Source organism: Alosa pseudoharengus, unplaced genomic scaffold, assembly GCF_046254945.1.
Source record: "Alosa pseudoharengus isolate Yale_2024_CS ecotype anadromous, Long Island Sound unplaced genomic scaffold, YU_APseudo_1.1 YU_APseudo_1.1_scf_9, whole genome shotgun sequence".
Lineage (NCBI taxonomy): Eukaryota > Metazoa > Chordata > Actinopteri > Clupeiformes > Clupeidae > Alosa > Alosa pseudoharengus.
This window is the reverse complement of record NW_027468881.1, coordinates 20,118,344-20,262,522: the sequence shown is the minus strand read 5'-3', so window position 1 is coordinate 20,262,522 and position 144,179 is coordinate 20,118,344. Positions and strand designations below refer to the sequence as shown.

Genomic DNA, 144,179 nt, shown 5'->3' with positions numbered 1-144,179 from the left:
CTACCAACTTGCTAAAAGTCCGTAAGGTGGCATTTTGAGCATAAATGTGGACTTCTTAAATTTATGCAACGGGTCTAGCACATCATAAATCACAGTGTCACAAGAAGGTTTAGAACAGGGGTGTCAAACTCATTTTCATAGAGGGCCACATCATTGCATTTTTAGTTTACTGAGGGCCACATAATCATAAACGCAAGCATGGTGCAACCATGAAATCTGTATTGCAGTATGGTTAATTCAAAATTGGTGTGAAATAATGGTCCTAACCACTTTAAAACAGTGTGGCTGAAATAAAAAAAACAAACATAGCCTACAACAGTAACATTTTTAAATGCAACTTTTAGGCCTATTAGTTAACAACTGATCAATATTCATTCATGGACTGACTCTGATGAGAATAAACTGCAGTCAATAATGTGCATAACAATGTCCATAACCCTTGTTTGTACTCACCACTAAAAGAAACTGTGGCTAAGAAGGGTACTGTGTGTGTGTGTGTGTGTGTGTGTGTGTGTGTGTGTGTGTGTGTGTGAGAGAGAGAGAGAGAGAGAGAGTGAACTATGGTACGCACACCCATCCCCCCTCCCCCACCCCCGCAAAAAAAATCACGCTTGGACAATATTTGTCCGGTGGATCCAGAGGCAATTAGAGAAAGAAGCAACTCTAAAACAAAAATTCCTGAAGTGGCTGCCCAAAGTAAAACGAGGTTCGATTTTCATAGACAAATGCCTTAAGATGAGGCGTTTAGGAGAAGGCAGAATGAAGAAAAAGAAGAAGAAGCAGACAAGTAAGAAGAAAGAAGGGAATGAAGAGGACAAGGAGGTGAAGGACAAGGAGAAGCCCGAGGAGAAGTACGAGGAGGAGGATGAGGAGGAGGACGAGGAGGAGGCGAAAAAGCCAGGGTTCTTTGCGAAGCTCTTTGGAAAAAAGAACAAGAAGAAGAGAGAGGTGAAACAGCACTGGCCACAAAAAGGAGCCAGAAAAAGCCAGGCTTTCTTTCAAAGCTTTTTGGCAAAAGGAAAAAGAAGAGGAAAGGATATCAGGAGCAGTTAGAGGAGGAGGCACAATGGCTCAGAATGACACAGATATGAGGCAGTGCTGGTATTGTGAACGGAGATCAAAATGGTAATATTTTCTACTGAAGTATTATCCCATGGGTAGGTATGTGTCGGTATAATGTATTATGATGGAGATATTTGTTCCTGATCGATGTTTCGCATCAACTTTCTCAATTAAGTTGAACCTTTGTCCTAGACTGGCTCTTTTCACAGATTACATGTTACATCATCTAATCTGTAGGCAGAGTGGTGGAGTAGAGCATATAGGCCAGTATAATCTAATGGGTTTCGCTGGCATCCGGAAAGTAACTCTGTCTCTCTATGTCTACTGTGCAGGCGATGTGCTTTGATGTTCTTCTCTTATCAACAGATCTCCTGTAAAGCTTCATTGCTGGCCACTCTGATCCAGTCCCGTGTTGAGTCTTTGGACAACACCACCCTCATGTTTAATTTCTGCTGAGCTGACCACTCCTCCACGCATATCTTTGTGCACAGGCCTACTCCTCCACTTTCTACCTCCATTCTCAGAGCTGCAGCCAGCCAGAAGCAGATGGGCTCCCCCTATTTAGTCGGGTTCTGCTCAAGGTTTCTTCCTGGAACATGGGAGTTTTTCCTTGCCACTGTTGCCATATGGCGTGCTTGTAGGGGGTTAAGGCTGTTTCTTCTGAATTAATAATAATAAAAAAGTCTTATATATCTGTGTTTCATTAGTTCCTTTTTTATTATTATATTTCATATCAAAAGTATTCAGCCACCTGTCTGAATTTGTGAAGCACCAAGTCCTGGTTAAGATGAGCTTTATAAGTGACGTTCAAGGCCTTGTAGGCTTATGTATTTTTGCTGGGATTTTCAGAACTACTATACCCTGTTTCAGTAGTCTAAATGATGTAACATACATAATAAATGCTTAGATATGTCCATGTTAATACTTTCAGGGAATTGGCTAGTACAGTAGGTGTTGCCTAGTAGGTCTAAGTAGTGATATGAAACAAAAGCTAAAATAATGTGCATTCAGGTTGGCACACTTTTGATACAAGTGTTAATGGTTTCAGAGATAGTGGAATCACTGTTAACATTTAAGCTTTCAGAAAAGGAACTGCAGGCCTAAATTAAACTTTTACCTCATGCAACATTGTGCTGCATGAAATATTTAGAACCGAAGAGGTCACTGTTGCATTGTTATAATGGACTGTCTATTTACTTGCTTTCATTTTCATACTTATCTCAGTGCTATGTCTATTTTTCAGAACATTTTATACATTCACAATATAGGCTAACTTTGTGAAGTTTGACGTGGATACTTTCAAATTGCTTTAATACAGACAACATTCAGCTTGAATTTCCTCTTGGGGATCAATAAAGTCTCTATCTATCTATCTATCTATCTATCTATCTATCTACATTCAATAATCACTTCCAAATCTCATGACCTTGCTCAAATAATGTTCATCAACAAAACTCAACTACAACTATTTTTGCTGACACGTTGACATTGTTGAAAGTTATCAATTAGGGCTTTTAGTTTCAGTTCAAATCAGACACAATTTGTATAGCCATAGATTGAAATTGGTGGTTAAATGAATGATTAAATGAATGACAGGATCAAAAACAAATCCAAATATGTCTGTCCATTTCATGGAATAGGCCAGTACATGTTGCACTTAGGACCAATCAGATGTGGATCACATTGAAGGCTGTATGAATATGACAAAACACCTTGGTTTATCCAGCAGGCATGGTAATGATTTCCTCTTTGTATGGATACTACACAACCTCCTAAGTGATCTTCTTTCCACCACCAGCCTTTGACCCAAACCTGGAGTGAAAGCTGTTGTGTTGTGTCAACATGTCCATAGCTAAATTGTGCGTGCCATATTGGGTCATAAGACTTGATCCATGCGGTCCGTTGCTCGGTGCCACCATAGAAGACTTTAACGTAGCCCTCTGGAGGCCCTAATAGTTTCCCATGCAGAGCCCAGGCCCTGGCCACCATCACGGTGAGCCAGCCTCTGTGTGTATGCAGGGGGCAGCAGTTTGGGGAGAGGTTGGGATGATCAAAGCCTCATGTTTGTGGTTCCGACTCTTTTGGCAGTCCATTCTTTAGAACATATGCTCTGATCTCCCTCTGAAGGTTAAGTCTCACGGTGGTGCTCTTCACCAGGTCATGAAGTGGACGTATAGAGTAGGACACGATTTCTGGGTTCTTCTAGATACTACTCAGCCACCTATGAAACCCCTCTGAGTCTTTTTTTGTCATGGAAAACACCCCTGACCACCCGAAACCTCAGTGATGTGGTTCAGAAATCTATGAAAACTATACCGACAGAAATAGGCCTACTATCTTATAGGCTGACAGCTTTCACCGTTGTGGTCTCATGTATAATATTCCTTATGGTCAGTCTTTGACAAATAAAACATTCCATGCCATGTGTGTATTTGAACTTGCTCGTTTCGATGTAGAGCATTGTAGCATCTTAATTACATTAGGAGGAAGCAAAGGTGTTTGTGTGAGAAAAGGCATGTGTGGCGGAGGTCTTGTGAGATCTGTCACAGTCAATGTGTGAGACTTGATTTCCCTGTACTGATAGGCAGTGTTGTAGTAGCCTATTCTAGACCGGTCTTGGTCTCGAGTCCCCTTCTGAGCATTTTTCGGTCTTTTCATTACACCTTGTTTTAATCAAATTAAACAAGGTCAATATCCACAAATGCCATTTTAAGACATTACCAACACACTCATCATGCAGGCACTTTTCTACTGTTTTTTCATCAAAGTAGCCATGGTAGCCAAGGTAGCCAAATATCACAATGGAATAGCCTACATGGGTGTCAAGCAGAAAGATTGATGCCATGATGTCCAGAACCACTCTTTATCCCTCGTTTTCGGCATGTACACTTATTATGTGTCATTGCAGTACACATTGTATTTCTGTATTTTATTTTTATATTCTTGGATTTTCAAAATTACTTTAATAGTTAAAATGGTGCACGTTACATGTAGAAAGCTAGCTACACTTGCATATTTTTGCCAATAGATTATGTTTAAATTACAATAAATGAAAACAATTCAATATTTTTGACAATGTTGGACAGTCCAAATTGCTACTGTATTAAAACAGATTTGATATATGGCATTTATTAGAAATAAATGTATATTCCTAGCCAGGGTCGAGTGATGAATAAATAAACTAGATGTACCGCAGAGCGGTACAAAATATGACCGCCGCCCAGTCCAGCACATTTTTTCCACAAAAAGAAATCACGCTGAAAGGCCTATATGATTCTAACTGTCTCACTAAATTGCATTATCCACACTCAATTCTCACTGGTATCTGCTAGACAACAAGTACCAAAACATGATTAGTTCATAGATTTCACATGTAAAATTCATTTTATACAATCCCACCTCCATCTTGCCTGTTCATAATTATGAGAAATTCTTGATTGTTTGTGTTATGTTTATGTTATTTTGTGTGTATGTGTTTGTGTGTGTGTGTGTGTGTGTGTGTGTGTGTGTGTGAGTGTGTGTGTGTGTGTGTGTGTGTGTGTGTGTGTGTGTGCGTGCCTGCGTATGTGCCTGTGCATGGAAGCGTACATATGTCTACTGTGTGAGTATGTGTCATACGCAGTGCCGGCCCAAGCCTTTTGGGGGCCCTAAGCAGAATTTGATTTGGGGGCCCCCTCCCACAACGCAGTCACCTGTGCTTGGCGATAATTGACAACTTCACACTATAATGTCATATTATAAATTAATACAGTGAGGTTATGTATTAATACAGCGACTGATTATGAACTACTGTCCCCCTGGACACAGATGCATAAGGACCCTCTCCCCCTACCCTGTTTGTGCAAATGTGGGTACAAACGGGTGTGTGTGTGTGTGTGTGGGGGGGGGGGGGTTAGATGTGATTTCCTGTATTCTGGTGCATTTTTGGGATGGTCAGCTGGAGAAGGGCAGTACCTAAATTTGTTCAGATTCATAGCCTTTTGCTTTTTGACTTATTGGTAGTGAATTCACACAACTACTTGGGGTTCAGGGTCCCTTGACCTCTTGGGCTCGGTAGGCTCATTCAGTAATCCATCCTTGCTCACATGCCAAAAATGATTTGGGGCTCCAATCTAGACTTCTGGCCCCATGTGCTTGGTAAACCAATGTATTAATATAGTTGTTATTTACACCAACCCTGTCACCTTTTAATCTTAGAGGGTACTAAAATCACAGATTTATTTGAAACATTCATATTCAAAGTGAAGCACTAAGGGTGGTTTACTGAAGTTGAATTGACAAATAACAAAATACAACAGCATTTGTATTTGTTGTAAACAAGTACATCAGTTTAATGACTTGTTTTTCAACAGATTTGCTGAACAAATCCGCAAATGTGCATTAAATGAGCAATTTTCAACTACAAAATAAAAACAAAATAGACAAACATTAATAATCAAAAATAAAATGTCCCAAAAAATAGATAATTATTCCTACTTCGTTCCTGGTTTTTAGGCATCTGCAACTCTGCAGTGGACGAACCTGCAATGATTAAATAAATACATAAATAAATAAAAAAAAAAACGATGTTAAATGTGTCGTGTCATATTAACAGGCTATGTAACCATTTGCCATCAAGAAAACCTCACCTTCTGGTAGGTAGAGTTAGGTAGAGGTAGAGATGTGCTCCAAAGGACTTCAACAGTGTCTCCGGAAAAAAAAAATATTGCATAAGTGCATAGTTGATCGAGCAGAATGAGTTTATTTTGCTATCATTACTTACACTCAAATAACAAGCAATTCCACATGTAACAATTCATATTCTATTGGCAAATGAGGCATAATCAAAAGAGTATACTTAATTGCAGTATGGTGAACGCTTAACATGGTGATCGATCTACTGCAGCCTAAATATTAGGGTAGCACCGCTACATCACTTGCCACTATCTTAATCAAATGTAAGTTTATTTTCATCACAGAAGTCTCCCCACCCAACATGGTATATTTTCTCAAACACTACCATCTCTCTCCAAAGATCTTAGAGCAGAGCGCACTGCTGTTCCATCTTTGCCTATGAAGCTGGAACGTTACCGATGCCCAGAGTCGCGCTAGTCAGTGGGTTGGGTTGGGACTGGGAGCCTGGGCTTAGTCTGTTGTTGCTATCAGACTTACCACTATGTCACATATTATAGAGCAGTAATAAACTATCAACACTTTCAGGTACGAAATCAGAAACAATCCCTCTGTGGTAAATTTGCCTTCAGCTACGTTTTCATGTAGCTACTGTAGTGCTAATGTCCACTTCAGTCAGCTAGCTAACTTTAATTTACGACATAATAAGCCCACCTAGAGCAAGGGTACATGCTTGATTGAACATCCAAAACAATCCCAATATCCTTGACATCTGAAATACATCTAGATAAATATATATTAATGGGAGACATTTCTCTGTTGATGGCGGAGATTTAGCTCTGGTGATGGCTTATATTAGATCATGACAGCTAGCTAGCTACCTCAAGCACAAAACATACTGTAAATAATCATGCAAAACATACCTGTATCTTGCTCGTTTTTCTCCTCCTCTGTCATTTTCTTCGTTCTGTTTTCGGCACCAGAGAGATACGTCCTTTTTTGTGACTTGTCTTAACATTACAGTCTCTTCCGATTGTTGAACTTGATGCAGTGTCTGCACGAATTGTATGCACCCGAGGTGTCTACTTTATGCGCGTGACTCAAAGGCTGGCAGACACAGTAGCAGTAGGCAGGCATATTGATCATGAAATCATAATTTTCTTGATTTGAATGATAATTGTTTCATTTATTCATTCATTGATGTCACTTGTTTACGTTATTTATTATGTAAAAAAAAAAAAAAACTCGATTGGGGGCCCCCTGGTGGCCAGGAGGCCCCAAGCAGCCGCTTAGTTCGCTTATGCCTCGGGCCGGCCCTGGTCATACGTATGATTACTGTGAATGTGTGTGTGTGTGTGTATCTGTTTGTGCACATGTGTGCACATGAACTGGGTTAACATGACCCCTGGAGGCAAATATACGGAAAAAATGGTCATCCTAGGCCCTACAGTTCTCAAGATATTCACAGAGAACTGTGTCTGGCCTACCCTCCTTTCGGGGGGTCCAGTCCAGCGGGGTGTCTACAGATCAAAACGAAAAATGACAGTTCCATGCTATCCATGTGGGGGTACATGCCCACCAAGTTTTGTGTACCCCGGTCTTTCAGTGTCCCGGGAATCCTTGTTGGTGTACGTCACTAAATGTACACATAAATTGTTTTATTGTAAGGCCCCCCATGAACGAAAGTACACAAAACTTGGCATGCATTCGGAGGGTTTCATAATGATCCTACAATTTCAATTTCGTGCAGTTTTGACCATGTCAGCCAGAGATATTGTGATGAAAACACCTAATTTTTTGCTTTTTAATTTTTAACTAGGTGGCGCTATACATGAAATAAGTGGTAATGGGATGGGTTGACATGGCCCCTTGAGATCAACATACAAAAAAAAGGTGGACCTCCTAGGCCCTACGGTTCTCGAGATATTCACAGAAAACTGTCTCCGGCCACCTACAGGCCAGTTGGTGTATAGTAACATAAATTAATTTATTGTATGGCCCCCCATGAACGGAATTCCACGAAACTTGGCGTGCATTCAGAGGGTGTCATAATGATCCTACACTTCCAATTTCGTGCAGTTTTGACTATGTTAGGTCACAGATACCTGCGATTACAACACCTCATTTTTACTTTTTTGTGTTTAACTAGGTGGCGCTATACATGAAATGACTGGTTATGGAATGGGTTGACATGGCCCCTTGAGATCAACATACAAAAAAAAAATGGTCCTCCTAAACCTTACGGTTCTCGAGATATTCACAGAAAACTGTGTCTGCCCTACCCTCCTTTCGGGGGGTGCAGTCCAGCGGGGGGGCTACAGATCAAAACGAAAAACGATGGTTCCATGCTATCCATATGGGGTTACATGCCCACCAAGTTTCGTCTACCCCGGTCTTTCAGTGTCCCGGGAATCATTGACAGAAATTTGGACATGCGCGGCGGTCATAATACGATATTTAATGACTATAGTAAAATTCAACAATTCAGATAAGTGCAAGATAAAATAAACTTCATGTGAAACCATAAAAGGTTGTAAACGCACGGAATTATCATTTCATCTTTAAAATGTATTAGATGATGTGGTGGTAATGACACATTTAGCCTACCTGACATGAATGGTAGAAAAATGGCAGAAATTAATAAAGTTTCCTATATTATAGTCTTAACCAAGCTCGCAAAGTCACTCCTATCAAATGGAATGAAAATTTGATGCTATACCAATTAGTCAATTTTTCAAAATTTAAACAACCCAATTTTATCCGAAATCTGAGAATTAGCCTTAGCCTACACAACACCTGCATTAAATTGAATGTGCATTTTTAGGCTCTGCCGGATAACAAGCATCTCTGAACTGACCACATTTCAGCCCTCTAGGTCACTTGATATGACTTAGAAACGTAACTGAGCCCTAGCACCGGGGACTCGCGTTCTTACGCACATATTTGATCTTAGACGGTGTGTACGCTCAAATCCATGCCAACGCTCAGATTTATAAAAACCGTCTTTGACGTGGAAAAGTGCTTATCTCCACGTCAGGTTCAAACTTGACGTACGACAATTTTCTTGTGGTAATGCCGGGGTACTGCAAGTAACCTGAGGTCTAAGTGCGATGCACTTTTCCATGCAAAATTCCAAGACCAAATATCTCATGTCTTTCTTTGCCATATGCATGATCAGTATCAGAAGATTTTTAAAGGCGTTTTTGGACGCAGCTTAATGTTAATGTTTCATGGTTTGGTATAAAACTGCTAATGAGAACTATAGCCCACTTAAGAAAGTGAAAAAACGTATAGCTTACTTATTTCATAATATCTATATAAAAAAAACACCAAGACCTACAATAGAATGATTGAAACATTCTTACAGGTGATCTAGTATATTTAGTGTTCTCACCAATCTAATATTGACCATAAAATGTCCAATTGCCCTCGTTTAGGAGAGGAAAAGCACATTCGTGCCAGGGATGTTGTGGTAAAATAAGAGGTGGGTGAACTATGAATTCTGCAATCTCGATGAGGTGGACTGCGCCATGCGGTATCGGATTTTTAAAAAAGGCATTCGAACATGTTTGATAATGGTGGAGGTTATTGTGCAGTATTGGGATTATAGGATAATACAGTTTCGAATGTAAAGTGAATAAATTCTTTTGAGAGGTGGATAAACTCTAATAAGGGGTGGGCATAAACTCTATTTCTGAAATGTCAGAGGTGGATAAACTGCGTTTACTCGCATTTAGCCTCCACTATACATCCTAATTTGCGCTCATAGGCGTTATTCCCAGCTTCGTAACAGAAAAGTTATATTTGAATGTAAGCTATACAATGTAGGCTATAGATATTTTATATCATATATAGCCTACACAACCAAGGGACGGAAGTTATCCTCTGAAAGCAGGGCATCTTCATATTTAGTGTTGCATCGGAGTTGCGTAAAGAGGAGCAGAGCGTGCACCTGTTTGCTTTTTTGACTGGCAGTGCCCAAGATCAGATGATAATAAGTGAGTTGAATAATGTAGGCTAAAATATAAAGGTAGGCCTAAAGCAAACAATAAAGGACAATGTTTAAAGCCATTGGACACAATTGAAAGAAAACTTGGCTACTTTTTCAGCAAAAAACATAGCCTATCCTAAAAGAAACGTTAAGCCTACATGATGAATGAACTACAATATGATGACAAAAGTGACAACAAGCCCACAACTGGCCAACTCTGTTAGCAAACTGTCCCCACAGTTACCCACCAGTTATTCTCACATGACGTGACGTCCACGATGATGTTTTCACTGGGGAAAAATGTTTTTCCCAGTGCATGAACGCACCATTAGTAATGACAATTGGGACGACGATATTTATAGTTATATTGGGAACATGTCCCCCTCAAAATATTATGATTTCCAGCCATGTCGCAGACCACTGAAAACTCTTGTCTCTCTGGTCATGGAGCGGACGTAGCCTATGGAGTAGTTGTAGGCTATTATTTATGATTATTATTATTATTATTATTATTATTATTATTATTATTATTATTATTAACAACATAGCCTACGTTAGACCTACCTAGACCTAAAGGGTGTTTATTTATCATCTTTGCACTCAGGGAAAAGCCTACTGGAATATGTGGGCTAACCTAGGCCTACCCTAAAAATGAAAAAAAAAAACACCAAAACGGTAGGCTATGAGAGAAATAAATTATGAGAAGCCTAGGCTAGGTTACACGAGCTGAGTGGGCCACCATATTACCGGGTGATTTCAAACTCCAGCGGCCCACCGGACGCAGGGTGGGGCTGTTGATGGGAGTGTGACCCAACTTGGCATGAAACCTATTTTAGAGGGGGGAATTCGGGGCAAAACACGTCGCTGCCGCTCATTGAAAATGTTCGGTCGGCTAGTCTCTGTAGGCTACCGATCTCATTGGCTACAGTAGGCTACCTGCATGTCAGCTCATCGTCGTTACAACGTTATTACCAGGGGGCTGAGGGGCGGGGGCGCAGGGGAGTGAGTGAGAGACTGCTGAAGTCCGCAGCCTGATACAAAAAGGCTACAGAGAGCGATTGGCTTTTTTAAAGATCACATTTGTAACCTAACCTGCCGGCCTGAAGTCAGGCCTACATAAATGCAGATTTCAGTCGGTTCCAGAAGCATGCTATAGAATTAGAACACCTAGCCCACTTGCGTGAGCTGTTTCTATGGGCACAATGATGTCACAATTAGTGACGTTGACTAACAAATGACGTCATAACACCTCAACGCTATAAATAGCATGGCATTGATTCAAATTTCATTCACAATATTATCGATCACTGAATGATTTTGAGCGTATTCTCTCTTCAGGAAGAGGCTATTTACACTGGTATGTTATTTCATAGCTATGACTAGATAGGTCTCCTGATATTTGCATTATTTTCAAACAGTTGTAAAATAGAATTGACGTTCATTCGCAGATTTTATTTCAAAATGTTCTGTCAACATCAGTCAGTGTTTAAATTATTGACCAACAAACATGCTAAAGAAATTGTATTCTGCACTGTGTTTTCAGGCATTTTAAAATTAAGGCTATTTTTTTTTTTTATCCAGATTTATCATTTAGGTTGGACTTGAGTCAGCAGCAGATGGATAGATTCTTTTTTCCACCCAGTGTTTCAAAAAATAAATTGAAACAACTGTCCAGTCATAAAATACATCCTGCCGTGGTAAGTAACGGTAATTCTGCTAATGAAAAAATACACCAACTCTGATGGGTAGAAAAACCTTGTAGTATAAATTATGAGGATTGTGAATACATTACAGGGAAACTATAATGGGTGAATAGTTGACTCTTGCTTTAATGATCTGGTAACAATTCCCTTATTCCCTCACCAATATTATCTTTCACCAGCAGGTTTACACTCTGTAATAGTACATTGTGTAGTTTTGTTTTATGTAAAATATTATATATAAGTATTCAATGTTAAAATCATTGTATCTCTCTTTAAACAAGGACCAACTCTCTGTCCAAACAATGGATGAGAGCGATGATTCTCATGAAGAGGTCAAATCCAGTGTCCAGACAGTGGACATGGCTACTGTTTTGGAAGCCATGAATCATGAGAAGCAGCTAGATGCCATTAGAGTAGAGCTTCAGATGGAGCCTGTGGTAGCCGAGGAGGTATAAATGATATGAACACCACACCCACCTTCTCCTAGACTCATAGAGTCAGATTCCAGAAAAATTCTTGTTTTTCATGTTTCTCAAATGTTTATCACCGTCTTTCTTTTCTGATACCACTTAGGCCTATGCAAACTCTCAGCAATGCCTCAGTGCAAATCAATTCACTCCCTCCCCCTGTCCTTCCCTTCCATCCTCCCGTGGAGCCGAGACTGCATCCAGTGATACGGACGCGGACATGGATACGGATACGGAGGGCTCCACATCGGCTTCCACCTCCCAGGAGGAAGACTATGAGCAGCCTACCGGATATTATAACAAATATCAGAACCTTCTCAATGAAGCCATGATGCCCCCTCCTGCACCCTCTCCTCTGTCCTATACACTGTCTGACTTCAGTGATTCTTCAGAGGATGGATCAGATTGCTCATCTGTCAGTAGTGAGGAGTCTTTTACCGGGTATGACACAAGTGACAGTGACTCTGATCCTCCTGTGTCTAGTCCAGTTAGGCCCAAGCATGTACCCGGCAGAGAGCATGGGAAACATAACGAGAAGCAATCCGATGTGCAGACACAGATGGAGGAAGGCAAGCCTAGACGGTGGCAAATCAGGATGGAGGAACAAGAACCAAAACCGCAGACAAAAGGAGAGAAGCAGCCGAGATGGAGAGCTGATCTGTTGGACCCGCAGGAACTACGAGAACTGCGTGAACGGTGGATCCAGAGGCAATTAGAGAAAGAAGCAACTCTAAAACAAAAATTCCTGAAGTGGCTGCCCAAAGTAAAACCAGGTGAGAGGAACAAATTTAAGTATGTTCTGAAACCACCAGGCAGGATTTCGATTTTCATTGACAAATGCCTTAAGATGAGGCGTTTAGGAGAAGGCAGAACAAAGAAAAAGAAGAAGAAGCAGAAAAGTAAGAAGAAAGAAGGGAATGAGGAGGACAAGGAGGTGAAGGACAAGGACAAGGAGAAGTCCGAGGAGAAGTACGAGGAGGACGAGGAGGAGGAGGATGAGGAGGCGAAAAAGCCAGGGTTCTTTGCGAAGCTCTTTGGAAAAAAGAACAAGAAGGAAGGCAGAAATTGTGACCAGGAGCACTTAGAAGAGGAGACAGGAGTGTCTGGAACAACAGAAGAAGAGAGGGATGAAACAGCACTGGCCACAAAAAGGAGCCAGAAAAAGCCAGGCTTTCTTTCAAAGCTTTTTGGCAAAAGGAAAAAGAAGAGGAAAGGATATCAGGAGCAGTTAGAGGAGGAGGCACAATGGCTCAGAATGACACAGATATGAGGCAGTGCTGGTATTGTGAACGGAGATCAAAATGGTAATATTTTCTACTGAAGTATTATCCCATGGGTAGGTATGTGTCGGTATAATGTATTATGATGGAGATATTTGTTCCTGATCGATGTTTCGCATCAACTTTCTCAATTAAGTTGAACCTTTGTCCTAGACTGGCTCTTTTCACAGATTACATGTTACATCATCTAATCTGTAGGCAGAGTGGTGGAGTAGAGCATATAGGCCAGTATAATCTAATGGGTTTCGCCGGCATCCGGAAAGTAACTCTGTCTCATATGTCTACTGTGTAGGCGATGTGCTTTGATGTTCTTCTCTTATCAACAGATCTCCTGTAAAGCTTCATTGCTGGCCACTCTGATCCAGTCCCGTGTTGAGTCTTTGGACAACATGTTTAATTTCTGCTGAGCTGACCACTCCTCCACGCATATCTTTGTGCACAGGCCTACTCCTCCATTTTCTACCTCCATTCTCAGAGCTGCAGCCAGCCAGAAGCAGATGGGCTCCCCCTATTTAGTCGGGTTCTGCTCAAGGTTTCTTCCTGGAACATGGGAGTTTTTCCTTGCCACTGTTGCCATATGGCGTGCTTGTAGGGGGTTAAGGCTGTTTCTTCTGAATTAATAATAATAAAAAAGTCTTATATATCTGTGTTTCATTAGTTCCTTTTTTATTATTATATTTCATATCAAAAGTATTCAGCCACTTGTCTGAATTTGTGAAGCACCAAGTCCTGGTTGAGATGAGCTTTATAAGTGACGTTCAAGGCCTTGTAGGCTTATGTATTTTTGCTGGGATTTTCAGAACTACTATACCCTGTTTCAGTAGTCTAAATGATGTAACATACATAATAAATGCTTAGATATGTCCATGTTAATACTTTCAGGGAATTGGCTAGTACAGTAGGTGTTGCCTAGTAGGGCTAAGTAGTGATATGAAACAAAAGCTAAAATAATGTGCATTCAGGTTGGCACACTTTTGATACAAGTGTTAATGGTTTCAGAGATAGTGGAATCACTGTTAACATTTAAGCTTTCAGAAAAGGAAATGCAGGCCTAAATTAAACTTTTACCTCATGCAACATTGTGCTGCATGAAATATTTAGAACTGAAGAGGTCACTGTTGCATTGTTATAATGGACTGTCTATTTACTTGCTTTCATTTTCATACTTATCTCAGTGCTATGTCTATTTTTCAGAACATTTTACACATTCACAATATAGGCTAACTTTGTGAAGTTTGACGTGGATACTTTCAAATTGCTTTAATACAGACAACATTCAGCTTGAATTTCCTCTTAGGGATCAATAAAGTATCTATCTTTCTATCTATTTTTTTTATTTTTTTTATGGACTGCCAAAGGAGCCGGAACCCCAAACATGGGGCTATTTTACTTTCTTTGACACATTCTTAGCAATAGAATGTGTGTGTGTCTGCTTCTCCACTAGATTGTTCTTTACTGATAGGACTTTGTCTGCACTGTTTCTCCTTTTATAGAGGTGGAGGGTAATTGCCTGTTGGTGTAAAGTGTAATCAGGACATGAAAAGGAGTTATTGTGTTTGAACACTACATGCATGATCCGGTTATGTGAATGAAACTTACATGTCATGATTATTGATAGCACATGTGGATTGATTTACATTTAAAAGTCAGTAGATATCCCCCATCCCTATAATTACCTTGGTGAGTTGCAGAAGGTGGTTGCAGATGCCTCTTTTCAAGCATTAGAAAGATACAGAATATCGCGGTGAATACAATGGAAAGAGCTGTAATGTAACAGCTGGTTATCAATAAGCTGCCACCACCTTTTTTTCCCGGTATGGTCCGGTTGTCGTCCAAAGTTCCACACAAAACCAGCACAGACAAAGTTAGTATAAGTAAATCTGTTTATTAATGATAATTCATTTATAAAAATACTAGATTGAAGCCAGTCAGCAGGAGTCCGGGTCTGTTATCAGATATATTGTAAGCTACTTAAGACCACTACAAATCAGAAACCATAGGCTAATTATTGCACACACACACACACACCATAGGCCAATCATTGCACACCCACCCTAGGCCAGTTATTGCCAGTGATGGAGGAAGTACTGAATCTCAGTACTTAAGTAAAAGTACAAATACACAGAGAAATATTTACTTTAGTAAAAGTAAAAGTACCACAATGACAACCCTACTTAAGTAAAAGTAAAAAGTACCTGCTTTTAAATGTACTTTAAGTATTAAAAGTAAAAGTATTTGCATAATGATTTATTCTCTTAATATCTATATTCTAAAAGAAAAAATAGTATGGGCTGTGGCATTTTAATTAGGCCTAAGCTAGTTTTAGGTTAGGCTATATTCGACTAGATAGTTTTAAGATAGTTGTGCTTACCATCTGTGGCCCAGTTTACATTCTGACCTACAATTCTAGAGACTGTATTTCTGGTTATCTACTAGGGTGATCTGCTGAGTATATCATTCAGCAAAACACGAGAGCCTGAAGTTTAACGGGGTAGACCAGGGAAACGTCGGGTGGGTCGTAATGCCAATTCTGCTGATTGAACAGAAAAGTTGCTGAGAAAGGTGTCTTTATGATTAGGTTCAGTTTCACTTGCGCAGACGCACATAGACATTGAATGAGCGCTCACATTTCTACCCCCCCAATTGTAGGCTATCCCTCTTTATTTGATCACACATAATTAAGAAATATTTCCTAATCTGGAAAATGCTACGTTTTTTTCGGGACATTCTAAAACGCTTAACGTGAAAAAGCTTAACGTGGCTTAAGGTAGGAAAACAACGATGAATCATCACCAAATTTCGCATGACCATATGTTGTCATGAACACTTAAGTCTGTCAAAAAAAACTAAACCGAAATCCAACGATTATAGAAGATATCTCACATTAACGTTTTCTTCTTCATTGGCGCATATGGCGAGAAAAAGGCTTAACGTGGTTTAATGTACCTAATCAACGATCAATGATCACCAAATTTCTCTTTCATATTGCTCCTAATAAGCACATAAAACTGTCAAAGTGTCAAACCCAAAGTCCAATTATTATGGACGTTATCTAACATTAAGCGTTTCTGCTTCATTAAGGCCTATTGAAAGGAAAAAGCTTAACTCGATTCAATGTACCTAAACAACGCCCAGTGATCACCAAATTTCTCTCATATATTGCTTATCATATCCACTTAAGACTGTAAAAAAATCGGACCCAAAGTCCAATTATTATGGACGTCATCTGACATTAAGCGTTTCTGCTTCATGAGGCCTATTGAAAGGAAAAAGCTTAACGTGGATCAATATACCTAAACAACGTTCAGCGATCACCAAATTTCTCTCATATATTGCTCCTCATAAGCACACGAAACTATCAAAAAATCGAACCCAAAGTCCAATTATTATGGACGTTATCTGACATTAAGTATTTCACAGGCCTGCTGGCTATAAGAAAAGGCTTAAAGGAACACGCCACCCAATGTCAGTAGTAATACATGTTCTTACCTTAACTTTCACGAGTTGAGTCATACCTCTCCCGTGTCCGTACGTGCACTCAAACGCTCTGGTGCGCGGCTGGACTGTGTTAGCATGTTGCTATGCTAGCGGGCTTTGACGGCAACTAAGCGTAGAAGTAATCAAAAACATCCACGTTTTACCGACTTAAATACAGTTGCACAGTAGTTGATAGAAATGCTACGGCCACGCAACGTGAAACGTGGCGATTTTCCAAGCGAATAAACCGGAGAACTACAATGTGTGGCGCAATAGCACTTGGGAGTACTTCGACCTAGCGTAGTAGTATTGTTAACACCTAATTGTAGATCCTATCCACCACAGAGTTTAGAATACATGCTGGATCGACCCTCAGCCTCTCCCTCCCCTCTGAGCGAGAGAGAGGCACACACACTAGAGATGCGCTGATGGGCTATTATTTCAACCATAACTGCATAGCAAAACTTATCATCCATCAGCCATCCATCAACACCAAAGTTTTTTGACCAATTTTCGAAACGGCACCCGCCCACCATCCGCTGGTTGTTGGCTAGGCTATATGGGTGATGCAGCGCTGCTGACGTGAGGCTAGAAAGCCCTTGCCTGTTCTAGGAAGACTGATCCAATGCAGCAAATATATTAAAAGGCTAAAGTCGTACATTGGCTATGTTGTAGCCTATCCCCAGAATATCAGCAGCAAACTCAGTCTCTCAGAATTTTTAGCTACATTTTCATGTACCACATCAGCATTTTTGTTCAGTGAATCTTTTGTAAATTGCTTTACAATTACCGTCGGGCCTATAGGCCTATTACCTGGCTTGCCTCAGCTTCGGTCACGTCCTTTTACAATTTTATCATTGTAATAAAAAACGCAATTTGCCACATAATTTCAACATGCTCCTGGCCTACTAATTAATGCCTATTGTACTTTATTTTTTGCAAAAAGAAAGAAATCCTTGATAAAATAACAAGTCATTCACATTATAGGCTACTTTACACACTGTTATGTCAGGGTGACTGAAAGCCTGTTCTGAAGACTCCCATTCATTTTGACTGCACGAGCGCGTCTTTTTCAGACAGACAGCGCAATTCATTTCAAAGCAATTTACAAAAGATTCACTGAACAAAAATGCTGATGTGGTACATGAAAATGTAGCTAAAAATGTGGAGAATGTAATGCAATCAAGCATTTTGGACGATATATTGTCACAAGCTGGCAGTATAGGCAACAGGCCGATGTGCGTTTTATTTGGAGACTGTTTTGCGAGACAGAGACTGAGTTTGCTGCTGATATTCTGGGGATAGGCTACAACATAGCCAATGTACGACTTTAGCCTTTTAATATATTTTCTGCATTGGATCAGTCTTCCTAGAACAGGCAAGGGCTTAGCCTCACGTCAGCAGCGCTGCATCACCCATATAGCCTACATTAAAACAACCAGCGGATGGTGGGCGGGTGCCGTTTCGAAGATTGGTCAAAAAACTTTGGTGTTGATGGATGGCTGATGGATGATAAGTTTTGCTATGCAGTTATGGTTGAAATAATAGCCCATCAGCGCATCTCTAGTGTGTGTGCCTCTCTCTCGCTCAGAGGGGAGGGAGAGGCTGAGGGTCGATCCAGCATGGATTCTAAACTCTGTGGTAGATAGGATCTACAATTAGGTGTTAACAATACTACTATGCTAGGTCGAAGTACTCCCAAGTGCTATTGCGCCACACATTGTAGTTCTCCGGTTTATTCGCTTGGAAAATCGCCACGTTTCACATTGCGTGGCCGTAGCATTTCTATCAACTACTCGTGCAACTGTATTTAAGTCGGTAAAACGTGGATGTTTTTGATTACTTCTACGCTTAGTTGCCGTCAAAGCCCGCTAGCATAGCAACATGCTAACACAGTCCAGCCGCGCACCAGAGCGTTTGAGTGCACGTACGGACACGGGAGAGCTATGACTCAACTCGTGAAAGTTAAGGTAAGAACATATATTACTACTGACATTGGGTGGCGTGTTCCTTTAACGTGGTTTAATGTACCTATACAACGATCAATGATCTCCGAATTTCTCTCTCTTTTTGCTCCTAATAAGCACATACAACTGTCAAAATATCAAACCCAAAGACCAATTATTATGGACATTATTTGACATTAAGCGTTGCTGCTTCATTGAGGCCTATATTAAAATAAAAAAGCTTAACGTGATTCAATGTACCTAAACAACGTTCAGCGATCACCAAATTTCTGTCATATATTGCTCCTCATAAGCACATGAAACTATCAAAAAATCGAAACCAAAGTCCAATTATTATGGACGTTATCTGACATTAAGCGTTGCTGCTTCATTGAGGCCTATATTAAAAGAAAAAAGCTTAACGTGAACCAATGTACCTAAACAACGCTCAGTGATCACCAAATTTCTCTCTTATATTGCTTATCATAACCACTTAAGACTGTAAAAAAAATCGAACCCAAAGTCCAATTATTATGGACGTTATCTGACATTAAGAGTTGCTGCTTCATTGAGGCCTATAAGGAAAAAGCTTAATGTGATTCAATGTACCTAAACAGCGATCAATGATCGCCAGATTTCTCTTTTATATTGCTCCTAATAAGCACATAAAACTGTCAAAATGTCAAACCCAAAGTCCAATTATTATGGGCGTTATCTGACATTAAGCTTTTCTGCTTCATGGCGAGAAAAAGGCTTAACGTGATTCAATGTACCTAAACAACGCTCAGTGATCACCAAATTTCTATCTCATATTGCTCATCATAACCACTTAAAACTATAAAAATATCGAACCCAAAGTCCAATTATTATGGACGTTATCTGACATAAGTTGCTGCTTCATTGAGGCCTATTGAAAGGAAAAAGCTTAACGTGGATCAATATACCTAAACAACGTTCAGCGATCACCACATTTCTCTCATATATTGCTCCTCATAAGCACATGAAACTATCAAAATATCAAACCCAAAGTCCAATTATTATGGACGTTATCTGACATTAAGCGTTGCTGCTTCATTGAGGCCTATTGAAAGGAAAAAGCTTAACGCTATTCAATGTTCCTAAACAACGCTCAGTGATCACCCAATTTCTTTCTCATATTGGTCATCATAACCACTTAAAACTATAAAAATATCGAACCCAATGTCCAATTATTATGGACGTTATCTGACATTAAGTATTGGCCTGCTGGCTATAAGAAAAGGCTTAACGTGGTTTAATGTACCTATACAACGATCAATGATCTCCGGATTTCTCTCTCATTTTGCTCCTAATAAGCACATAAAACTATAAAAATATCAAACCCAATGTCCAATTATTATGGACGTTATCTGAGAAATTTGGTGATCGCTGAACGTTGTTTAGGTATATTGATCCACGTTAAGCTTTTTCCTTATAGGCCTCAATGAAGTAGCAACGCTTAATGTCAAATAATGTCCATAATAATTGGACTTTGGGTTTGATATTTTGACAGTTTTATGTGCTTATTAGGAGCAAAATGAGAGAGAAATTCGGAGATCATTGATCGTTGTATAGGTGCATTAAATCACGTTAAGCCTTGCCAGCAGGCCTATGAAATACTTAATGTCAGATAACGTCCATAATAATTGGACTTTGGTTTCGATTTTTTGGTAGTTTCATGTGCTTATGAGGAGCAATATATGACAGAAATTTGGTGATCGCTGAACGTTGTTTAAGTATATTGATCCACGTTAAGCTTTTTCCTTTCAATAGGCCTCAATGAAGCAGCAACGCTTAATGTCAGATAACGTCCATAGCCTAATAATTGGACTTTGGTTTCGATTTTTTGATAGTTTCATGTGCTTATGAGGAGCAATATATGACAGAAATTTGGTGATCGCTGAATGTTGTTTAGGTATATTGATCCACGTTAAGCTTTTTCCTTTCAATAGGCCTTAATGAAGCAGAAACGCTTAATGTTAGATAACGTCCATAATAATTGGACTTTGGGTTCGATATTTGTATAGTTTTAAGTGGTTATGATGAACAATATGAGAGAGAAATTTGGTGATCCCTGAGCGTTGTTTAGGTACATTTAATCACGTTAAGCCTTTTTCTCGCCATAGGCGTCAATGAAGAAGAAAACGTTAACGTGAGATATCTTCTATAATCGTTTGATTTCGGTTTAGTTTTTTTGACAGACTTAAGTGTTCATGACAACATATGGCCATGCGAAATTTGGTGATGATTCATCGTTGTTTTCCTACCTTAAGCCACGTTAAGCTTTTTCACGTTAAGCGTTTTAGAATGTCACTTCGCTGATCCGCGGATAGCAATCTCATCGGAGAGGAGGCACTAACGCTGCAGATAACAGACAGAGAAAGGCACAGAACACAGTTGCATGTCCAGTGTAGCCATGGGTCTGGTGAATATAGCCTACCGAATGCAGATGGCTACAAGCTCACGCTTTGCCTGGTCTAGACTATAAGCTTATGTTTCAAAGATTTAGAAGCTGGGCACGTAGCGCTCCAGAATCTGTGGTAGCAACCCCGCCCCCTGGTAAAACAAACGTGTTTGTCAGAGAGAAAAAAAATCTGATCATAAAATGTATCGTAAAAAGGAACGATGGTGTTGTAGAAAGGAGTAAAAGTACAGATAATTGGTGTAAAATGTAACGAAGTAAAAGTCAAAAGTATGCACTATAAATTCTACTTAAGTAAAGTACAAATACGTGGAATATTTACTTAAGTACAGTAATGAAGTATTTGTACTTCGTTACATTCCACCACTGGTTATTGCACACACACCATAGGCCAATTACTGCACACACCTCAAGGCCCAACAGGGGATACACACATAGAAACGCTAGGAGCTAAACTACGTAATAATAAGGCATTCCAAGTGTATCACAGCAATCATTAAATTCATGGCTGAAATAATCAACACATCCTAAAAACATCCCCAAAGAACCACCCGCGATTTTCCAATAGCCTAGCCTACTCAATCATAGTAACGTTAGTTGTCCCTCCCCTCCCAAAACACACACACTACACACACACACACACACACACACACACAATGTGTGCGACTACAATAAGGGAGGTTTGGCAAATCACTGCTCCTAGATTGCATTACGCACGCTCCGCACTCTATTTCAGCGCTTGTTTGTTGCTAAAGAAGGAGGACACACAACTGAAACCGCCATGGAAGCACGAGCACATACTGGAGGACCTCCCGTTATCATAGACGACCACCCCGACGATAGTGGTGAACTCGGTGAACAGGGTAGTGGTGCATACGCTTAGATTACGGGTGGGACGGGTGGGATATGTCCCCACCACTATTTATAATTTGAATTTTGTCCCCACCACTTCTAAAAATGTGCAAACCAATTGCGACCGAAAAAATCCCCACATACTGAAATCATCGAGTCTAAACCATGCGATAGGCGCGCACAATGACATCCTCACAGCATGCACACCTGCCTAGATATGTGGATCGAGTGTTGCGCGGTTAAGGTTTTTTAACATCCGCACCCACCCGACCCTCCAGTCATGTAATGCCTGCTATGCTAGAGTTGACTGTAGCTCGGAATGCAATCGGTTGCATAGTAGGTTACCTAAAATCCAGCGATAAAACAAAGCATGCTCATGAGCGTCGGTCTGCCCTATATGTATATCCTCTGATTGTAATGTTTACAGATAGGCTATCTAGGCGATATTTGTAACATTTATTTTGTATTTGGCCTGTTATAAAATAATGTAGGCCTATTGAACAATTTAAACACATTGTGAACCCCAAAGTTGGAGACATGCATAGGCTATAGACATTGCTGCAAATTTTCAAACCGGATTACTCTGGAATGGCTAACTGTACAGGGGAGTGCTTTAAACTTTACCTTTGTGTTCGGTAAGGTCTGCTGTTTATTCTGATATAGGCCTATGGTTTGTCATGTGTTGAGGGAAAGTTCGCGAAGCCAAGATGAATGGGTAGGGAGACGGGTGCAGAAAATATTATTAAATTAAAGTTAGGCTACTTTTCTCGCGAACCGTTTACACAACAACTAACCACCAACATCGTTTAAAAGCTGAGAAAAAGCTCTTTCGTGTGATACATGTGATGTCTGTGATGAATACTTCGCAAGTAGATCAGCAAATTTGGGTGGGACAGAAATAGGCTACCTTACAGAGCAGCAGATCAGGGCTGGCCATATCGGCTCTGATGTACATTGATTTAAATGCATTATCGCTACCCAACACGCGAACAAGAAAAGAAAAAAAGAAACCAATGAGCTTATGTCGCGATTTCCGATAGGCCTAGGCCTAGAGAAAAGACAGCTATTGGTAACCTAACAAGTAGGATTTGCTTTGCCTACTCTGCTGTTTGGTTGTCCCAAACTTTGAGACGACCCATACTCGCATTAACTGAATCAACCCGAACTGCGATGTTCCAAACAGAGTGACAGGATGCAATGCCTAATAATCTCACTGCCTACGGCATAACTGATACAGTATACTGTTAAACACCTGAAAAAGCTGCTGTTTTCTTTTCATGACGAGCACTAGGCCTACGTTTGAATGATTTATGACTGAATGGAACGTTGCGTTTTTAAGCGGCCTCATTTATAAAAGGGTTGCGTAGAAACCATCCTTCATCTGATCTTAGATCATTTCTGAAATGATCGTACGTGTGATTCAGAGAAAACGAACGTACGCACAAAAAAACGTGCGTACGCCACCCTTCCAGATGTGCCCATTATAAATCACAAATGAAAGTCAACTTGTGCGCAGCCGGATGGTTTTAGGTCTCCGCCTTGTAAACACCCCCTCATCAATATCATTAGCATATGTTTTAATGAAATCAATGGCCTAAAAGCTGTAGCTTATGTAAAATTATATATTGTATAGGCCTAGCCTATGCCATCTGATGTTAACTAGCCTATATGCGTCAGTTCGCTAGCTTACCTAATTATGTTTTTTCCAGCAAAGCTTTCTGGAAAGAGATCGTATGCATCCATGTCCATTGTCCTCTGCTCGCTTTCATTCCTTTTGCTTGCAGTAATGTGAATAATCAACATTTCGTATGTTTGTAAGTAAGCTAGGCCTACTTTGTAGAAAAAAAAATGGGTAGGCCTAGCTTATGAAGGAAAGACCTCTAAGCCTATATAATCCTGTACGTTATGGTACAGTAGGCTACATAGGGTACGTTTCCAATATGACCCAGGGTAATATGCTGATTTAGCCTACAAAACAGAGGACTAAATTATAAGCGTGATATGTCATGTAGGCTTAACGTTTCTTTTAGGGTAGGCTATGTTTTTGCTGAAAAAGTAGCCTAGTTCGCCGGTCATTTTTCATTCATTTTGCATATCTTTGCTATCATTTTCTTTCAATAATGTCCAATGGCTTAAACATTGTCCTTTATTGTTTGCTTTAGGCTTACCTTTATATTTCATCCTACATTATTCAACTCACGTATTGTCATCTGATCTTGTGCACTGCCAGTCAAAAAAAGCAAACAGGTGCGCGCTCTGCACCTCTTTACGCAACAATGACGCAACACTAAATATGAAGATGCCCTGCTTTCAGAGGATAACTTCCGTCCCTTGGTTGTGTAGGCTATATATGATATAAAATATCTATAGCCTACATTGTATAGCTTACAGTCAAATATTACCTTTCTGTTACGAAGCTGGGAATAGGCCTATGAGCGCAAATTAGGATGTAGTGGAGGCTAAACGCGAGTAAACGCAGTTTATCCACCTCTGAAATTTCAGAAATAGAGTTTAGGCCTACCCACCTCTTATTAGAGTTTATCCACCTCTCAAAAACGTTTATTCACTTTTAACATTAAAAACTGTATGATCAAATACTATCCTATATTCCCAATACTGCACAATAACCTCCAACATTATCAAACTGTTCGAATGCCTTTTTGAATGCCTTCCTCTCCTAAACGAGGGTAATAGGACATTTGATGGTCAATATTAGATTGGTGAGAACACTAAATATACTAGATCACCTGTAAGAATGTTTCAATTAGGCTATTCTATCGTAGGTCTTGGTGGTTTTTTTTTTAGATATTGTGAAATAAGTATACGTCTTTTCACTTTCTTAAGTGGGCTATAGTTCTCATTAGCAGTTTTATGCCAAACCATGAAACATTAAGCTGCGCCCAAAAACGTCTTTAAAAATCTTCTGATATTGATCATGCATATGGCAAAGAAAGACATGAGATCGTTGGTCTTGGAATTTTGAAAATGCATCGCACTTGGACCTCAGATTACTTGCAGTACCCCGGCATTACCACAAGGAAATGGTCGTACGTCAAGTTTGAACCTGACGTGGAGATAAGCACTTTTCCACGTCAAAGACGGTTTTTATAAATCTGAGCGTTGGCATGGATTTGAGCGTACGCACGGTCTAAGATCAAATCTGTGCGTAAGAACGCTTTATAAATGAGGCCCCAGAACAGCTTATCACGCCGTGTGACAAAGTTTACACCAACCATCATCTTCTAATGTAGGCCTATCCTTATGTTGAGATGTCCATTCTCTTTGCCCTAGGCTATCATTTATGCGTGAAGCATGTTTCAATTAAGACAGTACACAAGCTATTTTTATTGTTGTATTGAATGATTTCATGAATAATTGTACGCACAGTGCTTAGGCTACAGGATCAGGCCCGTCGCTAGAAGGCAAGCAAACCAAGCAATTGCTTGGGGCCCCGAGCTGGCCAGGGGCCCCAAGACAACGACTGGTTAAGAATAAAATGCAACGACAAACTGTGAGCGCCCCTTTGATAGTCAATGCAGTAAAGTGCAACGACACTGTTACCGGCAATACCGGGATCCCCCTCAAGGGGGCCCCTCTCAGTAGTCGCTGACAGCAGCCAGCCAGGTTTGTGATCTCTGCTGCCGCGAAAATATAAAACAGGCAGTCATAATGAAGCGGAGTTATGCGTCCGGAAGCCAGAAAAGAAAGAAGAGAAAGGAAGAGGATGACAAGAAAAAACAAGATAGTGGTAAGTGATAAATTACACTGAATAAAATAGCTCTACTTGTAATGGTGTAATGTCGCAGCAGGAAGGCTAGCCTAGCAAATTTTTTTTATGTTAACTACCTGCTTGACGGCCAATGCTGCTTGTAACAAACTAGAACAGTTAGAGCAACCGAACGGACGGAATATGGTTACATACTGTAATATGTTTATTAACGGGATAAGGAAGACGCAGATCTTTCCAGAATCACTGTTTATCGTATTTAATGACATAACATTGCTATAGCTTCTCTGTTATACTAACTATTCGACCGTGATAATCTATTTACCAAATGGGGGTTAGGAAAACCACACGATAAATTCCGTGCATCAAAGCAGACTGGAACATTCATGTCTAGCAGTATTCATGCACGCCAGCTGTTTACTGTCTTTAAAGCACCAGGTGCGTCTGTCTAATTCTCAAACAGCAGAATGCTTTTAAATGCTATGTTAAGCTACAAGTAGGCCTAGGTTAATGTATAACATTAGCTTGGGATGTTTTTACAGTAAGCATTGGTAGAAAGCAGCTGCATCCCTTCTAAATATCAAAATATGGAAATGCTAACATATCTTTTCTTTCTCCCTCAAGGTGCTTTGCTTAAATTTCTCAGCCCTCTCTTCCTAAGGATACCTCCACTGATGAAGGTAGAGTGAATTTCTCTCACTGAGCTGAGCTGTTAATGACCTTTTCCAATATGCTAACAGTGAAATGGTCAAACGTACTTCACAGGTAATTTCAGATTTTTTTTCAATTATTTTCCCAGGTACACCATAAACTTCATCCTCCATGCATGAGGAAGAAGCTGACATTGGATTTTATAGTATGGTGGTGTTTTTGCAAATGTTCAAAATGTTCAAAACTAATGCACAGTATATATATGCAACACTGTCAACATTTTTTATTTATATAAAGTGTGGGTGAACTTAAACTGTATGGCTATGCTGTGGTTCCTGTAGGCTTTGCGTGCGGTGGTGGTGGTGGGGGGGCCTCCATGTCCATTTTGCTTGGGGCCCCCAAATTCCTTGAAACGGCCCTGGTTGCATCTCTCATGACAAGGGAAAGGCTTTTGTCATCCAAAAACTGAATCAATTCGGCATATACCTCCTAATTTTTCTTTCTGTCGTTCTCGACATAATCCTCCTCCTCGTTGTCAGAATCGGGCTCGTTCAGTATGGTGTCTTTCAGCCCCAGCAGACTCAAGTGACCTAAGAACTTTGTCTCCCATAACTCATATTTTTTCTCATCTCCGTCAAAGCACAATCTATACCACCGGCTTCCTACATCACGCCTGGGCCCATAACCTGTTGGCGCAGCCATATTCGTTGTGTGTAGTAAACTGGTTATATCATGTACGGAGGCAATCACTGCTCACATCGGTTTTTAGGCCGGAAAAGAGAAAGACTTTATTTGTGCATCAGCATTTATACAAATCATTACGCACAACGTACGTACAACGTATGACGTATGAGGTCACTGTTAACACCCCCCCAACGATAAAAATAATTTAGCAGAGGTAGGGATAGGAAAACCAGAGGGGGGGAAATCCTCACCATCCCCCCCTACAAATCGCACCCTGATTATTATTATTATTACAGTGCATGAAAATGCACTGTACTGTTCTTCCTAGGCAACAACTTTTTCTTCTTATTATTATTCCGCTTACCACTTTTTCCGTACGCATTTTCTCTTGAACAGTTTAACTTAGAAACTTCGTTGAAACTTTGTAACATAGGTCTTCAAACGGACCAAGCTGCTATGTCTTTTTAACTTTGAAGCTTTTATACTTTTTAAACTATTAAAGAAAAACTTCCCCATAGACTTAACATTGTGATTGTGACATCACAATACGGCCGTTAAGCAATTAGAATCCTATGCCAGGTGTTCAGGCCACCTGCAGCCTCAGGCTTTAAGCATACAATCTGGGTCAATTGAGACTACACATCCTATTCAACTGTTTTCCTCTGCCCAAAACTGTTTCAAAATAAAAGTCCTCACTACAATAATCCACTGTTACACAATGTAACCCATTTAACTACTGAACTTTCTACTTTCAACTTTTAAACTGTCTACTTTTAAACTATCATTAAACTAGCTGTCTATCAACAACTTATAAACTATCTACATTCAACTTTTAAACTTTTAAACTATATACATATTGTCATCAACTATGTCAACACTTTTCATCAACTATGACTCCTACCCACTGTAGCTAGTTAACATGGTTAGCAAAGTTAGCATGTTAGCATTGCTAACATTATTAGCATTTTTAACAAAACTGCTAAAAATGATTAGCTAGGTTAGCTAAGTCACATGGTTAGTATTGTTAGCATGTTAGCATGCTAGTTAACATTTTTAGCAAAACTGCTAAAAATGATTAGCTAGGTTAGCTAAGTAACATGGTTAGCATAGTTAGCATGTTAATTAGCATAGTTAGCATAACTGCTAAAAATGATTAGCTAAGTTAGCTAAGTAACATGTTAACATAGTTAGCATGTTAGCATTGCTAACATAGTTAGCATGTTTAGCAAAACTGCTAGAAAATGTTAGTTAAGTTAGCTTAGTAGCATGGTTAGCATGTTAGCATTGCTAGCACTGCTATAAAACATTAGCTAAGTAGCATGGTTAGCAGAATTAAAAATCTTAGCATAACTGCTAGTAAACATTAGAGCCATTCCAACTTTCAGTTATCGTCAAATATCTACCTATACACAGCCATTAAACTATTTGAATATCAACATTCATTAAACTGCTAGAAAACATTAGCTAAGTAACATGGTTAGCAGGTTAGCATTGCTAGCACTGCTATAAAACATTAGCTAAGTAGCATGCTTAGCATAGTTAAAAATCTTAGCATAACTGCTAGCAAACATTAGAGCCATTCCAACTTTCAGTTATCGTCAAATATCTACCTATACACAGCCATTAAACTATATGAATATCAACATTCATTCAACTTCCAGTCTGTCAACAACTTTTAAACTATTTACCTTCAACTTTTAAACTGTCTACTTTTAAACTATCATTAAACTATCTATTAAACTAACTGTCTATCAACAACTTTTAAACTATCTACTGTCTATCAACAACTTTTAAACTATCTACATTCAGCTTTTAAACAGTCTACTTTTAAACTATCAACTTTTATTAAGCTATGTAACCACCATGTCTATCCTAGCATCACCGTAGTAACCATCTCTGTATTATCTGTTTTAACTATACATGATATTTTACATCACAACTTTAGCATTTTCATGCACTGGTAATTCTTTGGAATTGCATTTCTAGTTATTATTATTATTATTATTATTATTATTATTATTTGTAGGGGGGAGTGTACATTTGCACTGAACTGAGTATGTCAGTCGCAGCTTGTCTGTAGAGGTTTCTGTCTGACGGTCTGGTTGCGGGACCTCTGATAGCAATAAAATGTATGGTTAAAATGGATAATAATTTAACTTCAAGACTACTTTTAGTTAGCCATGTAACCCTTCATGGTTTTAAACAAAGACCCCATCCCCTCCCCCAATGGAATGCTAATGTGCTGGTTCAAGGCCTATCAGTTACACAGGACAAAGGATTCTACCTTGATATAATGTATCCATGTATCATGAAATGTAAATGTATTCATGTCTGGTATCCTTTTGATAGTCTCATTACAAGGATTGTAATGATGTGATTGTGAGAATGTTTGGAACATTCTATAAGTGATATTTCTGATATATAAGATATCTCTCCTCATGCTATTCTGACAAGAATTCATAGGTGTGAAGTGGGTGTGAGTAGGTGTGTCTGATACCAAGTGTAGAACCAATCAAGTGGGCTTGTTCTTGGCGCCATTTTGTTCTTTGTTTAAAACATTTAAAAGTAACTAAACTGCAAGGTTTGTCAGATCAGATTTTGGATTGTCAGACTAAGGATGTAGAGCGGAAGAGAGGAGTTGGCTACAGGCCAACCTAGGCCTTTCAGGCCTGGGATAGGCCTACATAGACCGTAGACCTTTTTTGTACCCTCTCAGCTTGTAACAGAATAAACCTGATTCCTGAGTTTTCCTGAAGTTCGCCAGTCTAAGATTAATATTAAGTAATTATTCACTACAATTACTTTCATGGAGGTTCCACCGAGATAATATACTTTTGTCGCTGATTCTAAGATGCCGCAGTTTTTTTTTCCTTTTTTTCTTTTTCTCATCGCTCTGGTGACAGCTCCCAAGTTAAGGACGCTTTTTATCTGCATTTCTTCTTTGGTGATGAACGAAGGTGGATCTGTAAATCCGGGCGGTTCCTGCTAACCACAGTTTGGAACGGGCGTTAAGATATCGGAAAAGGCATTCTGAGTGAGTAGACATTTTGGCAAAACCGTAACTTAATAGTGGACACAAAATTGTGCTTCCCCGATTTTGGCAATATTTTGGCAAAACCGTAATTTAATAGTGGACATAAATTTGTGCTTCCCCGATTTTGGCAAAACGTCGCACAAGACGAATTAATCCATATTTTGTAAATGGCCCTATTTGTGCTGGATTACAATAGCTTCTATGAAGCCCAATCCAGAAGAGAGCCTCTTTATTGGATATAAAGAGTAAATAGATTCGCGAGTGTGCTAGGCAACTCAATATTAATCACTGTGGTATAGTGAGCGATCTATTTTCCGCGGTTTTAGGGACGTCAGGTCCTAAGAAGCTACGTAGTGTCGTGGCAGATATTCAGACTCGGGCCAGAAATTAAGTCCAAACATCTTGCCCACAACGTAACAAAAATACACCATTATAAGTGCTGAAGTCAAAAACTTGTCCCAAAAAGAAGGCGCAAAAGTCCGGCAGAGTTCCGTGCAAAAATTCCTTTAATGACTACATAGCGCAAAGCCTGAGTGGATCGCACGATCGCACTCCCGAACAAAGGTAGAACTCTCTTACTTATACCCCTCCAAAATGCTGACACAACACTACCCCAAACGAACTTTTAACCTTAAGTTTATGGAAAGTTCAGGGGTGTACAGTATAGAGTGATCACAGGTCATACATTGTGCATGGGTTAAATATCGTTCGCCCCCCTGCACTCTCCTACTGGTTGTTGTGAGTAGAGCTCGCCCTGTGTATGCGGTATCTTGCAGCTTCAAGGCCGACTCAAAAGGCCTAGGCTAAGGCAGCATGAGACACAGTGCAACAAAATGAGACACAGGGCAGCAAACAGAGACATAGGGATACAGAGCGCACGTAGGGGGAATTCTGGTAGAATAGCTTCAGAATGTTAATAGTATTAGTTAAACTTGTTATTTAAAATGTTATAAGAGTATTATGGTTAGGAATAACTTCAGTGTATTACTTGATTATGATTAAGGTTATATGAATACATGCTCTACAGTTTCAAACTCGTTCTCTCATCATGATGTCTACAACTAGGATAATTTTATACAACATTCCCTCCTTTGAGACTTGCATAGTCTCACAAACTAAAGAATTATCCTTCCTTTCTGATTCTTAATTCTTATACTGGCTACTGTCTCTGACTTTGTACACTTGAAGAGTATCAAAAATGGGTAGAGGTAAGAAGGAATATCACCATTAACATGTCAGTGAACATGCATTTCTGTGTCGTATTTTCGCTTTTGACTAAGCCATCATGGTATACACACAACATATGGTTTTGATGTTATACACCCACAAGATAATGCAGTACTAGTACACACACTTTTCATACACACTGATTGTATCTTTTCGTTTAACACAAAAGAGTTATGGATAGTTTTGAACATATGTACAATAGGTGATTAAAAACAACATACTGACTACTTAATGTAGTATCACACTCATGATTTGCTTGTTGAAGGTAAAAAGCCATTTGTTGATGGTCTTCACCAGCACGGTTAAATCTATAAGCTGCAAAGTCACATTGCATAGTTGGTCGTTGAGTTGTTGGTTCTCCTACTGATCTTGTTGCTGGTACATTGTATTCATTTCATGGTTCTTTTGGTGTGGGCCCTGCTTATGCTACAGGCATTAATGTGGTCATGAATGGGATCTTTGTTACTTCTATAATGGCATTTTCTCTTTCTTTGGTATTATGCTCTTTGTTTCTTCCTTGATGGTTTTATCTTAGAGTAGAAGATCAGAAACTGGTGTTACCGTCCCTAGATGTGTACAATGCGGTGTATGAATCTTCCTCATCTGAGCCATCTGAGAGTCTGTAAAACAATTTAACCAAAGTTAGTTAGATTATGTTAGATTATATGACACACAGATTAATATTTAGATTAATAGTTAGTAATAGTAGTTAGTTAATAGTTAGTAATGGTTAATAACAGTAATATTTCGTAGCAATCAATGTCTACATACTGTTATTCAAATTTCCTATCCCTCCCTCCTTTTGACATTATTCAATGTCAACAAAAAGTGGGATAGGTCTCGTATTCTCCTGGTTGTCAGTCTGATTAAGACCCCAGGTACGTCGCTCCATTCACACATTGCATGCACACTCACTCTTACATCTTTCACTCAGCTGTCACTCACTCAAGCCTCATTCTGAATCAGTAACAGCTAATCTGCCCCACCCTGTTGCGTCCAACAGTTCCAGTAGGATGGCAAGGTTTTATGCTATTAGTTATTCTGAAATATTGTTGCTTTGGGTATTCACTCCCTACTACCCACATCCTTATTTCTCATGTCGACCGTCAATCAATACTAAGCGATCACAATCATCTTACCAACTTTTTACGCATTTCCACCTTCCTTGTAACTAATTAATTATTTCACAGAGTTATCATTTCATGGAAATAGTTTATGTTTTTTTTTTTTATTATTATAAAGCGATTATTTATGATTTTAGATTTATTTTGATTTTTTGGTTTATTCTTATTTCAAATTAATTTCACCTATAGAGCGCCACAACATTACACATGTCTCATAGCGCTCTACAGAGTGTTTTTATGCTTATCAAATTTATTCTGTTCATATTTTCTTTGTCTGTTCATTCAGCATATGACATTTATCATATCATAGTTAAAAATAATGAAAGTTTTGTTTTTATAAGGCAACTGTTACACTATTATTGTTTGTAGTTTTTCTTATATAGATTGTCATAAGCCATACTCTCACTCTTTATGAGATTTGGGAAGCACAACAAAGTGTCCATTATTACCTACTGCTCTTAATACCATCACTCCTTAATCAGTTATGAGATCAATATTGAAGAATACTTAATTATTCTGGCCTTTACTTTCCCTTTCAGTTTCCCTAATCATTAATGTGTGTTGACCATGTGTATTATTCTAAGCCCTAGTAGAGCATCTTCTTCAATGACACATCAGATTGAACCCTTTTTTTTGGGGATTACTGGCTATGGATTCATATCCATGGCATCCTAAAGCCATGAATGCAAATTTAGACTGATTCTGGACTGGCCTGGCAACCAGAACCATGGATTGAAAATGATTTGAATTTTGAGCCAGAGCATCCTTAAAGACTCCTGGCTTACATTTCAATCCTCAGTATCCTTGAAGAACATGCCGTCAATCGTTCTGTCCCTTCTTAAGGTGTGGTGGGGGTTAGTACATGTGTGTCGTCTTTTAGTTGTGAATATTTGAATATTGGTGGATGTCCAACTGAAGTGTACCTCTGGTCCGATTCAGCCCTGACAGCCACTCTGGAGATTGATGAGATCCCACACCATGCTCATTCCTTTTCATCAACGATCATACTGTCTCTTTAATTGTTGCCCCATCGAGACTTGTTGCATTGGTATTTGCTGCACCTTGGTTGACAGTTGACATTTGTTGATCAAGTGGGGACCTCATAGTCCCTCTCCCACTCATGTTCTGATGAGTATGATTTATTTATTTATTTATTTATTTATTTATTTATTTATTTTTTGAATGCCATAAAGACAGTTCCAGCCATAGTTGGTGTATTTTTGGTAGTCTCTTACTTCACTTGCGGAGGCTGTTTGCCTTTTTGTGTTCTTTCACTCCTTTTTCCAAAATGAGGCTCGGTTGAAAAGGAGTCAGGCCCAGTGAGCAGTATCAGGAGAATGCAAATGCTCCTCCCTCTTGCTGTGGTCCACTCCTTTTGTCGAGGTGGGACTTGTGGCTCCTCCCCCTTGAGTCTGGCAGCAGTGGCTAACCGTCTCTGAAACAGTCTTAGCATTGGTATCACATGGATAGGCGTTGGTGTGGGTGACATGTCGGTCGGCTGTAATCAGGGCCTGGGTCTCGGATTCAGAGGGCACACAGCCTGTAGACAGACTCAAAACTGTGTTTAGTCAGTGGTTAGTTTCTAATCTTTCCCTGCTTCTGTACCCTGCCTTATCTAAAACATTAACCCCATTTGTTTCAAAGAATACCCTGGTTTTCATATAATTCCCCAAATTATGATGGTATCTCAGAACAGACACTACACTGTGCAGTTAGTCAATTAGTCAATTTGTCAATTTCAATTTAGATTTTTATCCTAATAACAACTTAATCAAAGTATTTTTCGAAATTTCCTTTCTCTACTCTTTTTTTCTTAGATTTATCAATTCAGTACATTTCTTTCACTGTGGTAACTATTTTAAGGATAACCTTTTAAAACATTTTTATTTTATTGTATATAATCTTAGTTCTTCAATTAAAATGTATTCAACATTTCAATTAAACTCACTTTAAGTTCAGAAGATGGATGGCATAATTGTGGCAAACGATTGTGATCCCAATATTGACCGGAACAATTGAGACTATGATTTTTTCTAGAATGCAATATTCATTTTTCTGTTCTTTTCTGTTATACTATCCTTTCCTTTCTATCAAGTTAACTGAAACTGGTGACCAAACACAATAATTGGTCAAAAGTTCCAATTCCATTTTCTCAATTCAGTGTCCATCCGCACATGAGTCATGCTTCCACCTCAACCCGGGTACACCCGCTTATACACTTGGACACAGCACAAATTCTGTCCAAGGCACTGGGCTTAACTTTTGCTGTACAGTCTTTTCCCGGTTTCCTTCAGGGCTCAGTGGCGGAGACCTCTACAGCAATCAGAAGTTAGATAAACTCACTTTCTCAGACACACAGAAACATTTACTTGCCCTCGGTTTGCATGCACTTACATTGGTTAGTATGAGATATTACATCAACCTTTTCCAAAAATGTTTTATATCACTCACGTTTCTAAGTTATCTCTCCAGCCAAAATGTTCTCTTTTCCATCAATTGCTTTTTCTTTTGATTTTACGCTGCACTAACCAATGACAGTACCACAACACACCAGGCAGGCTATTACTTTGTTTCAAAAAACATAACCAACAAACAATAACCAACGAAAATACAAACTAAACTCAACAATAACTCATAACAACATATGCTCAGCAACACTAGTAATTGTAGCATACATTTTTCTAATTTCAAATGACTGAAATTAGTAAAAGCAATTACAGTAAGGTGCAGTAATACCACATCTGATTCACCTTTATTTCACCAATTATTCCCCGCACCAATGCCCTTCAATACCAACACAAATACCTTCTTATCCTTTAGCTTACTATGAGGTGTGCCATTTCCAGCCTCTCCACCCGTGCGCGCCTCGAGTGGATAGCAATTACTATTGCAAACCTGTCCTCATGTGAAACATAAAATTTACTGAGCGACTAGGGCAATTTTTACCTGCCGGCAGCTATCCCACGACAACATCAATGTCTATGAGCAGCCCACCGCAGTACTCAGCGTGACTTCTCTCATGCGACCCTTATGTCACTGAAACGTTAGTCCGCGATTAAGATTCTATCAAGCGACAATCCCGAAATCCGACATCTTTGTCGTGCGGAATTCATCGCGATTATATCTTTTTAGGTTCTGAACTATAGCTCTCACCCGACCCATTATTCGTCAAGAGCTAATAGCAGAGGCGTCCCGTCTCACAAAAGCCCTTTAATCTTACACTTCATTTGCAATGATCAGGGATATAATTAGATTTGTGTCAATTAGTGAACTAACTTACAGCTACAAAAGCGAATTAACAGCTGGTATTCAAGCACAGCAGTAGCTAACATTTATGCAAGACACAATTAAACACACAAATAAGCTTTTTCTAATAGGCTATTCATCCATATTTACTCTCAGATGTTAGGCTCAGCTTTGTTTCATTTTCTTAAACTTTTGCTTTTCTTTTTTTTTTTTTTTTTTTTTTTTTTACATTCTTTTCAAATATCTATCCAGTTGGTATAGTATAAAAATGGTGCGGCTCCTTTAAGGCTCAGTATATAGGGAGGGGGCAATAAGCACAAAGAGATAAAAAAAAAAAAAAAAACTTATTGAACGGAACAAATTGTATGACTATGGTTCACCTATTTCATGGGGAAAGATGAGACAAACATCTTTTAAGCTATTCAAATGTAATTCAGGACATACAAAGGGATTGCAGAAGACTGAAAGCCCTATTTATATCTTTTGTCATGCATTTTCAGTCGACAGGAAAGTTTATGGTTTATGAGAATGCGCACACCCGATGTCGCCCACACGCTCTCAAAACTGATCCTTGCTAATTATTTACGCCTTAATTTCTAATGGTATATACATCAATCAACCTTTTGATAACCTATGCCGCCACTTCCAAACAGTTTCAGTCATTTCTAACCATATTTTTATTTTTATTTTTTTCACTGAGCTCAGGCACTTTTCTGTCCGGGATATTCAAGGTCATCGTCTGATAAGCACAAAAACTGTGATCTGATGCCAAACAGCACTCCTAGTAATTTCTCATTCATAGCCTACTATTGCACAATACGGTTGTTAGTTTACAAAACATAAGCACACACATGCGGGGTTATTACACATATATTTTGCACCAAACTCTGCCAGCGACTCTTTTCAATACTCTTAATTTTATGTTTAACAATTTAACTAGGTTCTTTTGGAGGAGAGACAATTTCTTACCGTCAACCTGGGTGGAGTCCTGCACTCCAACACACTCAACAAAATCACAGAAAACAAAAAGGTCTACTTCGTATTCAATTTTGGTGTCTTGTAGTGCAGGCTGGTCCCCCCAAGCTTCGGGTGTCTCGTTATCTCTCCTGGCTAGGCTCGCCAAATGTCGTGGCAGATATTCAGACTCGGGCCAGAAATTAAGTCCAAACATCTTGCCCACAACGTAACAAAAATACACCATTATAAGTGCTGAAGTCAAAAACTTGTCCCAAAAAGAAGGCGCAAAAGTCCGGCAGAGTTCCGTGCAAAAATTCCTTTAATGACTACATAGCGCAAAGCCTGAGTGGATCGCACGATCGCACTCCCGAACAAAGGTAGAACTCTCTTACTTATACCCCTCCAAAATGCTGACACAACACTACCCCAAACGAACTTTTCACCTTAAGTTTATGGAAAGTTCAGGGGTGTACAGTATAGAGTGATCACAGGTCATACATTGTGCATGGGTTAAATATCGTTCGCCCCCCTGCACTCTCCTACTGGTTGTTGTGAGTAGAGCTCGCCCTGTGTATGCGGTATCTTGCAGCTTCAAGGCCGACTCAAAAGGCCTAGGCTAAGGCAGCATGAGACACAGTGCAACAAAATGAGACACAGGGCAGCAAACAGAGACATAGGGATACAGAGCGCACGTAGGGGGAATTCTGGTAGAATAGCTTCAGAATGTTAATAGTATTAGTTAAACTTGTTATTTAAAATGTTATAAGAGTATTATGCTTAGGAATAACTTCAGTGTATTACTTGATTATGATTAAGGTTATATGAATACATGCTCTACAGTTTCAAACTCGTTCTCTCATCATGATGTCTACAACTAGGATAATTTTATACAACAGTAGCTTATGCCCCTCTTTGTTTACAGAACATTTTTATTCCTTCATTACCAAAACAGAATATTAGACAGAACTTGGCACTGCTGTTTTTGTTTTTATCACCAAGAGCGTATGAGCGGCTAGAATCCAAAGTGTTAAGCTAACACTAGTCTTGTTTTGTTTTTGAATAGATGTGGTGTTTTGTTTTACATCTGAATCCAGGATTTTTGTCGTAATCTTTTTCAAGTGTGCAAACAGCATAAGCTCAAACAGCATAAGCTCAAGAGAGCATGGTTAGGCCTCTTTTAAGTACGCCTGAGCTAACTAGCTGCCGCTAGGGGCGTCTAGATGTCTTTGTGAGCTAATATGAGCTAACTGAAAAGGCTTGACTGAACTTCTTTTGTTCTTTTAAGCAGGAAATTCTTCCTGCAGCCCGTTTAAAGTTGTCCTCCAGCTCCATGGAGCTGTGTGTGTCTGTGTGTCCAGTATGAATGAATGCGCGTGTGGGCCGGCCCTGTGTGTGTGAAATTTGTTTATTTCGTTATATGTGTTTGTTTCCATTTTTTGTTTCAAGTCCTTCTTTGTTTTCTTGGGTCAAAAGTTTTCACACCTTTTGCTATCTTATCTCACTGCCTTTGTTCCTAGCATCACTGTATTCTATAACCAACCCCCCGCTTCTCCCCCATGGACACAAAAGGAACTTCACTGGGGAGATATGAACCTAAGAGGAGTGATAATGGGAAACCATTGTTGATTTCAACCATTTTCTTTCTTTCATTTAATTTATCTTTTAAGGGACACATTTTGGGGTTTAACATGTTAAGACATATTTTTTTTATTTTTGCTTGTATGCCAATGGGAAATGTTTGCTACATGTTTACGCCTTGTTTGATGTGGGCAAATGTTCAATTGAATGGATTCATACCCACAACTTGAGTTTCTTTATGTTTGAAATTACTTTTTATTTGTTTTTAGTGGTGTATTTTCTTTTCTTCATTCATATTGGGATCACAATCTGTTATAGTTAAGAAACTATAAAAAGGGGGAGATAGATGGTATTGACTTGAAATACCATCTAAGTTTACTGGTTTTATTGCTCAAATGGTCATTTTTTAAATGCCTACTGTTTTGTTTTACTGACCCTCACTTCTAATGCAAAATCTCTTTAAAAGACATGCAGGGGTACCCTACCACAATCTCTTTCATGCCAGAAGGGACAAAGGGAGGTGTGACATGCCTTTGTCTTCGACTACCACTAAGCAAACATATCAGAAGATCCTTTCAAGATGGCGAATGGCTCCACCAACCAGGCTCAGCTACCACGCCAGAGCAGCAGCCGTGGAGACCAGGCCATGCCACTGGACGAGCTTGATGGACCAGACAACTCTGCCCTGGGCTCAGGTACAGCCAGCAGCAGCGGTGGGGGCTAGACCATGTCATGAGACGAGACTGGACGAGGCTCAGGAACCACAGGTCCAACGGAACCTGTGGCAGAACCAACTGCCATGACTCTGGAAGCAACAAAACTGGACTGACTGAAAGCAACAAAAGCAACAAAAGGGGGTGCCGAAAGCAGCATCGCACTCCGCATCATCAAAGACACTCATGGCCCATTGTTCATGGACTGTTTGGACTGACACAAGGGTGCACGCCGAACGCGGCCTGCATGCACACCCTTTGCACTCGCATACACTTACACTGAAACAATGCAGACACATTCAAGTTTCATAAGAGGACCCTTCTTCAACGGAAGAGAAACGCAAGAAGGGATGTATGCTGAACGCTGCTTTCCTTGCTCACGCACACACTTACATTGATTATGGACTTTATAAAAAATTTTTTAAAAAAAACAACAAAGAAAAATTTGTAAAATTGTTCAAGAATGCTCATGTTTATGGAATCTTATGTTAAAATTCAAGTCATTCAGACTTGAAAAGGGGGAATTGATAGCAATAAAATGTATGGTTAAAATGGATAATAATTTAACTTCAAGACTACTTTTAGTTAGCCATGTAACCCTTCATGGTTTTAAACAAAGACCCCATCCCCTCCCCCAATGGAATGCTAATGTGCTGGTTCAAGGCCTATCAGTTACACAGGACAAAGGATTCTACCTTGATATAATGTATCCATGTATCATGAAATGTAAATGTATTCATGTCTGGTATCCTTTTGATAGTCTCATTACAAGGATTGTAATGATGTGATTGTGAGAATGTTTGGAACATTCTATAAGTGATATTTCTGATATATAAGATATCTCTCCTCATGCTATTCTGACAAGAATTCATAGGTGTGAAGTGGGTGTGAGTAGGTGTGTCTGATACCAAGTGTAGAACCAATCAAGTGGGCTTGTTCTTGGCGCCATTTTGTTCTTTGTTTAAAACATTTAAAAGTAACTAAACTGCAAGGTTTGTCAGATCAGATTTTGGATTGTCAGACTAAGGATGTAGAGCGGAAGAGAGGAGTTGGCTACAGGCCAACCTAGGCCTTTCAGGCCTGGGATAGGCCTACATAGACCGTAGACCTTTTTTGTACCCTCTCAGCTTGTAACAGAATAAACCTGATTCCTGAGTTTTCCTGAAGTTCGCCAGTCTAAGATTAATATTAAGTAATTATTCACTACAATTACTTTCACCTCTCAGTCTGCCTGTCTTTGACTGATCTGTCGGACTGTGGACACAGCAAGTTTAAAGGAGCATTGAAATCCATAGGGAGTTGCTTTATATGGAAATATTGTGGAGACCTTATTGTCCTCTTGGACAAAATAGAACATTATGTCCAATATTCCAATATGTGGTTTAATGTTATGCATTTATCATTAGTGGGTCACTTTGATACTAAAAGTATGATTCTATGTAATGACTGTATAATATCTGTACTGTCCCTGTGTATATCTGTGCGTGACTGTATTTAGATAAGCGGGAATATTATGACTTTGCAGTGTTTCACTGTTCTGCATGGCTGCGTCAGTAGCTATCTGCTCCGGATTGTCAGGTTCCCACTAATCAGAGTCTGATTCAGTGTAGTCCACGTGATATGGGATGACCAACGCCATCTCCCGTCAGCCTGGAAGGATACTTAAACCTTAACTATTTCCTTGTCTAGTTAGAGCAGCTGATGGATCTTTAGGTGAAGTCATGCTGCCTCTCCCTTGAAGCGCATCATTGTAAATAAACTCTGTTCCTGATTTTTCATACTATTGGTCTGACTGGGTCTTTATTCATCTATGGTATCAAAATTACCATCAAGGAACATGCAACGGTTGCTGGCTCTGTGCAGTGATGTAACTTGATTCAACCAATATACTGTGTCTAAACCCACAGTGATTCTAGGATCAGACCTTTAGGGGGGTAGCGCCCCTAGTGAGTAGCTGACTGCGGCTGTCGATCCCAAAAAATGGGCCTACCAAGTTTAGATGAGTTTAAAGATCTTTCAGAATAGGCCTACATTAACCAGCCAATTAATCATTCTATGTTATATACTATAGCTTAGAATTAATCGTTCTATATTACTGCGCTACCATAACTTGATACAAAAGTTAAATCAGCTGCGTCTCGACATTGCTTGGCAACCATTCAGATAGAGAAAATATATTTCTTGGCGGAAGAATGATTATCTATGAATAAATCGTTACATTTCTTGTTGCTGTGCCTTAACTTTATGAAACTTTGCCAGGTATTTATACTAAGAGTTTTAGAAAAGCAATAAGCCACTCGAGTCTGTAGGTTACACTGATTTTCCAAAAGCTATGTGGTTATGATAATAAAATGTAATATGAAATTGAGACACAAGATCCAGTCACAGAGAAAATTCAGGAAGTCTGCCATTGACATTAGTGCAGGGAGGGCGTACACTGGAATAATTGAACGCGGAAGTTTAACCCTCTCTGAATGAATGTCAAGTTTTGACAGGGAGAGGCCAAAGGAGCAAACCTGGCACAGCAAGACCTGTTGCCCTGTTGTGCTCGCACAGTCTGAAATCATCTACACAGAGATTGTTTTTCCCTGAAGTGGGTGTGGCTTCATCTAATTTGTCTGCTGACAGCCTTGTTGGATCTAGTCAGTATATTTACTGTCTATGGTATAGCCGCAGACATCCCAAGTCTCCCGGAAGTCTCCCGCATATTGATAACGGCTCCCTGATGCCCGCAAATTAGATAAAATCTCCCGGAATCTAGAGCGAGCAAACAAGAGCGAGCACAGGAGACCAAAACTTCAAATTGTGTGTGCATCTGAGTGTAGCGCGCACACGACAGGGATGGAGAGAGAGAGAGAGAGGTAGTGCGTGGGTGCCTGTTCAAGACAGAGAGCATCCTGATTGGCCTGTTTCAGTTCAGTTCAGTAGGAACAGGAGCCTCATGGCAGAAGCAGAGTGCCCCCCAAAAAGACTACACGAAAGTGTACCCTTGTCATAAGAGTTCAAAATAACGCTAGTCTTGCATTTTGCACTGTTTGTAACAGTGACTTTAGCATTGCCCATGGCGGGTTAAATGATTGCAAAATACATGTTTAGGTGAGTTTAACAAGTGTCATTTCATGTGCATATTATTCAGGACTAGCCTACTAGATGGCTATTTGCCAAGGCTACATAAAGACCAAACTACCAAAATCTACATATTTTATTATCACAATTTCTAACTATAGGCCTTACTTATTTGGTGTGCTGAGTAGGGACAATTAATTAACAAAAATAGGCTATTCATCACTATTTCAGTATCTAAGAAGGCTAAAGTATTTTTTTTATATGTATTTATTTTATTTATTTATTTATTTATTTATTTTGGGGGGGGGGGGGTACCTCCCTGAAATGGCTTATTGCAGGTTGGGATGTCTGTAGCCGTTCTAATGTAATTGAAACACATGTCAGCAGGGAATTGTGACCAGGGTAAGGCAGTTGCTTTGGCTGCAGTTGCTGGTTCTGGCTTCTCTCCCCGCATGGTGGCAGCGTGTGGTGATGAGGTGCTCAAGCCTCTGTTGAGGAACTTATAGAAGGTGTCGGACTTAGATACCCTACTTGGGCATTTGTCAGAGGAGAGGGCATCAGAGTCTTATTTTCCCTCTTTGTTTTTAGTCACACCATATGATCGAGCACGACACTGATGTAGGTGACACCGATCTGATAAGACAGCGTGATCTCTATTGGGTGTCGCCGGAGAAACAGCAGTCCCTGGAGACAGAGGTGAAATATCTTCTGGACCTTGTGTAAAAGGGTACTATCACTTCCCAATAGCCGGCTTCAGAACGTCGAGCCAGGCCAGGCTAGGGTAATTTGAGGGTAAATTGTCACCAGAGATTCAGGCTAGCCACAAGGGGGTGCTGGTGCTGTGCCTCAGCAGAGGGATAAGCAAGGTGCAGATGGGCCGCTATGTTTCCTCTCCAGAAAGCTTAACGGCCACTTGTCAAATAATTTGACCATCAAGTGGGAAAAAATGGCATGAATGTGAGAGTTGCAACACTTTGTTGTGTATTTGGATGGGGGCGCTGTTCCTGTCTGGTCCTGTTTATTCTGATCATAATCCACTAATGTTCCTACATTCTCTAAAGAGCCCAAGTCAGAGCCTCATGTGCTGGGCATTATTTTCACAACCATATAGCCTACTGAACAGGCACATTCGGGGCGTGGACAACATCATGGATGACACCTTGTCCCGTGCCCCGTGCCCTGTGCCCCGTGTGAGCCAGAGTAAGTCATTGTCTTGTCTTGTCTCTCTCTCTGGTGTCTCCCATCTCTTTCTCTGCCTAGTCTCCTTGAAATTGCCTTTCCAGGTACCGGACTTGCTGGAGCTTTGGGTTCGAGGGACAATGGTTGGAACTGCTGGGGAGGGGTTGAGTGGATGGGGCCAGCTGACCAAGTGATCCATTTTTCCTCTGCTTTGCAGGCTTGGGTGAAGTGTCCAAACCATAACTCCTAGACAAGTTTGAGTACTTTTAACATTTGATATTTACTCATTTCAAATATTGATATATGTAGGCTATGTTCTATGTTTGGGTGCCAGGGGAGGGGTGAGTCATTTTTACAGAGGCTCTCTTTGAGAGGCCTCTGTCGTAAGGGGGGAGGTGTCACAGCCTTGCCTGGCTCCTCCTGTCTGTGTGCTGCATCTGTCTCCTACAGGTGAGCCGGGCGCAGGTGTATGGAGTCACGCTAATCACTCCCTGGTCTGGGCCTTTAAAAATGCTCCGTCTCTCCCGCACTGATTTGTATTTTGTTTTGCTTATTTACTGCACCGCATATACTTATTGCTTACACTTTTATTTTTCAAATCCAACTCCACTACTGACTTTACTTAACCTATTCTGTTAAGTTCTATTCATTTAAATATAATATATACAGTATCTCTACTCCGCGTGTGGCCTTCCCTACTCTGCTCTGAGCCAGGCTTGTAACAACTGTACTTCCAGAAAAACTGCAGTTATTTTTTGTTAGGGAGAGCAGCAATAGACCGTGGCAAACTTTTATATTGTTAACAAAACAACAACAAAGGATTAATTATTATAATACCCTTTGGTAAAAAAAAAGACATTCTAATAGGTTTCTTTAGACCTACTTGACAACATGTTTTCAGGTAGTGTCATAAAGCCCTTCCCTCCTATGATCTCCTTTGTAGGCTATCTGGCTGTTTGACTTGTGCCCTGTGGCTGTATGATCAGGAGAACAACTCAAAAATAGCAGATCCAAAATATTGAGTGTATGTCTGCACCAAGTCCACAGAACTTCCTACTAAGTTAGTGGTTAGAGACAATTGGCAAGGAAACTCACAGGGGGGCTACACTGGCGCGTAACTAAAGCACTCCGTTCATGATGCTTAAAAACTATTTTAAAAGACTGGTCTATTTTTTTAAGTTCAGACACATATTCATTCCATCCTGGCCTGATCTTTTGCTTTCGTTTTTCTTGGATGAATAATTTACTGTCATTAATTAAACATTCATCATTTTTTCATACATAATAAATGATGTTTGTGGCTCTTACAATTTAAGTTGCCACACAATAGCTTCAAGTGGTATCTCAGTACTACTAAGACTTTTATCAGTCAGTGAATTTAGTCTAGTTAGAATCTATTTTTCTCATGATTATCATCATTATCATAGCTGGTCAGCTCAGGTAAACTGTCAAGAATTTTTACCATAGAGACAAGTATGTAATCTGCTGTGGCTAAACCATAATCTCAGCTTCCACTAATCAATCATGACCATCAGCTGTACATATACAGTGATCCAGCCAAGATGTTGCATGCCCTTCTTCACTAATATACAGCGGCGAAAATAAATATTGAACACGTCAACATTTTTTTCAGTAAGTATACTTCCAGTGAGGCTAAAATCCAAACATTATGTTCATAAGTAGAGTTAAGAGTAAAAAAGTGGAATGCCACAGGAAAAAAGTATTGAACACGCCTACTGAAATTTCTTAAATACTTTGTAGAAAACCCTTTATTTGTAATGAGAGCTTCAAGGCATTAACTCTATGACGAAGCTAATCAGTCGCAGTATTCAGGTGTGATTTTGGCCCATTCTTTTAAACAGATAGTATATTGAAGATTCCAGGGGCCCCTCTTGTAAATCCTGATCTTTAGGTAACTTCCAAAACTGTTCAATTGGATTTAAGTCAGGGCCTGAATTTCCTTTTTCTGAAACCAATTGAGAGTTTCCTTTGCTGAATGCTTTGGATCATTGTCCTGCTGGAAGGTCTAGCCATGTCTCATCCTCATTGTTCTGGTGGATGGCAAGATTCTCCCAGAAAAAATGGCTCCATTCATCATTTCTTCAACTGTATGAAGTCTGCCAGTACCATGAGATGAAAAACAGCCCCACACCGTGATGCCTCCACCTCCAAACTTCACTGTTGGTATGGTATTTTTAGGGTGATGCACAGTGCCATTTCTCCTCCAAATATGGTGTGTAGTATGACATCCAAAGAGTTAAATTTTGCTCTCACCTGACCAGAATACATTCTCTTAGTATTTCATAGGCTTGTCCAAATGTTGTGTAGCAAACATTCAGTGAGCTTCGACATGTTTTTCTTCAGTAATAGAGTAATAGAGTAATAATAGAGTCATGTGGGGTGAGCGTGCATAGAGGCCATGGCGGTGGAGTGCATCACCTATGATTTTCTCTGTAACAATTGAACCTGCTGCCTCCAAGTCTTTCTGGAGTGGTCCTTGGCTCTTAGGCTACACTTCTGACTATCCTTCTGACTTCCTGGTCAGAAAGGAGAGGAGAGAGGAGATCCTGTGCATGGCCGATTGATGATGCAGTGATGTTCCTTCCACTTGCAGATAATGGCTCCAATACTGCTTACTGGATGATTCTGAAGTTTTGAAATGCATCTGTAACCAGTTCCAACATTGATATGTTTTGCAACAATAATGTTGCAAAGGTCTTGGAAGAGCTCTTTGCTTTTACCCATCATGACATGTTTCTTGTGGGACAACTTGGTAATGAAAAACCTTTTTATAGCTCATCAATATGTACTAACCCAGCTTACATTAATTTGCACAGATAGGAGGGATAATTACTCTCTAACTATGTATAGATTTTAGCTCGTTCCTTGCCATTCCTTGCCTTTGTGTACTGTTTTTTCTTAGTCTGTTCAATATTTTTCCCTGTGCCATTCCACATTTTTACTCATAACTCTACTTAGGGACATTAATGTTTGGATTTTTTAATATGTGTGGATTACCTAAGTTAATACTAATATCTGTAGAAAATGTTATGCGAATAGCCTCTCTGGAAGTATACTTACTGAAAAAATTTTTGACGTGTTCAATATTTATTTTCTCCGCTGTATGTGTAGCTGTCTACTGATAGTAGCACTTTGCTTGAGAGAACTAATTTACTGTTTTCGCAGAATTTATACTGTAGGTGTTTCACAAATAGAGAGTTATCTGCCACATCAGCCTTCGCATCACCCATCACAAAAAATGCAAGAACTTTCATTTACATTTATATTTACATTTATTCATTTGACAGATGTGTTTATCCAAAGAGACTTACAGGAACAGAATAGCATTTAAGCTATTAACATTGAAGCTCTTTAACATTTAAGCTACAACTTTCCTTTTCTTTAATGAATGAGCTGATTGAAACTTAACCTATTGAGATATTCATTTTCATTTTGGTAGCATTCATAGGGAGTGTAAACATTTAAAATAATAAAAACATACATATGTACAGTCAACTTGATTCAAGCCATTTAGGAGAAATATAGCCATTAGGCCTATCATTATGATGGATTATTGCTTACACTGACAGGTTAAATATTAGGCTTGATGGTCTTTTGGGCCCCCACCGTAGACTTCAAGGCAGTGCTGCCACCGTTGACTTCAAGGCATCTAATCCTAACCCTAACCCTAACCCTAGCGCCTTCCAGGCAGCGCTGCCTTGAAGTCTACGGTGGGGGCCAAAAGATATAAGGCACCATACAGATAGGCACACAAAGTGGCCACTTGGTGGAGCTGTAACATTGAACTTGCACTTTTCCACTACTACTGCTACTTTGTCCTTTTTTCCTTCAAAAAAACTTTCCTCTCAGACCCCCTGTTGAAAAAATGTGCCCATAGAGACCCACGTTCAATTCCAGCCTGCGGTCATTCAACCATCCTCTGCTAGGCTAACACTTTAAGCAGCCATGGCCTACAGGTTAGTGCTTCGGACTTGTAACCGAAGGGTTGCCGGTTCGAACCCCGACCAGTAGGCACGGCTGAAGTTCCCTTGAGCAAGGCAACCCCTCACTGCTCCCCAAACGCCGCTGCTGTTGCAGGCAACTCACTGCGCTGTGATTAGAGTGTGCTTCACCTCACTGTGTGTTCACTGTGTGCTGAGTGTTTCACTAATTCACGGATTGGGATAAATGCAGAGACCAAATTTCCCTTACGGGATCAAAAGAGTATATATACATATACGTATTTCCTGATCCTATCCCATCTCTCTCCCACTTGCTTCCTGTCTCTCAACTGTCCTATCAATATAAAGGCAAAAGTCCCAAAAATATACTAAAAGAAAAATAATAAATTAAAAAAACATCTGCTTTGAGACCCTAAACTGCATTCGGCAGCTGAATGGCATGCTCTGTGAGGTCTGCGAGAGCTATATTTCCAAGTGGCTGGAGCTCAAGGACGTGGAGGCCAAGGCCACAGCCACCTGGACTGCTGGCCAGAAGGTGGCCAACCTGATCAAGTCCACTTTCAGCTTCAGCTTCCCCAAGACCATCAGGACAATGGCGTGCTGGACCACATGGTGCGCATCACCACCGGCTGTCGGCCACTCTGTCCCACTAGCTCACCCAAGATCGGCAAGCGATGCATGGAGGAGCGAATCGTGCGCTTGGTGTCCTCAGCTTTGTCGTCTGTGGCCTCCACCTCGTCTGTCTCCCTGGCGTCCTGCTGCTCGGACGCCGAGCAAAGGCGTCTACGCGTTCCTGGGGCAGCGGAACAGCGCGTTCCTGGCCGGCTGCATTCCCCAGATCAAAGACACCAAGTCGGGCGAGCCCACACCCACGAAAGGAGAAGAAGAGGAAGAAGTCCAAGAACCGCAGACACCTGGAGCCACCTGACTGGAAGTACAAAGAGGCCAATGAGGAAGGAAGGAAGAAGGCAGACAAGACGAAGAAGAAAAAGTAAATGGTCATTGGTCAGAGACTTTACACAATATTGAGTGTGTGCTCAGAGATTCTCCACTGGCATTTGATTGACTTTTACGCCATCACACGTGGCATCAGGGTTGATTTGCTGTGTTCATGATGCATGTTCTCTGACAGCCATACTTACAGTCCGGTATTACGCAGATATTGACTTTCAAATGCTCTGATGCTGACTTTGTGACACTTTGTGTTCCTGTACTGTTTTGAAGAGCATCAGTAAAGTGTTGGTAAATAATGTCCACTGATCTGAAACTGATGAGCCCATCTCCAAAGAATTTTGTAAATTCTTATTACATGGGCCTGTGTTGATATACAGGTAGATTATGTGTGATGTATGTAACTATGAAGGTGAAATTAGGCTTCTTGCTCCCTTTTGAGCTAAATACAACTTGCTAGTCATACGTTTATACATTTTAGGACAAAAAAGTGTCCTAAAGTGTCAGGATTCACATACTATCTGTCCACTCTGTTTACCAAGCTAGCAAGAGGAGGCACTTGAAAGGACTTTTGCCAACTGTTGTGATTGTGGATTAAAAGTGGCTACCATATGGTCTCTACTAATCACCCTTGGCTGTGTAGCACATTTCTGTGAGTGGAATGAAGTGAAACACAAAAATTCCCAGTTCTGCTTGAAGGGAGTAGTTGTAATTTTCATGTCTGTGGATTTCTGAAGAGACTTTTGTTTATTTGTTTGTTTGTTTGTTTGTTTGTTTGTTTGTTTGTTCATTTTTTCTCTCCGATGCCCATCTGTGGTTTACGTTTCACCCATATGGGGAAATGATTTCCCTTCTTTGCCATCAAAATTACTTTTTAGATGAGCACTTTTATTCAATCTCAGGAATTACACCATCTCGGTATACTACAAAAAGGGTTACAATGGAGTATCACACCAGACTAAGTTACACTTACATAGTTCACATGCATACTTTATGTATGTAACCGTTAATGCAATGACTTTCAACTACGCCTCTTTAGACCACTATGCCCAAAATGGCAGGAACAAACATTAGTGCATCTTAAATTATGTATTTACCTGTATATTCATACATTAGTCACTTTGTAAGTAGTCTGCAGTTACAGAGTATCTTGCACTTGAACATAAAATCTGAAGTACATTGGGTTAAATAAAAGATAAACTGGTATTTTAGACCAGTGTTTTTCAACCACTGTGCCAGGGCACACTAGTGTGCCGTGAGAGATCATCAGGTGTGCCGCAGAAAATTACCCAAATGTCACTCACTGGTCCAGAAAAGCAACTGTTGCATCAAATAATTTATAACCACATGCTCTCATTGATTGCATGATTGCACTATTTGTGGTATGCAGGCATTGTACAACGGGGGCCCCATATCCAGTATTCACAGAATCATCACATATCCAGTTCATAACAATTAAATTAAATTAGATATAGTCACCTGCAAATGAAACAGAGGGCGCTTGTTTTATTGAGTAGGTTTTGCATAGAAGCCATAATAAGGCCATATCTGTGTATTATTTGAAGTTTTAGGCTATGGTATGTTTATTTTTTCTTCACACAGGATGTTAGTGTGCCGTGGGACATTTTAAGCGTCAAAAGTGTGCCGTGGCACAAAAAAGGATGAAAAACACTGTTTTAGACAGTAAGGATGCAGCATAGTGCTGTATTGTGTTAAGACTATGACAAACTGTGCACCAGTGGAATGACAGAGGAGCTGTCGTTTGGCTAATTCCTGCTATTACAGGAACAGAAAGGGTTTAACTTGGCTAGCGTGGTCTTGTTCTCTAGTAATCCACTCATGGTGGCAATGTTATGTGACACACATGACCTGAGCTGGCCAGACTCACAAAATGATGAACCCTCCATTTTGGTGTCTTTTCCCATATACATTTTAAAACTATATCTGAAAGAAATGGCACATTAATTTAGAACACATACTATGAAACAGAGTTTATACTGAACAGAAACAAACAAAACCACAATAGCAGCCTCAGATCCACATCTAAGGCCTAAGGTCTAAACCTCTCATGAAATGTCTTGAATCTAAGTAGAGTTTAAGCCTCATCACATTGCTGTGTGTGAAGTTCCAATTCATATACCACGAGCAAGACTGTTTGCATGTACATGAACTGAAGTTCTAGTTTACTGAACTGAAGTGTCCTTTTTAAGCAAAGTGCAGCACAGCATAAATTTAGTGACTTAAATTAAGTGAGACTGAAAAAAATACTTCTAATGTAGGCCTACTACACACTCAGGAAAGGAAACTGTTCTTTTGTCTAACAACAACTTATTTTCCTTATTTAAAAATAAAATGCAGCCAGTCACACTGCTGTGTGAGGTAAATGGGGGAAGGCAAAAATTCAGTATGTGAAACAATCCGGACAATACTTACATTCACATTATAATTGTATGATGAATATTATTTGATATAATTTATTTCTATGTTCTTCTGAAAATGGATCCCACGCTACAATTTTCGATATACTATTGCACAACAAACTGTTGATGTTGAAAGAGTTCAGGGGAAAGCCAGATCTCAAAATCACATGGATGAAATAGGACAAGAGGAGGGGGAAATGATCAAAAACCATTCCTCTGTTCCTCTTAGCACCAGTGTGAAGTCTCCCAGCTGTGTAGAAGACATAGGCCAAAACGACAGATAACATGCCTTGACAAAATGCAGCAGGTCCAGTCTAGGATAGCATTAATGCATTCTACTCGATGTGGTATCTTGTTTTAAAAATGAGCAATGTTTGCCTAAGATTATGTTTCATTCCCTCATAACTCCTCTCATCCAACGCCACTGAGTGACATACAAGATAAGAATGCCCAGTGAGATCCTCTAGTTTGACATGGTAATTTGTATAACCAACATGTCTGGTCATGATAGAATAATTATGGTTATAGTTATTCAGAAAATGTGCACATTTAATACAAAATAAACTCTGAATATGGTTAGTCATATTTAAGAAAGAAAACCAAAACCTGTAATGGGCCTTTAAGAGGTGTTTTCTAAGAACAGAGTTCTGTCTGCTCCATACATTGTGATGGTCAGGTGAGATCGCACTTTTTCACAAATCCCACAGGACGTACAGTATGACAGTCACAGGTCTGTGATGCTATAGCCTACCTCTGGGTCTTATGGGTATTGCCACATAAATTAGGCTGCTACATATCAAGGATGATCTGAACTCTGCTAGTCCCTCTCTACAAGCAATAATAGTAGGCTATGTCATATGATCTGTCGATGTGGTGTTAAAGTAGGCCTATGATGCCAATGCCCTAAAGTTGTCTGAAAGTTAGGATACCCTATGCAATTTGTGTCAGGTTAGGCTAAATGGAATTAGGTAGCAAGAGAACCAGACATTTCACATTATGAGCCATGCATATGGCATGGCCTTGGTAATATCCGTAAACGCCAAAATTGGTCTATTCATAGACGCTAGTCAGCGGAAAAGAAAAAAAGGAGAGAAAATGAGAGGTTAACAGGAAAACAGTGAAGAGAACGCATTCCAAGCGAACCGCGTCTGAGACAATGAGGGGTGGTAGGGTTGCCACATGTAGTAGGCTAGGCCTACTGGATTTCCCGGGATTGTTCTCTGTGACTGTCCCGGATTAGTTAGTAGCATTTTCCGGGACACGAATTGTCTGCTAGTTTCAAATGAAACGGCTATTTGTTTTGGTTCTTGGTTGTGTTCATCTTACATCAGATCCTGTGTAGACTACGTACACAGACATAAAAGACATGCTTTTTGTTGACTGGCAGCAAAAATAGAGTTTACATTATTACCTAGCAACTGCCGCGCAACCACAGACCCAGAGTCAGACCCCACTTGTAGTTACACGCGCCTGTCTAGCCTGTTTCTCTGTAGGCTAATATAGAAAGGGACAGCAGCAGGGAAAGGAGTCCAAAGCCAGTGCGTGCGTGTGTCTGCGTCAACAGTGCATCAGGGCAAATATAGGTAAGAAGCTATAGGAAATGTTTCAACATTGTATTCACCATGCGCATCACGCACAAGGCCACCAAGGGACAGAGGGGTACATGTAGCCATTAAATAACTTTATTGCTAACTGTTTTTCTCTCTTCGAGAATGTTTACGATGTCAAAATGCACCAACTCCGTGTTACATGCAAGAATGATCATGTAGCATCGTCTAACTTGAACGTTTAGGCCTACTCTTAATTAATTGGGAACGCATCTTGAGTGCGCACCAGAGAAAGATATAGACTCGCAGGTTCCAGGTGTCATTGTTGATATCCCATTTTAATGTACGAAACTTATAACTGCTTGTACAACTTAATATTATGCATAGTATTGTTAATATTGTGTTATCAATGTGGCACGTAGACAAACATGTCTAGAGTTTATGGATTAGCCTTATATCTTACAAGAGCTGGTGAGAAAGCGTAGACTGAGCGACCTCTTAAAGTGACAATAATGCACCATACAAGTTCAACAGCATAAAATCAACAGCATTTCTTAATATTTATAACTGTATAATTTATAATATATAAGGTTTATATAAGGTTTTATTTATTTATTTATTTATTTGGGCGGGTGGGGATTTACACAAATGTGGCAACCCTAGGGGTGGGACATAATTGTATATTTAAAATCTGTAATCTTACCCTAACATCAGGAACACAACAAAGTTTGGTTGCACTTATTGAGATGGAGCCGACGGACGGAGACACTGTTTGTATGTTTATCACAAAGCGGATGACGTCTAGTCCCTCTCTAGACCTCCGATTCGAGTTTTCGTTTTATCAGTAGCCTAGAAGATTTAGTAGCAAGATACAGCTGCTCAGACTGCGTTGACCGGACACATATCAGAACATCGTCGCTCGAGAAGAATGTCGACGATTGAAAGAGTTTTAGCTACATAATATCTCTGTTGGTTTGTCGAAAACTACAACATTATACATATTTGAATCGGTGAAAATGGTATCGTGTCGAGTTTGAGAGGTTTTCGAGCATGCGGTTTAGTAGGAGGATGTGAGTAGGATCCAGCACATCTGGAGATGGAAATCTCTACGTGACTGTTAGAGACGATCCAACGTAGGCTACTTGGGATATTGTGAATCAAAAGACTTGTTATTAGCCTACTTCTATGGGAGATAAGCGGTGATCTGGCAAAATTGCTGATGTAAAACGTTTCCATAAAGAGTTGGATGTGAACTGACTTGTTGCTGCTACGGGAAACCCAGGTAAAACCAGGTGTTTTAATCAGCTTACTTTTCATGATAAAGACTAGATAGACTAGTAGGCTATCCAAAGTCAAACTCTTAAAGACTCTTTTTTATGTTCTCTTGGGCATTCTGTAGGCTATTCGCTTCTTCTCCATGTTGAGAGTTATTTGAATATCACTTCAGAATAGGCTATGCTCTCTGGAATTTGTGAATAAGGCTTCAGAACCAATGTATTTTCATAACAAATTCCTTAAACTACCATCAGAAATTTCAACAGTGAATAGTAGGCCTATTTACATTCCAACTCCGGAATGTTATTATCCTCTAAACTCAGGTGAGTCATCTGAGATCACTATCTCAACTTTTATAAACCACCAAATAAGCAGAGTGAAAAGTAGATAGAAGTGTTCAGTGTGGGCTTTTAGAAAAAGCTTCATGTTGCCATGTCATATTCTCCTCTGAAAGAGGCAAAGGCCATTGGAAATAGACAAATATTTTTGTTTGAGAAGGAATGAGTTGGCCTACAGAAGAGAACTGTATCCTAGGCATATTTAAACATGATTTCACATTAGTTTCTTCCTTGAGAAATAGCTCTGGGTGTTATTGTAGACAAGACTAGAACTGGCTTTTCAGAATATTCCCCACCACCAATTGTCAGTGAGTCATGTCTATGTTTTTTTTAATTCTTGAAGACCATAACAGAGGTACTGTAACTGTCAAGGGAAGATAGTTTCAATGTCCTAGTTATATTTTTATTCTTACTGCAAATAACTTGCCATGGTAATATTGTCAGCATTAAACCATTTTGAAGAAAAAAATGACCAAATCTTTGTCCACTGCAAATACCATCTGAATAAAGTAAGGAAAAGTTGTCATTGTGATGAAATCATAGCAGGCTGAGTTAAGCTCAACATGGTCTGTTTCAGCACTGCAACTCTGCAAACTGTAGGATTGAGAAAGATGGAACCTATTATAATATGGTGGGTGGTAGTTTTAGCACAAATGGAATTTTATTTTTCTATGACAGAAATATTCTACCACAGATGTTATCAAACATATAAACTCTAAGACTTATCATTTGCATCATAAATCTCATTTTTGACTACCCATACCCATTCACATAGTTTTGCCAAAGAGTCATTGCAACATTTGTCAGTAGTTAATCAGTAATGCATCTTCATAATGCAGATTCATCTTCCCACGGATCATAGACAGGAAACACGTGAAGAAGGTGTCAGTCTTATTCTCACAGAAGAAGGCAGATCACGAAGGCTGTTTAAAGCAGAGAGGAAGTTAACTCTCGAAAACTGAAGCTATGAGTCGAGTAGACTTAAGAACTCTATCCTGCTGTTTGGGGAGGTTTGCATTCTCTCGTCTCAATCTGATTTACTGGGGCGACTGGGAGGAAATCACAGACAGTTATGTAGCTCCATGGAGACTAGCTTAACTCCAACGGGATGACACTGTGTTTATGTCCAGTGTCTTCTGGGTGGCTCGCAAATTACACACTACCAGTATACAAATTTCATCAGACCCCTGGAGAATGAATGACTCTGAACTGTAAACATCTGTTAAAAGTCACAGTGCAATTGTTATATGCTTCCTTGAAGCAAGAGTGTTGGCCATTCCCATGAATGTCTTTCTATCAGTCAGTCCTGGTGAAATGTCTCTTAACTTTGTATTTCTTCTTGGTAATGACTGTGGACAGGTTTGTGCTGTCAGAATCTTGATGGAGATATGCATTCTTTCTCATTCACTACATTGACCCAAATATGTCAAATGTTTAGGTCATCATGAGAAATAACTTGATTGGCAACAGAAAAGTATAGTAAATCTGATGTCTATCCTTAAAACAACACCAAAGAACTTTCCCTCTGTTGCGCGCACGTTATTTGTTTATCCAGCACCGGCTTTGCAAATAACGATGTGCACAGACAAGGTAGAGTATGTTGCATGATTTATGAAAGTACGATGCATTGCGACATCAGATGCAAGTCAAATTTGTAGTTTCTTATGTCTCATTCCATCAAACTACAGATCCGCTACCCGATCTGGCAATTTACATAGTGCGGTTATAGCCGATATGGGCCGCGAAGCGAATGCAGAAGTGCCGTTCACCCTGTTTCGAGTTGATGAACCACTGAAGCAATTTTGGAAACATTATTTTAAGGTACAAAAAACTCTTTGGTGTTGCTTTAACAATTAAATCCCAAAACAATGAAATATTGTAATAGGTATACAAATGTTTTGGGTCTGGCATTCTGTAGGTTCAAATGAAGAGAAATGGCAGAGGCTTCATAGCCATACTTTAATGCACACAATTTGGTGAACACAGTGATCCAAGTCAGTTTTTCTGTCACCAGGAATCAACTTTTTAATAGCATATAAATATCAGGGCAACTGTTTCATCAAATTATTGGCATCGTTTTTTAATACTTTGGTTGACGGAACAATTCTTTTCTGTGAGAAAAAGACCTCCATTAAAAAAGAGATTTGTCTCAGTGTCATCACAGAGCCTGGGAATGAGCGTCCTCCTACAGGAAACATAATACAGGAAAGGCCTGGGCTCTGACATCCATTTAAAAGCATGCCACAATAACTGCTGGGGCATCTCAGAAAAATGTCACGACTGCTGGTAATAATTAAAAACAGAGTTGATAAACTTGAAATCAGAAACCTTCTATATCAGAGAGTAGGGTTAAAGCAACAAGCTACAAAAGTGTACACAGATCTGAAATTAAATATACCCCCCCCCCCCAAAAAAAAAAAAAAAGCTTTTGACTTTTGACCTTCCGAAACATCAAGTATTATGAGTGTGTCATGTCTGTGAGAACTTAAGCTGGCCAGGAACTCTGGCATCTGTGCAGTGCATTGCAAGAGGACACAAAAAGGGACTCAAAATGGCACTCAAATCAGTCCTCCTCCACCCTGTACACAGTGTTATGATGAAGCTCTGAAGAGGCAGCCAGTTAAAGAAAAATTTAACTGGAATCTCTTTTGGCTCTAATGATATGGTTCACAACACTTCCCTGATTTTGTTTTTGATTATGCAGATATATACATATTTTAGCCAGCACAAATATTTCAAACACAAATACAAGACCGAAGCTTGGCCCAAAACCCCCACCTCTCCTGCCCCCAACAACAAACAAGTAGTACACACACACACACACACACTCTCAGCCATATTGCATGCGTGACCTGGTATATCCCAGTCCTAACAAATGAGCTGCCCCAAGTTCCCGGCTGGCGTGCTGGGTGCGGCCTCTCAATGGCAGGAAGCATAGCCATCAATATTTACTCTGCGTGCAGAGCAGCCATAGAGGCTCCAGGCCGTCCTGAACAGCCAGTCTCCCCCCTCTCCTTCCTCCCTCCCCCCCCCCCCCCTCTCTCTCTCTCCCTCCCTCCCTCCTGCTCCAGTCTGGCTGCAATTAAGGGGCAGCCAGACTGACTGGACGCAGTCCTACGGCTGTTGTTCTCTGAGCTCACGACTTCCTCTGCTATGGGGACAGAGGCAGTGCGCTGCGGTGGCCATTCTTTCCACTGGGGAAGAGGCGCTCCGCGCAAAGATGTCTAGTCAGCCATTCAGCTAGCGCTGCTGTCGCCATAGATGAGGAACTTCTATAAGTGAAGTTTGGTGTGAACTGATGACAGATAGAGAGAGAGTGGAAAAAAACAGAAAGCTGACAACAAGATGAAAGTGGTGCCTGAAAAATTAGGTTTGATCACAAGGGCCAAAGGTCACAGTATATTTTTACCCTCTGTTTCACAGAAATGGGGGAAGTCACCATACTCAAGGCCCTGCTTGCCACAGCTTGGCTACTATGTGTTCCTGCAGGTAAGACTCAGGCACACCACAAACCGCCATCACCACATTTCTGTTCTGCATGTGTGTGTTTGTGTGTGCATGCGTAAGTGTAAATCCGATGCAGATGTGAGGATTTGTACTGTGCAGTAGCAAGACAATGAAAAGGAGGAAGTGAGGGCCTTCCTGCTGTGCTTGCCACTTCAAGCCTACAGGCTGTGACCCAGCCGGCTAGACCTGTGTGTGGCGTGAACTCCCCCAAAGACAACTCTTAGTGGCCTGTAGCTCTGTATCCTTAATGCCTCTGTCCTATTCTCTATGTGTCGATCAGAAAGGCGGTCAGATCCCCATGGGAGTAATTCTTGATAAGAAGTGTGAAAATGACAATACAATTGGGTCTTGTTTAATGTCTGCATACAGTGATCAACTAAATGGATAGATAGCATGTTTAGTAACAATGGAAGAGATGTGCCTCTGGCTATGACTCATTAGTTTCTTCTTTGTTGTGCAGATCAGATAACAGATTACTCATCCACAGAGGAAGGTAAGAGTTAAGACAGTGTTTGGCATGTTTGTTAAGACAAGTGTTTAACTCGTGTCAAACATGTCCATAGAGATTACCCATTACATGTGAATAGCTATGTGTCTTACAGAAGTTACATGTGCATAGCATGCTAACAGAAGGTCCACCTCCCCCACCCCCACTTTACTCCTTTACTCTCTCAGTGGCTGGCTCCAGTCGCTTGGTGACGTGTGCGTGCGAAAACCGTCCCAACTGCCCAGGCACTTGCTCTGGCCATTGGTGCTTCTTCACCGTGGTCCACGGTGCCCAGTCCAGGGGCTGCTTCGAGCAGGCGCAGTACGAGACCTGCCGCACAGCGCGCATCCCAGGCCTGCACATCTCCTGCTGCAACAACAAGGACCTGTGCAATGAGGACCTCACCGAGCCCAAAGAACCAGGTCAGGGACAGGGCCTCTCAACATACAGTTAGGAACAAGATTATTCATACCCCTGGCAAATATTCATTTAATGTTGATTTTCTCTTGACCAATATGTTTGTTCTGGCTGAAAATGCCACATTATGTATAATAATAATTTTGGACATGCCATTTTTCAATAAATATTTTTTATTTAACTAACTGTACCTGTTTACACCACAGACAGAGCCTTTGTGCGAGATAGCAGAGAGGCACTGTAGCAATGTGGCTTGATCTATCTTTACCACCATCTCTGAAAGTATTGTTGGTAGGGCAGCAAGAAATACCTCAGCTGGAAAATAGAAATAGCTTAATCTGCTGAACACCAAAATAACTTTCATGTGCAACAGCAAAGCTCAGTTAGGAACACACAAAATATAAAGTTAGATATCTGTATCAGTCTATATTAGTCCTGTGCAACAGCAAAGCTCAGTTAGGAACACACAAAATATAAAGTTAGATATCTGTATCAGTCTATATTAGTCCTGAGGGTGGCAGGTTCAGATCCCACCCTCAATATAACTACTTGAAGCCCTAACTAGGGCAAACCACTGCCACAGTCCTGCACACTATGCACTGTCTTTAGTTTTTAAGTATTTGGAACAAACTGATCAGAGAAGAGCAGCCTATGCAGGGTGAGTATAGCACCTCATACCAAACGTTGCTTTTGAAACATCAGAGGCTTAAGACTGCCTAGTTTAGGTTTAGAAATACCGTTTTCCCCCATGCTCTTCATACTGACCAGTGTTAATTATGATAATACCTGGCTTTTAGCCCCTCACACCACAGCTTGTTTACATAAACAGGAATAAACTAGGAGGAAAACACATGTATTGGTTATCTATATCTGTGACTGTCATTCATTGTACAAAGCAGCAGTAAAGAATGTAAGGGGGTTGCTGCCATCTAGTGGTCATTGTTAATCCACTGAGAGGCAGAAACGTTCCACATATGAATGACTCATAGTGAAGATCATTTTGTTAGCTAAATATACTATAGCATTTAAAAGTGTTTACTTAAAAGTATACTTCAAAAGTGTACATATAAGTCTATTTTCATATCTGTGTGTGTGTGTGGTTGTGACTGTTTGTATTTGTTTTCTTGCACGTACTGTATATGCCGTGTGTAGAGGTGAAGCCACCGGCTAGCGAGACAGGTCCAGTCAGCGTGATCATGCTGGTGGCCGTGCCTCTGCTGCTGCTGCTGATCGTCGCCATGGCCACGTGTGCCCTGGTGCTGTGGCTGCGCTCCCGCAAGCCCCACTACAGACTCGCCAAGGACGACGATGACGCCACCATGATGAAGATCCCTGCAGGAGCTGACCCCAACTACGGGGTAAGGTCTGCCCCTCAGGGCTGCTAAGCTCAGAGCTGTCAGGCTAGTCTGGGCAAAGGACACAGCTGTTGACATTCCACCTACATAATTTCTTGTTAGGGATGGAATTCCATTAAAGGAAAATTCCGGTTTTTAGCACTTTAAGGCCCTTTAGTAGTAGTAGTAGAGTAGCCTACTACAGTATGCCTGTTGGCAGCCACCCTGAGCAGTCAAAGGCGATTCAAAACGAGTCAGAAAGGTCGAGACAGGACCAATCGTCAAAATTTCGGTGTCCACCAGTCTAGTTCATCCAAAACAAACCAGAAAAGGGACTCAAAGTGCTAAATACCAGAATTTTCCTTTAACATTCCACTTGTCTGACCTGCACTCTGTGCATCCAAAGAGGTTTTACATGTTCATTAAACTGGATGCTCTAGCATAGCAGAGTATCCACATTGCACTGAAACATTGCTGTCAAACCCCTTGCTTGCCTTGATTACCAAATCGAACAAAGTATAATATTTGTAGTGTATGCAGGAAATGTTTTAATATTTAGTAAGAGCTTATGTTGAAAGTAATGCTAAGTGCACATGGACATGCTGAAGAGGATGCACCTTGTGTTTTGCGCAGGACATCTTTGATGAGTTCTGCACCTCTGGCAGTGGGACAGGGCTGCCTTATCTGGTGCAGAGAACGATGGCTCGACAGATTTCACTTGTGGAGTGTGTCGGTAAGAGCATGCTCTGCTCCCCTTGTGCTCATCGTTTGTAGTAATACAGCAGTACATCACAGACTTAGTCAAAGTTTGTATCACAGTATCTCACTGCTGTGTGTGTGTGTGTGTGTGTGTGCGCGCGCACAGGTAAAGGCCGTTATGGAGAAGTGTGGAGAGGCACGTGGACGGGTGAGAGTGTGGCTGTAAAGATCTTCTCCTCTCGGGACGAGCAGTCCTGGTTCCGTGAGACTGAGATCTACAACACTGTTCAGCTCAGACATGACAACATCCTGGGTAAGAGGAGGCCCCCAGTGACCTCTTGTTGCTCTTAATAGAGTTTATATTCCAAAGATTGTAAAGATGTAATGCTCGGAATAATAGCACGTGTTTGTAGGATATTAATTCTTTTAAGGGATGCATCCTTCGTTTCCAAAATGTGTTTATGTTATACAGATAGACTTTTCAATGTGTTCCTGGTTCCTTTTTAGACCACCATATTGTTGTGTGGAGGGTGGATTAACTTGTTTTAGAATGGTTGGATGTTAGGGCTTTTTGTGCTTTTCTGGGCAGCAGGTGTATTCCACCTGACTCCCTCTGCGTCTCTACCGTTAGGCTTTATTGCGTCAGACATGACGTCCAAGAACTCCAGCACGCAGCTGTGGCTGATCACGCACTTCCACGAGCTGGGCTCGCTCTACGACTTCCTGCAGTACAGCAGCCTGGACCCCGAGGGCTGCCTGCGCATGTGCCTGTCTGTGGCCAGTGGCCTGGTGCACCTGCACACCGAGATCCTCAGCACGCAGGGCAAGCCGGCCATCGCCCACCGAGACCTCAAGAGCCGCAACATCCTGGTCAAGAGGAACGGACAGTGCTGCATCGCCGACCTGGGTCAGTCCAGCAGCATGTTTGGGTGTCTGTTTGCAGGAGAGCAGAAGCACCACAGACCACATCAACATGTTTATGATCTGGCTATGTCAACACTAATCCTATATAGACAAGACAAATAAATGTCTATACAGTAAGCCCATGGCACACCCTACTTATTTTCCTTAAGGATACATTTAATTAGGCCTTTAGATGGGTAGGTGAGTTTCATGCAGCATTTTTGTTTGTTTAGTTTTGTTTAGTTGCTTACAAAGTACTTATAAAGTAGGCACTCCTATCCTCTATAGTATTGACAGATGCAGTGGTAATTCCTAGCTAATGTCTCCTCTGCACTGTAGCTTAAATGTTATTCTATTGCTGTAAGTCACTTTCGATAAATTAATGTAAATGTAAATGTTGTTTCTTGTAGGCCTGGCTGTCATACACTCTCAGAACAATGACTACCTGGACGTGGGCAACAACCCTCGCGTGGGCACCAAGCGCTACATGGCGCCAGAGGTGCTGGATGAGAGCATCCGCGTGGAAGTCTTCGAGTCTTACAAGCAGACGGACATTTGGGCCCTCGGCCTGGTGCTGTGGGAGATCACCCGCCGGACCGTCGTGAATGGTAATGGCCTGTCCAGTGGGGAAATTGAGCTGTCGAGAGTGCCTATAAATTGAAGTCATTTATGAGCTCTTGGCTAGATTAATCAACCCCCCCAAAGAGTTTCTAGCCTGTAAATTCTTTAACAGTGACAGTTTCATAATGATTCAGTTAGTCATACCAGAATGAACTGACTGGGCTTTACAGATTCCGGTGATAAGTACTTTCTTATATTTAGGCTATGTTTAGATGGAAACGATCTGAAGAGAAAACACAAAAGTGGCGTTACATTCTGACTTTTTATCCCGCGTTGACGCAGAAGCATGTTGAGCCCTTTAGACGAGCATTTTTTGGGGGAAATCTGCGTGCACACGGTGATGCAAAAGTGTGTGAAATTCAATGTAGTATGCATGCCAGGCGGCTAGGTGGTAGTGTGAAGCACCACCAAGTGCAGACTTTTGCGTTTTTACCCTTTAGACGGAAAGGCAAGCGTTTTTAAGATTTCCACTCTCCACCACTTTTTTGCGTTTTTAAGCCCCAAAAATGCTGTTGCCGTCTAAACGAAAGGCACATCGGATAAAATATTTTGTTTTCACCCGCGAGCATTGTCGTGTAAACAGGGCCTTATTATCAGCTATGGAAAATGTGTGTATTGGGTACCTTTGAGAATTCACCCAATCAGACATTACGCACTTGAAAGATTATGAATTTGCGTCTAGAATAATGTCCGTTTTGTGCGTCGATCTGGCAAACCATGTTGCACAAACTTGTCGTCGTTCAACAAACTCTCCTAGTCTCCCTGCCTCCCTCTCTCTCTCTCTCTGTCTGACTGTGTCTGTTATCCTCTCACATGATTAGCAGTGCAGTAATTATAAACACTGTTATCTGGTGTCAGCACTCTCTCCCTCATACAATCCAGATGCTCAGTCATACGAACACTCAGACCGCCACGGAATCACAGTGCCCTTACAATGTAATACACTCTCCAGGGATCCGCTATCAGACCTCACTCTTTATTTTCTTTCTTCTCTTCTCTTTCTTTCTTTCCCTTTTTTTTCATTCATACATATTGCCTGAGGCGCTCATATTCACTCTTAATCTTTAAGCTATGTCTGGAAACGTTGTCCTTTTGGGCTGGCGAAATTCGAGCATCTTACGTATTTAATTCCAATGTAATCAGAATGTAGATATTGTCCCACTCCCTGTTCCCCCTTCTCCCCCTAAGGCTTGAGCTGCGGCTGGCTGCTGTCCAGCATGCCTCCCACGGCATCAATCCTCCTGCCAACCTCCCCCATTTCACTACCCCATCTGATAGATACAGTTTTTAGTCATGGCATTCAGTCTTGCTACACCTTCATATTTGGCATCGGTGTCGCAAGAGAGCCCCCCCCCCTTCCTAAAGTACTGATCAGTGGGTTATTTTGTGGTTATTCTAGGAATTGTGGAGGAGTACCGTCCTCCCTTCTTTGATGTGGTGCCCTCGGATCCCAGCTTTGAGGAGATGAGAAAAGTTGTGTGTGTGGACCAGTATAGGCCAAGTCTGCACAACAGGCTGTGTTCCCATCCGGTGAGAGAGACACACAATCTCCCACACACGCGCGCGCGCACACACACACACACACTCTCTCTCTCTCTCTCTCTCTCTCTCTCTCTCTCTCTCTCTCTCTCTCTCTCTCTCTCTCTCTCTCTCTCTCTCTCTCTCTCTCTCTCTCTCACACACACACACACACTCACTCTCACACACACTCACACACACACACACATACATACACACACAAACACACACACACACACACACAGACACGTATACATACACTGTTGTATAAAACACCATGGGCTTGCTGTGTTTAAACACCTCAGCAGGAATCCCTGAGAGACTGTTGTTGCTGCTGCTATCCAGGTCACTTCTGTCATTTGGTCTCAGCGTCGATGTAATTTACAGATTGTCTTGATATTCTCTCTCTGCCAGATCCTGTCCACCATAGCAAAGGTCATGAAAGAGTGCTGGTTCCAGAGCCCCCCAGCGCGTTTGACAGCACTCCGTGTGCGCAAGACCCTGTCCAAACTGGACCAGGACGCAGACCAGAGCACAGACAAGCTCAAACAGGACGTCTGAACAACAACCACCACAGGAAGACACAGGAATCGACCCAAGCGTGGAAATCAAAGTTTTATATATATATATATATATATATATATATATATATATACTGTATATTTGCTGTTTCCTCTGCAAGAGCTGCCATGCTTTTTCCTTGTGATCTTTCTTGAGATGGCCTCGCCTAATGTGCCTTTTGAGACGGTTTCTCCGCTTCAGCCCATGACATCACTGTCAAGTCTCGTGCTCTATGGCCAAGGCCGCCTCTTAAAATTTCCTGCCATTCAGAGCCTTTGACCACTGTTTTGGACTCAACTGAGACGGACTTCAGGCCCCGCTGGTGCCTTTCTCTGCGCGCTTGTGTTTTCTTTTTTTTTGTACAGGAATGTAATCCAGGATTTAGTGACTGTATCGTAAAAGCCAGTCAAGCGTGACAGGCGAGCAACAGAGCAGACGCTGGACAACTAACGAGGGGAAAGTGAATGCACGTCAGTGCTGCATTTCAGTCCACAGTTCTTGGTGTCCTGCTCATTTTTCAAGGCTTTTGTTTTGCCAGGATGTGCATGTCATTCTGGCTTCCCTCAAACATTTCCGCAAATTCCTTAAGGATTTTCCTGTCATTCCTGAAGGAGGTATTTCGTTCCAAATAGCTGGGCAGGGTGGGAGCCATATTTCCCATTCCGTGTCAGTGTGTTTAATTGTATGGATGGAGATGTATTGATTCGACTCTTCCTGGAAGCCCACTGCATCAACCACATGCACGATGCACGTTCCCATTAAGACACCACTTCCTTTATTATTTCAACACCATTTGCCATTGCACATGTGCCAATAGTGATCACATCAGTATCTTCAGCTCTTAAGCTTGCCATTTAATACTTTTGTATGATATACATTTTTATCAACAAGATTTTTGTAATCATCATCAAGGATATCCATAGGCTACAATTTTTTGAAGTATAAAATAATAATATTATATCTATAACAGGACATGGTGATAAATTTAAAAAAGAAAATAAAGAAACACTATGCAATCATGGTCATTCTTTTAGAAGTCATGTTTTTCAAAAAGCAATTGTAGGTTTAGGTGGCTATTTACTGTAGATTGGTTGCCTTATAATCATTCTTGTCCTGTGACTTACTTGTACCTAGATTTGTTATCCACTAGGGGGCAGCAATTCATATATTGTCTGCTCCAAGGCGGTCTAACACCTCAACTTCTTGTGTGCACATAACACTTGTGGTGATTTGTGGTGAACGACTTTTATTTTACTCTTCTGCAAAGAAGGTTTAATTGCCTATTCATGTACAGACCCTGCAAAAATAAAAATTAAGATGACAAGAGTGTTTCAATATCAGATTACTCATTCTGACCTTATACACAACAGCTGTAAAACATATCCTAGTATCAATTCTTTCACTATTTTTAGAATACATACAACTTGAGCTGAAGACAAGTAATCAAATCGAACATTTTATTTTGTATTGACGTTTTAAAATCCAGAAAAATGTATATCTGACTGTAGGTGAACTGACAGTTATACACAGATCCTTTTGTTCGAGGGCCAGTGGATCCTATAGGCCAAGAATAGGACAGTCATTGATTTGTGTCTGTGAGTGCGCCCACATCTGAGTGTGCATGTGTCTGGGTGTATCTGTCTGTGCTGTGCAGACCGTGGGGAGATAATACTCCTTCAAAGCCCCAGCCTGTCTGGTCTGAGAAAGGGGGGTTATTTTTAACAGAGTACAGAGGCCTCCACACTGCCTCGGAGCTTGACCATGCCGGCCCCAACCCACCCCTGATCCATCACTCTCTCCTCATCTCTACTGCATAGGCTGTCCAGTTGGTATGCAGCTTACTGTAATGGATGTACTTGGTGCCACATGTGTGGACAAAGCAGACAATATGCATTGGGAACAGCCAGTGACTTAGATGACTTTATTACGAGATCAGCAAACCTGACAAGCTTCATGACAGCTGTGTAACTCCGGCCTAAGTATGTTCAAAGTAACCTAATTAGACAAACATATCTGGAAAGATTGGTGGTGGAAAGATTTGAGTTTATTCAAAATGTGGACGTTCTTGCAAGGAGCTATAGTGAGCAAGCAACTGGTGGTTGTAATGCAATCAGGATTTGGTATGCTATTAGCCACATCTTAAGGTATCTGCTTAATTAAATAATACTTAATCTTGCATACCCAGAATAGCTAATGTTTCTGGAGCAGATTTTTTCCTGTGTCATGTGGTTATTAAAAGAGCATGTGGAGGGGGGTGGGGTGGCATCAAACGCCTCAGCAAATATTAAAATCACGAGTTTCTCTACGGCTCTGCCATCTTGAAACAGTAAACATTTTAAGGTATGAATCTGCTCTGAAAACTGTAGAGCTGGTGAATGTGCCAGGAAGTCCTAAGTCATCTAACTCTGCCTTTCAATCAGAGGCTTGGTTAGGCCAGGTCATAGGCCTATTTGTTCACAACTCTGGTTGACCTTTACCTTTGCTTTCTGGCTTATAGTTAACTTTTACATTTACAGATTATTGAAACCTTGAGAGCAATCAGAACTTTATCTTGCAAAGAGCTGTGCAGTCCAGGAAGGAAACTACTGGCATCATCAACTGCTTGTCTTCAGTTCAAGGCAGGTAGTTCTAGCCATTCTAGCGCCAGGAACTGGTCTCTGTCAATCAACCTACAGAGTTCTATAACCTACTATTGAGGGAAAACCGACTTTATTCTAAATGTATCGTACATTATTAAGATGTGTATATGATATTATAAGCGACTGTTACAATAAGTTCTGAAAAAAATGGACAAAATACTCTATCCTATGCCAAATGCTATACCTATAGCACAATCAGAAATATAATATTTTATAGGCCTCGTGGAGGCAAAGAATAATGTTTCCTTTAAAATGTTAAAACTCAGACGCTTTAATCCTATCGGTTCTCCAGACTAGGAAAAAAATCGTACCACAACAAAAGAATATATGCATGGGGCCCTCCCCTTTAAAATTGAGCACACCCCTTTAAGTGCGTCTGTATCAAAGCCTGGCGAGCCTGGCTGGCGGTGTATGGTTTGTGGTTGTGTTAGGTCTCGCTCTGTTGTCAATATCACACTCCGAATGCATTAATGCGAAGCGATGGGAATCCTGCAGTCATGTCTACTAAAGGAACTGCTTTAACGCTAATTGTTCTGTCCGTCCTGATAGCGATTGGTAATGGTAAGTGAAATGCCCCCGTAGCCTACAATGCATGTCTGTAATCTCGAGTCTTTCATAGTGTATTTATTTACTTTATTGCGGTGAGAGAGGGCGGCTGGGCTGGACGTAGCATTGCCTGTCGCTCATCATGGCGTTGTGTGGGATTTGTTAGTTGGCAAGCCTAAATGAGTAGTTCGTGTGATTCTGTTGGCGGTGCGGTTAAAAGAGGGAAGCAGTTAAATTGATGAAACGTATCTGTTTCTTTCATGTGTTTTATGGAGTAATAGATTACTAACCATTGCCCGTCATATCAGGATTTGCTAAGCGGCTAGCTTGTTATTGTGGGCAACTACTACGTAAGCAGTTGAACTCGTAGCTTGGCTACTCCGAAATATCGGGGTCAAATAACTTCTAAATTAGGAAATATTATTTGTGGATGTACAGACCCATTTTGATCATTTAAAAATCCTGTCTATACGTAGCCTACGTTTCATGACTCTGATCTGATAACAATAATTACGGGACGCTTTAAATAGCTCAGACAAAGTTGGCTTAACCTATGCAACCTATTTAGGTCCTTCCTAGAACGGTTGGCAATGAATAGCCTTTAAAAATAAAATAAAAACTATCACAATAATAATTACAGGATGGGTCAAGTAGGCTAAGCATCTGGTGAAACGGTCAAGTAAAACATGCTAAAGTGAATAATGTATTTAGTCGGCTAGCTACTTGCCAGGAGTGAGATCCTCTACATGTGAATGACTTGCGTGCGTGCATGCTGTTTCAGCTCAGCCCAACGTAGCCTACACGTTGTTTTTAACCAACTTACCTTAAATAAATTATGTTTAGTAGGCTACGCATACAATGATTGTTTCCCAAATCGCTTTATCGTTTGTTTTTACCTACGTATACAGTAATTTGGTATTATTATCACAATATCAGCGCGCTACTGTTATGTGGCTGTTGTTGACAAAACAATAGAGTGGCGTCCCGCGAACAACTTAGTCTGCCCTTACAGCTTCACCATGTGGTAACGTGGGGCGAGGGCACAGGCCGGGTGCTGTCCATGTTGAATATGCCTGGACAATGTTCTTTACTAGAAAAACATTAAATTGGTCATGCGCTTTTTTCATGACTTATTGACAGGTCAACTCCTAAGATTTACGGGGCAGCCGTGGCCTACTGGTTAGCACTTAGGACTTGGAACCGGAGGGTTGCCGGTTCGAACCCTGACCAGTAGGCACGGCTGAAGTGCCCTTGAGCAAGGCACCTAGCCCTTCACTGCTCTGCGAGCGCCGCTGTTGTTGCAGGCAGCTCACTGTGCCGGGATTAGCGTGTGCTTCACCTCACTGTGTGTTCACTGTGTGCTGAGTGTGTTTCACTAATTCACGGATTGGGATAAATGCAGAGACCAAATTTCCCTCATGGGATCAAAAGAGTATATACTACTATAGATGCTTAAATCGGAAATTGTGCGCGTAGGTTCATGTCTTTGGATAAGGAGCGGGTTTGAAAGACAATCAGTAACCCCCCAGCGTCTGTTAAAAATTAAAGGCTTCTTTATGACCATGAGCTCGTGCATGCTGCTGGAGTTCAGTGTATTCAGGCGACCCAGACAGAAGTCAAAGTTGTAGTCTGGATCTTTTGTGATGGAAATTTTGGCAATGAGCCTCTTTCACTGTCCGGTCAAGGGGGCCCACTCCCCCTTTTGTACGACCCAGGCTCATTTTGCTCACACTCGGAATGTAAATGAATACATCTGTGGTCTGGCATATGGTGACCTACAGGATTTCTGCTCTGTCAACACTGCACAGTCTGGGTGTCTACTGTTAGAAATAGTTTGAATCCTTGTGTGAAACGTCTTTTGTTTTTACTGTGTTGCAACCCTGACTGGTAGAAGCTGCTGTGAGAAACCTAAACATTTGTTTCCTCTTGTAGCAGTCCTTTGGAGCTCAGGACTCAGTCTACCCCCCTCCCCCACACACACACACACAGACATACATACATACATACATACATACAAACACACACTCACACACACACAACTCTTCTTATTTCTTTTTTCTTTACCTGTGAATGTTCCCCTTGTTGCAGCTTGTCACACTGATGGTACAATCTGTGAGGGAAGGCTCAATGAGAATTGAACCAGATGCACTCAAGGGTTTTCTTTTTCCTTTTTTGTTCTTGTTTATCTTTTTCAGTGCAGACACCCAGCTACAGTATATTGAAGTTGCATATTTGACACACACATACCTGCACAGACACACACACTTGAGACCGTGTGATTCATCCTACATCCAGGAATTGGTCTGCAACCTTCCACTGTCAGATTGTGAGAAGATTCAGTGATGCACAAACTTGCACCGCACATTGACCGTCTGATAAGGCTTAAGGTGAACTGTTTTGTGTGCGTGTTTACGTTCGTCCAGTGCTGCCTGTTAAGATGGATAACACCTGTGTGTGTGTGTGTGTGTGTGTGTGTGTGTGAGAGAGAGACTGGGGCCAGGCAGACCCATGATGGGTTTGCACAGCTGTGGCTGACAAGGGGGTGGTGGTGGAGGAGTTTGGGCCCATTCCATGCCACGGTTTTAATACTAATGGAGCCTTGAGAGAAGATGGGGGTAGTCTGAGGCTCACTGGGGGGGCTCTGAAGCCAAATCTCTCTCTCTCTCTCTCTCTCTCTCTCTCTTCTTCTCTCTTTTCTCTTCCTCTCTCTACTTTGTCCCTCTCTCTCTCTCTCTCTCTCTCTCTCTCTCTCTCTCTCTCTCCCTCTCTTCTCTTCCTCTCTCTACTTTGTCCCTTTTTCTCTCTCTCTCTCTCTCTCTCTCTCTCTCTCTCTCTCCCTCTCTCTTCTCTTCCTCTCTCTACTTTGTCCCTTTTTCTCTCTCTCTTCCTCTCTCTTTTCTCTTCCTCTCTCTCTCTCTCTCTCTCTCTCTCTCTCTCTCTCTCTCTCTCTCTCTCTCTCTCTCTCTCTCTCTCTCTCTCTCTCTCTCTCTCTCTCTCTCTTCCTCTCTCTCTCTACTTTGTCCCTCTCTCTCTCTCTCTCTCTCACCTCACGTCATCTACGTAGCCTAACAGGGACGGGTGCTTGTGACTGGATAGCGGTGTGGTTACTCAGTCGAGAAGTGTGGCTGAGGCAGGTGTTATGTTGACGACCTCGAAACTCTCTTCATCCGTCGACGTTGCCCTTCAGAGCCTGGGCTGTGTGCTCTGTGTCCCTGTGTGGATTGTGAGCGCATACACACACACACACATACACCCACACCCACACGTACACCCACACACACATACACCCACACACACATATACATAAAGAAAAACAGCAGCAGCTATGTGATACAGGCACAGAGTGCAAGGCAGGCAAGCGGCCTCAAGGCAGGGTGCGTCTCTTTCTCTCCCCCATTCTTTCTCTCTCTTTCCCCCATTCTCTCTCTCTCTCTCTCTCTCTCTCTCTCTCTCTCTCTCTCTCTCTCCTTCATATATCTCTTTCATGTGGTGCTGGGTGCTGGCCTGACTACAGTTTCTCAGGAGATGAACTGTTTCAGTTGGGTTTTATCTTTGGTTCCACGGTTAGCTGTATAGCCATGGCTGTGTCTGATTCCTGTGCAGTATCAGCACTCAGGGCCACACTGGGGAGAGAGAGAGAGAGAGAAAATGGATGGATCCGTTTCTCCTGCCCACTTTCATAGAGAAAGTGTGGCCTTAAATTACAGTACCTGTTCCAACCGGTCGTCAGTATATTTAAAAAAAAAAAACTGAAAGGGATTAGTGCAAGTCTGTGTGAGAGGGATTTTAAAAAGCAAAATGGTGTGGTTAAGATCATTTCTTGCTTTGTTTTACAGTTGAAAGGCATTTAATGGTGCTTTGAGCGTGTGACAACTAGTGTTGTCACGATACCAAAATTATGACTTCGATACGATACTATAAATATCACGATGCTCAATACTGAAATGATACTACGGCGAAATCCTAAGATATCTGGAAAAGAAAGGACTCATACCTCCAAGTGCATTAAGTCATTTGTGTTGAATTCGGTGCACTTTTGTAGTGTGCAGGTCAATTCTGGGTTCTAAACTTCTAAACTTCCTACATAATTATTATTATTTTATAGTCAGTAAAATAGTAGGCCCTTTGTGTGATTAAGTCCTTTATTATTTGTTATAGTTAATTTACATTGTGTTGTGTTTTGGCAAAAAAAGTAGCTTTAAATAGCCAAACTAGGCTAGATCAAGGTCAGTGTTGAAATTACTGCATGCAGAGGGGCCTAATCTTTAGGCCATCTGATGTAGGCTAGCCTTCCCGTGTTCATGGGATTTCTTTGACAGTTGCAAAGGGAAAAATGTGAGTCTTCTTTGCGCCCAGTGTACAAGTACGACGTTCCAACCAGGTCTTCGTCAGATAGGCCTACACCATTGCATTTTGCAATATATCTGTGTGCATTCATATATTACCTCTATTTCTTTGATAACATGATTTGCTACCAGTAACAATAAGCCGCTATTATTATTAGGACTCAACACGCTTTGGTGGTATTAGCTGTGGGCTTTAATTAGCGCATTTCGGGTAGCCTATCCTACATCTGGGCAATAATTATTGAACAAATTGCAGTCTACATGCCATGACAAATATTACCAGTAGTGCTGACCGAACATGAAATAGATTGTTTACAAGATATGGTTATTCTGGCGTGAACATTGCGCTTTCATCACGTTAGCACCCTATGATTACAGCTCGTTATGTCTCGTCAAAATTCATTGATGAAGGAAGGTTCGCTTTATCCCAGAGAACCATAGGCCTACTCGTTTCACTTAGGAGAAGAACTTGGCACTAACCATGTAGTCAGTGTTGGAGAGTAACTGAATACATGTATTCGGGATTACGTATTCAGAATACAAAATATGAGTAACTGTATTTAGTTACAGTTATATTTTCAATGAGTGGTATTCAGAATACAGTTACTTTGGCCATTACAAGGGGTTACTTTTAGAATCCTTCTCATATGAATTTCTGGGCTTTTTGAACTGAAATTCTAATATTTCTGTGAGATGATCTTGTGCATTAACAAAATGTATAATGTTTCAGTTTATCCTATAAAGTTAAGTTGTGGGTTTTTTGCTGACATCGCCTGTGGGTCTTACAAACTGAAATAGCAGCTTGATTTCCCACTTGATAAAATGTAAAACAGCGCTTATGTAATCCAAGTATTTAGAATACGGTACTTAGATGGAGTAATGTAACGGAATACGTTACACATTACATTTTTGGGAATGTATTCTGTATTCTGTAACTGATTACATTTTAAAAGTATTCTTCCCAACACTGCATGTAGTCGTGTTTTTTCTATAGCATATTCGTTAACCTGTCGTTCTTTGAACTCTTTAAAATGTTGGGATGTCTGCGAGGTGTTTAGCCAAGTTCCATGCGTAGCCTACTGCTTTTAAATTCATTTGAAACATATTTTACAAACCTCTGTGTACCTGATGGCTTGCCTTCACTATTCGCGATGTATCCGAAATAGTTCCAGATTTCACTTCACCTTTTGTTTTATCCACAAGGCCGAGGACTGTCGGCAAAGAACTATGTTGAGGTTGGCTGCGCACTCACTCACTCAGAGCTGCCTGCTTGACACGCCCACTTGCCTTGATGCGTGCAAGGACAGGAGCAGTGAGAGCAGCAGTTCACACAGACATAAAACGTTATTATTTTAATAAAGTATCGATTCTAAAAACGTCGGAAATCGTATGTTTTTTTGCGTGAAGGCATCGTGATACCTTTTTATCGATACACCGTGCAACACTAGTGACAACTCGGAAACGGTAATCACTCAGCATAAACAGTGTTTTGTTTTTTTCCCCGTCGTCTTCCTCAGCCTACTCACAGAGACTTGCCATGTGCCAGCGGTTCAGGGAGTTCGCAGCATTAGCCCAGGTGCCGTGCGAGGGGCTGAATGTCAGAATAATGTTATGGAAATCAAAGGAGAGCACATCAAGTCATGTTTTGCATGTGTGCGCTTGTCTATGAGATCAGAGCCAGGAGGGGAAAGCATCCAGGAGATGTGATGAAGGAAAGTAAGAGGTGTGTGTGTGTGTATGTGTGTGTGGTCTGTAGTCCATGGGTTAGGTCAGGGTTGGGGCTGTGGCAGACATGCTCCGTTAATGACCTCTGTAATGACCTCAGCCGACGGACGGCTCTAATTGTGCTGACAGACATACTAGCCCCTGTCTGACCCGACCTGTGTCAGGGGGATTCTCATTGTGTGTGTGTGTGTGTGTGTGTGTGTAGCAATGAGGAATGGCTCAGCGTTTTGAGACCGACGCCCTCTCCCACCTCCCCTCTCCCCAAATCCATTTTTCTGTCACCCTATCCCTTCCCTGTCTGCCCTCCTGTAGAATAAGATATCCTCCTGCTGCCCCCCCCCCCTCCACCCCAAGTGAAAAAACAAGGGAATGCTGCGTTAATTACACCACAGTCAAAGTACATGAAGAGTGATGTCATATGAAGTATGTTCCTTAGTCCAGGGCTAGATTTATTATTATGCTGTGTACATGTAGAAGAAGGAGAGCAGTGTTTGAGGGAGGGAGGGAGGGAGGGAGGGAGGTGTCCCAGAGGTGAAGCTTGAGCCCCAGCAGTTGTGGAGTAAAATGCCTCCGCCAGGCCATCAAGCGGGTAATCTGAGCAGGAGGCAGAGGGAGCAAGCGGAAAAGGCTGCCCTCCTTCCTTTGCATTGATTTGTGTGTGTGTGTGCGCCTTTGTGCATGCATACACGTAAGTGTGTGTGTGTGTGTTTGTGTGTGTGTGTGTGCCTTGTCTGGTGGCGTCGGCGCATCTTAATCAGCTCCCTGTCTGGCCACTCTATGGATCTCATTTCAGCAGTGCATCTTGGGTAAAAAACACAGCAAACCACACCGTGACAGCCACCATGCTTAATGCCTCTGCTTCCCCTGCCCCGAGCAACAGAGAGAGAGAGAAGAGAAGCCAAATCAAGCCCAAGGAGGCAGGAAGCACACATTACACAGGTTAACCGTGTGTGCACGCACACAGCCCTCGAAAATAAAACACCCTTCGATGACAGGAAGTTGGTCATTAGTGTTAAGCCTGCAAAGTGAGTAAGCCCTGTGCGCTCTCTCTCTCTCTCTCTCTCTCTCTCTCTCTCTCTCTCTCTCTCTCTCTAATGCCGGGATGATTTAGCTGCGAGGCGGCCCCCAGTAGTTAAATCGTAAAGAAGTGCTCTGTCGTAGGGGCTAATCCTCGCTCTCGTCTCCAGTCCGCCTCGCGCCGTCAGATTCTCACTCTGAGGAGGAGCAGCTGGTGGGCTTGTGTTCAGTCCAGTCCAGTCATTGCAGGCCCCCTCCTCACCCCCACCCGGCCCACATGGGCTTGTTTGTGTTAAGACCATTTGCGGTTTCTCCTTCTCCAACATCTCTGCTAATGGTGAGCATTTTTTTATTCATTTTCGCCACGCTGTGTCTGTCATTTCCTGTCTCAACAAGTGTGGAATGACAGGAACTTTAGCGCTGGCAACACCAATTTTTAGGCAGCCTGTTTTTTTTTCTCTCTCTCTCTCTCTCTCTCTCTCTCTCTCTCGCTCACACTCCTCTATCTTTCCTCTTTCTTGGCCTGTTTTAAGTCTGAGTCTAGACTAGACTGTTGTATTTTTTTTTTACTGACAGTCGCAGCTGCTTCCTCAGCACAAACTTCACAGCTGGGGGGCTTCATAATCACCCCCACACCCCCCTCATCCTCACTCACACACACACACACACACACACACACTTGCTCACAAACTGTGACTTTTCTCTGCTGTACCAGTCGTTAGGCGCCTTCACCCTGCAGTTGCAGTCTGTGTGTTAGTCCTGGTGCAGCCTGCCGCTCCTGCCAGCCTTTTTTCAGCTGCAGGGTCTTCCTGCAGCCCCCTTTCAATCTGTGAGACTTTCAGTCTGTGGCTGTGGTGAGTCGCGCAGGTCTGCTACTCACTGCCCTCCCACTCCGACGCCCGTTTGCTCGCCACTCCCCTCCTCAAACACACCAACTCTCTCCCTCACCCCCCCCACGCAGTCTCCACCCTCCAGTCCTTCTCACACACACACTCCTCCACACTACCCCCACTCACTCAGACCCACACACAAACTCCTCCACACTACCCCCACTCACTCACTCACACACACACACACTCACACACTCCCACCACCCCCACCCCACTCCCGCTCTTTGTTCAGACACAGCTAGCCCAATCCCTCCTCACGTCCCCCTAATCTTCACACAAAGGCCCAGTGTAAGGCCACCAATTATGTGCACACACAAGAGGGTTCCACCTCAGCCACATTCACGCTGTTCCCGGAGCCCAACACCGCCTTACCCCACTCTCGCATGCTTTTGTGTGCCAACTTTAAAAGAGCCCCAAAATAAGTGAGTGCGTGCGTGCGTGCTTTCCTACAATTCCTAATAGTGAGGGGTGGAGTGTCCTCGACAGTCCTGTTTGGCCTTTCTGTGGGTGAGCGTGGTGTTTCGGGTTACGTTTTCATATGCTTAATTGTGTTGGTCAAATCTTGCTCCACTCCATTGGGAGAGGATAATGTGTGATTTCATGACAGTCACAGCTAGTTAGCGCTGGAAGTGTAATGGCCTCCATTGGAGTGGGAATCGTCCATCTGTGAACTGAAGGCACCGGGGCCGTTATGTGAACATATGACCCCCTCCGAGAGCTGCTTTGGCTTGGGTGTCCACTGGACAGCTCTGAACCGTGACTACACGAGAGGGCAGAATACAAACTGCTAGTGTGAAGGTGGTCTGATGCTCTGGTGTGTGTTTGGAGTGTGTGTGGGTGGTGTCTTATCAAGTGGCCGATGTGGTCATGGCGAGGTTTCACCCAACGTCTCACGGTGAGGGTGAGTGTGGCGCTGCTGCTACATCCACAGGTGGAAAAAGCGACCACAGCTTAACCCATTGGTCAGCCACAGACCTCACGCGGGCTTGCAGAAGGTCAGGAGACCTGGAATGGAGAGCAGAGGAGGCATGGGCCAGAGGGGAGGTTCAGAATTGTGTGTGTGTGTGGGGGTGGGGATCACTTCGGCATGCATGATGTCCTGAGCTTCAGTATGTACAGCTGTCCCAGAACATCTGCTGCTTATGTTTACGTATTTGTGGTGAGCATGTTTGCCAAATTTCTGTTTCGTCACCACACTTTCCTCCATCCCTGTTTAGTGTGTTTTAAATTGCATGTGTATGTAAGAGTATGAGAGTGTGTCTGTGTGGTCCAGATTTCTAGTAAGCAGTGGAAGAATCAGGGTGGTGGGTTTTTTTTAATGCCCGACAGGACGGATGTCTAGCAGCTCTTCCTGCCCCCTCAGACTCTGTCCAAAGAGGGACTTTCTCCGGTTGCGTGTGTCAGCAGCATTTAACAACCTTCCCCATTCCACTGAACTGTGCTGCAGTTCTCGCAGCTCTTCCTGATCCGGTAGCTGGCTAGTGCTGTTAAAGCCAGGAGCAGAAAGGTCTCCCGAACAGCGTTGTGCTTCCAACCACTGTTGTCAGACAAGCCACAGGGCCATTGTGAGACAGTGTGTGTGATCCTGCGGTCGTGTTTATGGCTGACCTTTTCTCCAGCGACCTGTTTAGGTGATAGTTTGGCAGCTCCATCAGGGCAGCAGCCATGTGTTTCACAGATTTGTTTTTCATAGATGAGGGCCTGGTCACCTCTGCGTAATCTGCAGGAAATTCCTTGCGCAAGCGAGCACAACTTGGAGCCGCTCCACTGGCGCTTACTGGCACTCCTGTCCCTCAGCACAACTGCCGAGAATATTACACAAGTAGTGTACTCCAACTCACACTATTTGTCTTTCTCTGTGTGTCTCTCTCTCTCTCTCTCTCTCTCTCACTCTCTCTCACTCTCACTCACTCTCACTCTCACTCTCACTCACTCTCACTCACTCTCACTCTCACTCTCACTCTCACTCTCACTCTCACTCTCACTCTCACTCTCACTCTCACTCTCACTCTCACTCTCACTCTCACTCTCACTCTCACTCTCACTCTCACTCTCACTCTCACTCTCACTCTCACTCTCACACTCACACACACACACCCTTCACATTCGCAAACACACATAAATTCAAATTCGCCCACGCAGACGTGCACACGAGTGTGTGAACCGTTCCCTTTTTTGATCGGTACGGGTGAGGCCTTCGTTGCATGTCATGCATGTCGCAATCAGTGGGAGGGAGAGCGAGGGAGGAAACGGCGTGAGTAAGACCTTTCAGGGCGAACCATGCTCTCTTCCCTAAAGTATGAGCAAGCTGAAGGAGGTCAGGTCAGAGACATAAAAGGGGTGAAAAAGAGAGCGAGAGAGAAAGACACAGACAGAGACAGAGAGGCTGAGAGAGACCGATAAAGGCTCTGAGCGCGACAGATCCAAGGGAGAGGGTGGTGAAACGGGGATCTGCAAATAAAGGGCCTGTACAAACAGCAGGCTATTGAGTGCACCGGGAGGAAAGATCTGGAAGAAAAGAAGAGCGGATTAGCCACAGACCTTCCCATAAACCTGCTTTGTGTGCTTTGGAAGGGACGCCATGGTCTAATGTGTCCTAAATGCTCCCGTTTCTGTGTGTGTGTGTGTGTGTGTGTGTGTGTTTGTCCTAAATGCTCCCGTTTCTGTGTGTGTGTGTGTGTGTGTGTGTTGGGGTATGATTGATACAGACAGTGGCATATAGGCCCAGTTCTGGTCTGGGTCCCGGATCCTTTTTGTTCACTGTGGTGTGTCACTTCCTCTCCTAGATGGCCTGTGTTTTTTTCTGAGGGGGGGTGGGGGTTGTTTCTCTTCTTAGATCGAAGCAATTAGTGTAAAGTGGCCCTCCATCGTCGGTGGCAGGGCTTTGGGCTGATAACAGTGGGGTGTGAGTGACGTGTGGCAGACATCCACCCTCACTGTCCACCTCCCCCCAACTCCAGCAAGACTGACCTCAGCCTCCTCCTACAGCTAAACAGAACTCAGCCCACAGAAACCATTCCAAACACTTCAGCACTGCACATTTACACTCATACATACACACACACACACACACACACACATACACACACACACACACACACACACACACACACACGTAAAAAGCATAGGCATTCACACAGAGGCTTAAAGCAGAAATGCCAAGATTGTACCACCTTACTCAGGTTTCTCCAGTGGAGCCTCCTTGAGTAGATTATCTCAAATGCTTGGGCCCTGTTTTGTAATCCAGAGGCGGAGTGTCCACGCGTGTCCTTTTAGTAAACCACTGAAATAGCCTTCACACAGAGCAGTTATGGGGGCTTGATGGGAATTGGAGTCCTTGTCTACAGTAGGCCCGACTAAAGTGTGCTGTTACTAGTCCATTAGGCGGGTGCTCTGGCCTTGCCCCTGCCATTCCTGGACCCTTAAATAGATCAGGGGAAGATGGAGCTGAGAGCTCCTTCCCTGGCCATCTGATCGGTGGTCATTATGCCAGACGATTAATGCACCTCTGCATGCGGAGGTAATGATTTGTTTGGGTAAGGGACCCATGGGCGTCTGCAAGACGCTGGGCCCCGGTTATTTACTGGCCATTGCCACTAGTGCCGCAATGGGGATCCGGCGAGGCCACAGGCCGGGCAGGCAGTCTCGTCTGGAGGCGCAGTCTGTTTTTGTTTGGGTCTCTGCAGTGAAGGATTTGGTTTCATGTCATGCAGTGTTTTGGAAGGGAGGGAGGGGGGTGGGTGGGTGGGAGACTGCGTGTCGGCACAGACCCCGAGGCGACTGGCACCAGTCGAGCTCTGTGCAGCTCTGTACAGTCACCTCACAAGTTTCCTAATCTGTGTTCACCCCCTGCTGGAGGGTTTGTACTACTACAGCAAGCAGAGCAGTTGGGAATTCTACTGACAGGACAGGACTCTACTTGGATGCTTGTTTTTGATTTGTTTGATTTAGAGATGGCTTCTTGTCTTTCCAATTAAAGACTTGCTATCAGAAAGTTCTGTATTTGCAACCTTCTCTCTAGCGTCATTTATCTCTGAAGAAATGCCCTGATGCTATATCAGGCACACGGTGTGATAGTGAGTCATGTCCCTGAGCTGTGTCACTGAACCTCTCTGGCCTTCCTTCCTGTCTTTTTTTTTTTTTTTTTACCACAGCTCTGAGGTGTAACTGCACCAACTGCGAGAGCAACGGCTATGAGTGTGAGACGGACGGGGCCTGCATGGCCTCCACGTCCAACATCGGCGGCGTGGAGCAGCACGTGCGCATCTGCATCTCGCGCGACAACCTCATGCCGCCGGGGCAGCCCTTCTACTGCCTGAGCGCCGAGGGCTACCTCAACACGCACTGCTGCTACACCGACTACTGCAACAGCGTCGACCTCCAGATGCCCACAGGTGAGCGGATCAAGGAAACTGTGTTGTCTTCTAGGGGCCATTGTTTGTACAGGCCTCGCCCTGCCTCGTCCGCTTGCCAGTCAGTCATGAGAGGGAGATATGAATGGGAGGGGAAATGACTACAAGGTCAATGGAGTGGCTGGGGGGGGTAAATGTTCATCCATAAAACCACACACACCATCTGATTATGGGTATTAATAAGCTTTATGCACCCATTATAAGTCATTGTGAAGCGAGTTCTCTATTGGTGTCTGATAACAACAATTCAAAATCAGAATCGTTTATTGCCAAGGTTTTTTCCACACGAGAAAAAAAAAAGCAAGGAATTCGATTTGGTAAAGCACTACTAAGAGGGCCTGATCCCAGTCCACAACAACAGAGTAGCTGTAAGGCTACAGCTTTTTGAATTTCTCACAAAAGTCTTTAATTTGAAAGAGATCGAAAATGTCAAGTTAAATGGAGTGGTCTGTCCTCTGTCAGCCTTGTGGTGGTGGAGATGTTTTATTTGTAAGGGCGTTGTGTGGTGACCGCTGGCCTATCTTGCCTGTGCTCCCCTGCAGTGCCGGAGCAGGAGAGCGCCCTAAGCAGTTGGGGGCCGGTGGAGCTGGTGGCGGTGATCGCCGGGCCCATCATCCTGGTGTGCCTGCTGCTGATCGTGGGCGTGCTGCTCTTCCAGCACCACCAGCGCACCTACAACCACCGGCAGCGGCTGGACGTGGAGGACCCGTCCTGCGACCACCTCTACCTCGCCAAGGACAAGACGCTGCAGGACCTCATCTTTGATATGTCCACCTCTGGCTCTGGCTCAGGTGAGTTCAGCTATTGTTGCTCAGCTAGGTGAAGGGAGATATTCTGATAGTTAAATTAGTGCCAGACGTGATTACAAATCTTAATTACTACGCTTAGGGTGATGACACATGGGGTAACTCGAACAATGTTGCTAGGCAACCACATAGCCAGTTCCATGTTTTTTGATGATCAAGAGAATTTGCCTACTGATGATTGAATTAGCTACTAATTATCAATATCAACGGGAGTGTCCCCAAACAGCATTACTCAGGAACATATCCTCAATTCCTCAATTTCTGTAACATTTCTCGAAGTTGCAACGTGTCATCAGCTTTAGGTGTGTGACGTTAGTATTGGGATCATGTAGAAGTTGTATTATACAAATAGCAATCAAGCATCAAAGCCTTTATACCAATCCTTTGAATTTCTTACCACCAACACTGGAAACCTTGTACACGTTTGAGTACTTAATCTAATTTCTTCACTAGAATGACAACTCCTCACCCAGATGACTGTCTTCATATGCAGTAGTTGACTGACTATATCTGACCCACCCTCTAATCTCTCCCCTTCCTTCAGGCCTCCCCCTGTTCGTGCAGAGGACGGTGGCCAGGACCATTGTCCTGCAGGAGATCATTGGGAAGGGGCGCTTCGGCGAGGTCTGGCGGGGCAAGTGGCGAGGCGGTGATGTGGCCGTCAAGATCTTCTCTTCGCGTGAGGAGCGCTCCTGGTTCCGCGAGGCGGAGATCTACCAGACCATCATGCTCCGGCACGAGAACATCCTGGGCTTTATCGCCGCAGACAACAAGGGTGAGTGCCATCTTAACACCTCCAGGTCATATTTAAAAAGGGGCTTTTCCACTGATTGTGACTCAGGGATTCATTTCAAATAAGGAAACAACCTGTGGACCACCACTAAGTGTACTTAATTGAAACATCATAAAATCATGGTCAGGGACCACCAGCAATGCCTTCATGGAGCACCAGCGGGCCATGGCCAACTGCTTGAAAACCCTTGTTTTAGAAGACCCTTAGGCCCACCAGAGTATCTAGAATTAAGGTTCTTGTTGCAGTCAGTGCAGATGTGAAGCAGTCTGACCTGCTACTATGGTTTAATCTCACCATATCATTTCATGTTATCAATATCTGTTCCTGCATTTTGTATAAACACAAGTATGCAAATCGTCTAGCCTATCTCTTTGTGCCTACAGCTTCCTTGTTCTGATATCCTCTCTTTTCCCTTCCTCCTTCTCCTCTCCATCTCTCCCCGTCCCAGACAATGGTACATGGACACAGCTGTGGCTGGTGTCGGACTACCACGAGCATGGCTCACTCTTTGACTACTTGAATCACTACTCGGTCACCATCGAGGGCATGATAAAGCTGGCGCTGTCTGCGGCCAGTGGACTGGCCCACCTGCACATGGAGATCCTGGGCACACAGGGTAAGGGCGGAACCCCCCCGTGTGTGTGTGTGTGTGTGTGTGTAAGGGGCCCTCCTTCTAAAGTATGAGAGGTATCAGTGTTTCTGAATGGCCAATACATGCTGTAATCAAACCATTGCTAATAAGTGACTATTATGGCCTTCTCCATAGGAAAGCCTGGTATAGCACACCGTGACCTCAAGTCAAAGAATATCCTGGTGAAGAAGAACGCCACTTGTGCCATCGCTGACCTGGGACTGGCAGTGAGGCACGAGTCATCCACTGACACCATTGATATCGCACCTAATCAGAGAGTGGGCACAAAGAGGTACCAAGAGATCCCGTAAACATGACCTGTCCTTGCAGCTTTTTACCCAGCATACAGAATTATTGTGTTTATACAGGGTAACATGGACAACATGCATTGTTTGTTTTTGTCTTAAATTATAATTAAACATATTTAGATACATATATGTATATAATAAATCTTAATATACATATTATTTGTCTTAAATTAAATTAACATCAGAAGAGTGAATGACATGATCCTGTGTGTGATGACATCATATGTAGCATACCTCATCTCTTCCCCCTGTCCCATCTCAGATATATGGCTCCAGAGGTTTTGGATGAGACCATCAATATGAAGCACTTTGATTCATTCAAGTGTGCTGACATCTATGCCCTGGGTCTTGTATACTGGGAGATAGCGAGGCGCTGCAATGCTGGAGGTGAGATACAATGTTGCCATTCGTTGTACATATGGAAGTTCAGAACTCCTTGAACCCACATATTTGAGTTATCTGATCTCTGTGGAATCCAGTGCTGCTGTAGCTGCCTATGCTGTCCTAGGCGTGTTCTGGTTGGCTCGTGTCAGTGGGTATAAAGCAGGCTGTTACCTCACAGGTATTCATGAAGAGTACCAGCTGCCCTACTACGACCTGGTGCCCTCGGACCCGTCCATCGAGGAGATGAGGAAGGTGGTGTGTGACCAGAGACTGCGGCCCAATGTGCCCAACTGGTGGCAGAGCTATGAGGTAAGAACAGAGCTGCCATTAGATTAGGAAGGACTGTCCTGCATATATATATATTTTGTCTTAAATTGTAATTCACAAGAACATCAGAAGAGTGAATGACTTGATCCTGTGTGTGATGACATCATATGCTACATACCTCATCTCTTCCCCCTGTCCCATCTCAGATATATGTTAATTTTATTAATAATTGATGATGTACAATACTCCCTATAACTTGACATTTAAAGAAATTAAATAAATTACAACCCTGGGTATATAAGCTCAAATATCTATTTTGTGTGTGTGTGTGTGTGTGTGTGTGTGTGTGTGTGTGTGTGTGTGTGTGTGTGTGTGTGTGTGTGTGTGTGTGTGTGTGTGTGTGTGTGTGTGTGTGTGTGTGTGTGTGTGTGTGTGTGTGTGTGTGTGTGTGTGTGTGTGTGTGTGTGTGTGTGTGTGTGTGTGTGTGTGTGTGTGTGTGTGTGTGTGTGTGTGTGTGTGTGTGTGTGTGTGTGTGTGTGTGTGTGTGTGTGTGTGTGTGTGTTTCAGGCACTGCGAGTAATGGGGAAGATCATGCGGGAGTGCTGGTACTCGAATGGTGCGGCGAGGCTAACGGCCCTGCGCATCAAAAAAACCCTGTCCCAGCTTAGTGTCCAGGAAGACGTGAAGATGTGAGACGCGCTCGGAAGGCGGTCCGGACCGGCTTCGCCTGCAGGACACTTCCACAGAGACGCACCAACCGAGCCGAGAGCGCACAGACTCTGAACTGGGAGAGTGGGAGTGAAAAAGAAAAGACAGAGTGAAAGATTTATTTTATGGAAAAAAAAAGACCCTGCCAGTTTTTTCAAAGCCACACTTCTGTGTTGTAAAGAGGTCTACCTCACCTTTTTTAGCCCAAACTACTGAATCTAGCAATTTCGCCACCTCCAACTCCAACCCAGCACTACCAACCCTCCATGTGCACACCATCCCCTTCTTTCAGGATCCGTCCGACTCTGAAGCCACTCCACCCACCGGCTGACCACTCCCTACATCCTCCCCCTCCTCCCCACACACCTGGGCCTCCTGTCCCTGAAGCAGAGGGCCCCCTGCTCCTCATCCACTGCACTCCTCCACCTTCTCCGCCCAGTGTTTGTGGATCCCTTATTTTGTGTTTGATGGGTTTTCTTTTCTGCGCGTTTCATGGCAGTAACTACTAATGTACAGTGAATAGCTGTTTGTTTTAAAAATTCTCTTACAGTTCGAAACCTTGCCACTCCTTTATTTGATCTCCCTGCCATTTTCTAGTAATGGGACTATGTGAGAGACATTTAAGACAAACGGTTGTAGCTCTACACTACAATTCAGACCTAAAAAGTTTGTCCACAGTTATATGGGTTCTTTTTTCCTCCACTTTTTTTCTCATACCATGTTATGCGCTACTGCAGTTGTAGAGAATGTGAAGGAAAAAAGGCAGACACCCTTTCCTTCTTGAGGTCTGATGCATTACAATAGCATAGGCAGGGATGTAGCAAGCCTTGATGTCTGTGACTGTGTTCAAGTGTGTATGTGAATATATATGTATATAGACTTCGTATTATAGCTCTGATGTAATATTTAAAATTGCAGGAGGGGTTAGGGGTATACTACACACATGTGCTTGGAAAGACCTTCTGTATGAGAGGACCTTCCAAATGGCAATGTATTAGTCAGGCTACAGCTTATGGCCTCCTTACACCAAACAACTTTGACAAGATTTGGGAAAGATTCTTGAAAGATTGGAGTCTTTTGAGGAAAGCTTGAAAGGGGGGCATTAGTTAAAAAAGTACAATCTTTCAAGAATCTTTACCAAATCTTGTCAAAGTTGTTTGGTGTAAGGTGGCCATAAGGCGTGGAGATGTGGTTTGGACTGTTTGGGTTCAATCCCAGTCACAGCACTACAATGCTGCAAACAGTGTGGCTGTGCACGTGTGTCTGAATGATTTTATTGTGATTTGAATTAATATGGATCAATCTCTTGATGTGGTCCATGATTCGTTTTCTTGGACTTTTATTTTGTTCAATGTTTTGGGGGTGATTGACATTTTATTTATTTGTTAATATTTTATATATAGTATTTTGTTGCTGTTTTTTTTTTTTTTTTTTTTTTCGTTCACTGTGATATGTTAATCAGGGGAGTATTGTCAATGGGGCCCAGGTCACTGTCAAACAATGGCTGATAGAAGTGACAGAAGTCAGATAATCAAACCTGCGTGATATGCTGGAGAGCCATACACTGAGAAACTGACATGTTAGGGAAGGGGAATTACTATGTCTGCACTGTCTTGTAATGAGAAAGAAAGTGTTTTCATACTTTGGTTTCTGATTTAAGTAGATTTTTAAATTTATGAAAAAAATTCTTTTTTTTAATAATACCTGGAAATCATCCTTTATGACAATCTTTGATGGAACTGACGTCTGTGGTTTCACATACTGATTCTGTTGTCTGGGCACTGTGAGATGTCTTTGGAAATAAGGTTGATTGAATAAGAACTAAATGCTGGTTCACCACCTAGTTCATGCATTATGTATATTTGTATTCTAAAGTATTGCATCTTTTAGCTAATCAATATCACTTGTTTATAATCAACTACTCCAAATATACCTTTTTTTTTACTGTTTGTATTTTTAGCTTTCCAAACAAACTTGAAGGTACTACTGATCTAAACTACTACTCTGCCTCCTGTTGCTGTCCATTTGTTGTCATTTGGAGCCATGACCTGTAGTAAAGACATTTTTACTTGCACAGTTAGTTAGATTCTTCTTTCATTTAAAACTGCTTGGGCTGCTGGTCACGCATGGAAGTATTAAGTCCATGTAAGTAGGTCTCCAACCATCCAATAAAACGCTCATTCCTGTTGTGAATCACCACCAATGTCCTGTTCCTGTAGAGGTGAGGGGTCCCGATTCCCAGCACTGGGACAGATGGGAGTTCTGCATTGGTGTCCGGTGTTCCTTGGCTGTGCTACTCTGACCTCCTCCATGAATACCCCCTCATGCCATTCTGTTTATGAATGTCAAACATCAGTTGGTTACCTTATATGACCCTTTAAAGAACCCTTGAAGTGGTCATTATTAGGTGCAAAATATTTGACAATTAATGTTTGGTGTCCACATTATGTGGAGCCTAAAGACATTTGGGGGACAGGATTTCGGTGCATTGATTGTTCCTTTCACTTGAACTGAAACACTAAATGTGACTGCTCATTTGAAATATGGTGCTCTGCATAAACAAAAACACTGGGTTATCAATATTTGCCTAAAGAATGATCTGAGATGCAGGTGAGTGTAGAGTAAACTTGTCCTGTTATTTATGTCGAACTTGTTGTCAGTGTCGTCGTCTGTGTGTTCAGAACACACCTGGAGGTGTTGTGGTGAGAGGTGTGTACCACACAGGGTGTGAGGGGATCCGGGGAAGCTGGCACAGTTTGGCTGTTCCGCTGTTGTTTAGCGAGAGTCAACTTGGCATGATGTAAACCAAATGTCAAACATGATTGTACATGTTTGGTGTATCAACATGTGACTAATGCCATTCAGATTCTTTGGATGACATTCTGCGCCTGTGTTGACAAAGTTGAGTTATTAGTCAAACCCGTCAGCCATGTCAAAAACGCAAGTTTTTTCAGGATTAGTTTGAATATGTGTATTCGAATGATGCATTAATAAACATTTACTTTCTAATGTTGTCTTAATGTTTTGGTCATTTCAAATGTTGCCCCTCCTAAGTCCAAGAAAATTCACAATATCCACAGTGTGTGAATACAGTTTTTGCCTATGCTTACACACTTTTTGCAGAATTTGGCTCATTATGTAAAAACTCTACACACAGCCAAATAAGACATAGCACTTGGAGATAAACAACTATCTATGCCAAAATGAAACACTGCAATCAAAACTCAATAATCCTTTCTAAAAATGTAATTATTGCAACAAAACCATACAGACATGCACCATTTGAATTATTATTTCAAATCAACAGCAACATACTGTATTTTTTTTGTCATTTTCTCAAACTTTGTCTTCTGTGAAACTCAAAAGTTAAATTTCTGCAGTAATCACATTCTTTTACAAAAAAACTTTCTTACAGAAATAAAGCAAAATAGAATCACAGTTATCAATACAATGCTGTAACTGAATGTACCCTAAACAAATAAAAATGTCTAAATAATTCTGCCTTCTGTTCAGATCTGGCCACAAGTCCTCATCGACATCGCAGGCGATGTACTTTCAGGCTAGGCAACAGGGAAAATATCACCTTGTGTGCCATATCTTGAACTGACCCCACATCAATGTCTCTGCATGCCCCTTCCATTGCTTGCAAAAGAGGCATGCAGGTATGTGGTTGGTGATCATATACTTGAAATGGGGAGTAAAGGGGCAAATACAGAACTGTACACGGGTACTCAATTTAAAGTACACATGTGAACCTGAACCTTACCTGAAGTCTATTTGTAGTGCTATGCCTCAGACTGATTGGTGTTCGATTTTCTCTGTAAGTGTTATCAGGTATGTATGTGTGGGTATTACCAATTACCAGATGTGCTTGCATTTTGAATGGAAGTGTTTTCCCAATACAATGATAACAGATTTCATTTTTGAACAAAGTGTCTAATGTAAGAAACCGTGTGTAGTGTTTCGCAATTAGTGTGTTGCAGAATTGCAAATAATGTGCAAAGCAGAAAATGTGTTTAAGCTATAGTTACACAGGTACAAGAAGTTTAAGCATTGAGGCTTTGGTCTAAGCATTCATTTTTAGTGTGTAAGCAATGGGCAAAAACTATAAACATTTACTTTCTAAAGCTGAATAAGACTAAGTTCATATCAATCAATGCATGTGTGGTGAGATGTAGCTGATCCATAACACATTGGCCTCCCACTCCAGTTCCCCCATATAGCATTCTATTTATGAATGTGAAGCATCTGCTTTGAATTTGTTGACCTTACATGACATTTTAAAGACTCCTCCTAGTGGTCATTAGGTGCAATGTATTTGAAGATACATTTTTGACATCTATACTATGTGAAACCTGGATACATTTGGGGGACAGGATCTTGTAGTGACCATTCCTTTTACTTGAACCAGAAGATAACACTGTGACCAGATGTGACAAAGTATGGTGGTCTTAATAAACAAACGCTGGCATAATTAATTTTAAAGAATGATCTAAGAGGCAGGGAAGAGTAAGTACAATTGTCCTGTTATTTATATAGGGCTTGTTCCCAGCGTGGACTGTGTTCAGAACACACCTAGAGGTTTTGTAGAAAGGCGTGTGTGCTGCAGAGTATGTGGGGAAACTGGTACAATTGTGAAGGCCCGCTGTTGTCGACTGTTATTATGTAAACCAAATGTCAGACATGATTGTACGTGTTTGCCGTGTCAACACGTGACTAATGGCCCTCAGATTCTTTGGACGACATTCTGTTCCTGCAAAGTTATGTGAAAACCATGTAAAAAATGCAAATCTTTTCAAGATTAGTTTGAAAATCTTTCATTAACATTTATTCATTTAGCGGAAGAAATTTTCAAGTAATGTATAAACGTAAAATTACATCTTATTAGTATTGCATCTTTTACAGAGAAGTTCCTGAAAAGCCCATTTTAACAAAGCCCTGTCACTTGAAGATGAAATTGTACATCCACTGACACGGTTTATATTTAAAATGCATTTATTTTCCTTTACAAGAGAGCAGAGACAAAGAAAAAAATGGAAGGAGAAAGGGGCTAGGGAGGGAGGGGGAAGCCGTATATAAAGAGATGCAACCTCTGGCGTCGTCAAAAAATATGTACAATTCAAAATTATATCCATACAAAACATGCCACATAGAATAAAAATGATCATTTATTCATCTGCCCTAAAAAGAGGTCTGCTGTACAGATGCGACATCTTCTTAAAAAGTAGGTTACGTTAAAAAACCAACTTCAGCCGTTTCGTTTTATTAAATTATAAAGATATGCAGATACGCAAAAAAAAACAAAAAAAACTTAAATTAAAATATTCAACAGAAAGTAAGAACAAATCGCAGGCTGAAATCCAGTGAGAGCCAATGTGTTTTTTCTTTTATATTATGGTCTTCCCTTGAAAACATAAAAATATATATATATAGCTATATCACTGCTTCTGATACTCGTTTTAACATCTAACCTTTAAAGAGAAGAACTCCATAAGATGCTGAGTGCAATTCTTTCTTGGGTAAATATGGGGATACTGTAGAATATCAAGTCATAACATACATCAGGCTATGTAGCCAATTCACAAGCTATATATATATATATATATATATGTATGTATGTATATATATGAACACATTCACTTCTAGAGGGAAGAAATCATTACCAAAAACAAACAAAACAAACACCAATCATATCAAAACTATCTTCAAGAGTTGTAAGATTTGCCATTTACCGAGTCTACTAATTCCAATTTCGCCTAATTCAAGGACAGGTTATCTTCTGAAGTTTACAAGCAGTAGCATAAATAAATCAAAGTAGAAACATAGGGAGAACAATATTACATAAATACACAAATGCTATGCACCATTTTACCGCTTTTCCCCTTGATGAAATATAGTTAATCAGCAAAACTTGTATACATTTTTCAAATTCACCTGAACCACTCATCGGTCACCGGTGAAGACAAGAAATCCAGCACACGTTCTTTTTCTCTTTTTGTTTTTTTTTGTTGTGTTTTTTGTCAAACTGTTTGTGGTGTTATAGAAACGCTAATAGAAAAACACATAAATGCAAAAAACACTCTGGTTCATATACATATCAGGATAGTACTTTGTTTGTGATTTTACATATATTTATATATATATATATATATATATATATATATATATATACATATACATATACATACATACACACACACACACACATTTAATCTTTCTGATAAAACGATATCCAGTGGTTGATTTGTGTTGATTTTATTTCTCTACAATTTGATTTTTATTGATTAAAAAGGGGCTGGAGATTCTTGCCCCCTCCCCCCCTTTTCGTATTTACAGTTTGTACATTTTGCATTTTTTCCATTATTATTTAATATGAGGTCCTAAGTCAGAGGGAGGAGGAACATAACGTAGCATGGGCCTCAGGAGACTCCTCTTAAGAGACTCCTTGGTTTGAAGACTTTAAAATTCAGTTTTTTGTTTTTAAATTACTTTACTTAAAAAAGGAAAAAATTCAACAGGAAAAGAAAGCAAATGCCCTTTTATAGTCTCTCTCTGCCATTGCTTGGAGCCTTTCATAGGGGAGGTGTGTGTGTGTGTGTGGGGGGGGGGGGGGTGGGTGCTACCACCATCAAAACCACAGTACAGGGAGGGCAAACACACTGGCTTGGCTATGGCAGAGAAAGACTCACTACAGTAAGTTTACAACAGTCAACTAGAACAAGGGAAGAGGCATACTGTAGGATAATGCTGGGGGATGGTTACATGACATGACACCGCATGGCTGGCGGGGTGAGGGTTCTACGCAATGGGAGAACACGCTCTCAAACTCAATAGTAGTCTTGCATCATCAGTTACCTTTCATCAAACATCGGACTTGCCGTTACAAAAAGCCTGAGGTGGTCAGGCATACAGTCTCAGTTGAGGTTAGCTGAACCATGATCAGAAAGCGAGAGAGGAGGAAAAACTTCAAAGTGCACCCATGATTCAATAGGCTGTGGAACCTGTCATTCACATCATTAGCTCCGCCCTCCGCGACAAGACAAGTCGATTTCTATTGTGCGTTTACACACTGAATTAAAAAAAAAAAGAAAACATGATTGCAAGATTTAGATTTGTTTTGCAAAAGCGTGGGAGAGAATAACACAAAAAGATCAGCTACACGAGACGCTCAGAGGGTGGGGCCGCAACTCACGACACCCAATCACCCGCTGATGCGATCACATCAAGATTAATGCTTCATGATTCTAACCAAAGCCCTGCTTGTGTGGAGGCTTTAGAATAGATAGCAAATGTGGCTCACTACTGTAAATCACTAGAAAGCGAAAACCAAAACAAACAAGAACGCATTTATATTGACAGATAAGATGAGAAGCAAACCTGCTGCTTAAGTTTCCCTGCTTATCCGAGAAGGCATTCACCATGAACACATTCCTACCTTCCCCTTTCCACAGTAGCACTTAACAGTTTTTGTACAAAGCAGTCACTTCCCACAAACTCAATGAGGTAGACAGGGGTCAAGCTAACCCACCTTTGAACTCCATACAAATAAAACATCTGGTGCCTTTTGTGAAGCCACAGGTCAAATATTATCTCAACTCTTATATTATCTTACATCTTATCCATCAAAAGATACCCAGTTCTGTGCGGAGCCCCTCCAGGATTGTCTTGCTGATATATCCTAGTTGATCTTCATCTTCATTGATGACTTGGTGGGAGAGAATGTTGCACCGGGGGTGTGGGAGGAAGGGCGGGATGGTGGAGGAGAGAGAGACCAACGAGGAAAAAAGATACAATAGGTCCAAGTGAAAGTCTTATTAGTTCATCTGAGTAATTGAAATGGCTTTAAAAATCAACGTTCTTCACTTATTACTACCCTACAAACACACTGATATGATCTCTAAAATCAGGGGGCTTTTGGTAAGTGTAAAAAGGATTGATTCCAGCCAGTCAGTCAATCAGTCAGCTAGCTTATTATGGGAGAGCAGTAGAGGAAGTAGAGGTGCTTTTGGCAAGCAAGGTTTTTGTTATTGGTGGTGGTGCTATTGTTTATTCCAAAACGTCACGAAACAGTAAAACAAAACAAAAAATCTATTCAAGCATGGCCACCATTGCTGCTTGCGCAAAACAGGTGGCATCTTCCAAGGGTATCCTCCCTTCAGACCTTTGGCTCCTGGGTTGAGAAATGCAAAGTCTTGTCTTTCAGTGAAGGGAGGCGACCCTTTTCGCCTCCAGCCTGGAGTCTGACGACAGCTTATGAACTGAGTGATGAGTAGGGTCCGACAGGCTTTGGCGCAGGGGTGGGGTGGGGGTGGCAACAGGGGGGAGGAGGGAGGCATGCGTCCCCTTTCCCGACGCTCCACCCTGTTAGTTCATCCATTTTCTGCAGTTCCACGCTCCGCAGTGGCAGGGGATCTTGTGCTGATCATCCTCAAAGTCAAACTGGTAGTCATAGGTCAGCTGGAGAGGGAGACAGAGAGAAAGTAATGGAGGACGATGCTTACTTTTTTTTATATATATATTTTTTTTTTGTGGGGGGGGGGGGGGGGGTTGGGGGCTTTTTTTGCCTCCATTGTGACAGGACAGTGAACAGAGAGACAGGAAGTGAGTGGGAGAGAGAGATGGGGCGGGATCCGAGGCTGGTCCGAGGGTGGAAAAATCTGAAACCGTAGCCCTTGTGAGTTTGTTTGGACGGCGAAACCGCATATCTGCTGTATTGATGATGTCATCACCTCACCTCAGCTGCCCTGGACTTGACACTTATAGTATTGCCTAACAATACTAGTTTTCATACATGACATTACCTACGATGACACTCAGTAGGATAAATATCACAACTGGTGCTGCGCAGCGCCAATCATGACTTCATGAGAAGATCATTATCATGACATGGTGGACTGAACAGTGTTTTCCCTGTGTTTTCTTGATGCATTTCTAGCTATCGTTAGTTGACGCGAGAGAACTATAGTCAGAAGTAATTAGTATAAGTATAAGTAAGTAAGTATATATACTCTTTTGATCCCGTTAGGGAAATTTGGTCTCTGCATTTATCCCAATCCGTGAATTAGTGAAACACACACAGCACACAGTGTACACACAGTGAGGTGAAGCACACACTAATCCCGGCGCAGTGAGCTGCCTGCATCAACAGCGGCGCTCGGGGAGCAGTGAGGGGTTAGGTGCCTTGCTCAAGGGCACTTCAGCCGTGCCTACTGGTCGGGGTTCGAACCGGCAACCCTCCGGTTACAGGTCCGAAGTGCTAACCAGTAGGCCACGGCTGCCCCTAAAGGGAAGTGCGGTGTAAGTTTAAATTAGTTTGTGCGTAGTGGCGGTGTCATTCATTTATTTTACATGTCTTACAACATAAATAAATGCATTCATAGTATAGTGAAGTCAGATATGAGCATACAAAGACGCGTAACTCATGTTAAGCCTATGGTAGATGCGCACTAAATTCGAATGCGCAATTTGATGCAGGCAAAAGTGTCGACTGTTAGACGAAGGTATTATAGCAATATTATAAATGTGGCGACAGAATAGCCTAACTTGGGTAGACCAAGCGTTTAGTAGCCTATGCATTTGCGGTGATAGCCAAAACTAATGTGAATCGCGGACTATCCTACAACCAAAGAAAGTAAAGGAGATTATTTGTACCTGCGCCAAATAAAGGACGGGACTGCACCCTTCACAAACCGTAAAAATGAAGTTTATTAGTTTTACAGTTGACTACAGAAACCAGAATTGTTTGTGTGGACTGATCGTGAACTGGCAGTTCACGATCAGTCCACACAAACAAATCTGGTTTCCTTGCACTAGCCATTAGACGTCCTAGCCTATTCTGTCTGTTTGTATAGCCTACAGCGCGCAAGCTTTGGTCAATTTCTGTAAGAGAAACAGTGCCACCTACAGGCCTAGGATATGAAGTAACGTGTTGAGTAGTGTTGAGATGGATCCGTTTGGATGCAAATAATCTTGATACGGTTCCAGGGAAGACGGAGGAAAAAAAGATCGGTTTGGTACGTGTGGACTAGCCCTTAGTTGGTCACTTACCTCCTCGCCCTTGGGAATTCGGCGGCTGGAGATGATAATGATCTTGTCCTCTTTGTCAAAGGTCACCACCTCAGCAACACAGTTGGGTGCACAAGAGTGGTTCACATAGCTTGAAAAGAAGCCAAGACAAGATTGTTGTTTACCAAGTAGAGTCAAGTAAGGTCGTCACATTAGCTGCTTTCAGACCTTGGTGTAAGTCTGCATGTTCTGCGGATGTCAAGCGGTTGGGCCGTATATATCTGAACAACATAACCAGCTATTTGAAATTCGAACTTAGCCGGCTCTTACACTACTCCCCTCCTTGTATTTCCGACGGACATTATGTAAATGAGCTCGTGTCTGAACGAAGCGAAGAACATGTAGAGATTCTGTTCATGTGCGTGTTCAGCCACGTTCAACCTGTTCAACCACGCAGATTCTGTTCATGTGCGTCGGTGTCGTTCACACAAAATGTCCGCATGTTAGCATCATATCTGAATCACCCGAGGGGTCATACCTCCGTTTGACAAAGATCCGCATATACTGCGGAGGTTGTGTCTGAAAGCAGCTATTGAGACAAATGAGTGAACAATCCATCACATAGATGTAGGCAGGTAAGTAGACAGTAGACAGACACTCACCGAGCAGGCCCACCAGTAAGGGTAGCATCAATCACATGTTCGTTATTGGTACGGAACATATAGATCCCACGGTTCTAGAGAAGAGAACCCAACAAAAGCAGGAGAAAAAGTGTTATCTGCACTCCTTTACAAATTGTAGGCAATGTAGGCAAAGTAAAACTTGTTTTGTCTTACCTGCTCCTCATAGATTTTTTCCCGACGGTTGGCAACCTCATTGCGGATGATTGTGCCAATGTACTCGATGACCATGGTGTGTTTCTCCAGGTCTTTGGCGGCATACAGACCCAGTCCTTGGATTCGTGAACGGGCCAGATAGACGTTGTTCTTCCACTCAGTCTTCAGGCGCCGGTACTGAGATGACTTGGAGTGGACAAACTGCTTGCTGTAGGGGGTGTTGGTCTCCCCAGTAAAGGTGCTCTGATAAGCTTTTGACATGCTTGTGCTGTTCAGGGTGTGTGGTCTGGAAATAAAAAAAATGCTTAAGAAAACTTCCTTTGCAAACTCAAGTAAAATCTCTACAATTTGCACACTATAAGTTCACTAAGTTATGGAAGTATAAATCCATTGCGATTCTGGATTGTTGCTTGTATAAACTAGGCTGCTCCACAGGAGTCCATGCATGCTCACCTCTTGCAGTGGGTGAGGATCTTGGGCTCAGAGCGAGCACAGCCTGTGGGGTTGATCATGAGCGGCAGCTCCATCAGAGGGTGGCGTCCATAACGGAACACGTAGTCCTGGCAGTTCTCCACTCCAGGTAACTGGTATACAGTAGACCATGTTAGTTCAAGAAGGCATGGAGCACTCAAGACAACAGTTCAAGTTTGTGGCTTAGTAAAGCTGCTTCCTTTTACTTACGGATTCAGTGATTCGCATGACGGCGTGCAGCCGGAGTCCATACATTTCCTCTCCCTTCACATGGTCCGTAAAGAGCTTCAGCATGCCTGCCTCCTCACGCAGCTTGGCCACCCGCTGCACTATTGTACCCCAAATACCTGCAGGACAAGATTGATCAATCAATTGGCTTTGCTAAATAGGAATATGGCCACTCAAGGAGTTAAAATACGCTCAGCTTAAACTATGCCTATGATTGCATATGTTAACTGCCAGAGGAATCCTATGTTAGGCAAGTTCTCCAAAATTGCAATACAAAATGCAAAACTGACAATGACAGGACAATGACATGCAACACAGCAGTTTGCACATATGTGTTGGGGGGGGGGGGTGCGGCGGTCAACTATATTCATAACCTTAAAAAGGGCAATACACACCATCAGGGCTGTTGTCTTGGAATTGCAGATCGTCTTGACCCCGCTCCAACACGCGCACCTCAAACAGTGGCCTGCACTCGGTTTCGCTGATGCGGCAGCGGTACCGGCAGCGCTTGTTGGGCACCCGGGTGCTCCAGTAGATGCGTGTGGCCTCGTAGCCCACGGGAAAGATGGCAGTGGGCGAGTGGAAGCAAGCCATCTGCGAGGGCAGCAGCTGGCCCACAGCGTGGAAGATGAGGCCACCCACGCGGAACATGTGGATGCGGTCGCCGCGCTGCAGGATGCTGGCGATCTGCTTCACCTCGTCGCGCTCGATGTAGACACGGCGAAAGACGGCAAAGGTGCTCAGCTCTTCCTCACTCGGACCCTTGAGCTTGTGCTGCGTGCAAAGCATGGTCTTATCCTTGAAGAACATGCAGCGAGCGCGGATGGCGCAGGCAAAGTGGTAGACATTGGGGCAGCGCAGGCGGTTGCAGCTGTTGGTGGCGCCCGACTTCTGGCAATAGGCGCAACGGGTGCCAAGGCCACGGCGCAGCGCCACCTCCACGTTCATGAGTGCGCCGCCCTGCGTCTCGTACACCTCAGTGGACCACAGGGCGCAGTTCAGGTGCACCCAGAGGTCCACGTCGATGTTAAGCAGCCGGGCGGGACCGTCCGTGGCACCGTCGCCCTCCTCGTGACAGAAACAGCACTTCCGCTTGTCGCGCGGCATCTTGTTGGGCCGCAGCGTGATCTGCAGGCGCTCCATCAGCTCAGACACCTCCCGGCTGTTCTCTTTCTTGGAGCCACCCTTGCGGATGGTGATGACCAGCTGCAGCCGCTTCCAGCGCAGGCCCTTCCACTTCTTCATCTTTGGCTTCACCTCCAGGTCATCACCGGACAGTGGCCGGCTACGCTGCTTGATCAGTTTGGGGGACAGGGCCATGCTGAAGGGAGGATGGGACTGTATCGGAGTGACTGAGGGTGATGGCTCCTGCTTGGGGAGAGGAGAGGTTAAAGCAGCAGCAATGGCAGCAGCAACAGCCTCGTCCCCACTAGAAGCAGCAGGAGGCTGGTCAGGGGGGACAATCATCTCCTGCTCAGGCTCAGTTTTAATGATGGCATCAGCAGGGTTCACAGGAGCTGGTGATGGAGATGGGGATGGGGAACTGGGTTGGGCAGGAAGAGACTCTGTTTCAGCGGGAGCGTCCACGGGTGGAGCAGAGGCTGCATCTGCAACAGCATCAGAGGCTGTCTCGGTCTCTGGAACCGGGGTAGGTGTAGGGACAGGGGCAAGGGCAGGAACAGAAGCAGTTGGTGGCGGTGGGGGAGGAGGTGGTGGAGAGGGAGATGGTGGTGGAGACTCCTCAACAGGGAAGACCGGGAGGTGACGCACATCCAGGTCAGACACATTGGTGGTGTAACAGTGCTGGACTGGTCTATCCTCTTCCTCAGGGCACTCCTGAAAGAGACAGAATGGGTCATACAGAAGGCATGAAAATCCAGAACTCCCAAAAGGTGAGTCTTCTAGCTATACATTTTATATGCAAAACTAAATGTGTCTACTTAAACCACTACAGATTATATACTACTAGTATATCTATTGGTGCTCCAACTATCACAGCCATGGGTTTTTAATTAAACCCACCTGTTTGATGAGAGACAGGATGTCTATTTGCTTCTTCAGAGTGCACCCAGGTAAAGTCACGTCAAACTGCCTCACCCATTCTGCATCCTGGTTTCCATCCACTGTACCGGGCTTCAAACACAGGGCTCCTGAAATGAGATTCAGAGTGAATTTCATGTCAATAACAAGCTGGAAACCCAATAGAATTACCACTTCAGTTTTGAATAGCTGCCCCCTAGTGTCCATATACACTTGATGCAGGGTATTCCAACATTCCATGTTGGCCCAATTATGCCAGACAACCAAGTACTCACATAATTAAAAATGATTAGCAAGATAGGCACTGACTAAAAAGGACAAACATCAAACTTGAAACACCTCTCTTATAAAATCCAATGAATGAATGTTCCCTGTAAATTAGTCTCTCAATATGAAAATCTAACATTTGAATACAAGAGCACACAAAAGGCCACACCATGAAACAGGAACTTTGTATGTAAATAGATCTCTTGAGAAGGACAACAACATAGGTATTATTTCACCCAACCGCAACATTATATGATAAGCAAAGCAGAATATCTAATAAAAAAACATTTAGGTCACTCTTTTTTTACAAGACATTGATGTGGGAGGAACAAGGATGTGGATTACCTGGATTAGAGGGATCTGGGCCTTTTCCAGGTCCAGCGCCTCCTGCTCTACCCGGACTCTGGGGGAAAGTCACCTCATAGGAGCTTGGAATCCGCATATGCAAAAGCTGGGCCACAGCCACCATGACCGTGTTCAGATTCTGTGCAGAGAAAGATTGTGTTGCAAGGTTAGAGTAAGAGCATGTGCTTTAGCTGCTGCCAAATTGAGGATACAATAGCCCTGAGGAATTCTGTACCTTAGCTGCAGCTGCAGACAGTGTGAACGTGACTGACACCTCATTGTTCTTTGCTTTGTCCCATGGACCAGTTGTTGAGACTACCTTCCCATCTACGGCCTCAAATGGCTTTGTTTCTGGAAAAACTAAAACAAAAACCCACCAGACCTTGGTTAATTACCTGCTGAAAAAAAACCCATTACATATTGACGTGTACAGATTGAGGGGATGTTTCTAGACATACCAGGTATGGCAGCACGGGGTATGATTGGAATGACTGGGGAAATTGCCCTCTCATTTTCTTCCTCTTTGGGCTCCAGCAGGGGAAACCTTGGGATGTCTTCACCTATCTGACTCTCAGGGGAAGAGGCCGGAACTATGCCATCAAGGGCATCACTATCATCATCACTCTCCATTCTGAAAAACCAATATGTCCCATCAGCAGAGTAGAATGCACTGCACACAACAGAGAATACTTCTCATGGAATTCAAAAAACCCAGCAAATTCAGTGTGTGTACCTGATGTCCTCATTCTGGTTGTGAGGTGGAGTGGGTAGGGCTGCTAGTATGTCGACACTCTTCACTTCCTCAGCAACGGAATCTAGAGCAAAATTAATCACTGCATTATTCCTGGTCACCATTAGATCACTCAAATACAAAATTGTGTGCATCCTTACTCTTACCCATAGTGTTTTCTGATGCTTCCGTCTCCTTCTTATCCTCAGACAGCTCCTCTACAGCAGTCACACCATTCAGCAGCTTGTGCTGCACAGAGGGTGGTGGAGTAGGGGGCAAGGATGATGGTGGTGTTGGTGGGTTACTGAGGTTATTCTAAGATTCAAAGATCAGACAACTGGTGTCACAATTTGCCTCAATGAAAACTCAGTCATAACCAACAAGAAAAGATATCACTAACTAGATAGCACATAGCTGGATCATACCTTCGTAAGAAGCTGTGAATAATAGTCAGGGATGTTGTCAAGCACAGCATTCCCAAAGGAACCCTTCAACTGGGCCTTCCCATTGGCTGGGCTGCTGCCGAAAGGGGCAAACAAATCTAGGCTGGCCGTTATAGAGGGCTCCATCAGGGGAAGGAGAGAGAGGCCCTTGATTTTGTGAAGAAAGCACAAGAGAAGGCAAAACGTTATCTTAAATGATGCAAATACACATTTAAATATTCAAACCAACTGAATATTTTCTCATAACTTAAAGCCTAGCATTACGGTAAAAATCCAATTTACCTGCTTTAGCTGTTTCATCAGGGCCTCTGTGCTTTTTCCAACCTCTTCCTTTTTTGTTTTCTTCCTAGAGTTTGGACCACGCTCCGCAGCTTTATAATTACGCTTGGCTTTGACCACAGGAGGCCTCTTTGTTATAGACTGCAGATCCTGTAAACCAACAGTAATGGTTAAAGAAATGCACCCTAGATGGTGATAAAGAAATTGTATACAAAACCGAGTGTCTAGTTTTCCCTCACCTCCATGTTCCGTGGTGTCCCTTGCAGCTTCTGCTCCAACATGGCCAGTTTGCTGTTGATATGTCCATTGATCTCATTATGGATACCTTCAGAGGGCCTCTGGGAGGCAAGCTGTAAGTTCTTAGTTCTAAGGAGCTTCTGCAGTAGTTGTTGACCGGTTTCTGTTCTGGGTATGTGAGAGCCAGGATCTCCAGCAACATTCCCTTGGGGGAAGCCACTAGTATTGCTGACAGGCTCACCAGATGCCTCTCGCTTGACAATCCCAGTATGGGCTACACCCGCCCCATCTGTGTCACACTGCACCTCTTTGGGTTCTTGTTTGATGTTCTGCAGTGTCACTTTGCAGAGAACTCCTTCACTTGATCCAGGGGTCTGCTGTGCTCCTGTTCGAGGGTTATCTCCTAACTGTGGTGAAGGCCCATTCAGTGGGGTGGTTTGTCTTACCTCACTACCACAACCATGGAGCTCAGACTTGAGACCTGAATGATCTTGGGGAGTCTTAGCCAGAGGTGATCTTATGGGGGAGGCTGATGCCATATTCGGATTATATGGACTGTTCTTCCCAGCTCCACCATCCACTCTGGCAGGTGAAGAGATGTTACAAGATAGGGAGGGAGTGCCCGGGTTAGATCTTATTCTTGCAGGACTTGAATCAGATTCTTGTTTCTGTCCAGTGGCACCTGCTGGTGATCCTGCATGAGAAGGTGATGCCTGGAAAGGGCTCATAGCTGTGGCCATCTGCTGTTGCTGGGGAAGCTGCTGATACGGTTGGGCCTGGGCAGGAGAAGTTTGGCGCATGAGAAGGGCTTGGCGTTGCTGGGCTGAGGGATCTCCAGGAGAACCCTGTCCAAGAGACTGATGGGGAGACATGGGCCTGACCATACGGCCCTGAAGAGAAGCTCGGACTTGTCCCATCATTGCCCGAGGCAAAGGCACCTGGCCTCTCATCATCTGTTGCTGCTGGACCTGCTGCTGTTGCATCATCTGTTGTTGCTGCACAGTGAGTCCATACTGAGGAGATACCCCTTGCTGTGAGGGTTGTTGCTGTGGCATGAGACCCTGTTGGAACTGCTGGCCCATCACCCCTGGTTGCTGCGGTGTCCCTGCCAGTCCTTGTTTTCCTGGTATTCCGTAATGAAGCTGTTGCTGACCTTCAAGGCCGGGCATCCGAGGCCCAACTTGCTGTACTTGTCCTTGCATGGCCTGCGGATGCATCTGGCCTTGGACTTGTCCTTGGGCTGCAGACATCCTCATCATCTGACCCTGTTGGAGTTGTCGCTGAGCAATCATCTGCTGGATGTGCTGGATTTGCTGTTGAGGTGTAAGGTGACGCAGCTGAGGGTTCTGGGCAATGATGGCCTGGATGTTGATAGGAGTTCTTATTTGTCCAGTGGGAGCCCCAGGCCTCTGGCCCATCATCTGCTGTTGGCCCCTCATCATGTCAATCTGTCCCATCATGGCCTGTTTCTGCTGCTGGACTAATAGGACTTGCTGCTGGACATTAGGATGAGCCGCCATTCCTGGCTGAGTTTGACCGGGGTGGTTCTGTACCATGGGATTCTGTAATTGCACAGTCCCATCAGGCTGCTGGTTGATGCCATCCTGTGGTTGCTGCATGACATTCTGACCAACCTGCTGCTGTTGTTGTTGGGCCATGAAACACATTTGTTGGCCTTCCTGCTTTATGGTAACTAACTCAGTCCTTTCAGTGCCTGAACTTTGCCTCTGAAGAGTGAGCTGTACCTGTTGTTGTTGCTGCTGTGCAACAGCTTGTTGATTGTTTACAAAACCTTGCTGTGGCTGAAGTCCAGATGATGCAGGACTTTGAGACATTTGTTGCTGTGGTACCTGCTGCTGACCCCCATAATTAGGAGTTTGCTGCTGTTGTGCTACAACTCCTTGTACATCTCCAGAAGGTCCTTGTTGCATCTGGCCAGGTGTTAAAGGTCCCATCTGTTGAGATGGTGTTTTTGGACTGAGAATTCCTCCATCTTTGGTGGCTGAAGACTGAGCATCTTGGGTAATGCCAGGCATTCCTTGTTGCAATCCCTCTGTGGTCCCAGGTGTTTGGGAGGACTGGGCATTTGCAGATGGAGGCGTTCCTACCACTCTCTGGGGTTCTGCCGGGCTCATAGGTGTTTGTTGTCTCTGCTGTGACGCTTGCTGTTGTTGCTGTAGCTGTGCAAGGTTTTTTTGTTGCTGCTGCTGCTGCTGCTGAAGGAGCATACGCTGTGCCAAGAGATTCTGCTGCTGCTGAGGTGTAAGTTGTCCCTGCAGGCTTCTGAGAGCCACCTGGGGTCCAACTGGCCCCTGCTGGCCCATCATCACCTGCGGCCTCTGCTGCACCATCTGATTTCCCACCATTCCTTGCTGACCGGCCAACATGTTCTGAGTCTGTGACATCGGCTGGCCCATGAGGTTCTGCTGTGGCTGAGGGACCACTTGGCTACTCATCATACCCTGAGGAGTCTGAATTAGACCTGGCTGATTCTGTTGGTTTGTCATCAGTCCTTGTTGGAGGTTGGGTGCTGTTTGAGCCATTAGTGGATTGGCCATCATTCCTTGTTGTGCTTGTGGAACCAAACCACCCTGCTGCTGAGCCATCATCCCAGGCTGCTGCCCTTGAGGTGGCATCGGCTGCTGCTGCCCCATCATTAACTGTTGTTGCTGCTGCAGCTTCTGAACCATCTGCATCCTGTGCTGAAGCTGACGCTCATGTAAAAGCCTTGGATCTGATCCCTGAAATCCTGGTCCCTGAGGGAAGAACCCTGCAGGGGCGACAGGCTGAGCAGCTCCCATAGCTCCAGGGTGAGGGGGTTGTGCACCCATAAAAGGCTGTCCCTGCGGCATTCTCACAGGCATGCCTCCTTGAGGCACGTATCCAGGTGGTTGGCCCATGATTGGTGCTCCTTGCTGGCCCATCATTACTTGCCCTGGCATCTTGGAGAGTGCCTGAGGATTCTGTGTAGATGGTCCTGCAGGCATCAATCCAGAGCCTTGCTGGTGCTGCTGCTGCTTGCTTCGATACTCTGCAATGAGGTTAGTGTGCTCCTTCTGCTGTTTTCTCACCTGAGAATGAAGAAATGGTCATGAACAAGTTAGAGCCATTGCATTTCTACAACCATGTCCATTACTGTTCAAAAGCATAAACTTGTATTTCCAAACCTGGTCAAGCTGTTTTTGGATCTTGCTCTGTTCTTCAGTGACCAGCTTGAGCTTCTCTGCATCAGCCTCTGGAAATTCTCGGCCAGCCTTCTTCGCAGTGCGCTGTTTGGCACACAAGGCTTTACGGGATTTCCTGTGTGCCCCAATTTGTTCCTCTAGGAACTTCAGCTGCATCTGCAGCAGTTGTTGAGTGTGCAAGAGCCACTCTTCATACTGGTGTTGCTCAGTATCATCTAAGTATTGACAAGCCCCGATGAGATGGTTAGAGTAAGATAAAAAAAAAAGAGAAAAAAAAAGAGAAAAAAAAGATAATTTGGTGTCACTCCAACTGCACTACTTAATCATATTTCTTTGTCTAACATCTATTACTAAACAATTAATATTTGCATCTACATATACACTGCATTCAAATGGCAAAAAATCAAAGCATTTTTAACAATACATACTTATGATGCCCTGCACAAACTGTGGAGGATTGGGTCTAGCTTGAGCCTGGTCACTTCCATCACCCTCCTAAGGAAAACAATTAATCAATCACACAATTACTCATGTCATCCCCCACACCATTTTTATTATAAATCAGATATCTAACAAATGAGTAACTCTCTACCTTGGATGGTCCAGCTGAAAAATGGCCCTGTGGGTCACCACTGCCTGCAGCTGATGCCAGCCTTTGGGCTAGAAGAGATACTTGTTGCCTGGGTGAACAGATGGTACAATTAATATCATACTCAATACAAACAACTTCTTAACTACGACTTAATAAGTAAGACATGACTTGTCATGTACCTATTAATCCCCGGAGGACCACCCATGGGGTCTTGATCCAACACCCTCTTGATGCCTTTCAGGGCTACCATTTTTGCTTTAGCAATTGGGTCCATGATGTCATCAGTCACAAACTTGTCAAGATCTACAAGACATTCAACAACAGCAGAAAATTAATATTACATTTACCCACACCATCCCAATATCCGATAGCCAATACCAATCAAAGTCCATAGTAAGGAGGCAACTACCTTTGTCTGGGAAGAAATTATTGCCAAGGGTGGGTTTGACCATTTGTTGAGGTTGTGGAGGCTGTTGTGGATTTATTCCTGGATGCATGCCTCCAGGTTGCCCTACCCTTATCATTCCTTGTTGTGGTGGCATGCCAACATGGGATTGTGGAGGTACCATTGGTGCTCCTATTAACCTGTGCTGCTGCTGTTGTGGTGGCATCATATGTGGTGGTCTTGGCACCATTCCTTGCTGACCAATTAGCCCCTGGGGGCGTTGATGAGTAGGGAGCAATATCTGGCCAGCCCCAAGAGGGGGTGGTTGCTGCGTATGGAGAGAAGCCCCCATTCCTCCCTGCTGGAGTGCATTGAGTTGCTGTTGTTGCTGTTGTTTCTGGAGTTCCTTTTTTTCATGTTCAAGAAGATCCTGTATTAATAGGGGGAGTTCACTGGCTTCGAGTGAGCTCTCCACTTTATCAAGATCCACTGCTGGTGAGTGCTGCCCCCCTCCATCTGGTAGTCCTAAAGTATCCTCACCAAGGTCTGGATGTGGTGTCGCTGGAGGAAATGACAATGGATCAGCCTGATTGGAAAGGGGAAAGGGAATCCCTCCCAAACGGACTGTACTGAGTGAAGCTGTTGGGTTCTCTCCTCCTGGCTGCTTGGCTGTAGGAGCAGATCCTCCCAGCAGCATAGAGACAGCCTCACCCATCTCGTCTTTTACAACAGCGGAGTTTGGTTGCTGTTGAAGCTCAGACAGACTTTCCACAGTGAAACCTTTGTCTTCCAGCTTTATAGATGCAAGCCTTGAGGCATCAGTGCCCTCAACTGACGAATGTGTTTGTGAACTATTAGAGGAGCTCTCGGCTTTGGGAGTAGGGACATTTTCAGAGGTTGGCAAAGCAGTGTCTGGCCCTGCCAAACCAGCCTTTGGTTTTTCTTCCACCTTGACTTCAGCTGTAGCAGATGATGTTGGTCCTTCCCCCTCTGCTTCCACCAAGCGCAGCTGATCAGAGAAGACATCTTTTGGGTCACCCTGATCGAGCTCTGGGTCAGTGTAGGCCAGCAAGTCAAATTCATCACTGTTGAGCAGATCATCCAAATGTGGGTCAGCTGTCTCAAGGTTGTCCAGGTTGCCCAAGTCATCATCCCCCTTGTCAGGATCCAAGTCCAGAGTGGCTAAATCATCCTCATCCTCCACTCCTGCATCACCTGTAGCATCTCCTAGCCCTTTGGGAGCAAAGGGATCTCCTAGAACTGCTTCTGGAAGATCAACACTGTCCGCAGGAGCAGTTGGCTGTGCTCCTACACCACTTGCTGGTGCAACTTGCTGAGAATTCTGAAGTGCACTGGGAGTGTTGGGGGTGGCAGTGGGCATCTGGGGTTTGACTTGCGACTGCTGTGGAAGGTCAGTTCCCTGCTGAGACAGTAATAGTCCCAAACCACCTTGCTGTAGCCCCTTTCTCATACTCTCTGCCTGGGCATCAAGTGTTTGAGGCATGGGCTGCTGTACCAATTGAGGATTCATAGCCTGATGGGGTACAAAATGCCTTGGGCGTGGATGAGCTCCCCTTGGCAAGAACTGTGGTGCGAGTGGCATTCTTTGGGCATTATGCCTCAACTCTATAAACTGGGGGGGTGGACCAGACACACAAGGCTGCATAGTCTCGCCCCCAGATCCTGGGACCATTGCCAGAGGGTTGGGCATACCCTGCATGCCTTGCATTGCCAGTGGGTTATTGATAGGAGCACCTAGCTGATGTCTGGGTCCCATAGCATCAATCCCAGATGGTTGAGGGAACCTCCGAGGTCCTGCAGCCTGACCTTGCCAATGAGGTGGGAATGGAGGACGAGGAAACACTCCCTGTTGTGGATTGGCAGGTCCCTGTGGCCTACATTGGGCAAAATAACAAAGTATACATTTAGAAGATTTCCATCTCTTAATTATGATACATGATTAGGTGAGTCTATGGTGATTCTTGAAAATACATGTTGGATTGTATTTATATTTAGGAGCCTAGCAGCAAAGGCACCCTAACAGAACTTTCACACATTTCTGTGCGTTATCGCTTGCCGGTAGCTTTTCCCTGTTAGCAGTGGAGTGTAGCTAGCTGCTAACTTGCTAATGTTAGATATAGTTGGTTCACACATCATTTCAACTGTGTACACCTCCTGCTGCATGAACCGAGTGAGGAACATCCTCCAGGACCATCTACACCCAGCACACCACCTCTTCCGACCACTGCCCCCTGGGAGAAGATATAGGTCCATCAGGGCCAAAACCAGCAGGCCGGCCAACAGTCTATGGGTGGACAACCAAAAACTATATGCCTGTCTGTGTTTTGCTCTAACATTTCATTGTTATCCTGTAACAATGACAAAATAAAAACAGAATGAACATTTCAGACATGTTTTGGGGTTTTTAGCCCTTATTTCTCGCTAATTTTTAAAATCCAAACATCAAAAAAGCCAAACAAATTACATTTATCTCAAATACAGCAGTCTCAGACCATCTACTAAACTCAGTCCGCCATCTTGATTGATGTAAGAGCTGTTTACGCTCATTTGCATAACCGCAACTTGATTTGCTGGTGCTTGTGTTGCCGCTTGAAAAGTTAAACATGCAGACCAGAGCAAGGCAATTTATATTTATGGCAATGTCATGTCAGAATTACATAAAATACAGCTCAGACAGACTTTATGCAATGTAATCAGTAAGTGATCATAAAATGTAAACCCAGAATACATGAGCTGGATGGAAAAAGGGAAGTAGGGGTGGATGAGACAGACTTGCTTCCTATACCCTGTGAGTTGTGTAGTTGCTGTTATGAAAGATTACAAAAGTGGGTGAGAAAAAAAACACTCAGGAGATGGATGGCCTACAGGGTCAATGTTCCAGGCTTTAAAATCTTATATACCAACCATCATACCCCTGAAGAACAGTTATGCATACCCTGCATCAGTCAAGTAATTTCACTGCTAGGTTGGACACAGATTAATTCCCGGATACTAGCCTAGAAATCTAGACGCACCCTAGCAGCGGCAAATTCATTTGCTCAGCCTGTACGTCTAGTACCAAACCATAGGGATTTCTATTGGCTGACGCCGTGGACGTCATCCAATCACAGCGCTCTATTTTGTTAGAGAGTCTTAAGGCGGGCTTAAAGGAACACGCCACCCAAAATCAGTAGTGATATATGTTCTTACCGTAACTTTCACGAGTTGAGTCGTACCTCTCCCGCGTCGGTAGGTGCACTCAAACGCTCTGTCGCGCGGCGCGAATGTGTTAGCATGTTGCTATGCTAGCGGGCTCTGCCGTGGCCGTAGAGAGAGGCACATAGCAGTATTCAAACACCTCCACGTTTTACCTACTTAAATACAGTTGCACGAGTAGTTGATGAAAAATGTTAGGGCACACAACATGAAACGTGACGATTTTCCAAGCGAATAAACATGAGAACTACAATGTGGGGCGCAATAGCACTTGGGAGTACTTCGACCTAGCGTGGTAATATTATTAACACCTAATTGTAGATCCTATCCACCACAGAGTTTAGAATCCATGCTGGATCGACCCTCAGCCTCTCCCTCCCCTCTGAGCGAGAGAGGCACACACACTAGAGATGCGCTGATGGGCTATTATTTCAACCATAACTGCATAGCAAAACGTATCATCCATCAGCCATCCATCAGCACTAAAGTTTGTTGACCAATTTTCAAAACTGCACCCGCCATCCGCTGGTTGTTTTAATGTAGGCTATATGGGTGATGCAGCGCTGCTGACGTGAGGCTAGAAAGCCCTTGCCTGTTCTAGAAAGACTGATCTAATGCAGCAAATATATTAAAAGGCAAAAGTCGTACATTGGCTAGGCCTATCCCCAGAATATCAGCAGCAAACTCAGTCTCTGTCGCGCAAAACAGTCTCCAAATAAAACGCACATCGGCCTGTTGCCTATTCTGCCAGCTTGTGACAATATATCGTCCAAAATGCTTGATTGCATTGCACATTTTTAGCTACATTTTCATGTACCACATCAGCATTTTTGTTCAGTGAATCTTTTGTAAATTGCTTTACAATTACCGTCGGGCCTATAGGCCTATTGCCTGGCTTGCCTCAGCTTCGGTCACGTCCTTTTACAATTTTATCATTGTAATAAAAAACGCAATTTGCCACATAATTTCAGCATGCTCCTGGCCTACTAATTAATGCCTATTGTACTTTATTTTTTGCAAAAAGAAAGAAATCCTTGATAAAATAACAAGTCATTCACATTATAGGCTACTTTACACACTGTGTCAGGTTGACTGACAAGCCTGTTCTGAAGACTCCCATTCATTTTGACTGCACGAGCGCGTCTTTTTCAGACAGACATCGCAATTCATTTTATAGCAGGCCATCGGACAAATATGACGCCTCGATATTAAAGAAACTCCGACTCCATTCATTCTGAAAGTCCACCGCACAACAATGCAACGTGCATGTTCACATTTTTAGTAACAACCGCCAAACTTGCTTGCTTGCCTTACACATCTAAGTTTTCCGACTATCTTTCTTACCTTCTTTTTCTGCTGTGGATGTTAGTGAGTTTGTAGAAGTTTTAGCTCTTACGTTCTGAACATCTCGCACTGCCATCGCCCGATGTCATTTCTTAGTCATATCACTCTCTGTCTCTCTTTTAAATGCCTATTCCCTGAATGGTAGGCTACAATTATGTTTTATATATAGGCTAATATCTAAACAAAATAACCCAGGCAGTCTCATCTAGGATATAGTGACGAATAGTGATGAAGTTGGTTCTATTTAGGGAGGTGAACATCTGTAGATGACTCAGAAATGACATCGGAAGACAAGGCGTGAATATGGCAAGAGGCAAGCCGAAGTCTGCTGACAAGGGCCCGACGGTAATTGTAAAGCAATTTACAAAAGATTCACTGAACAAAAATGCTGATGTGGTACATGAAAATGTAGCTAAAAATGTGGAGAATGCAATGCAATCAAGCATTTTGGACGATATATTGTCACAAGCTGGCAGAATAGGCAACAGGCCGATGTGCGTTTTATTTGGAGACTGTTTTGCGCGACAGAGACTGAGTTTGCTGCTGATATTCTGGGGATAGGCCTAGCCAATGTACGACTTTTGCCTTTTAATATATTTGCTGCATTAGATCAGTCTTTCTAGAACAGGCAAGGGCTTTCTAGCCTCACGTCAGCAGCGCTGCATCACCCATATAGCCTACATTAAAACAACCAGCGGATGGTGGGCAGGTGTAGTTTTGAAAATTGGTCAACCAACTTTGGTGCTGATTGATGGCTGATGGATGATAAGTTTTGCTATGCAGTTATGGTTGAAATAATAGCCCATCAGCGCATCTCTAGTGTGTGTGCCTCTCTCGCTCAGAGGGAGGGTAGAGGCTGAGGGTCGATCCAGCATGGATTCTAAACTCTGTGGTGGATAGGATCTACAATTAGGTGTTAATAATATTACCACGCTAGGTCAAAGTACTCCCAAGTGCTATTGCGCCACACATTGTAGTTCTCATGTTTATTCGCTTGGAAAATCGTCACGTTTCATGTTGTGTGCCCTAACATTTTTCATCAACTACTCGTGCAACTGTATTTAAGTAGGTAAAACGTGGAGGTGTTTGAATACTGCTATGTGCCTCTCTCTACGGCCACGGCAGAGCCCGCTAGCATAGCAACATGCTAACACATTCGCGCCGCGCGACAGAGCGTTTGAGTGCACCTACCGACGCGGGAGAGGTACGACTCAACTCGTGAAAGTTACGTTAAGAACATATATCACTACTGATTTTGGGTGGCGTGTTCCTTTAACAGGATAACGACAGTCCTGCGACAGTGAACAACAAGGAAGGTGGCTATGGCGAACGAAGAGCGGTTGTTTGAATCGGCGTTGGCGTCAACTTTGGAGGAGTTGGACTTGTGCTTTTCTTTGAAAGTTGAGCAACACAATGCACTTAAGTCATTCCTTTCGAAGAAGGATGTATTTGCCGTTTTGCCAAACGGATACGGATATGGTCGTAGCGCCGGCCTATTGCATGCCTAGGCAGTTTGAAAGACAATTCTCTCCCCGCCCCTTGGATTAAGCGAGGTGAATGGTTCGATTCCAGACTATACATTTCAATGATATAGGATGGCCCGCCAGGCTACCCGGATACAGCTCTTAGCATCACATTTGTCACACTGATGTCTTCCTGTCAGTATGCCACTGTGTTGTTAATGTCCGTTTGTCTATGCCAGGGATTCCCAAACTGTGGTACGCGTACCCCCGGTGGTACGCGAGCTGCTTCTAGGGGGTACGCGAGATGAAAAGGGCTATGGCGGAATTTTTAAATTTTTGTCCATTTTAAATCTTTTGTAATTAATTCATGAATAAATACATAATTTCGAATCAGGTCATAATGATATGGAAACATGAAATTAAAGGATATCATTTATAAACTCTGTATGTGTTCATCAAAAAAAGGGCAGCTTATTACACATGACGCCTGGAATAGCTAATAGAATGCGTTACTTTTGAATGCGTTGGATGGTCCGTGAGGGGAAAGTTTCGCGGATATAACAGGTTTTTGAAAACAACAAAAACAGAAAGGAGGGAAGGAGCAAAGCTAGGAGTTATTTCAGATAGCAAGAAAGGTAACATTAAGCTAGGCTTTACATTTAACAAACTAAAGGTAGCCTAAGTTTAGCCTTTCTAGGCTGTATAGCCTAATGTTGTCCAAACGAATACATCCTTGTCATGCGTTGTTGTAGGCCTGTTATACGATATTGTATGTGGATGTAGTTAGGCTACTATGCAGGCTAATTTTCATAACTTTTTAACTGACCAAATGCACGCACCTAAAACCGGGAAACGGAAAAATATTGTCAACGCGGGGGTACACGTTTTTATGTGTTTATGTGTTGGATGGTGGGGGTACGCGAGCCGAGTCGGAATGTAGGCGGTGGTACGCGGGGGGAAAAGTTTGGGAACCGCTGGTCTATGCTATGATATTGGTCAATATGCCATTTCACAAATCTAAATGAGAAGAACATTTATCTAACCACATGGGAAGAGTTAAAGTGGTATTCAACATTTTCGTGAAACTAAGAGCTGCAGTGAACGGGTAAATACCTATGTATATAATCTCGATACTTAGAATGATTCATGTTTTGATGTGCTTCCCTCCTAAATACAAATAATACAAACTATTCAAAAGGTTCAGTTAATTTCCGTACAAGATTATTTCATTCGTTGTGATAGCTAAACTTTTGTCATTTTACTATTATTTTAGACATTATTTTTTACTGTTATTGGAATATTTGACATGCAATCATGACTTTACACAGACTTTAAAAAAAATGAGAAGTTAATACAAAAATGTCCCAGTTTTCAATACCTCAAAAGCCGTGGTTTACTTTACTTTAGTTTAAACAACTAACTGCAACACAAGAAATGCACCAACGCTTGCCACTATGGATTACTTAATGTTCTCACATTTTGTATCAATCATGCAAAAAATGTGCATTCAGAGAAAATATCATGAAAAGGAAATCATCACTGATTTGACAGTGAGGTGTGTCATATACAGTATGTAAAGATGCATATTAAAATAGTGACCATACCTGAGAGCATTAGGGTCCATCACTACAGGTGTCCCAAGTGGACCCGGTCGACACAGTTTGTCATCCATAGGCCCCACTTGGAGGGGGAGCTTCCCTGCAGCTGCTGCTTGAGCAGCTGCGGCAGCTACTGCTGCTCGGTCCTGAGGCAAGACACAAAAACATGTGAGAAAGCTCTAAACAACCTGTTTAAACCTAAACAACAAACATGAAAAACGTCTGTGGCACACCTAAACAATTTCAGTGGACAGAATCAGTGTTAGGGTACAGCTGGAAGATTATTTCAATAGAGACTCACCAGCAGAGGAATTTTTCCACAACATACCAACACATATCAACAACTGACTAAGCATGTCTATTAGCGATCAATCAGCTCTGGAAGGGCATGTACCTGTGGGTATGGTGGCGGGGGTCGCTGACTTCTGTCTTGCTGGTATGCTGCAATGTCTCCACCAGGCCAAACTGGGACAGCCGCACTTGCTGCAGCGGCCTCTTTCTCCTGACGAGAGCTTCTTTGCATTTTCTGTCTGATCAAGAACTCCCTCAGCTTCTGTTTCTAAATTAGGCAGTGTAAAAGAACAAAGTTATTGCAAATCACAATGAAAGGCCATCAAAATAAAATAAAATCAGTTACAATGGAGATTTACCTGTTTGCTCTTTTCCATATCTAAAGGACTTAGACCAATGAAGGCTGGGTCCTGACCAACTGACATATCTGGCATGTCCTGTGGGGTTTGCATGGCCGGGACCTGGGACACATCAGGTGGTCGCACAGATGTGGGATCCTGGCCCATAGATGGCAGTGGCATCCTGGGGTGGAAGTCTGAACCCACAGGCTGCTGTTGTTGGAGCTGGGCCTGGGGAGGCTGGGGTTCCCCGAAAGGAATCCGCACCTGCTGCTGGCTCATCTGATGGGGCCCAACACCAGGGCTTCGACTGAAAGCTGGCAGCCCAGGGGGCTTTCCAGAGAGTGGATCCCCCATTGAGGGAGAGCAGGGGGGCATGGGTGACTGCTGGTTTGGATGAGGAGAGCCTCGGAAGGTCTGACCGCCCTCTGGGACTGCAGAGGAGGGGCGAGGAGGTTTGTGAAGTGTGGCAAACGGGTCTCTGGATTGGGGGCGTGAGGGTGGCCTTGAGTAAGGATCAGGGGACTGGAAACGAGGTGTGGCTGGCGACTGAACTGAGAAAGCATCATTGGACAGGGCGCCGGGAGTGAGGGGAGACTGTGAGCTGCCCTGAGACTGTGGGCTGGAGGGCACCCTTGGGTGTGACTCCTGCTGGGGCATGGGCAGCCTCTGGGACAGCGGTGAGGAGCTGTCCCCAGACTGAGGCCGCGGAGTCAGGGGAGGCTGAGCGTTAGGATCTGAGAACGGGGCAGGAGACTGCCGGTAGCCCTCTGATGGATGATTGGGAGAGGCATTAGGGGGGAGAAGAGCACTCCCACCATCTCCCTGGTGCATCCGAGGGGTCATTGGAGCCTTGAACAGTCCGTCTCCTGAGTCCAGCATTCCAGCAGGGGAGCCAGTGCCAATATCTTGGCGCCCAGAGGAAGAGGAGCGTGGAGAAGGGGCGCTCATATCAGCCCTATATTGGCCTACCCCGGCTGGTGAGGAGGGCACTGATGAAGATGAGGGGGATGAGCCGTATTCCTGACGCACGACTGCCTGCTGATTGCGAAACGGGTCTACATAGTGAGTACTGTGAGGAGGGGAGAAGAGAGGGGAGTCCCCCAGCCCAGTGGCTCGGGATCGGGGACTCTCAGGTGGGCATAAGGGTTCCTGAGAGGCTGGCTGGGGCTGAGGCTGAGGCATGTGGCCTTGCTGCTGGGGTCTAAAGAATGGGTCAACCTGCTGAGCCCTCCGCAAGTTGCCAGGAATTCCTGGTTGCATGTCGAGAGGGCCCAGGCTGGCTGGCCGTCCCTGAGGAGGAGGAGGGGGACCCTGGGGGCCAGAGTGAGGGTAACCTGAGGAAGAAGCCTGCAGAGGGCTGGAGGAAGCCTGCGAGAAGGGGGTGGAGGGGTGAGAGTGTGGATGAGGTGACTGAGGAGGCAGCTTGGCAAAGGGATCTGTCCGGGCATCTGTCGCAGAGCCTGGGGTCTTCAGGGGACCGTCAGGGAAGAAGGTGGAGGATGAGGCCGAGTCAGGGGCGAAGGGAAAGGGGCTCTCAGCAGAACTGGGCTGAGAAGGGGTGGAGGCTGAACCAGATGGAGGAGGGATCTGAAGGTGTAGGTTCGGTCGTTCCCCTTTAACTCGAGCACCTCCTTCTGTCTTTATCGTCCTGCACACCTGACTCTCCGCCTGCTGTAAGGGGAAAACAAAGAACAGCGCTAAATATCTACAGAATATGGAAGCACTGGATATAATTCTGGAATGTCTAGTAGAAACTATATAAAATGTTGAGTTCAAATACAGCATTTTTGTTTTAAGTCCTTACCTTCTGTGCTTTATTAATGCGCTGAGCAGCTCTGTTGTCTTTGGCCATTTTCTATTGGAAAAGACAAAGAGGGGTAGTTTTTTTTTACATTTATTGTATTTTTGCATTTAATAATTATTGCCCAATATTACATTTATAAAATCATCAGAACAACACAGTTAACACACCAAAAAAGGACCCTTGTCCGCAGCAGATACTTTTCTCCAGATCTTCATTATTTGTTTGCAGCGACTGGACCAATCTGTGGAAAATTCAAAAGAGGGCATATTGAGGCTGCTAAAAAAAAAATGTAACCAAACTTAAACTCTGCAACTGTACAGTGTACAGTGGCCCACCCTAGATTCAACCTCCTTTAAAACCGCTCACTATTCATCTTAATCAGGGTACCCCCAGAATTGTCAGACCTAAATTTAAGACTTTTTAAGACCTTTTTAATACCACTTAAGATGAAATTTAATACCTACATCGCACCCATTTGGATAGAATAAATAATATTAAAGGTAAGATTAAACCTCAAATAATTACTATTTACAAGTGTTTGAACATGCCAACATGAACATGACAGCAGTGCAGTGGCAACGCAACGATTTGTCGTGGTAGTAACGTTACTGAATGTCCTGCTTCATGGACAAATTTACACGGAATAGAACCTAGTTGATTTCAGGGATTAAAGTGAAAAAAAAAAATCTTTTTTCAGGCCATAAGTCATACGTTGTTCATATCTACCTATAGAGATAGCACCCCTTTTGCGGTCGCGACATATTGGTTTTTAATGTACAAAAAGATGCAAACAGCAAAGTAAAGCACCAAAAAAAAAAAAAACACCAAAACGAGGCTACAGGGTACTCTTAAGTTACTATATAATTAATGCCACCTACAGGTGAATGCATAGAACATAACAATCCTATGGTTTGTGTACCCTGTAGCCTCGTTTTAGCCGACAATGGCCGCCATGTGAAGAAGGCGAATTGAGAGTGATCTTGATTGAGATTGAGTTTTCCTGATGAACAAAACAATATTTCAATACCATCCCTGACCATTGCTGATTAGCCATTGCTGTTCTTTTCTACTGCAGCAATATTGTAGCAAGGCTTTAACTTAAACTCTTATTTAATTACTTCAGGACAAAAGTATTTAAAGGGGAGATTTTTTTCTTAATATGCAATTCAACACCAAGTAAAATCTATAAAATCAAGTTTGCAAGACTTCACATTTCCTCATCAAAGTAATGAATCAGAACAGTCTAGATACTGTTCATATTTCCATTTGTTGCCTCATCCGCATTTAACCCATTTACTCCTAAAATGCCTGCTAAAAACGCCTATAGAATCCTATGGCATTCTAGACTAAATAACCTTATTTCCTGAGGGTTTTCTGAAAACATACTAAAAATCGTCAACGTCTACCAAAATGTAACATCTAAGCCTCTGTAGCACCTAGAAACATGAAATAAAAAGCATGCTGCGCTACGCAGCATCCAGCGGGAGGGTCAATGTTGCGCTACGCAGCATCCAGCAGGAGGGTCAATGTTGCGTCATGCAGCATTCAGCGCGATTGGGTTAATGAAAACATGGTAATTTTGAGTTTTACAGACAACTCAGTTTTCCAATGAGCAGCAATACTGTGTGTGCTCATGCAGGAGGTCTGCGCATCTGATAACGACAATCTGGAGAGGGCGCTTTTGTCTTCAGCAACAGATTGTATAAGGTTGACAAGAGGTTGCGATATGGTGAGGGACAGGTCGTGTTGCGCTATGAAAGAACATGCGTAGCCTACTTAGCGCAAAAACGGTCAGCCATAGATAAACGTACACAAATCATGACGCTAATATGCGAGGTTCTGGTAGGCCTACTGGTTATGGTTTTCTGCTATACATTAATAATAGCAAAGTTTTAAGTTGACTATTTTAATTGCATGGTTATTTTTTGTCAACATACGCTCACAACCTACTGTCGTTAAAAGTGAGGCCTAAGCAAAATAGGCTACAAGGCTGTCTGTAGCCTACGTCATAAACACGACTGACCCCCTTACTTAACATAAAATAATAATGTCGCGAACTGTTCACGCTCTGAACTGAACACGCTCAGTCAAAACCTTCCGTCGGAAATTGTGAAAAACATTGTTGTAGCTACATGTCATAACAGACGGGAGGCATAGGCTACGGTTTATATTGCGTCGCTTTACACATAATGTTAGTTGCATTGATTAAAAACTGTTAACAATAATAGTACATCGGGTGGCATAGCAGGCTCTGTTCAAATCATAGGTGACACCCAAAATGAATGACCTCCCCTGACAAGAGTTCGCGATAATAAGAAATTGTCTACATTGATGCATGGAAAGAACACAGCCTCCAAATTCGCACATAGAGCTCACAATAGCATATCCAAAAAAGTTAAACAGATTGGGCAACCTCATCAGCTGTCTCGATTGTGTCACTGTAATCCAACTTTTAGACCGTCCTCCAGACGTGTTCTTTTTTTTTTAAGCAACCGCCCCAGGCCAATGAGACAAGCGTGTAGCTAGGCCCTATAACATAAACAAAGCGAAACTCATGGCTGACGTATCTTCTTGAGCGATCTCTGATTGAGACGCAGAAAGTTCTCAAGAACACTATTAGGTCTTTAAACATTTACCATCACACACGTTCATTCATCGGACCTATATTTGTAGTTGCCTTAAAAAAAGGAAAAGAGAAGGTGATAGACCCCCCCCCTCCTTTTTTTTCTCTCACCGGATCTGCATCGATCTCAAATATGACATTTCTAAAATCAAATTGAAGGAAATCCGTCGTACGACGGAGAACTTTAATCCTTGTGATTTACGCTAACTGAGGATATTAGACTAAATCTACTGATCATTTGAAAAATTAAGACCTCCGGGAAAAAAATCCAGACTCCGAGATGAAATTCAATACTTTTTAAGGCCTTAATTTAGGAAAATGAAATGTAATACTTTTTAATACTTTTAAGACTCCGCGGGTACCCTGTTAATGCACAACAAATTACAATGACTCAGTCTGACAGACCTGGATAGTCCTGCTTGAGGGTGGGGAAGTTAATGTTGGCGTAAAGCACTGGGGAGATGGTTGACAGCTCGCCCAACTCCTCATCCTTCTCCCACCGTTGCAAGCTGCGTTGGTTGTATGACAGACCGTCACCCTCCGGTTCAGTGGGGGTTGTGGGAGTTGATGGGGTGGCAGGGGTGGATGGCGTAGCCCATGGACTCTCCTCCCCTTGGTCAGGGCTAAACAACCCCCCTCGATCCCTAGAAAATCAGAAAGCAGAAAGCTCTGGCATTCAGATCGGCCTTACTGGGACAAGTATGTTTAGCTGTTACTGGACCAAAAGTAACTTACCGCATGTCCAAGAAGGGGGACTGGGAGAGCCCAGGAAATGAGTCCATTACTGCAGCAGAGGGCAGAGACCCAGACAAGGATGTGCCTGCATGAACAATAATTGTAAATCAAACATAATGGAAAAGCAAATATAGAAACTGCTACCACTTGTGCCATATCAGACTACGAATAACCGTTGGAATGACTAAGAAGGCATCACTTTGGAGTATGGCATTCATCCATACCTGGCAGAAGGCCTCTCTGCGGGAGGCCGCCACGGTCTCCCTCTAGAATAGGCTTCACGCCGCCAAGAGGACACCCCTCCGATCCTCCCAGGATCTTCCGGAAAAATTGCTCAGAGTCCTGACTCTCAACTCCCTGCGGAAGACCTAAGGGCCAGGCAAAACCAAATTGTGCAATCAGTACAGGTTTGGTTTAAGAGATGCAATACAAAATACACTGGACATTAGGGAAGTGCTACCTTCACTCCTCTCTTTATCCTGTGCTTCAGCCTGATCTTTAAGCGAGGAGGACTGCCCTGTCATCTCTGAAACATGGAAATGGAGTTAGTACAAATGCACCAACTATAACAGATGGCTTATGAATCTTTCAACAGGGGACAGGTGGTGTCAGAATTTGACCTACCCGTCCCAGCTCCCTGAGATGTTGGTCCCGTACCTCCTTCATGCTTTAGCTGGAGAGCGGCACCCATCATTCTGTCCTTTGCGTCTGTTCCAAATATACACAGATTGAAATAATCACACTCACACCTTCCCCAGTGTTGGTAAAAATATTGCATACCAAAGTGAAACATGAGATCCAGTCACAAAGAAGTACAATCAAGATGCAAAAGCATTGCAAAACACGACTGAGATGGTGTTTACCTGGTTCCAGAGGCATAGGCCGAGGGCCTTGGCCAGCCAGAGGAGGTCGCAGTAGGCCCTGAGGATGTCTCTGGCCTGGTGGAACCAGGAGAGCTTTCTTACTCTGATCCAACAACGTCTTGCCAAAGAAAGCCTCCTGCATGGGGAACACACATATATTGAGGTTAGTCCTTTGAGTACAGGTATTCCAATCTCTAACCGCTCCTACAAACAGTTGTGTTCCGTCAACGCATGCCAGTGGGTGTTCCTGACGGTAGCTATGCAAATGACTTGAAGTATAACCGTAATTTGATTGGTTGGTGCCGTCAGTCGACTGGCTTGATTGGCCTGTGCCGTCTGTCGGTGCAGCAACAGCTTAACTTCTCAACGCGAGCGACGGGAGAAGTGCAACGCAATGGACCCATAATTCAGTTCGGCAACGGATGACGTGAGCCCATGTAAAATGAATGGGATGCGTCTCCAGCACTGCAACGCACGCAACTGTGTGTAGGAGCCGTAACACAATTGTATAGGGCAGGGGTGTCAAACATAAGTCCTGGGGGCCAGATCAGGCCCGCCAGCAGGTTTCACACGGCTCCCCAGATGTTTTGGGTAGGAAAGAAAAATAAAATAATAGAAAAATTAGAAGGAAAAAAAAAAAAGATATTCACATCCTGTTGTGGTCAACAATAGGTGGTGGGTTTACATGGACACTTTTATTTCGATTAGAATCGGATTAAAAATTACGCATATAAACACCTTGATCGGAATAAAACTGCCAATCTGATTAAAATTTTAATCGGAATGGAAGGGGTGGTGTATTTCGATTGAACAGCCATGTATATAGTCAATTGGGTTGTCTGCTGTAGCTTCTCAAACAAAAGCAAAGCTGCAAAGTCTATTCAATCAAAGATTCTAGAGCGCTTGAGAGCACCTGATCGGAATAGAACGTACCCCATGTAAACAGATGGCACGATTTTTTCATTCAGAATAGTTTAATCGGAATGACAAAAAAACTGTCCATGTAAACCCACCCCACCATGTGTAATATGCAATATCTGAAAAATACGATAAATTGCTTAAACCTAGCACAAACCATTCTCAGGGAAGAGGAGGCTGAAAAAACTGGCATGGAAGTAGGATATTTCAAGAGAGAAAGAGCAGTATATGAGAGCAGTACATGATTTGTATTTGTTTGCCTATAAGTGGGTATAGTAAAAGGAACATATCATCAAACACTCTGATACCCATGCAGAAAAATGATAATGACCATGAGAATGACAGCCCCCACGAGGTCTCATTTCAACAAATCCGGCCCACTGCCTAATATGAGTTTGACACCCCTGGTATATGGGGTGGTTTCAAACATATAAAAGAGGTTAGTACCTGCAGGTAAGCAGGGAACATATCTTCCAGCTTGCTCTTCTTCCGCCCCCGTCGCTTTTTGGCTTGCTCCCCTTCACCTTCCCCGGTCTTCACCTCTGGGGGTCCATCCATGGGAGTGTCTGGATGTGCACCTGACAGGCAGTAGGGAAGCAAAACAATCATCAGAAACTGTTTATGTGGATTCCCTTGACTCTTCTAGAAAATAACTCTTTCCCGTACCATCCTCCAGTTTGGTCTCATGAGGTTGGCCATCTGCTCCTCCCTCCCCTGAGAGAGCCGCGATCTGGCCCTTCCTCATCCTTGTGTGACACTTCCTCTGCCGCACCATGAACCCGCCAATTCCTAGCAACACAGACCAGTTCATTAGCGACAGCACATTCAATTTCACCAATTCAGCGGAGTGAAAGCAACCTGACCATGTCTTACCTGGCCTGTATGGTTTTCTTTTTCTCTTTTTCCCATCATCCGTCTCCTCTACTCCTCCCTTGAGTCCCTCAGGGTCCGCCATGCCGTCAGCACATCCTTCTGCTCCTTCCCTTTCTGCTCCTCCCTCCCGGTCAGGACTCCCAGGAGCCTCCAGCTTTGGCTCGCACTCCATTGGCTCTCCACAGCCTTTGGAAGAATGATTACAGAAACCAAATGAGCCTTCATGGCCACTTCCGTGGATGCACTGCATAAATCAGAGACAAGCACCTCCAATGGTGCCAACACTAGAGTGTAAGGTGTGTGTGTGTGTGTGTGTGTGTGTGTGTGTGTGTGTGTGTGTGTGTGTAGAGAGAAGAACCCTGACCTTTGCCCTCCTCTCCGTCTACCTCCTTAAGCTCAAGGCTGTCCTGGACCTCCCCACACAGGGTCCCAAGGCGAGAGCGGCGCTGACGACGCTTGTGCAAGGGTGACATGGAGAGGCTACGGAGCAGGGACATGCCCGACTCGGTCAGCCACACGCCTTCCAGACGGTAGAACTGGGGCTCTGTGGGAGGAGACACAAGAGAGGTCAGTGCTACATACACAAAGGCTGATTTCAACAACCATGTACCTGCATTCCTCAAAACAAAAAGAGAGAAACTGCAAAGATAAACACCTTTTTAAAAACAAACAGTCATGAGACAACAACTAGGCAAGGAACATAAACTAGGCGTGGGAAACACTCACCCGGCTCTTTGATCTTAAAAGCCGACATCATGGGGGAAACCACTGGTGGAGGAAAATAGGATACATTAACAGGGTAAACTACAACAGCAACCTTATGTATGTTTTTTAAATCACCTTCGAGATCTTCTGTATAACTGAGAGGCGCTCACTTACCCACAGGCTTGGGCACATAGGGAATGCAAGCAGTGCAGGCAAATCCTTCATCAGATGCCTGTTCTACCTCATCCTCAGTGTAGAGACTTTCACACACAGCATGCACCCATCTGTGGGGAAAAGAAGTCAGAAGATGCACCAATCAACCCATGACGACCACATTAACAGACAAACGTGGTGCAGTCTTAAGTCATAAAAAAGAAAGTCACAGGGAAGACAACCTAATACATATGCGCATGAATGAATCACATTTCCATTTTAAAATATAACCTCTGTGTGTATATATGTGTGTGCGTGTGTGTGTGTGTGTGCTTGCGCTCACCTGTCACAGTGCTGGCACTGAAGCAGTAGCTCCTCCTCCTTGAAATTCTCTCGGCACACAGGGCAGGTGACCAGGCTGGCACAGGGGCCACAGTGGGTGTAGTTGTTCTGCCACTCGCAGTGGAACCCCGGGGAGCTGGCACCACACTGCATGCAGCACACACACCTGCACGGGCATGACAGCAAAGCGGTCAGAGAGGAGCAACTGCAGTGGGCATAAGGAACTGTTGACCAGCTAACACGTCCTACGACGGTGTAATGCATTTAATTTATATACAATGCATTTAATTACATAGTGATTTAGCAGATGCTTTTATCCAAAGCCACTTACATACGTTAGTTATATTACAAGGACCATTGTTTTCTGAGCAACTCAGATTTAAGTGCCTTGCTCATGGGCACAACGTTGGAACGGTGGAGCCGAAACTCTTCTGGCTGTATGCTAACCCAGCTCCTTAGCCACTACGCTACCACCGGCCATTTAATACATAATGCATTCAGCTTCATGTGGACATAAGCTGGTACATAAAGAGACTCCTGGATCATTAGTCATGTCTGTCTTTGTTAACTGTAAAGCTCAAGCTGAATTTAGAACTCAAACTGCAAACAGCTGGAAAGGTGAGAAGTCGACAATTTTCTTCATGCATAAATAACGAATAAGCTAGCACAATATGCTGCAGTGCCAAACAGATGGGAAAAACTCATTTATAGACCTCACTACCTCCCTGATTTCGTTTTCTAGCCCCAACCACCGATTACCAAGTGATTTCAGCAGATCTTTTAAGAGAAATAAAATGTTTTAGTTAAATGAAGGGCTTCTGCACCATTTGCACTTCCAGCCCCCTTTCGGGACAGTGGTAAGGGGCGGGTCCAAGCAGTAGGTGTGGTAGCTGACATCACAGTCGTCACACAGTAGCAGGCGCGAGGGGTCCGAGGCCTTTCCACACACCTCACACACTATGCACTCCAGACAGCGCCAGCCCTTTCGCAACATCATCTTAGTGATCTGTGCACAGAAAGGTCAAAACCAGTCATACATTATTCATAGTTGATTATATTCATACAAAGAGAGAGCATAATGGGCAAAATCTGTGAATGTGTGCAGTCTGTTGCCCTGTGGTAGGGGGCATTAAGTGGCAGTGAATGAATGCTCACCTTGCTGTTGACGCAGTATGGATGGTAACACTGGGCACACTGGGCACAAGCGAGCAGCTGCCCTTCCACGCCTTTGCCAAAGCTACCACAGACCACACACATGTCCTACAGAAAGAGGAGGCCATTCAACTGTTAACACTCCTGAGCCAGTAAAACAGGGGTCAATGACGTGAGACGAAGTAGCGACTTACCTGCAGCAGGACAAATTTATCAGTGTTTGAAAAGAGCACCACTGTGTTTTGCATGGTGTCATCTTCCTCCTCCTCCGCCTCTTCCTTGCTCGGTCCAGTGTCTGTGGTCATACTCAGCTGCAGAGAAGGAGAGATCAGGTTCAGAGGACACAAGTGATGTCGGTGATGGGCTCAAACACTAGAGTGTTTACACGAAATCAGAACCCCCTTAACAGTAGCAGCTGAACAGAAATCCCCACCAACAGCATTTAGTAACCAGATCTGTGCATGAACAGGTGTAAGGGAAGAGAAAGTCCCACAAACTGATTAACTTCAACTGCTATTAGCAGCAGCAGGTGTGCTAGGCTAACGTACCAGGAAGGCGTCGATGCAGGAGGCCATGGCTTTTAGGCGCGACCGGCCACGGCCCCTTCCACTGCCACCGCCGCGAGGACGTCTCTTCCCTGGGAAACCGCTGCTCCGCCCCTAGGAAAGAACCAGCAAACACTGTTATCACCGAGTCCAAGATCCAAACCTTAGGTCAGTTACTACCAAGATACCCCCAACAGATGCCCCAGTATGCAGAGCTGGACGGTCCTTACCTGTCTGATGCGAGAGCGACCTGGGGAGCCGCGGCGCCTCACCTTCTCCCCATCCAGCTTGAGAGGGTCAAACGGCAGAGAGTCGTCCGTCTCTGTGAGCAGCGAGTCGGAGCGTGAACGGCCGGCCGGCATCAGGCTCAGGTCGGCGGAGTGCCCGTGCGGGTCATGCTCGGACGGGGAGCCCAGGAAGCCGCTGCTGCTCTCGTCGCCGTGGCTCATGTTGGACGCCTCGTCCAGCAGCAACTCCGGCTTGCAGCCCCCCTCGAGGGGATCCACCCGCCGCTTCCTTTTCACCCGCCGCACCACCTCTTCGTCGTCGTCGTCATCGTCCTCCTCGCCCGCCACAGGGCAGTCCTCTTCCTTCGCCGACGACTCCGCCAGGGCCTCCTCGTCCTCGTCCAGTGCCTCTTCGTCCTCCTCTGACTGCGCAGGCCTGTCCTCCGTGTGCAGAGAGGGAGTCGGCTCAGCCTGTTCCGCAGAGGGTTCCAACGCACCTTCTTGCGAGTCCTCGGCGAGCTCTGTAGGCCCTGCCTCCTCTGTGTCCATGGCAACAGGCTCAGCCTCTTGGCTGTCGGTTGGAGGGGTTGGTGGTCGGGGAGGAGACTTCCTGGAAGCTTCAGAAACAGCCACGTCTTCAGATGTTTCCTCCTTTCTCACCTCGGCGTCTTGCACAGGAGCCTCCTCTTCTTCCTCCTCCTCCTCCTCCTCCTCCGGCCCCAAGTGCCCCTCCGGTTCTCCCTCCACAGCGCTGCTTTGAGCTCCAGTCGTGCTGTCTGCCACATGGCTCTCTGGGCTGTCCCGGATGAGCTGGCTTTCAGCCTCCGGTCTGCTCTCCTCCTCACTGCTGGCAACAGTTAGGCAACTGGCTTCCTGTTCAACGCTTACACTTCCTTCTGTTGACAAAAGCATGACAGTTAAACAGCGCACTTCACATTTCTGCAAGAGCACAGTGTGCTTTTAAAACAAACAGTGCCAACACAAAACTATGGCGGAATTTTAACAATGTGACTCAAAAGCTCATCTCAGCAGCAGTTTTTCACAGAGACTGCTTCTAGAGTGCTGAAGTGATGGACTACTTTACCTGGAACTTCAGAGCTGACCGGAAGCTCATCGGATAGAGCTTCAGCAGGAAGGACAGTGGTGGCTTCTCCCTCCGCGTGGGACTCTGAGGGGGCTTCGCCTTCCACCGCATCCACCTGGAGCTCAACAGCTGTTTCTGTGGGAACCCCACTCTCCAACAGAGGCTTGGCCGGCGTCTGTCCCTCCTCACAAGGCTCTGGTGGAACTTCCCTTTCGGATTCGGATTGCACTGGGACTTCAGTTTCCACGGCACACTCAGAGGGGACCTCTGTGGCCTCAGCCTGAGGTCCCTCTTCCATGATCACTTCCTCGACTTTTGTCGTTCCAACCACCTCAGTGTCTGAGCCTACAGAGAGACACGAGTTCAACCACAGCGCAAAACTTCCAAGATGAGCCACAAATAAATTTCTACTAGCTGCACCACACTGTAACAAATCTTTGTTGAGGTTGTGAATTCTGGCAAGTGCTTTTTGAACCCTAAGACGCGTGCGTGAAAAATCAGAACTATAACCCAACAGCAGCACTTACCCAGCTCCATGGGCACCTCTTCCTCCGTCGTCGTCTTCTCCTCTTCCTCCTGTGCCATCGGAGCTGGAGCTGGAGCTTCTGCTGGGGCCTCAGGCGTGGCCTCTCGGCACAGCACACACACTGTTTTCTCCTCCAACGCGCCGACCACAGCACACTCTGGGTGCACCCATCTGCACAGTTCAAAGAAAATGAGGCATTCCGAAATCAAAAACTAAGGACAACATGCATTGGACACAAGCTCCTTAAGGCACATTAATTTGTATGGTCATTATCCAGCCTGTAAATGTGAGCCAATGAACTGCAATCCTAACAGAGTTTAATGGCAGATTTCCTGACTTTAACTCGGTCCTATACCTGAACCCAAGACAAAGTATGATTTTGCAGTTCTCTAAGATGTGGTTTAAAGTCAAGCTTACAAGCTTGAGATAGCACTCTACCGTTACATACAGAAACTGTCCAACATGGTGGAAGGGCTTGGTGGGTACGGACCTGTGGCAGGTGCTGCATCTGTGTGGCAGTGTGGCGGGGGGTTCACTGCTCTTACTGCACACGCCACAGACAGTGAGGCGCCGTTGCTGGCACGCCTCACATACGGCATAGCTCTCAAACCACTGGGCCTCGCCTGGAAGGCTGAGCCCACTCGCCCCACAGTCACTGCACATACGACACCTCTGTATGTAGGAGGGAGAGAGAGAGAGAGAGAGAGAGAGAGAGAGAGAAAGGTCAAACAGGGCAACAGACTAACAGATGGTGTATATGAACTTTTACATGACCAATATAAAACCAAGGAGAATCGTAACAGGTCAGCCATTCAATGCAGCTTTAACTGCTTTAGCTGAAACAAAACCAGCACTACAAATGAGTCACTATACAATGACCGTATACTTAAAATATACACTAACAGTACTCTTACCCGGCATTTCCAGGAGTCGGGAGGCACAGAGTCCATGGCTGGCTGTAGACAGAATGTGTGGTAGCCCTTATCACATGCATCACACACCAGCATCTTGGAGTCCTCCCCTGGTTGTCTGGTAAATAGAAGAATAGCATAATTGTGTACAGGGTGAAAATGTCTTGATTTGTCCTCTGATGATGTAATCATAAATCCAAAGGCACTCCATGGTATCAAAACTTTACCAATACCATAACCAACCAAATTCATTTATCTTGCGAACAGGGCAGGTTGTGATTGCTTTGTGTGCTATGAAAAATACATAAAAGTGAATTTGTGCATGACTTATTGTTCCAAAGGCATTCACTGAAGTGCCAATCAGACACTTAATCAAATACTTTATTTCATTCCAGCTTCACTGTGCACTGAAATGATATAGACCAGTGTTTCTCAAACTTTTTCAGACCAAGGACCACTTAACCAATAAAAAAATAATAATAATAAAATTTAAAAAAATAAAAAATAAAATAAAAAAACAACTCACGGACCACCTAGCTTAAAAATAAATAAATAAATAAATAAAAAAAGAGTAGACCTACTTCAACAGTATACTACACAATAGGCCTACTCACTGAATCACCTTGCTTAAACTGGCATAAATTACATAGGCTGTGTTGCAGAACTGTTTGAATTTACATACAAGTTAGTTCAATATTGCAAACAACTTATCTATATTATATTTTACCATTTCTGCTCGCAGACCACTTTGGATAGCTTGCGGACCACTAGCGGTCCCCGGACCACACTTTGAGAAACACTGATATAGACCAAGGCAAATTACAGACAATAGAAGGAAGCTGTGGTCAAGAAGTGTAGTGATGGGGCTGGTGCTTACCTGCAGGTCTGACACACTTTACACTCAGGACACTGCCAGCCTGAACGCTGCAGCGGCGTGGCACTGATCTCCAGACAGGCCGCATGGTAGTGCTGCCCACAGCCCGTACAGTATAACAGCCCTAACAACTCCCCTGCAGAGTCGCACACAGCGCAACGCGCTTCTTCCCCCGCTGTAACACACACACACACACACACACACACACACACAACAGGTTTAATATAACACATACATACATAAAACTATGACTCTGACTCGAGGGGAACGCAGTCACTTACCAATCTCCTCTGCCTTATCTATGTGCTCCGGACAGAGGAGGGCTAAAAGCTTCATGGACTGGAAAGAGCCACTGGCTGCTGAGCAGGGGAAGTGGTAAAACCGTGAGCACCCGTCCGCCTGGCACCGGATGGTAGCTCCCAGTCTTTTACAATAGTCACACAGCTGCACCAAGACAGGACAGTAAACACAGAGTATAATCAGAATCTTGGAATCTATAGAACAGGTAGCTTCACAGGTGAAGTGATCTGAAGTGGGACATACCCGTTGTATCCCTGAGATGACCGCCGTATCCACGTTCTCAAATTCCTGGTCCTCGCCATCCGCCTGCCTCACGCCATCAGACCACACCGCACACCAGTGGTGCACCCAGCAGCTTCCTGTGACCAAGAGAAACCATTACTCCACTCGTGGATGGCCACACAATATCCAACATCATCCCATATGTGCGTGCCAAGGACAGACCCTACATAATGGAGATTTATGGAGCTTGGGGCACAATGTAATGGCAGGTCTATCAAGATCATACCCGTGTCATCAAACAGCGTGGCCAGACAGCTGGAGTCGGAGAATCCGATGGAAGACAGGTCGTCGTTTCCGGCCTCAGGCAAGACAGGAGCGGGGAGCTCCAAGGCGGGCCGGTCAGAGGAGGGCCCAAATCGCCGGAGCTCTCGTTGTCCGTGCAGGCTACGCTCCACACAGTTGCAGAGAGCACAGGCTCTTGAGCTCTCCCTGCAGAGGGAAAATGAGACCGAACAGACATGAATTCTACCACCGTCCGTCCCCTTGTGTCTTCCTCCATAAATAAATTAAATAGTAATAAATTCACCCTAGAGTAAATCTAAAATGAATCTAAAAAGAAAAAGCCCATAATGTTTAAAGTCAAGGGCAACGTACACATTAAAATGGCTGCAGTTTTATGTTATTCATCAAGCACTTTAATCTTCAGCCTATCAAAATAAATTGGTAATGCAACCGAATATACAACAATGGAGCAAGAAGACATGTTCTCCATTACCAGTGACAAGAGAAAAGTGAATTTCTCAAATCTAAGTCAAACATCTCTACAAATTCTGTTCTAGACAAAAGCCTGTAGTAGCAGTGGCTCTCAGCAGAGGCAACAGTGTTTAATTGATACGACTATAACTTTAAAACAGAACAGATAGCATCTTGGACAAGCAGTGCTACAAAACTGGTCTTTATGAGGCTCTTAAACACTTTTTTTAAGATGAATACAATATAATTTTGAGGCCCACTTCTAAAAGTCCCATTTACTTTTCCTATCAAAAAATAAATACACATTTCTAGTAGTTACAATTAATGTAATGGTTAATTTCACCGTTGCATATGTTGATGCTTGCAGCCAACCTTAACACACCTTACTGCTATATCCGACTTAGTGCAAATGGCACACCACAAAGAAAGAAAAGTGAGCAAACACTGGCACATAAATGCAAAGCACTTTCATTTACACTCACAGAAGATGTTGCATTCCTACTGTTAACCCTATTCAAAATATGACAACTCAACGGATTATTTTTAAACATTCTTACACAGGTGCACTGGAAGTCTCCACAGTAGTGTTAGAAGTGTCCTCCGTGACAACAGGGACATCAACCTCCCCCTCTGGCAGGACGCTTGGGTTTGGGGGGGCACCATCATCAGCTGGGGAAAGGGAAGCAATATGTTGGCCACACTCCAGGATCAATTACACCACAGCTCCATCATATCCAAAGCATTCCCTACTTCACAACTGCCTCTCATTCCATTGCAAAAAAAGTACACCAACAAGAGAAACAGAGACAATAACACCCATTAAATACCTTATATAGGTATTATAGGCGACATTAAGGGCCTTGCTGAGACCACCCAATAGTGTAATAAGCCTACAGTCACAAACAAATAGTAATCGTCTTTAAGAAAAGCTTTTTAACTATTTTAAAAGTAATTACGTAATTAATAATGATAGGTCCCTTTAGCATAGAGCACAAGAGGTAAACAAACCTCAATATGAAGCTTCCAACACACTCCATCACCTTAAAGATGTTTATGGAAGGGGGGGTGGGGGTGACCCAAGTATTTTAAATCATAACCCATTCCAAAAGAATTACATTTTGGTGCAGCTGTGCATTTTCAGTTTGTGCAATTTTACTCACTCTTACTTTACTTTTTTGTTATACTATTTACGTACCTGCCGTTTCAGAATCATTCTCTTCGCAGTTTGATTTCTGCTCGTCCATACCTTCTCCAGAAGTTGATCTCTTTCGCAGAGATCTGGAAGACATACATGGACCGACTGAGTTAAAAATGTAGAATACTCACCCGCGCAAAAAATAGGGCGTTAGCACTGGTGACTTGAGATGCGCACAAGTGCAACGTGCACCATAGACTACACCAAGTTCCATGTGTCAAAGAAATAAAGACAAAGGCTTCAAAGCCTAATGGGATTTACTTGTTCAGAGTCGCCCATTGTATTCAAAGGCACGAAATGCATGGGACATATGGCTCACGACTTAGTAACCACAAATATCCATGTTTGATTAAGGTTCACGGTTAAATATACCATGTCCAAACATTAAACATGGGGTCTGATTGTAAGTTAAAACAATGCAAGATACACATTACTGATACAAGAAAAGTTATTTACATGAGCCACCGAGAAAAATTCCGACAGTGCAAAAACACAGAAAAGTATCATACGAATACGACTAACGTTACAGACCATCACAAAGCGCATTCCTCCATTTATTGCACCATGCCAGTAAACCGTGTGTATTCCGGGAGCTGAATTAAATATTGCATAAATATAAAATAAGCTTAATTTGCTTCGTGCGTCTTCGGCCAGTTGGCCGCGCAACCTTGCTATCGCTGGCTAATGTGGAGCCTGCTAACCGGGGTTAGCCAACAAACTCTGCATAAATAGCTAGTCAGTTGCTAGCCAAACGAATTAAAAGTATTCTGACGAATTTGTTTTAGTTGCATTCTTGCAATGTATGCTTTTAAATGACGCAAGTTACTTCAAAATGACAATAAATGATATCGGAACTGAAATGATGTTTACTTTAAATAAAACAACCCTAAAGCGAGATACACAAAGAAAATGTAACTTCCGTGTGCAACACTTCCTGTGACAGCAATGACATTACCGTGTAGAAACATCAGAGACTTCTACAGTTCCGCATATAGTTAAAGGGCAACAGTGAATTCGTTAAAATAAAAATACTTGAAATCGGTTGATTTTTCAGGGAAAACATGTGCATATTACCAAATTATGGGTAGGTAACGCCAGAAAGTATTTCCAGCAGTAGCCTATTTCGTTTGATAATCACACAGACAGAACCATTGTTGACGTGTTAACAGTAATATATGGTCATAAATGCACATGTATGCCTTGCCCACATGAACGCCACACCTGCTTCATCACTCTCAAAAACAACGTTCCTGACCCTAATTGACCACAAGCCATATCGTTCAGCAGGCGGAACACTAAGCAAACCCATCAGTCCTCCAACTCCAGCAAAACGGGCACTCAGGTTTTACTGCACTGCACTATATATATACCTGGTTACACGTCCCAACATTAAGAGGATGTTTTTTTTTTTTTTTTAATCTTTAGTTAAATCTTGATCTGAAACAGGCCGTGCATGACGTTAAAATGTGTACCACACAAACATACAGCGACGATGAACCGGTAATTCTATCGTAATAAAAGCGGTAGATTATCCGTTGATTATCAATGTATGCTTTAGGCAAATGTTTACTAAGCATTCTCAGTTGATAATAAAATAAAACATATTTTAATTATTACTCCCTGTGCTATCGAAACTCGCTGTACAATAACAGAACTTAAGCCTTCAGAAATAATAAATGTGCTAATTTTAACACCAAAAAATGAACAAAGACATTGTGAACATTACGTAATTAAGAGAGAACTTACTTTTTCGACTTTTATTTGAAAGAAACAACATCCTATACCAAGGTGCGCATGTTTGGAAAACCGACTAAGGGCGTTCAAAACAATGTTAGGAATTGATATGACTGAGGGAAGAGGGGTAGCCATTACAACCTAATTAACGAGCCATCTTGTTCATCATTATACAGTAACAAGTCATTCCACTAATAATAAAACAAAGACCCATTGCGATACATGAAACTTGAATTTCGATAAAACATCAACGCTATTTGGCCCAACTTGAACAGTACTGAATGTGATTACAAAACATTAGCAAATTCTCGAGTGCATTAACATTAGATGTTTTCAAGTCTGCTTGTACATCTCGAATCTCAACCCAGATTTATCATCGTCGCGACGAGCTAACACAACAGGAAATTTCGCGGACAAACCAGTTTGATAAGGCCTCGAAACGCGGACAGATTGGCCTGCAATAGAGGTGTCGAAAATATTTAATTCTGTTCGACACAACAGTTAACAACATACAAAGTACGACAACAGGGTTTGTCATGTAGACCACGTTAGATTACCCTTCCTTCACTAATGAGTACTCGTCGGCAAACAGCACTCACAAGTAAACGACGCAATCAAGTACAATTTTAGACTAGCACGCTAACTTCAGCTAGCGTTACATTTAGCGATGTGGTTATACATAAATTGACAGAATTAAAAGTGATCATTGGCTCAGCTGCCTCGTTGAGGCTATTGAAGGTAACAGTCCAGAAATATCACCGTTGTAAGCGTGATTGTGTTTTTATTCTTGAAGAAATAAAATGCATAAATGCACAGTCCTGGATATTTGATGTTATCTAGGTCACTTGTATCTAATATTGGTGAAAGTACGACTCAACATCGATGCCAGACCAAAACCAGGCTAGCTAACCAACCTTAATGTTAGCTGTGAGCTATCTATCGACATTTTCTCAACTTTCAGCGACAGTGGCACCCCAAACAGGCCTACGTGTGGCCAAGTTAGCAATTCACAAACTGTGCGTTCGTGAAACTTACTATATGGAAAACCACTATTGTTCAATTCAGATGGAAAATCTGATAATGTGTTGTCAAACAAGTATATACAGTGTATACTACAGCTCGAGACAAAGTTAGCCAGCTCGTCTCTTGATAGCTACCAAACTCCAGTTGTGATAACTAACGTTACCCGTATAACTGTTAATATGAAATGTTTTAACATGTTATAATAAGTGTAATTGAGCCTTAAAATGATTATTTAGCCCTTGTAAAAACTATTCAACCAATGCAGGTAACTTATGGCGAACTGAAACAATGACAACATTGCCAATAAATCCGACCAGCTAAAGGACCTTGCAAGCAACCAAAACTCAAATCTCTCTAATGGCTGTTTTCACTCTTGGGACGAATGCAACTCGGGTTGTTCGCGTATAAGACAACGGCACACAACCAAACACATGATCATATATAGCATTTTGTAGTTGCAGTTAGTTTCCCAAATGTAATTAATTTCGCAAGCTAGAACGTCCCATTTACTGATTTAACTGAATTAACATGTAGCCTGGCTAGCTACGAAAAACAGCTCAGCTAGCAAGGGAACGTATCAACAGACTGCATTTCTACGTTCTAACGTAATATTTCAACAGACATGTAGCTGCTACGAGGGCAGTTCAGTCATGCAGAGTTGCAGATAACGTTAGAACATTAATGACACAGGTTTTAGCCTAAAACCATTCTTAACATGTTAACAATTCTGCAAGATAGGATGGCGACTTGCAATAACCAAATTAACCCGTTGTATTCATTCGGTAGGCAAGCTAACGTTAGCTGTCTATCTTATTTTAACAGTTACTTTGTTAAGACCTTGTTGCGAGCTATGTACAAATGACTCCGGAAAGAAGTTCATTATTTTATATGGTACACACTTACCTTACAGTGCGATGCTCGTATGTTCATACATCAGAACAATCCAGACATTGATCGCTTGTAATAGTCTCATTTCACGTAGCTAGCTTGGCTAGCTAACCGGTTGCAGATGGGGGAAGTAAACGTTAGTACGTTGGTTCGACGGCTGGGTAGCTAACGTTAGCTGGCTATTAAAATAGGACAGCAGTTTCCGTTAGAGTTGATCCTGGTCATCATTTGGTGAAATCTGAATTTCAGTTTTAGGTTTGTTGACAGAACTCACCTACCCAGCATGTCTTACTGACTAGGCAGCTTTAAAAGACAGGGTAACGTTACAGTCTGACCAAACCAACCAGTTTGCTTTACTAGCTAACGTTAGCCATCCTGGCTATATAAAGTGTTAGCGAACATTTTCACTAACATAAACGTTGACTTCTGTCAGCAGAATAGTTCACCTTGCAGCAAGTTTTGCGAGACTGATGCTTTTACCACGAACCTTGTCGTCCAAGGATCTAAGAAGCATATACAGCTGTTACCACCCGAGGTTATTTCAATGCGTATCTATGTGGTTACCATCTGAACTTCTGCCACTGTCCTACTCTAGTCACCGCCACTTTGACTTCATTCAACAACACATCCACGCGAGTGACAGGGTGCGTGTGGTATAGCACCGCCAACTCGCTGTTAGCATTAGCTGGCTAATGCCATTACAACTCGGGCTGTTTATGTTTATTTGTAGGCTGTGTTAGCTGGAGTAAAGGACATTGACATTGTAATGTAAACATAGGAAATGTCCTGCCCCCGAGTGCTTAGAGTTCAATACAGTACTACTTTTGCCATTTTTAACTTGACCAGTTGGTGTTAAATGTTTTTCACTTCACCATCACGTTGATAAGAGATTTGGGCATCAGCTAAAATCCTCCCGCTAAGTAGCATGTCTCTGTTTAATGTCTGCAGGAAAACAAATATTTGCGTTAACAGTCAGCTACAGTCACATTCGCGAGGACCTCGTGTAAAGTATTTTTTAAATATATCTTGGGGAAACAGTTGTCGACCAGTAGGCCTATCTGTAGCCTACACCATATGGAGAGAGGATATTAAATGTAGTCCTTGATGTTATGCGTTCAAAAACAGAAGGGGCCAACGAGACCTAGCTTCTCAGATATGCTTCCTATGTTTGGTACTGTCGATGAGATTATACCTGACTGTACCGAAATTCGTGAAATGGTGCTTGTGCATGTGCAAACATTACTACATAACAATATTTAGCTTGCGCATAAAACTGTTCCTACGTGCGATGACAAATAGCAAATAACGTCGAGAGGGAAGTTAGCGTAGATTGAGGTTAGTAGAGCATTGGTGGCTAGGCTAAACGAGGAAACTGCAAAAGGTGTTCTTTTTATGATAAAACATTAAGGCAATTGTAGACCTTCAGTTGGAATTGATTTGACAGTCACGATAACGAGTTTCTGCTCTCGGACTTATCTCCATCGCATGTCTGTGGATAAATGCATTTGAAATAGCCTAATGTAATCGAGTTGTTCCCATCTAATGATTCTTTTGATGTTCACAAATGTGTGTGCGGGCGCGCGCGTAAAACAGCAGTTCATGTCAACACCCAGTACTTCTTTAATTGATTATTAGTCTTTACATTTGTTACATTAAATATCACGTTCGCCCATTTCTTGTTTCACTTTTAGCCTCTTTTACTGACCTTAGGCCTATATCGGTCTATCCAAGTGCAGCTACTGAATAGATATCTAGGCCTGTATTGTTATACAGTACAAATTATACCGTAATCATTCTTTTGACTTATGTTTGTTTTTGCATTCATTATTTACATAGGCTATATTTGTTCTAAATGTAAAGACAGTTTGCAAAAGACCAATGACCGTAGTTTTAAAAGAATTGAGTAAAGGATTGCTAGGCCATAGGTGACCCACTATATCCCAGTCCTATTGACAGTCACAGGATTAGTTACAGCTTTCTCCAGGATTAGCTAACAGCAAGGTTTGGGCCCCATGTGTACCATAGCTGGTACAGTTTAGTAGGATATGATTGGTCCGTTTGTGATAATAGATGGGCGGTTCTGTAGAAGCTTCTGTCTTCCATTGGGCTGATCTTGTTGGATCACTGTGGCTATAGCGTACTACTCCTCTCCTCAGAGAATGCTTGCCCATCTGCCTCCTCTATCTCCAGGGTAATCCTCTTGAATACCTTCACAGCTGCCTACAACCTACTAAACAATAAAAGCAGGTCCATTTGGTCATTTGGATGGATCACCAAATGACCAAAGAAAAAAGGATGATTCAACAGTATTTGATATAACACAACAGTGAACATGTATAAGTATACGTATATATACTCTTTTGATCCCGTGAGGGAAATTTGGTCTCTGCATTTATCCCAATCCGTGAATTAGTGAAACACACAGTGAACACACAGTGAGGTGAAGCACACACTAATCCCGGCACAGTGAGCTGCCTGCAACAACAGCGGCCCTCGGGGAGCAGTGAGGGGTTAGGTGCCTAGCTCAAGGGCACTTCAGCCGTGCCTACTGGTCGGGGTTCGAACCGGCAACCCTCCGGCGGTCACAAGTCCGAGGTGCTAACCAGTAGGCCGCTGCCCAAACATGTGGACATCAGAAAGGCTAGAGTCACAGTGACTAGTTCATAGCCTGCTTGGGTTAAATTTGCTTTATCATATTGGCTGTCCCATTGGAGGGTGCAATGATATGAGCATTTTGTGAAAAGTATTTTCAAGCATTCAGTCATAGAAAGTGTAGGCCTAGAACCTGTCAGTTTTGGGCAAACTGGGCCATATTCACCTTGACACAATTAGGATCAAAATAGATTGTGTGCAGAATTGTCTGTCTTTGGTTTAAATGGCAAAACTTAATTGAGTTTTTGATTCTTTTTATTAGTATTAGGCCTCATAAGTCTACTTCAGTCGTGTGTTGCAAAATGTCATAGACCTAGCCTACAACCACGGAAATGGTACGTCATCAAACGGTTCTCGTTGTTGTCCACAAGGGGGTGTAAAAGTGCCCCCAGCAAAAATATGAATTCTTGAAGGAAGCAGGTACTGAGTTTCAAACAACCACCATGTATAATTTCATGTTGCTAACTAGTACCCACTATATAAACCCCACAAGATGTTCAAGAGTCAACAGGCAAAATGCAAAGAGATTTTCAAGAAGATCTTAACCTGTAGATCTATAGCGTCAACATAGAACAACGCTCCCTTTGATAACTGCAAGAGCAGTCACATAGGCCATATCAAAGACCTGCCAGGACAGGTCATGGCAGCACTGTACAATTTGTAGCTGGCACATAAAATCATTACTGTTGTAACAGCTCAAACATTCAGAAACTCAGAAGGAAACATCACAATCTAGCGGAAAGTAAGAAAATCAGTTAAGCAGGTCATATTTGTTTTTAATAATTTTTTAACAATCTTTTCATATAATGATTTTTTTACAAAATTAAATAGCTTTGACAGTACGTTTTGCAGGCAAATATATGGACAAATAACATGGTCATGGTGAGAATAATTAAGCAGATACATTTATATATTACAAATCCAACAGTACAAAAATAAAGATTTTGATGGTTGTATAAAACATTTTCTCATAATGAACATTCAAAAATATTGTTTTTATTAGATCATTATTTTGGAACATCGGCTACATAACTGCATAGGCATCCAGTGTCTGCATCTTGTTGGAAGACTACTTTTATCCTGACACCTGATACTAGGAAATATGTTATGAAATAATAATTGTACATACTGTATACATAAAAATGTCAATGTCCTTTGTCAGTTTGGGGTTTAGCAGTGTTAGATTCTTGATAAATGTTTATGCATCAGATTGATAGAAGGTAAGTGTTTTATTAGTAAAATATCTGAGGGTCCAGTAATATTCGCCCAAGGGTGTACAGAAGTCTAGCATACCAATGAACTTTACCCTGTTTGTGTCTGTAATTCTCACAGGTTTCCCCATAACTGTTTTTCAGTGAAAGTGTGTTTTGTTGGCAGTGGTTATTCTGATACCAACCTACACCTTTGACTTTGAGTGTCCCATTCCCCCCTGTGTGGCCTATTTTCTGTGTATCATTGTAAATTTGTGGCCCAGTGTGTACAGCCACCGCCACTCTGACTTGCTTGCTCTCTTGGTCCACTCCCTGGGTCCACTGTGGAAGGGAGAGTAGGAAGCGGAGAAGCCCAAAGGCCCAGTGTGCAAGTCTGTGATCCTCCACAGAGGCATAGCTAGAGGCTAGGACTCCATCCACAAAAATAGTGCCTTCTTCTGTCAGGGGAGCATAGATTCCAGTCCGTTCCTCCACTGTTAGTGAGGTTACCTTGGATGGTCTAACTCTACCTCCTGATCCATGAATGAGGAGATAGTCTCCCTTCCGCACTCTGCTGGCAAAGCAAACTTGGTACTTGCCGTGATCTGCTTCATAATAAGAGGAATGAAAGAGCAGGTGATTAGGTGTTAGCGTAAGCCTTTGTCCATCCTCTGTGCCCAGCACTAAGAACAAAGACCTGCTCTCACAGTCCTTGTGTAGAAAGAGCAGGACGCGACTGAAAACAGTTTGACCCAACTCTGTCTGGGAAAGGACTTTGTCTCCAGGCTTCAGTAAAAACATAGGCATCTGTTCTCCTCCTTCTACAGTTACCTTTGCTGACCCTGGGAAACAACCACCTCTCTCAAGAGCCACAGAGTGATCTGTGGAGGACAACAAGAACAGCCATCAAGAAAAAGTCGGTGTCAATGAGAAAGAAAAAAAATACCAATGAAAGCTGCATCTAACCATGTGAGGTCAGTGCATTACATTAAAACAGATAATTTCAAGACATGAATATTGTCACGGGTTGAGCTCCCTCTCTCTCTCAAAGAATTTGTCAGAAATCAGCATGAATCCTGGGAACAAATATGAGCAACTGTATACACTCAACTGCTCTTACCAGCTTTGACAGAGCAGTGCACATGATGCTTGGATTCATAATTGACCCAGTCAAAGCCAGCCTCCACAGCCAGCTGGGCCAGTAGGCCATACTTGGAGGTGTTGCGGTCTGAAGTGGTGATGTCCACGGCACGGCCCTCATAGTGCAGAGAATCAGGTGGATGGTTTCCATCCTCGTCCCAGGCCTCTGTAACCCGCAGTCTGGTCTTTGGCCACTGCAACATCACAGCTAGGGCTAGTCTGTCCAGGCAGTCTTTGCAGCGCTGCAGTATACGGAGGGAAAAAAAAGAGGATGTAGTTGAATTATGGGCATCACTAAATCAGCAAATTGTGTTTCCAGTTACATGTCCTCTGTGTGTAGTCACATGACTATTTCATGTGTGAGTAAATTTGCTGAGGTTAATATTCCACCTGAGGGGAAGTAACATCTTGGGCTTTTTGCTATACCCCATTAGTTTCCTCTTGTTGTAAATCTTTCCCAATCAACAGATTGTCACCATCTCAACCGACTGAAGTGGAGACATCCCCTGTTATTCATTTACAGTACTGAGAAAGCCCTTTCAGTTCTCTTCCTCTTTGACTTTAGAGTTTATTCAGTTGGTGACAAATGCCAGCCAAATTCCACTGACTGAGACTATACAACAGGATTCTAATCAGTTGTTGTAGGGTTGCACATCTTTGGTTGACATCATGAAAATTCCTCCTGTTTGCTCAGCCTTCGTAAAGGCCATCTCCACCCCCCTCCCCTCCTTTCCCCAAACAATCAGAGAAAAAGCTACTGTAACCAGATTCCAGCATTCCTTGGCCATCCCTGCAGGGTGAGAGAATAATCAAGGTCAATTCCCTTTATTACCATTGGATGAGTTACATTTTTATTTCTAAAACGACACCCTTTGGCTCATTCTGTGCACATTGGTTACATCATGTGTACAGATCTGAAAATATGAAACAATGAGTATCCATCTCATATGAACGATTGCATGCAACAATTTTAATATTCTCTGTCAATACATGAATTCAATCATTGCTTATCAATATTTAACTAAAGACTATGTTTACTTTTATATGAACTCTGGCTGAGCTTAGATTAAGCGATTTATTAACTTGACTGTATATCTGTGGAAAGAGGTCACCTTGTTAAGAATCCAAGCACAAACGATGGGAGCGACGTTCACATTCCATAGACTGCTAATTCAAACAGTTGTATGACCATTTGTGGATTAAAGGTGTTACCCAAACTTTCAGGAAGTGAAAAGAAGTTTAAAAATGTTAAAAACCAAATGTATAATGCCATAAAAGAACACAATAATGTAGGTGCTGTGCAATTGTCCAATTGTCAAAAAGAGAGTTTTCATCCTATAGCCTATTAAAAAGTGTCTAAAGCAGGAGCACAGCTGCTGTCTTATGGGGGTTGATTCCAGTTGTAGGTGGCGTAACAACAATGTGCTGCCTCACCATGGCTGGTTATATTCAACCAGCAATCTCAGGTGCGCCATACAGTATTTGTGTGCTTGTATTTGTGAGATGGCGAGTAAGAGTGTGAGAGAAAGAGACAGGATGAGGTTATTAAGAAACTGAATCAGCAGACTGAGTCTCTCTCTGGCCCGTGCGAGAGGCCAGCGGGGGGGAATGTATGGGCATACACTTGGGAATGTGACAGCAAGGGTGAGAAAGAGAGAGGAACAGAAAACAAACTGGGCACATTTTCCTCCTGCGCCGCTGTTTGACAGAGGCGTTTCATTGTCGGAACCACAATAGAGGCCTTTCCAACGGTGGCCATTACTTCAGCAGGCGAGAATTTTTGCACAGGCAACCCCGCAAAGCCTCCCTTAGGATGCACAAAGGCTGGCTTTCAAGCCTGGTCAAGGAGAGGGCACATGCATACATATACACATACTAAGCCCAGGCTTCAGGAGGGCACTCACACTTAATCATAAATACACATCACGTAGAATCATTCAGAAAGGCAGCATAGATTAGACTTCCCGTGGGAACACAGTGTATAGAGTGGCCTATGATAAGACCTCTCTATTTACTATTTCTGGGAACTTGGAAGCCGAACGACAGTTTAGTGTTAGGACTGGTTATTATGACTGGCAGTCTCTGTAAACAGCATCAGAGGACAAGTCTGTAATGGAAGTGAGATGGCACTTCACACGTTTTGAGAGTACCTCAAATGAGATCAGCTAAAGCACAAGATATTTTGTAACTTACATATAATCATTATTTACGCTCAAATGCATCTCCATAAAAATGTCATGTGTTAATCACGTCCATAGATTTAGATCTTAACACATTTTGATCTTAACACAATTGGCTCTATGTTCCATGATATGAGACCAGCCTTTTTGAGATCTGTCAGAGGCATAACAATGTGTGCATTGTTTCCGTCTCTCTGACAATTCACTGTGTGAGCTTCCTGATTTCCTCAAGCAATCAAGCACACATAACTATTATGACCTATAATTGAAGTTCCGTTTGACTGGGTAATTAGTTATATGGATGCATTTAGTGATGTAACACTTAACCTGGGATGGTACCACAGTGAGCTATCTCACAATCCACTAACCACCATCTTTATCCTACCAGAAATCAAACCTCCATGTGTGCTGGCAAAAAATTAATCGATGACCATTAAGTTGGTCGTTTTATCGCACAATGCGCAACTCTGACTTTGATTCTCTTTTGATCAGAAGGTTAATAGCCTACAGTTGCCACTGCATTTATGACTTATCTGAAACTCTTGGAGGCATACAGAGACCAGAGGAGCAAAACTAGTGACTGTTTCACTGCTCAGAAAGACAGTTGGTTAAAGATTACAAGCATGACCAAATGTATGACTGCACATATGATCATGAAGACAAAAACATCCAAACGGCCATATACTGTTGCATATTCTGTGTCTAATTGTTTTGCAAGAAATCATAGCAGTAGAATTCTCTGGTGGCACTCAAGGCCAGCACACATGGAGGTTTGATCATAACAGCTGAGGTGATCTTCAGAGTTGGCCCATTTCAACTACACATACTGCATAGAAAAATGTTACCTGCTTGAGTTTCTCACCTTTGTCATGAATCGGTCAGCTTGAGTATCCTCTTCGTTTTTGAAGTCGATGTGAATGTTGTAGTTGCATACCAGCTCGTTAAAGCGTTTCGAGTCGCGCGTAATCTTGCCCTCTGGCCGCCCGCTTGCACCGAGGTTATTCTCAGAGATTGGGGGTACAAACTGCTTGTACCTCAGAGGAATTAGTTTGCGCGGTCTGGGACGGATGCCATACCCAGGTCCAGGGCCGCATCCGTGGACCAACAGCGATGTGGATGTGCACACCGACAGCAAGACGAGCAGTGCCCGCCTATGCCACGGAGACAACGTCATTGGCGGGACTTGACAGCGCTGAACACCTGCTGGCATTTTGGGATGTCACTGATTCTAGCTAGGTCCATATCCTCTCCATGGCTGACGGTTTAGTATCCTATCAATGATCAACTGCGACTGAAAAAAAATCTTTCATGTATAGCTCAATGGGAAGTTATACAATTTATTGACGAATAGTGTTCTAAATATGTAACATAACACATTTTCGCATTAATGACTATTTGAAAATAGAAAATAAAAATGAGGTTAATTGGTCAAAACATTTGCCATTTTTTCAATACAACATCCTTTCTTGTTTAGGCTACATAAGACATTTGTGTTGTAAACTGGAAACTAACTCGGTGCTTGTCCTGCTCTGTTACATCCCTTACGTCCGTAAAAGGTAACAGGTGTATCACAGGTATCCAATCACCTCTTATCCTTTGGTCCATAACAAGCAATTGGCACGCATCCCTTAAGATCCATGTCCCTCGTGTGTCCGTTAGTTCTCTAAAACAAAATATTTGCCTTCAGCGATCTATAGAAGCCATCTCCATGCCAAGCTATTCGTTATTCTCCGTTGGCAGTCTCCAATAGAGACTGAGGGCTCCTGTCCGTTTCGCACAAGCCGCCAGGTCTTATTTGTGACCGGACAAGATTGCCCTCCCTTCCTGCGCGCTCTAAGGGCGACAGTGGCGCACACGCCTCCAATTCAACCTCGTGCGCCATACAGGATAACTCTCGTTAATATCCTCTCCTGAGTCCCCCCTCCCCATTTAACATGGCTGAGTAAACGTATTTGATTATACCCTCTATCAAATCTATACAATATATAGACTTTTCGTCTATACACTGAAGAGAATGTCTGCAAACTTAGACTTTCTTGGGTTGGACAGGGCAGATTGCGGCGAAACAGTAGTTTCCCAGGGGATGAATTGAGCAGAAATGCCTTTTGACGGTAGTATATAAATAGACCAGTTTAAAGGTGAGGGTCTGTGACACACAGCCAGCTATGCACAAGAGCTTCCTGCTGAAGAGACAGCGCAGCCCTGACACACGCGCTCTCTGGACTCGGTTAATCTCCCTCCTTTTGTTTTCTCCTGAACCACAAGACATGGCCTCAGCGCTCTGAAGACCTCTTGACTGGAAACACCCAGTGATTCTGTCAACATAATATTTTTATCCACTTCAGAACAATGGCTTGAGTTTCAGAAAGTAATAAAATCAAAATGATAATGTCTCCCTACTTTCCACAATTGAGATAGAAGAAAATGAAGAGCGGAGGACTATTCAGATGACATCCTCCAAGTGATGTGGCAAGGCTGAACATTTGACAACTCATCTAATTTATTTAGATGTAAATGAACTGCCCAGGATAAGTATGTGACATGTTAAGCATCCTCAGTTTCCTGTAAACACAAACATTTCTTGTAAGATAATTTCTTCTGAAGTCTTTACTCAGGGAAGGAATAGATAAACAATGAAGTACACAAGGGAGCAAAATCAATTAATCTGGTTTGTGTTCTGGTTCGAGCCCTGCCTTTTCATCCACTGCCCTGTAAAGGATAAGTAACCATGTCACATGACTCATTGTAGATCAAGCTTAATTAAATAAATAAAACCTGTTTAGTTGACATCATTGGCATTTACCACAATACAAGACTTAGTAATAATTAACTAGACAAAACTGAGATTCTGTCAAACACTATTGTACATAGAAACTGTGACTCACAAATAATTCATTTGAGCAGTGTCAGTGGTATTTCTGATTTTTTAAAACAACTGGCATGAATAGCTTGATCTGACCCACTTGATAGTATTAGAGTTCGTAATTGACATGTTTTTCTCAATTAATGTATATCAGTACCAAAAGTAAATGATGGTTGTAGATAGGAAAAGTAATCACGACAAAGAGACGCTGTTAGTATGATTAAGTTAATGGATGAAATCACATTTAAGGATATCAGCTCCCAGGCTACCATGACTGACTGTGGGCGCAAAACGTCCAAGGTGGTTATGATGTTTGGTGGAACAGTGATGACAGTTGTGTCACTTTTCTGATGAAATCTGGGTACTTTTATTGTGGACATGGACAAGACAGGTGCTGGTTTGAAAAAATGTGAATCATTGTGAATGCTAGAATTATGACAGCAATTCATTTACACTAGTTTAATCTCAAACTAATTGTATCAGCTATGTCTACCCCTTGTGTTAGTTATTGTCCTAATGTGATTGATTAAAGGAACATGTTAAGACCCAAATGGTAATTTTATATCCCAAATCCACATTAATTTGTGATTTTCTACTAGCCTGCACATTGGTCATAAGGGTATTAAATCTGAGGCCAGGAGGGAGAAATCCAGAGAGGATTTCTGAGGATCCTGACCTGGGAGAGGGAGGGCTGCTGGGCCTCATCTTCCTGTCTGTAGCATAAACATGTATGAGTTTGGGTTTGGTACAAGGGTGCACACGATAATTATCACTAATAACTGGCAAAAACAAGGAATAGCTCAATCAGAAAGGGAACAAAATACACTTTCATGGTGGACAATCAGTGATAGTCACATCCTTTTCAGCTGGAACAGAGAAGAGACAATAAAAGACGGCTATCAGACATGAAAGGGAGAGGCAAAACAAAAATAAACATATGTGCATTTTAAATGGAAATGGCGTAATTATTATTATTTTTTATTTCTACAGCCTTGCACCCCCCCCCCCCCTTCTGGCTCTCAACAGCTCTCACTCCCCCACTTCAGGATGGGAGTATATTGCTTTGTGAATGGCTTCGTTTCCTGCTCAGCCACAGCGCAGAAAACAAGATCTTTCCTGCTTGGGCTATTCTACCCCTCTTTGTTCCATTGCATTACTGCATTTCCACCTGGGGGCCTCGGTCACACAGTTGACTTCTAATCCCTTCTGTGTCATTTCTAATCTCAGTCTCTATTTGGAGATGTCTGAAAACTCTCAATTCCCCAGTTTGCCCCAGTGAACCAGCTTGAACACAGTGATCTGGCCATTACAGGTGTGAAGGCTTTGGCCATGTTGTGTAGACTCGATCATGCGGCGGCTGACCTGTCCTCCGCTGCCTTGTCTGCTGTAATGTCGCCGGAGCGCTGAATAGACACTCTGAGCTTCCTGAGAGAGAGGCCATGGGGAGGGAGGTGGAAAAGAGAGTCAAGGCACTGTGGCAACCCCTCCACCCCTCACCCCTCATCTCTACCAACCACCAGCAGCAGCGGCGAGCCTGCCCCATTCCACTGTCTCTCTCACCCCCGTTATCACTGCAGGAAGGGGCTGGGTGGTGCGACTGAGGGTGCAGCAGTGAGAGTGGATGATTTCTGGCTTGAGAGTGTGACAGAGTCAACATGCAGCTTCGGATGGTACCCTTCACCTCACATAACACCCTGGCCGGCTCCTCGCTGACACGATGGGAGATCACAGATGGGGCACGTACACAAAACACTGGCATCTGTCCCATGTGTACATATGAATCTGTAGCATAGCATTACACCCAGGAGTCATGTCAGTGTGGCGCACGAGAAAGTTAATCCGATGCTTTTCTAAAATAGCTACAAGCTCATTGCCTATATTGTGATTGTGGCGATGCAGCAACAGACTGGACAATAGCTGACCAGGGTGGAACTTCCTGACCTGAGACAAGCAGATCAGAGGTTGAAAGTAGAATGCATATATACTGTGTATGTCTGATAAGGCCCTGTTACAAATACAGGCTCTGATAAAACAGGTCATGGCTTGTGTTATCCATGTGTGACCACCCTTTAGCGTCACCTCAACTTCTGACCCAGTTCTGCCTGACTACTTTGTAAAAAAAATTCTTGGGGAGGGGGGGTTTTACATGGGCCAATTTCTGAACATCAACTTACAGTTAAGAAGTTCACAAAACAATTGTATTGAAGGCTGAAGGAATGGGCGGATTATGAACTTTCGGGCCCCTGGGCCCAGATGTATTAAGGGCCCCCCACTTATTGTCGTATATGTGGGAGGGGGGGGGGGGTTGGGGATCCTCCCCCAGAACATTTTTAATTTGTTTGATGTGATTTCCTGTATTCTGGTGCATTTTGGGGATGGCC

General features: G+C 43.0%; 4 protein-coding genes across 9 annotated transcripts; 2 read left to right on the top strand and 2 right to left on the bottom strand.

The window, feature by feature from the left end:
* The first annotated feature begins 52,617 nt into the window (after positions 1-52,617).
* acvrl1 (activin A receptor like type 1) lies at positions 52,618-64,881 on the top strand. Its single transcript, XM_076277138.1, has 11 exons — positions 52,618-53,177; positions 56,932-56,997; positions 57,476-57,508; positions 57,691-57,924; positions 59,072-59,277; positions 59,887-59,986; positions 60,119-60,265; positions 60,584-60,859; positions 61,266-61,463; positions 62,876-63,006; positions 63,409-64,881. Exons 2-11 carry the CDS (start codon positions 56,934-56,936, stop codon positions 63,553-63,555), a joined length of 1,536 nt encoding a protein of 511 aa, XP_076133253.1. The 5' UTR covers positions 52,618-53,177; positions 56,932-56,933; the 3' UTR covers positions 63,556-64,881.
* A 1,720-nt stretch (positions 64,882-66,601) lies between these two features.
* Positions 66,602-86,036, top strand: acvr1ba (activin A receptor type 1Ba). Its single transcript, XM_076275540.1, has 9 exons — positions 66,602-66,755; positions 78,873-79,112; positions 79,673-79,921; positions 80,481-80,711; positions 81,178-81,345; positions 81,496-81,652; positions 81,931-82,055; positions 82,231-82,361; positions 82,887-86,036. Exons 1-9 carry the CDS (start codon positions 66,665-66,667, stop codon positions 83,010-83,012), a joined length of 1,518 nt encoding a protein of 505 aa, XP_076131655.1. The 5' UTR covers positions 66,602-66,664; the 3' UTR covers positions 83,013-86,036.
* A 1,968-nt stretch (positions 86,037-88,004) lies between these two features.
* Positions 88,005-132,529, bottom strand: kmt2d (lysine (K)-specific methyltransferase 2D). Of its 6 annotated transcripts, none has more exons than XM_076277473.1 (55): positions 131,789-132,529; positions 128,129-128,211; positions 127,491-127,602; positions 126,467-126,669; positions 126,202-126,317; positions 125,940-126,102; positions 125,662-125,833; positions 124,788-124,902; positions 124,364-124,545; positions 123,875-124,044; positions 123,348-123,692; positions 122,267-123,159; positions 122,040-122,150; positions 121,686-121,802; positions 121,495-121,599; positions 121,164-121,345; positions 120,341-120,505; positions 120,019-120,128; positions 119,866-119,907; positions 119,504-119,683; positions 119,140-119,325; positions 118,933-119,055; positions 118,714-118,844; positions 117,349-117,484; positions 117,110-117,193; positions 116,946-117,011; positions 116,710-116,853; positions 116,486-116,570; positions 116,156-116,394; positions 113,295-113,368; positions 113,128-113,178; positions 111,342-112,994; positions 111,086-111,250; positions 110,698-110,837; positions 103,095-104,965; positions 102,865-102,988; positions 102,686-102,773; positions 102,522-102,588; positions 102,076-102,308; positions 98,911-101,979; positions 98,675-98,821; positions 98,375-98,539; positions 98,117-98,264; positions 97,953-98,034; positions 97,678-97,850; positions 97,455-97,579; positions 97,220-97,358; positions 96,665-96,717; positions 94,963-96,403; positions 94,550-94,686; positions 94,322-94,452; positions 93,869-94,154; positions 93,695-93,768; positions 93,075-93,183; positions 88,005-91,484 (listed from the first exon to the last, which is right to left on the bottom strand). In XM_076277473.1, exons 2-55 carry the CDS (start codon positions 128,175-128,177, stop codon positions 91,392-91,394), a joined length of 15,564 nt encoding a protein of 5,187 aa, XP_076133588.1. In that variant the 5' UTR covers positions 128,178-128,211; positions 131,789-132,529; the 3' UTR covers positions 88,005-91,391. The 6 variants fall into 6 exon arrangements, with proteins under 6 accessions (XP_076133588.1, XP_076133582.1, XP_076133587.1 ...); XM_076277467.1 differs by having other exon boundaries at positions 96,590-96,717; positions 131,789-132,528; XM_076277472.1 differs by having other exon boundaries at positions 96,590-96,717; positions 117,143-117,193; positions 131,789-132,528.
* Positions 132,530-135,200: 2,671 nt separating this feature from the next.
* On the bottom strand, positions 135,201-140,488 carry dhh (desert hedgehog signaling molecule). The gene is made up of 3 exons (XM_076276236.1): positions 139,798-140,488; positions 136,736-136,997; positions 135,201-136,496 (listed from the first exon to the last, which is right to left on the bottom strand). The coding sequence occupies exons 1-3, from the start codon at positions 140,143-140,145 to the stop codon at positions 135,658-135,660; spliced, it is 1,449 nt and encodes a 482-aa protein (XP_076132351.1). The 5' UTR covers positions 140,146-140,488; the 3' UTR covers positions 135,201-135,657.
* Positions 140,489-144,179: the final 3,691 nt, after the last annotated feature.

Bases quoted from the DNA above. Each gene is read 5' to 3' on its own strand.
- acvrl1 (XM_076277138.1), top strand. From the start codon at position 56,934: ATGGGGGAAGTCACCATACTCAAGGCCCTGCTTGCCACAGCTTGGCTA. The intron at 56,998-57,475 runs GTAAGACTCAGG...TTTGTTGTGCAG, and splicing joins GCTACTATGTGTTCCTGCAG to ATCAGATAACAGATTACTCA. The intron at 60,860-61,265 runs GTCAGTCCAGCA...TGTTTCTTGTAG, and splicing joins GTGCTGCATCGCCGACCTGG to GCCTGGCTGTCATACACTCT.
- kmt2d (XM_076277467.1), bottom strand. From the start codon at position 128,177: ATGGACGAGCAGAAATCAAACTGCGAAGAGAATGATTCTGAAACGGCA. The intron at 102,989-103,094 runs GTAGTTGCCTCC...AATGTCTTGTAG, and splicing joins TAATTTCTTCCCAGACAAAG to ATCTTGACAAGTTTGTGACT. The intron at 94,453-94,549 runs GTAAGTAAAAGG...ACTGTATACCAG, and splicing joins TCATGCGAATCACTGAATCC to TTACCTGGAGTGGAGAACTG.
- dhh (XM_076276236.1), bottom strand. From the start codon at position 140,145: ATGCCAGCAGGTGTTCAGCGCTGTCAAGTCCCGCCAATGACGTTGTCT. The intron at 136,998-139,797 runs GTGAGAAACTCA...CGTATACTGCAG, and splicing joins CTGACCGATTCATGACAAAG to CGCTGCAAAGACTGCCTGGA. The intron at 136,497-136,735 runs GTAAGAGCAGTT...TGTCCTCCACAG, and splicing joins GCACTGCTCTGTCAAAGCTG to ATCACTCTGTGGCTCTTGAG.
- acvr1ba (XM_076275540.1), top strand. From the start codon at position 66,665: ATGCGAAGCGATGGGAATCCTGCAGTCATGTCTACTAAAGGAACTGCT. The intron at 81,346-81,495 runs GTAAGGGCGGAA...CCTTCTCCATAG, and splicing joins GGAGATCCTGGGCACACAGG to GAAAGCCTGGTATAGCACAC. The intron at 82,362-82,886 runs GTAAGAACAGAG...TGTGTGTTTCAG, and splicing joins ACTGGTGGCAGAGCTATGAG to GCACTGCGAGTAATGGGGAA.